Source organism: Salmo salar, chromosome ssa11 (genome assembly GCF_905237065.1).
Source record: "Salmo salar chromosome ssa11, Ssal_v3.1, whole genome shotgun sequence".
NCBI lineage: Eukaryota > Metazoa > Chordata > Actinopteri > Salmoniformes > Salmonidae > Salmo > Salmo salar.
The window spans coordinates 87349909-87493051 of NC_059452.1; the positions used below are offsets into that span (position 1 = coordinate 87349909).

General features: G+C 41.5%; 10 protein-coding genes and 1 pseudogene across 24 annotated transcripts in view; 4 read left to right on the plus strand and 7 right to left on the minus strand.

Moving 5' to 3' along the window:
* Positions 1-14232, minus strand: part of LOC106563200 (StAR related lipid transfer domain containing 7) — a 19939-nt gene extending 5707 nt beyond the window's left edge. Inside the window, exons 1-5 of the mRNA XM_014128541.2 lie at positions 13288-14232; positions 8836-9005; positions 4867-4916; positions 3637-3747; positions 3240-3322 (exon numbers count right to left, since the gene is read on the minus strand). Of these exons, the coding sequence (XP_013984016.1) occupies positions 3240-3322; positions 3637-3747; positions 4867-4916; positions 8836-9005; positions 13288-13742 (869 nt within the window). The 5' untranslated portion in view covers positions 13743-14232. The remainder of the gene's footprint in view (positions 1-3239; positions 3323-3636; positions 3748-4866; positions 4917-8835; positions 9006-13287) is intronic.
* Positions 14233-20269: 6037 nt separating this feature from the next.
* LOC106563198 (sodium-dependent phosphate transporter 1-B) lies at positions 20270-36700 on the plus strand. Its single transcript, XM_014128531.2, has 11 exons — positions 20270-20570; positions 21912-22627; positions 22789-22929; positions 23993-24078; positions 24357-24453; positions 29933-30052; positions 32755-33024; positions 33174-33717; positions 33860-34045; positions 34208-34292; positions 34569-36700. Exons 2-11 carry the CDS (start codon positions 22267-22269, stop codon positions 34731-34733), a joined length of 2055 nt encoding a protein of 684 aa, XP_013984006.1. The 5' UTR covers positions 20270-20570; positions 21912-22266; the 3' UTR covers positions 34734-36700.
* Positions 36701-36826: 126 nt separating this feature from the next.
* On the minus strand, positions 36827-40599 carry LOC106563199 (protein MAK16 homolog A). Of its 8 annotated transcripts, none has more exons than XM_014128536.2 (12): positions 40455-40599; positions 40002-40046; positions 39696-39731; positions 39475-39507; positions 39310-39348; positions 39146-39169; positions 39012-39044; positions 38856-38888; positions 38643-38687; positions 38524-38541; positions 38296-38343; positions 36827-36977 (listed from the first exon to the last, which is right to left on the minus strand). In XM_014128536.2, the coding sequence occupies exons 1-12, from the start codon at positions 40507-40509 to the stop codon at positions 36964-36966; spliced, it is 423 nt and encodes a 140-aa protein (XP_013984011.1). In that variant the 5' UTR covers positions 40510-40599; the 3' UTR covers positions 36827-36963. The 8 variants fall into 8 exon arrangements, with proteins under 8 accessions (XP_013984011.1, XP_013984010.1, XP_013984015.1 ...); XM_014128535.2 differs by having other exon boundaries at positions 38856-38891; XM_014128540.2 differs by having other exon boundaries at positions 38643-38669; positions 40455-40598.
* A 1118-nt stretch (positions 40600-41717) lies between these two features.
* On the minus strand, positions 41718-46709 carry LOC106563196 (prenylcysteine oxidase-like; annotated as a pseudogene).
* Positions 46710-46889: 180 nt separating this feature from the next.
* On the plus strand, positions 46890-48288 carry LOC106563197 (protein FAM136A). The gene is made up of 3 exons (XM_014128530.2): positions 46890-47217; positions 47419-47559; positions 47655-48288. The coding sequence occupies exons 1-3, from the start codon at positions 47131-47133 to the stop codon at positions 47841-47843; spliced, it is 417 nt and encodes a 138-aa protein (XP_013984005.1). The 5' UTR covers positions 46890-47130; the 3' UTR covers positions 47844-48288.
* Positions 48289-55124: 6836 nt separating this feature from the next.
* On the minus strand, positions 55125-60266 carry LOC106563195 (germ cell-less protein-like 1). Of its 7 annotated transcripts, none has more exons than XM_045690011.1 (15): positions 60146-60266; positions 59028-59311; positions 58810-58933; positions 58551-58647; positions 58327-58424; positions 58052-58164; positions 57878-57943; positions 57670-57754; positions 57458-57548; positions 57190-57330; positions 57023-57092; positions 56833-56908; positions 56584-56729; positions 56229-56370; positions 55125-55638 (listed from the first exon to the last, which is right to left on the minus strand). In XM_045690011.1, exons 2-15 carry the CDS (start codon positions 59213-59215, stop codon positions 55498-55500), a joined length of 1578 nt encoding a protein of 525 aa, XP_045545967.1. In that variant the 5' UTR covers positions 59216-59311; positions 60146-60266; the 3' UTR covers positions 55125-55497. The 7 variants fall into 7 exon arrangements, with proteins under 7 accessions (XP_045545967.1, XP_013983996.1, XP_013983994.1 ...); XM_014128521.2 differs by having other exon boundaries at positions 59122-59311; positions 60146-60262; XM_014128519.2 differs by lacking the exon at positions 60146-60266 and adding an exon at positions 59740-60128.
* Positions 60267-61585: 1319 nt separating this feature from the next.
* ggcx (gamma-glutamyl carboxylase) lies at positions 61586-76151 on the plus strand. Its single transcript, XM_014128514.2, has 15 exons — positions 61586-61859; positions 63271-63510; positions 63730-63888; positions 64228-64393; positions 64544-64622; positions 64758-64864; positions 67089-67252; positions 72545-72846; positions 73305-73436; positions 73963-74114; positions 74215-74384; positions 74504-74634; positions 74845-74992; positions 75092-75287; positions 75465-76151. The coding sequence occupies exons 1-15, from the start codon at positions 61826-61828 to the stop codon at positions 75616-75618; spliced, it is 2334 nt and encodes a 777-aa protein (XP_013983989.1). The 5' UTR covers positions 61586-61825; the 3' UTR covers positions 75619-76151.
* A 1228-nt stretch (positions 76152-77379) lies between these two features.
* On the minus strand, positions 77380-81310 carry LOC106563194 (sorting nexin 24). The gene is made up of 7 exons (XM_014128515.2): positions 81060-81310; positions 80512-80595; positions 80132-80236; positions 79893-79987; positions 79750-79779; positions 79511-79575; positions 77380-79211 (listed from the first exon to the last, which is right to left on the minus strand). The coding sequence occupies exons 1-7, from the start codon at positions 81126-81128 to the stop codon at positions 79141-79143; spliced, it is 519 nt and encodes a 172-aa protein (XP_013983990.1). The 5' UTR covers positions 81129-81310; the 3' UTR covers positions 77380-79140.
* A 123-nt stretch (positions 81311-81433) lies between these two features.
* On the minus strand, positions 81434-86301 carry loxa (lysyl oxidase a). Its single transcript, NM_001140223.1, has 7 exons — positions 85413-86301; positions 85155-85263; positions 84610-84741; positions 83734-83887; positions 83133-83228; positions 82862-82977; positions 81434-82604 (listed from the first exon to the last, which is right to left on the minus strand). Exons 1-7 carry the CDS (start codon positions 86035-86037, stop codon positions 82598-82600), a joined length of 1239 nt encoding a protein of 412 aa, NP_001133695.1. The 5' UTR covers positions 86038-86301; the 3' UTR covers positions 81434-82597.
* Positions 86302-102225: 15924 nt separating this feature from the next.
* mpx (myeloid-specific peroxidase) lies at positions 102226-108443 on the minus strand. The gene is made up of 13 exons (XM_014128513.2): positions 108245-108443; positions 107827-107986; positions 107426-107610; positions 107200-107332; positions 106931-107060; positions 106598-106804; positions 105856-106219; positions 105491-105651; positions 105028-105286; positions 104731-104901; positions 104289-104526; positions 103907-104195; positions 102226-103779 (listed from the first exon to the last, which is right to left on the minus strand). Exons 2-13 carry the CDS (start codon positions 107982-107984, stop codon positions 103771-103773), a joined length of 2304 nt encoding a protein of 767 aa, XP_013983988.1. The 5' UTR covers positions 107985-107986; positions 108245-108443; the 3' UTR covers positions 102226-103770.
* Positions 108444-130414: 21971 nt separating this feature from the next.
* sftpba (surfactant protein Ba) overlaps positions 130415-143143 on the plus strand; it is a 14774-nt gene continuing 2045 nt past the window's right edge. The window contains exons 1-11 of one of the 2 annotated variants that reach the window (XM_014128512.2): positions 130415-130574; positions 130812-130867; positions 134066-134140; positions 134767-134892; positions 134991-135110; positions 135260-135340; positions 139607-139790; positions 139942-140084; positions 140177-140257; positions 140991-141101; positions 141489-141559. In XM_014128512.2, the coding sequence (XP_013983987.1) occupies positions 130520-130574; positions 130812-130867; positions 134066-134140; positions 134767-134892; positions 134991-135110; positions 135260-135340; positions 139607-139790; positions 139942-140084; positions 140177-140257; positions 140991-141101; positions 141489-141524 (1068 nt within the window). In that variant the 5' untranslated portion in view covers positions 130415-130519 and the 3' untranslated portion in view covers positions 141525-141559. The remainder of the gene's footprint in view (positions 130575-130811; positions 130868-134065; positions 134141-134766; positions 134893-134990; positions 135111-135259; positions 135341-139606; positions 139791-139941; positions 140085-140176; positions 140258-140990; positions 141102-141488; positions 141560-143143) is intronic. The other variant, XM_045690014.1, reaches the window with a different exon arrangement.

The following is a 143143-nucleotide window of genomic DNA, read 5'->3' on the forward strand; positions in this document are numbered from 1 at the left end:
AGACTTGGCCCTCCGGTACCGCTTGCCATGCAGTAGCAGAGAGAACAGTCTATGACTAGGATGACTGGAGTCTGAATTTTTTGGGCCTTCCTGACACCGCCTAGTATATTAGATCCTGGATGGCAGGAAGCTTGGCCCCAGTGATGTACTGGGCTGTACGTACTATCCTCGAGCGCCTTACAGTCAGATGCTGAGCAGTTGCCATACTGAGGAGTTGCCACACCATGCAGTGATGCAACCGGTCAGGATGCTCTTGATGGTGCAGCTGTAAAACTTTGAGGATCTGGGGACCCATGACAAATCTTTTCTTTCTCCCGAGGGGGAAAAGATGTTGTCATGCCCTCTTCACAACTTTTTTGGTGTGTTTGGACCATGATAGGTTGGTGATGTGGACACCGAGGAACTTGAACCTCTTGACCCGCTCCACTACAGCCCCGTCGATGTGAATTTCCATCCATATAAATAATAGTGGCCACTTTGAATACAGTGTTGTTTGACATGACAACGAATGAAAATGCCAGGGAGGAGTTATTGTGACAGGGTAGGAAACAAAGTGTTTGTCAGTGTTTCTTAGGGGACCCTATAATCTTTGGCTACATTAAATGTTTCTTTGTGTAGCCAACATATTAATGCTTTGCCTATTCCCCTTTGATTTAGAAGATACTGTTGCACAGAAAACATGCTGAGTTAAGTCTACACCAGCACTGGTATCAGGCTGTGCTAGCTATCTACGTTTGTGCTGACTCAGTAGATTTATTAGCTAGCCAGTTAACGAGCAATTAGCATAAGAAGCTAACATAATTTAGCTAAAACTTGCTAAGACAAAACTAGCTGTTTGAAGATTTATATAACGCTTATGGATTTATATTAAGCAGCAAAGCAGAAACATCGTTGTCATCAACATTGTTGCATGTGCTACATTGACCATGCAGACTGAATGCAAGGGTCTCGTGGTCAAGGAACAACTAATTCGCTACTTAAGTAACGGAGCAGAGCTAGGTCTGTGTGGAAAGAGGCATGGAGAGAGGAGAGTTAAGACTTAAGTAGTGGTGAAAAAAAAAAAAATTTCAAAATGGACATAACTCACGGCATATCACATTTAACAAACGCAAAACATACAAAATACTGTTATAGAAGGTAAAGTAAAAACCCAAACCAGTCCCTGCATCAATACAGGTATATAGTAAAATACGGTATACCGCCCAGCCTTAACGAAAATATTGCCTCATGTAATGCACACATGTAAACTCAGCAAAAAAAGAAACGTCCTCTCACTGTCAACGGCGTTTATTTTCAGCAAACTTAACATCTGTAAATATTTGTATGAACATAACAAGACTCAACAACTGAGACAAACTGAACAAGTTCCACAGACATGTGACTAACAGAAATTGAACAATGTGTCCCTGAACAAAGGGGGGGGGGTCAAAATCAAAAGTAACAGTTAGTATCTGGTGTGACCACCAGCTGCATTAAGTACTGCAGTGCATCTCCTCATGGACTGCACCAGATTTGCCAGTTCTTGCTGTGAGATGTTACCCCACTCTTCCACCAAGGCACCTGCAAGTTCCCGGACATTAATGGGGGGAGGGTTAGGGGGGGGGGGTCCAACAGGTCCCAGACACGGCCATGGCAGACGTGCTCAATAGGATTGAGATCCGGGCTCTTCGGGGCTCTTCGCTGGCCATGGCAGAACACTGACATTCCTGTCTTGCAGGAAATCACGCACAGAACGAGCAGTATGGCTGGTGGCATTGTCATGCTGGAGGGTCATGTCAGGATGAGCCTACAGGAAGGGTACCACATGAGGGAGGAGGATGTCTTCCCTGTAACGCACAGCGTGGAGATAGCTTGTTGTCATTGCAGGCACAGTCTGATGATGCTGTGACACACCGCCCCAGACCATGATGGACCCTCCACCTCCAAATCGATCCCACACCAAGGTACAGACCTCGGTGTAACACTCATTCCTTCGACGATAAACACGAATCCGATCATCACCCCTGGTGAGACAAAACCGCGACTCGTCAGAGAAGAGCACTTGCCGCCAGTCCTGTCTGGTCCAGCGACGGTGGGTTTGTGCCCATAGGCGACGTTGTTGCCGGTGATGTCTGGTGAGGACCTGCCTTAACGATCCTGTGCAGGTGTTGTTACACGTGGTCTGTCACTGCGAGGACGATTAGCTGTCCACCCTGTCTCCATGTAGCGCTGTCTTACGTGTCTCACAGTACGGACATTGCAGTTTATTGCCCTGGCCACATCTGCAGTCCTCATGCCTCCTTGCAGCATGCCTAAGGCACATTCACGCAGATGAGCAGGGACCCTGGGCATCTTTCTTTTGGTGTTTTTCAGAGTCAGTAGAAAGGCCTCTTTAGTGTCCTAAGTTTTCATAACTGTGACCTTAAAGGGATCGTTCAGGATTTTGTCAATGATGCCCTTTATCTTCTTCCCCAGACTCCGATGAACTCGTGGATACCATTTGTATGTCTCTGCGTGCAGTTTAAATGAAGTTGCTAACTAATGTTTGTGCAATTGCTAACTAGCATTAGCACAATGACTGGAAGTCTATAGTAACTGCTAGTATGTGCCACAGACTGTCATTGCGCTAACACTAGTTAGCATTGGCTCACAAACTACCTCACTACCTTCATACTGGATGCAAAGATAAAAATGGTATCCATGAGTTAAGCGGACTCTGGGGAAGTAGAAAAATGGCTTCATTGCCAAAATCCTTAAGCTAACCAAATGAGAAAATGTAGAATGCCATGGCTGAATGAATGCCTCTAGATTCAACTCAATTTCACACAGATTTAAAAATCAGAACATAACTTCCATTCCATTTAGCTACTGTTTTTGTTATAGTTCTCAGATCAAAAGGTTTAAGCAAATTATCCCCATTCGCTAGTAGGTAGAAGCTTGACTAGTTAATTTTGAAGAACAGATAGAAGAAGCCTATGCTAAATTTAATAGCTAGCTGTATGCTCTTTTACATGAACCTGGCTGATGTTATTGAAGAGAGTTTATTTGGGGTTTTCTTCCCTTATAATCAAAATATATTTTACCTACAACCCAATGTGGTTTAAAATGGAAACATCTTTAATTAGGGTCATATTTGAACAATCAAAAAAATGTGATTAATCTTATTTACCAACAGAAAACCATGATTACCTTGATAAATTATTTTGATCGTTTTTGACAGCCTTCATTTCAATATAACTACTTGACATGAAGTCACTCACCTGGAGATCAGGACCATCAGATTATTCTCCACATCAACGTCATAGCGACGCACATAAACATAGTCTCGTGAGTACATGGGATACTGTGGGAAGATAATACAACAAATCAAAAAAACAAAATGTAGGATAACCAATTGTTGTCATCTGTGGACTATGACACAGCCCTTATTTCAGGGAAACATTGCTTTCTTCCATAAAATACAACACTGTATGCTTGCATATCTGTAATAATCAAATCGAGAACACATGAACAAAGCAAAAACATGTAGCACTCAGTCTACAAATGTTACAATGTAACAGAGAAACCACTGAGGAAATGAAAGCATATCGCAAGTGCATGACTTTGATAAGCATGAGTTCCGCATTTCTAGTGTGTGAGTTGGCAGGGGGAACTTACAGGGAAATGCGTGGCCCAGTGCACAACCTCTGAGCCTGTGTTGACGTCCCTGTCCACCACCTCCAGCTTAAGAACTAGGGCATCCCACTTTTTCCTGTACTCAGTGTCCAACTGTGGCAAAGGGCAGTGCGTGAGACGAGAGGAACAGAGGCTTAAATTGAGCACACACATACAACACGTAGAGCTACATATCTCCACACAAACCTTACACTCCAACAAGGGCATTTGGGTAAACAGACACGTACAAAACAAGAGCCAAGTACGGCGATAAGCACAGACACGCAAAGGGAGTGTATGAACATACAGGACTTCAGGTGCTGAATGGCACAAGCCACTTGCACATTTTCTACTGGATCATTTCTTAACAGGGTCACTGGCTAGGTTTCCATCCAATTGGCGACAGATTTTCATGTGAATATTCTAAAATCCGCATAACAAAATGCACATTTTCCCCACAGAAATGCGTTTCTGTTAAATTGACTTGTTGGGGATAAAAGGCTGTGTGTGACGTAGTGCACATAAATTTCCATGTACCGAATAATACAAATGAAATCAGTTTCCATTGCTTTTAACACTGATGGTTTGCTACACATTTTGTTTTGGCGTTATATAGAGAGTTTGCCCACTGTTATTGACACATGCACTCTAGCCAACAGCTCGCAGATAGTGTGATTATTATGGATAAAAGAGCGAAATTATTTCTATTTGCCAAATGGCAGCCAAGCATCAATGATCCTGTCACCAGAATAAGACCTTTCATATTTATTGGAAAGAAGCATCAAGCTTATAACCCTTAACTTTCACCACCCTGTGAAGTACCTAACTTATTTAAATCTGTACCCTACTAAACTACATTCTTTCCTGACAAGTTGTAGTGGGAGGACCACAATACATGTCACCAAGTTTACTTCGATATGATGGTTATTAAATCAATATTGGCGCATAAAAGCGTTTCCCGCATAATATTTATTTTACCCACATCAAAAGTATCCCACCTTGTCTAGCATACTTTGTATTGTCGACATTTGGAAAGTTTACTGACAAATATTCTGTTTTCATCAGGCGTGTCATTACATTTTGTTTAATCTGACATATACTATACTCGCATAAAAAGTTGGGATGGAAACTTGGTTAGTGAAGGTACAAGTTCTCTTGCACACTTTTTAACATTCAAAATGAAACTATTATACCAAGTCAAGACAGTTAGCATAAAATAAGCCTGTTTAGTACCTGAACATTGAAGAACTGTCTGGGGGTGACATCGTTGTAAGAACCCAAAACTGTGAAAAGATTAGAGGGAAAAAGGTGTTGAGTGTTAATAATGACACTCAGACATGTAGATGATGATCATGGCAATAAGAAGAGGGAAAAGAGTGCAAATGTACATCAAAAAGGTTGATGAAATTATGACATGCCAGATAGTCACATAGAAAAGGTACAGTGCATTCAGAAAGTATTCAGACCCCTTGACTTTCCACATTTTGTTATTAAAAGTTAGCCTTATTCTAAAATGTATTAAATCATTTCTCAATCTACACACAATACCCCATAATGATGAAGCAAAAAGAAGTTTAGAATTTTTTACGAACGTATATTTATAAAAAAATTAAAAAAAATAAAAAAAAAGGAAATATATCATTTACCTAAAGTATTCAGACCCTTTACTCAGCACTTTGTTGAAGCACCTTTGGCAGCGATTACAGCCTCGAGTCTTCTTGGGTATGACGCTACAAGCTTGGCTCACCTGTATTTGGGTTTCTCCCATTCTCTTCTCCCATTCCCACCTTCGTCCTGAGCAGGTTATCATCAAGGATCTCTGTAATTTGCCTCGATCCTGACTAGTCTCCCAGTCCCTGCCACTGAAAGACATCCCAACAGCATGATGCTTCCACCACCATGCTTCACCGTAGGGATGGGGCCAGGTTCCCTCCAGACGTGACGCTTGGCATTCAGGCCAAAGAGTTCATTCTTGGTTTCATCAGACCAGAGAATCTTGTTTCTCATGGTCTAAGAGTTTTCAGGTGCCTTTGGCAAACTCCAAGCGGGATGTCATGTGCCTTTTACTAATGAGTGTCTTCTTTCTGACCACTACCATAAAGGCCTGATTGGTGGAGTGCTGCAGAGATGTTGTCCTTCTGGAAGGTCTCCCATCTCCACAGAGGAACTCTGGCGCTTTGTCAGAGTGACCTTCAGGTTCTTGGTCACCTCCCTGACCAAGGCCCTTCTCCCCTGTGTAAGGACTGACGCCAGAGATCAGAAGCAGGTACGGGGAGTCAACATTTAATAAGGAACAGACATGAAACAAGACAGCACAGCGTCAGCACACAGGCAAAACAACGACATTCAACAATCAATGCAGCAGCGGGGAACAGAGATGGGGAACTGACAAATATAGGGGAGGTAATAATCAGACGATTGAGTCCAATAATACGCTGATGCGCATGACGGGGAAAGGCAGGATTACTGATGGTGGCAGGAGTGTGTAATGCTGGGGAGCCTGGCACCTTCCAGCACCAGGGAGGGGGAACAGGCGTGACACCCTGATTGCTCAGTTTGGCTGGGTGGCCAGCTTTACGAAGAGTCTTGGCGGTAACAAACTTCTTCCATTTCAGAATGGAGGCCACTGGACCTTCAATGTTGCAGATACTTTCTGGTACCCGTCTCCAGATTTGTGCCTCGACACAATCCTGTCTCTGAGCTCCACGGACAATTCCTTCAACCTCATGGCTTGGTTTTTGCTCTGACATGCACTGTCAACTGTGGGACCTTATATTGACAGGTGTGTGCCTTTCCAAATCATGTCCAATCAATGGAAACAGGATGCACCTGAGCTCAATTTGGAGTCTCACAGCAAAGGGTCTGAATACTTTTGTAAAGTTTTTTATTTATTAGCAAAAATTTCTAAAAACCTGTCATTATGTTGTATTTTGTGTAATGGTCGACCGATTAATCGGAATGGCCGATTAATTAGGGTCGATTTCAAGTTTTCATAACAATCGGTAATCGGTATTTTGGGCCACCGATTTGCCGATTTAAAAAAAATATATTTTTTAACTAGGCAAGTCAGTTAAGAACACATTCTTATTTTCAATGACGGCCTAGGAACGGTGGGTTAACTGCCTTGTTCAGGGGCAGAACGACAGATCTTTACCATGTCAGCTTGGGGATTCAATCTTGCAACCTTACGGTTAACTAGTCCAACGCTCTAACCACCTGCTTTACATTGCACTCCACGGGGAGCCTGCCTGTTACGCGAATGCAGTAAGAAGCCAAGGTAAGTTGCTAGCTAGCATTAAAAACGTACCTTATAAAAAACAATCAATCAATCATAAGCACTAGTTAACTACACATGGTTGATGATATTACTAGTTTATCTAGCCTGTCCTGCGTTGCATATAATTGATGCGGTGCGCATTCGCGAAAAAGGACTCATTGCTCCAACTTGTACCTAAACATCAATGTCTTTCTTAAAATCAATACACAAGTATATCTTTTTAAACCTGCATATTTAGTTAATATTGCCTGCTAACATGAATTTATTTTAACTAGGGAAAATGTGTCACCTCTGCAACAGAGTCAGGGTATATGCAGCAGTTTGGGCAGCCTGGCTCGTTGCAAACTGTGAAGACTATTTCTTCCTAACAAAGACAGCCAACTTCGCCAAACGGGGGATGATTTAACAAAAGCGCATTTGCGAAAAAAGCACAATCGTTGCACGACTGTACCTAACCATAAACATCAATGCCTTTCTTAAAATCAATACACAGAAGTATATATTTTTTAACCTGCATATTTAGCCAAAATAAATCCAGGTTAGCAGGCAATATTGCACGCAGAGTCAGGGTATATGCAACCGTTTGGGCCGCCTGGCTCGTTGCGAACTAATTTGCCAGAATTTTACGTAATTATGACATAACATTGAAGGTTGTGCAATGTAACAGGAACATTTAGACTTATGGATGCCACCCGTTAGATAAAATACGGAACGGTTCCGTATTTCACTGAAAGAATAAACGTGATAGTTTCCGGAGTCGACCATATTAATGACCTAAGGCTCGTGTTTCTGTGTGTTATTATGTTATAATTAAGTCTATGATTTGATAGAGCAGTCTGACTGAGCGATGGTAGGGAGCAGCAGGCTTGTAAGCATTCATTCAAAATAGCACTTTCGTGCGTTTTGCCAGAAGCCCTTCGCAATGCATTGCGCTGTTTATGACTTCAAGCGTATCAACTCCCAAGATTAGGCTGGTGTAACCGATATGAAATGGCTAGCTAGTTAGCCGGGTGTGCGCTAATAGCGTTTCAAACGTCACTCGCTCTGAGACTGAGAGTAGTTTTTTCCCTTGCTCTACATGGGTAACGCTGCTTCGAGGGTGGCTGTTGTCGATGTGTTCCTGGTTCGAGCCCAGGTAGGAGCGAGGAGAGGGACGGAAGCTATACTGTTACATTGGCAATACTAAAGTGCCTATAAGAACATCCAATAGTCAAAGGTATATGAAATACAAATCGTATAGAGAGAAATAGTCCTATAATAACTACAACCTAAAACTTCTTACCTGGGAATATTGAAGACTCATGTTAAAAGGAACCACCAGGTTTCATTTGTTCTCATGTTCTGAGCAAGGAACTTAAACGTTAGCTTTCTTACATGGCACATATTGCACTTTTACTTTCTTCTCCAACACTTTGTTTTTGCATTATTTAAACCAAATTGAACATGTTTCATTATTTATTTGAGGCTAAATTGATTTTATTGATGTATTATATTAAGTTAAAATAAGTGTTCATTCAGTATTGTTGTAATTGTCATTATTACAAATATATATATTTAAATTAAATTAAAAAAATCATATTTAAAATTTAAATTAAACATTAAAAAAATATTTAAAAAATTTAAAAAACGCTGATTAATCAGTATCGGAGTTGAAAAATCATAATCGGTCGACCTCTAATTGTGTGTAGATTGGATTAAATAAACATTTCCTCATCATTTTAGATTAAGGCTGTAACAAAATATGGGAAAAGGGGTCTGAATACTCATTCTGAGTGTCAACAATCAATTAAATTTATTTCTAAAGCCCTTCTTACATCAGCTGATGTCACAAAGTGCTGTACAGAAACCTAGCCTAAAACCCCAAACAGCAAGCAATGCAGGTGTAGAAGCGCAACACAAAGCTATAAGTGACAATGCAGGCTGACCTCTGTATTCCCACAAGTGGCTTCCCTCGATGGGCCGCCTCCACACTTTGAAGTTATTCTTCTCCATGACAACCTCCCAGCCGGTCTCCACCTGCCCTGCAGCCTTCTCCTTTTCTGAAGATGCACTCAGATTCTTCACCTTCTCCAAAGCTTGGAGCTCTAGTCCACATCTGGGGAAGTGTGCAGGGATAGAGATCTTAACACGGTAATATCACAGTACCAAAATGTCATGATACCAACATTTTAGAATACCGTAGTACCATTTCATATGATACTGACTTTTTCCAGCCCTAGCGATCTAAAAAACCTGCTACAAAATGTTTATAAATTCAGTTGAATTGAAGCAACAGCCACTAGTCTCCGGTATGCACAGGTCCAATCATATTCACTTCCATGCTCACATCACGTGTAGCAGCTGTAATCAGCCAGCATAACCCTCTACCAGCCCTCCCTCACATGCTTCTCGCCTTCTGCTCTTCATGCCCATCCTCAGTCAGTTAAAAAAAAATATATACATTCAGCAGTGATGGAGAGCGGGGATGCAGACCCAGACGAGTCTGTTAGATTTGTACATTTGTTACATTGGAGCAGCGCCAAAGCGAGCAATGTTGATACATTGTATGATTTCAAATAGCCTGTTATAACCAAGAGCACAGACCAGTCTGAGTTTGAAGTTCACTGTCATGCAGCCTCAGTATCAGAGGGGTAAAATGGAGCACTGCTTGGCGACAGGCATGCTTGCAGCTTCACAGCAAAGACAACAGGTTGTCTCGAGCCTAAATGGTAAAAAAATTAAAATAACATAAAAAGTGACCCATATTACCGGAGATACCCATTTTAAAATGGGATTCGTGCGCATTTGATATAATTTTACAAACATGTCGCAGGCCATGTTATACTAATCCCGGGTCGCTAATTATTGGTTTGATAAGACTGTTCAGTCATGTTACCTAGCTAGCTAACAACCTGGTAACTTGACAGTAGGTTTAGGCTAATTTAATTGGAACAGGAAGAAAGGAAAAGGGTATGCTTCTCAAAAAGGTAGGAATGTAATGTAAGCCTAAACTACAGTTGAAGTCGGAAGTTTACATACACTCAGGTTGGAGCCATTAAAACTCATTTTTCAACCACTCCACACATTTCTTGTTAACAAACTATAGTTTTGGCAAGTCGGTTAGGACATCTACTTTGTGCATGACAAAGTAATTTTTCCAACAAATTGTTTACATCTAAAAGGACTTAGATCATGACAAGATTCTCTGGTCTGATGAAACCAAGATTGAACTCTTTGTCCTGAATGCCAAGTGTTACGTCTGGAGGCAACAGGCACCATTCCTATGGTGAAGCATGGTGGTGGCAAAATGTCTATCTACTCCGATTTCAGAGTGTGCCAGAGCGCAGAATACCTGATGAATTTACAAAACGCCAAAAACCCCATTGAATATATGGCCGGTGTCAGTAAACGTCTGCAAAAAAAGTGGAATTAAATTGTTGCCAGCAGCACAATTACAATCACAAATGCTCTGGATAACATGAAAACAGCCTAACGAGCTCTGCTAGGGCAATTCAAATGGTCAGATTGAGGCCTTCTCTCATTTGTGACAGGAATTAGCTAGCAAGTTAGCCAACTAAGCTGTTAGCTTGGGTGCTTGACTGTCGTTTTGAGGTCAGAATGCTCGGCTCAACTCTACTCCTCGGCCAGAGCGTCCAGTGATGCGCTCCGAGGGCGAAACACTCTGAATTTATGAACGGAAAAATCTGACAAACAATGGTCTGCAATTACGAACACCCAGAGCGCACCCTGGCACTCTAGATTGAATTTACAAACACACCCCAAAATCGTAAAATGTCTAGCTAGTCATTTGTTATGCTAACAAGAAGTTGCATAGCAACAGCATCAACTTCCGGTAGACAGCCGAAGCACTAGTATGCTCAACTGAAAGGATACCGTTTGTTTACAGTATACTAAAATGAACTAATAGTATGTAGTATATACTTATTAAGTATCGGTATTCAACACAGCTATAGACCGTTATCTCTGCTACCGCACGTCAAGCGGTACCCAAGTGCCAAGTCTGGGACCAAAAGGCTCCTGAACAGCTTCTACCCCCAAACCATAAAACTAACTGTCAGTAATCAAATGGCTACACAGACTATTTGAATTGACCCCCTTTTTATTTGCACTGGCTCTATGAACACTCACTGGACTCTACCCATACATACTACACTGACACTCCAACACACACCTTTCAGAAAGTATTCACACCCCTTTACTTTTTCCACATTGTTGGAAAAGCCTGAATTAAAAAATGTATTAATTGAAAAAATATTGTCAATGGCCTACACACAATACTCCATAATTTCAAAGTGGAATTATGTTTATCAAAATGTTGAGTCAATTATTCAACCCCTTTGTTATGGCAAGACTAAATACATTTAGGAGTAAACATTTGCTTAACAAGTCACAATAAGCTGCATGGACTGTGTGTAATAAGTGTTGAACTGATTTTTGAATGACTACCTCATCTCTGTACCCCACAGACACAAGGTCAAATTTCAAATACAGATTCAACCACAACCCCAGGGAGGATTTCCTATGCCTTGCAAAGAAGGGCACCTATTGATAGATGGGTAAAAAATAATATATCCTTTCTAACTCAGTTGCCGGATAGGAAGGAAACTGCTCAGAGATTTCACCATGAGGCCAATAGTAACTTTAAAACAGTTAAGCATTTAATGGCTGTGATAGGAGAAAACTGAAGATGGATCAACATTGTAGTTACTCCACAATACTAACCTAATTGACACAGTGAAAAGACGATAGCCGGTACAGAATAAAAAGACTCCAAAACATGCATTCTGTTTGCAATAAGGCACTAAAGTAATACTGCAAAAAAATGTGTCAAAGCAATTTACTTTTTGTCCTGAATACAAAGTGTTGTGTTTGGGGCAAAACCAATACAACACATTACTGAGTACCACTCTCCATATTTTCAAGCATAGTCGTGGCTGCATCATGTTATGGGCATGATTGTAATTGTTAAAGGAGTGGGGAGTTTTTCAGGATAAAAATAAATACATTTTTACAGAATGGAGCTAAGCACAGGCATAATCCTTGAGGAAAACCTTGCAGTCTGCTTTCCACCAGACACTGGGCGATGAATTCACCTTTCAGCAGGACAATAACCTAAACAGGCCAAATCCACTGGAGATGCTTACCAAGAAGAGGGTGAACGTTCCTGAGCGTCTCATTTACAGTTTTGACTTAAATCTACTTTAAAATCTATGGCAACACTTAAATGGTTGTCTAGCAATGATCAACAACCAATTTGACAGAACTTTTAGAATTTTGAAGAAAAAAGAAAAGAAAAAAAAAGGCAAATGTTGCACAATCCAGGTGTGGAAAGCTCTGAGAGACTTACTCAGAAAGACTCAGCTGTAATCGGTGCCAAAGGTGCTTATACAAAGTATGACTCAGGGGTGTGAATACTTATGTAAATTAGATCTGTATTTAATATTCAACATGTTTTCACTTTGTCATTATGGAGTATTGTATGTAAATGTGGAGAAAACAATTGTATTTAATCCATTTTGAATTCCGGTTGTAAGAAAATGTGGAATGAATCAAAAGGGTATGAATACTTTCAAGGTACTGTAAACTACATATACTCACACATACCCGCATATTGACGCCACTCACATGCTGCTTAATGACTGGAACTGGAACAGAGCCAACGGAATGGCATCTAACATGCGTTTGATACCATTCCACCAATTCCGCTCCAGCCATTAACACAAGGCCATCCCCCCCAATTAAGGTGCCACCATCTCCTGTAGTTGATTGCCTAGTCACTTTTACCCCTACCTACATGTACATAATTACCTCCACATTGACTCGGTACTGGTACTCCTTGTGTATAGTCTTGTTATTGACATTTTATTGTGTTACTATGACCTTTTTTGCTAAGTCTGCATTGTTGGGAAAGGGCTCGTGAGTAAGCACCTGTTGTATTCAGCGCATGTGACAAATAAAATTTTATTTGAAACCAAGCACATTGCCAGCTTTCACATTGCAGGACAAGGTTAAAGCAAAGGTAGGCCTAATATTCCACACCTGCATTAAACAATTGGGGGAAAAAAGTGTACAATTTGGCACAGTGCAATATGCACACAATGTTTCACATGATAAACTGGGTGGTTCGAGCCCTGAATGTTAGTTGCCAGACTGCCGCAGGGGTATGACAAAACATGTATTTTTACATTGGTAACCAGTTTATAATAGCAATAAGGCACCTCGGGGGTTTGTGGTATATCGCCAATATACCACGGCTAAGGTCTGTATCCAGGCACTACGCGTTGCGTCGTCTTTATGAGTTGCCCTTGCAGTGGTATATTGTCCATATACCACACCCCCTTTGGCCTTATTGCTTAACTGTAAGTAACAGCATGTACCTGTGTAGTTCTTCATCTCGAACCTTCTCGTCCTCCCACATAAATACACCAGCCAGTGCAGCCACAAGCTTCCCCGTGGAGGAGTGCTTGCTCTGGAGTCGACGCCATATGCTTCCAACCAGAGTCCACCTGGTTCGCTCCGAGTACAGGTTTGAGTAGAGCTCTCCAATCTGATGAGCGCGTCGAAGCCTCTGGCCGGTCACAAAGCTACAATGGTTGGCAAAAATTGACAGCAGGCCTTGCTTCTTCTTGTCAGATCTCGCTTTTTCACTCGTGCCCACCCCCGATCTCTGGAGCCATGACAACAACAGGCCAATGCGTCGTCCCATCCATGAGGTGGTTACGGATTTGCCCTTGCCAATTCCCTGTCTCAGTGCATTACTGCTTTGAAACCTAACAGCACATACACTGATTTCACATAACGCTATAGGCCGCCGTTGTATAGACTGAAACATGCTGCAGGTTGTGCAAGTTCAACAACTAGAAGTGGCCGCTAATTAAAGCAAGTGGTTGGATTGGAACACTCGTTACCAACAATGTCACGTTATGATGCTGTCGATATTGACTGCAAACTACGAATAATTTACATAACTATAAGAAGCAAACCACACTGCCAAATATGCAGATTGTGCCAACGTTAGCTGGTTATAAAGCTAGGTTGTTCCTTTACAGGCCTAACAAAGTATCAAGGTCCCATGCTCTTAGTAAATTTATGACGTTAGCTAGCTAACGTAAACTACGCAAGACAAGAGCCAAGCACTATCTACCATGGAACCGATTACCTTTGCACAGCGGGCAGATTACGTACTGTTTTTTTGAATAGTCGTATAAACCGCTATTACTTTTAATTGTGCTCAATTCGGTTAAATTACTAGCTCACCAATTTCACGTTTATCTTGCACATCGCAGTCAGTCGACCTGATCCCTACCTTCCACGCCCCTCGAGAGGACCCTCCTTATTTGGACAACACAATTATTATTGGTCATTCATCGTTGGGGTGCAATTTTCATTGGCAGTAGTTGGTGTCAATATTTAGCAACTAGCATGTTCAGTTGTGATCCTGACGTCATTCTGCCTTGAAGGACCACGATAAAGGTGAAAAGGAGTCTATGCAAATGCACAGTTGCATTAGCAAGGTAATCAGAAATAATGCTAAACGAAAAAAAGAATACAGTTGAATCATTAAACAAATACTGTCAATGAAAGCGAAATGTAATATGGACAGCAATTATCTTTGCAGTCAACAATAGATCAAATTGAAACGACAGCCATTGTCCGCCAGGTGGAGCAGTAGATTTCACGCTACTGCTCTTATGCAATGATGTAAAGGGCTTTGTCCGTACTGAAGATTCGCCTCTCCTGTCCGGACATACAAAAGAGAATACGTACAGGTTTCCGTTAATTGTATACCTCAGTGCTAGGTTCTTATATCATACTGTCATAGTGAAAAGAGATGAACAGCTATCCTTGAGATGAAAGTAGCTAAACTACACTACAAAGGAAAGTAGCTGACTACTTTGAAACTAGTTAGGTGGCTAAGCATAATAATTGTTCAGTTTTTAACAAAAGCACCAAATGTGGCACAGATAGATTTGTGTATAATGAAAAGATTTAGATGTAAACAGGATAGTTCACCCAAATTCCAAAAGGACATATTGGTTTCCTTACCCTCTAAGCAGTCTATGGACAAAGGATTGTAATGAAACAGGCAGGGAGCCTGCCTCGAACCCTCAACCTTCTAGCCCGAAGTCCAGCGGGCTATCGACTGTGCCCCAAAAGCATGCTCGAGCAGCAGAGTCGATATCTGTGCTTATAAACCCAGGGTCGTTACATTACTCCCTTCTTTCAAAGAGCTTGTCCTCCTACTAGCTTGCGACTCAACATCTTATAGGAACTCGCTCACCAGCCAAGCACACACACTGTCATGGATGCAAGGTCTGATTCCACTTCTGACACCAATGTAATGAAACGGGCAGGGAGCAGGCCTCGAACCCTCAACCTTCTAGCCCTAAGTCCAGCGCGCTATCGACTGTGCACCAAAAGCATGCTCGAGATATCTGTGCTTATAAACCCAGGGTTGTTACACTATGTTTACAAAAACCCTGCCGTTCTGCTATGTCAGTCACTTGTTCTGCACATGCGTACATCTGCATATTCTCCAGTCAGAATCTGACATAACTTGTTAGTGCAGGAGAGAGAGAAAGAGAGAGAGAGTGCAGGAGAGAGAGAGAGAGAGGTTGTTGCTGATGGGTAAATTATGTGTTAGTTGTTGCGCAGAGTTTTTTGTTAAGTATTGTGTAGCCGCTGCTTCTGAGGTATGTGTGTGTTATTAACAATTATTCTAAGATAACTCAAGAAATCAGTCATTCATTTTTATGTTTTTGCAGAGGAGATATTAGTCGCTCAATTTTACATCTAAGATGTTTGGTGCTGTATTTCGCAATGAAAAAATGTGTATGAAAACGAGTCCACTCGTTGAGTGACGACAAAGACTTTATTGAAGAATCCCTATTGTTGACCAATCACCAACGAAGGGGCATAGATTTCGGCTCCTGAACTTTGGCTGGCCTTGAGAAAAAAAGTGTGTGCACGAACAGCCGACAAAACCCTTAACGAAGTCCTAAACTAACAAAAACATCACAATGTTGTCATAATATATGCACAAACTCTTCCGAACTGTTTCGCCTGGGAAGTATATGGACTATAGGTCGACCGATTAATCGGAATGGCCGATTTCAAGTTTTCATAACAATCGCTAATCGGCATTTTTGGACACCGATTATGGCCGATTACATTGCACTCCACGAGGAGACTGCGTGGTTGGCTGACTACCTGTTACGTGAGTGCAGCAAGGAGCCTAGGTAAGTTGCTAGCTAGCATTTAACTTATCTTATAAACAACAATCAATCTTAACATAATCACTAGTCAACTACACATGGTTGACGATATTACTAGTTTATCTAGCTTGTCCTGCGTTGCATATAATTGATGTGGTGCCTGTTAATTTATCATTGAATAAACGGGTGATGATTTAACAAGCGCATTCGCGAAAAAAGCACTGTCGTTGCACCAATGTGTACCTAACCATAAACATCAATGCCTTTCTTAAAATCAATACACAAGTATATATTTTTAAACCTGCATATTTAGTTAATATTGCCTACTAACATGAATTTTTTTTAACTAGGAAAATTGTGTCACTTCTCTTGTGTTCTGTGCAAGCAGAGTCAGGGTATATGCAGCAGTTTGGGCTGCCTGGCTCGTTGCGAACTGTGTGAAGACCATTTCTTCCTTACAAAGACTAATTAATTAGCCATAATTGTACATAATTATGACATAACATTTAAGGTTGTGAAATGTAACAGCAGTATTTAGACTTAGGGATGCCACCCGTTAGATAAAATATGGAACGGTTTCGTATTTCACTGAAATATATATATATTTTTTTAAATGATAGTTTCCGGATTTGACCATATTAATGACCTAAGGCTCGTATTTCTGTGTGTTATTATATTATAATTAAGTCTATGATTTGAAATGTGATAGAGCAGTCTGACTGAGCGGTGGTAGGCAGCAGCAGGCTCGTAAGCATTCATTCAAACAGCGCTTTCATGCATTTGCCAGCAGCTCTTTGCTGTGCTTCAAGCATTGCGCTGTTTATGACTTCAAGCCTATCAACCCCCGAGATTAGGCTGGCAATACTATAGTGCCTATAAGAACATCCAATAGTCAAAGGTATATGAAATAGAAATGGTATAGAGAAAAATAGACCTATAATTCCGATAATAACTACAACCTAAAACTTCTTACCTGGGAATATTGAAGACTCATGTTAAAAGGAACCACCAGCTTTCATATGTTCTCATGTTCTGAGCAAGGAACTTAAACGTTAGCTTTTTTACATGGCAAATATTGCACTTTTACTTTCTTCCACAACACTTTGTTTTTGCATTATTTAAACCAAATTGAACATGTTTCATTATTTATTTGAGGCTAAATTGATTTTATTGATGTATTATATTAAGTTAAAATAAAAGTGTTCATTCAGTATTGTTGTAATTGTCATTATTAATTGTCATATAAATTGTCATATAAATATAAAAAAATCGTCCGATTAATCGGTATCAGCTTTTTTTTGGCCCTCCAATAATCAGTATCGGTGTTGAAAAATCATAATCGGTCGACCTCTAACATGGACGCCTTTTTGGCCTCTTGCTTAAAGCCTTAGGCCTGTTCATTCTATAGCTATACTCTGCCCCCTAGTGGAGCTTTCCAGTTACTTACTATTCTTATGGCAGTGGTATTATTTTGCATTATTGTAATATTGTTTTATTGTTATATCCAGATATTTTGTTGTAATTACTAATCATTCCTCTTTATTCTGTACTTTCAGAAACCACACTCTTACGGTGTTCAACATAATTTGCCATTAACATCATACGTTTTGTACGACTAGCAACATACAGTGAACGCACACTCCTTTACAGTGTGACAGCAATTCAAGCATGGATTGCTGTCATACCTTGTCCATAGACTGCTTACAGTCTAGATATACATTAAACATGGTTAATGGTTAACTCCCACAACAGTTGTTTAGATTTTCTGAATGTCAGACTGTTCTGATAAAATGTCACTAGAGTCAGACTGGGAAGGCAGGAGAACCATGTTTACACTGGAAAGCAGTAGGGGTGGCACAGATTTTTCTGGACATCCCTCTCTGGGAACGCAGAGGGGAACAGTGGTGAAAAAAGCACCCATTTCTCATATTTGAGTAAAAGTAAAGATACCTTAATAGAAAATTACTTCAATAAAAGTGAAAGTCACCCAGGAAAATTATACTTGAGTAGAAGTCTAAAAGGTTTTAAATATACTTAAGTATCAAAAGTAAATGTAATTGCTCAAATATACTTAAGTGTCAAAAGTACAAGTATGAATCATTTCAAATTCCTTATATTAAGCAAACCAGATGGCACCAACTATTTGATTTTTTTTTTTAAATGTCAGGATAGCCAGGGGCACACTCCAACACTGAGACATAATTTACAAAGGCAGTAGGGATGACCAGCGATGTTCTCTTGATAAGTGTGTGAATTGGACCATTTTCCTGTCCTGTTAAGCATTCAAAATGTAACTAGTACTTTTGGGTGTCAGGGAAAATGTATGGATTAAAAAGTACATTATTGTCTTCAGGAATGTATCCAGGCTGTATCACAACCGGCCGTGATTGGGAGTCCCATAGGGCGGCGCAAAATTGGCTCAGTGTCGTCCGGGTTTGGCCGGTGTAGGCCGTCATTGTAAATAAGAATTTGTTCTTAATTGACTTGCCTAGTTAAATAAAGTTTCAATCAAAAAAATAGTAAAAGTAGTCAAATATAAATAGTAACGTACAGATACCCAAAAAATGACTTAAATAGTACTTTAAAGTATTTTCACTGAAGTACTTTACACCCCTGTAGGGGAAAATTTGGCAATGCACAATATTTGCAGCAAGTGCATAGGCAAGATGTAATAGATGGTATGGGGTACAGTATATACCTATGAGATGAATATTGTAGGGTATGAAAACATATAAAGCAGCATTGTTTAAGGTGGCTAGTGATACATTACATCAGGATGGCAAGATGCAGTAGATGGTATAGAGTACAGTATATACATATGAGATGAGTAATGTAGGTTATGAAAACATTATATAAAGTGGCATTGTTTAAAGTGGCTAGTGATACATCTAATTATATCAAGATGGCAAGATGCAGTAGATGGTATGGCGTACAGTATATACATATGAGATGAATAATGTAGGTTATGTAAACATTATCTAATATAAATAATATAAAGTGGCAAGTGATACATTGATTACATCAATTTTCCCATTATTATAGTGGCTTGAGTTGAGTCAGTATGTTGGCAGCAGCCACTCAATGTTAGTGATGGCTGTTTAACAGACTGATGGCCTTGAGATAGAAGCTGTTTTTCAGTCTCTCGTTTCCAGCTTTGATGCACCTGTACTGACCTCGCCTTCTGGATGTTAGCGGGGTGAACAGGCAGTGGCTCGGGTGGTTGTTGTCCTTGAGGATCTTTTAGTGCAGTGCCAATGTCTGGCGTTCACTATGAATGAAGTAACGCTTCCTATATTTTCAATTCATTTTCCACGATTGGTGAGTAAACGCTTGCGCAAAATAAAAAAAAGTTGTATAAACAGTGTTTACATTTGTTTATCCACTATACCACTGATCAGAACATCCCCTCCCTTGTTTTGGGCCACATGGAAGGGGCATATTAACCTTGATGCAACATTTGGTGCTTTTGTCATCAAATGAATGGTCATTATGGACATTTCTGTTTAGCCACCCCACTATACTATAAAGGTTGAATACAAATAAATACATAATGGAAGGGGCATATTAACCTTGATGCAACATTTGGTGCTTTTATCATCAAATGAATGGTCATTATGGAAATTTCTGTTTAGCCACCCCACTATACTGTACACTTAATGACAAATACTGTAAGATTTGAATAAATATTAGTCAGAGCTTAAATATAAGACGACAAAGAAGGTATGTGACTCCAATACAGATCAACCCGAAGGAATTTTTGTATTTAATTTTAAAAAACACAACACAATTTATTGATAACAACATCAGCCTATCAATCCGCAGTCACGGGAAATAATGCATTGTTTACTCAAAATAAAACAATTCTTAGGATGTAGCTTTGAAAAAGATATTCCACTCACTGCAAGATGAAATTAGTTCAACTAGGCCTACCACATGCTACTGGAAAATGTGCTGCTTGCCTGTTTGTGAGTTTATACAATCTATGACATTACATTTTGTGTGGGAATGTGCCATGAAGAGCCACACACAACCAAGTAGTGAAAATTGTCATCAATGAATGAATAATAAGGATACGTTGTAGCTCGATGATTGACAGGTATATCCAGTATGGGCATGAAGGGTGTGACCAAAGCACCACCCTCTGATTCTCCATAAAGACAAGCACCGGCTCGTGACTCAATCAAAACTAGCTTTTACCGGAACTATCAAGAGCTGATGCGCCTGGTTTTTACTCTGAATTTATAGGAATATAACTAAACGTAAAGAGTAGCTACGTTCATATAGCTATTTAGCTTTACATAGCTAGCTAAATTAGTTAAAGTTCAAACTAACCGTTTCCAGTGACTGTATATTTCATGATCCCGCGCGCGCTACTGTGGAAATTGTGCGCGGGTTAGATATTTGTTAGTCTTCCTTTTCATCATTGGTAACTTTTGCGACGTGTGGTAAGTTAAACTTGTCATTATTTTCAAATTCACAAATTATTATATTTGTTACGTTTGTAAAACAGTGCGGTTTCAATTTGTAACTAACGTTTGCTCGTATTAAATACTTTGACTGACTTATTACTAGGTAACGTTAACTTACTAGTTAGTTCATGATAAACATCCCTATAACTAACGTTAACAAAATGTCTAAGTTACTATGGGAATATTTCCATCACATTGACAGTACGTTGGCTAACGTTACATCGTGACGATTATGAAATCAGATAGCAGGCGCTGACTAGCTAACGTTAGCTGTAACGTTACTAGCTTGGCTAGCAAAGCTAATATAATTCATTAGAATAATTAACGCAGCGACGCGGACAATATATAGCAATTACGAAACATGGCTTGTTACTATGGCTAGTTAGCATGACTTATATGGCGCGTATTGACTATTACATGTGTTAACTAGCGCATAGACACATCAATGTGGATAGCTAGCTAACGTTAGACATTGGTCATGTTGCTAGTGCAAGTCAAGATTGAATGAATGACACGTGGTATGCGTCGTTTAACGTTAGATTTCTCGGTAGCTGGCAAACTTTGGATTCCTGTTAACCATGTTTAATGTATATCTAGCGAACTTGTGTGTGTATTGCATCGTCTTATATCAATGTTCTGCTACGTTACGTTGGTAATTCCTGTTATGTGATCTCGCTAAAGTTAGCTTTGGTGATTCTCTTCCTAAGAGTCCATCCCCAAAATGGCTTCCTTTATTGGCTTATCTTGTCAGGCAAGCCAGTCTGTACGGTAACCATTGTCATTGCACAGCGAGACATGATTATGGGAAGGAAGTTGGCTCGGTGTCGTAACGTAGCTAATACAAAATGTGAAATACCGGCAGCTCATAGCTTACTAACTAGGTAGTTGTATTTATGCTTGACAGAGCAAGTATTGTATTTATGCCTTACAGAGCAAGGGTTGACGTAAAAAAAAAAAATGTTTTCATACTGAAATTTTTATTGATTGTCCATAATTAAATGGCCTGGCCACCCGTTTTAATTTCTATAAAAGGAGGACATGGTCAGACTGTTATTTTGAGTAATTTTGCGAAAGTGATAACTACACCACACTTGGTTAAGTTATGCTTTTTTTCCCCATGAGAGTTGAACCCAAGTTGCCATTGTGGGATTTGACTATCATAAATTGACCAGCAGCAGGTTTCTGACTCCTATTGTATAGCCATGAATGGATGTGTTCTGAGGCACACTGATGTGCTGAAGTTGGAAGAAATAATTTTGTTTGTTTTAGATTGGAAGTGTTTACATAACTAAGACGTTCTCAACTGTTGTCTTTCAGGATGTTCTGCCATTCACCAACATTGACTGTTGAACAATGGGTGACCGTTTAGTCTGCATGATAGCCCAGAGCCAAAGAAACCCTAACAAAGATAGTAAAATTACAGGATAGCAATACGCCCACACTTTACCTCACCATAATTTATTTCTGTTCAGTCAGGGACAACTCATAGGCTACTCCCAGTGAGTTTAGTTAACCCTCAAACCCCTACGGGTTAGGGTCTTGAAGAGAAGTTACTGTATACACATATTGATACCTCTTTTAATTTTGCTGTTTGCAAACACCACATCTATTTTCATATACATTCCCTTATATTGTGAAGCAAATCAATCTTTAGAGAAATCAATCACGCACAATGGTTTCGACAACTATCGCCACCCTCACCCTGACGGGCACCACACTAGGGATAATGGCCCAGGTCACTGGTGGACAACTGACAGACTACATGTGGCTCCTCATAGTTGGCTTTATCATCGCCTTCATCCTAGCCTTTTCTGTGGGGGCCAATGACGTAGCGAACTCGTTTGGCACGGCAGTGGGTTCTGGAGTGGTCACCTTGCGGCAGGCATGCATCCTGGCCACTATCTTTGAGACCGTTGGCTCTGTGCTTCTGGGAGCCAAGGTCAGCGAGACCATCCGCAAGGGCATCATCGATGTGGGCATGTACAACGGCTCTGAACACGTGCTGATGGCTGGCTCTGTCAGTGCCATGTTTGGTGAGTGTTACAAATGTATTACAAGACCCCTTTTGTATGTAAGAACATGGGTTTTATTCCATCTGGATTTATTGTATGATTTGACTTGGATGTAATGTTGAAACAATGCTTTGTCGCTCCCTGTTCAAGTTGTCAATTTGGCCTTTTATGCTGATTCTCAGGTTCTGCGGTATGGCAGTTGGTGGCCTCTTTTCTCAAGCTGCCGATCTCAGGTACCCACTGCATTGTGGGTGCTACCATTGGCTTCTCTCTGGTAGCCAGAGGTCAACAGGGGGTCAGGTGGCTGGAACTCCTCCGGATTGGTGAGTCCGCAGCTTCCATTATCCACAGCTTACTTTGACGTTATCGTCATTGTCTAAGTAAAATAAACCGCTGCATTATGTTGCATGTTTTCCAGTCAGACATGTTTATACATTAATGCCAGTGTCTGGTAGTGCAGAGCGATTAACCAAAATGTAGTTTTGTTTCAGTTAAATAATTGACCAAGTCCATTTTATTTCTTTTTTTGTGTGAGCCCAACGTGCCGTTTCTATATAAAGAAATCAAATCCTTCACGAGAGAAGTCAAGAACTATGTGGGACGCTGAGCTGAAGGGAGTTGTAGTTTTCACTAAGCAAATATTCCACCTATTTCAGCACAGAAACGTGTTAATTCACTACAATGACCATTGCGCACCTGTTCTTTCTGGCTCAGAGGTGCCTTCTACGTTAGGTTGGATACACACAGACCGCATGAGAGAGGAATGTACACAATGATGAGAGGTGGATAGACAAGTTCGCAAAGTATGCCTTATACATTTTGAAGAACTAGTCAAATTAATTTGTCAGACTGCTCTGCAGCAAACTTAAGCAGGCTAGCCTAGCTAAATATGATGACTAAAGTCCGTTTCGTATGTTGAGCAGAGATGACGTTGTCTTGCTGGTTGCTCCAGCCTAAGCAGAGATGAGATGATGACTTTAAGGAATGAACAAGTGTGTGCGTCATTTTCCAGTGACATGCTTGCTTACGAACCTTCCCAACAATGCAGTTTAAAAAATGTAATAGTAACAAACACGAGGAATAAAATAAAGTACACAAGAATGGAGCTATATAAAGAGGGTACCAGTTAAAAATGAAATAATTACAAGAAATATTGTTATTTCATAGTATTATTTCTATTGATGTCTACCCAATGTGGACCTGACAGATAATGAATATATTCATAGTTATAGCAATTGAATGTTCGCTATTTTTGCTTTGGAATTCCCTTTAAAAATCTCTTAGTTTCATAATGCATTTAATGTTCAAAACAATAATCGCTCGGTGCTAGTGTCTGGTGTTCTTCCTGAGAGCACGGTGCAATGCTAATTGTTCTAATCTCCGCAGTTGCCTCCTGGTTCCTCTCCCCCCTTCTGTCTGGCATCATGTCAGGCGTCCTTTTCTACTTTGTACGTATGTTCATCTTGCACAAGGTAAGCTGAGTAAAATCCACTTATCTAGATGTCCTTACAAATTGTATGGAGCTTCCTGTTGGAAATTGTTGTTGGCTATGTGCCGGACCTTAAATGATGTCCCAAGCAAGGTCATTAGAATAAAGCCATTCCTTGTTCTTTGGAGAGAAGTGTCACTCCATGTTATCTCACATCAATTCATATCAAATTTACAGACACCCCTTTTCTGCCATCAAATGTAACCTGACAGTACAATAGAGATCATAGTGTTTCTGACTGTTCTGTTTGTCCCCTTGCAGAAAGACCCAGTGCCCAACGGTCTGAAGGCCCTGCCTGTCTTCTATGCTGTCACCATGATGATCAACCTGTTCTCCATCATCTTCACTGGAGCTCCAAGTGAGTATCGTTGGCACACTCTGCCTTCACCTTGCATGCCTGCCTGCAGCCACGGCCTAAAATAAACTGCTCCCTCAGCCAACCGGATCCCCACACTTTTCCCAAACTGTTTACTGTTCTCAGAGAAGGCCTGTTTATTTTAACCTGTTGTGTTTTGGCACTTTTCTTGAATGTGGTGTGGGTCATAACAGAATGAAATTGCAGAGTGGAGCACTGCACAACAGAGCTGGAAATAGGTTTTCTCTTACTTCAATGTCTGTCCCTTTCCCACACGGAGGAGGAAAAATGGAAGTTAAGAGGGCGTTAACTCGGCCATTGGCAGTCTTTTTGATTATCAGTAGTGTCATTGAGAGCACTGAAAATGTTTAGGTCTGCTATATTGTTCACTTTTTAGGTTTTGTAACTCTTATTAAATGAGCAACTTTTGCTCCTTTTTGTTTTCTTCTACCTACAGGACCGAACAGTTCAAGAAGTCAACTGGCCTGGGCCATTAAATGAAGGCTATAGGCCAGAGTATGCACTGTGTATAAATGCACACTCAGAGGAGACCACATGCAATCAGTCACATACTGTACTGTTAAGTCAGTCACACCTACGTGTGAGTGTCCTGTACGTGGGGACATTTTAGTCTGGGGTACCTCACATGAAGTTTCATACAGCGATTGCATTCCAGGAATCCTGCTGTTCAATGAATTCCCACACAACTGAGAAGAGATCAGGGAGTGATTTAATAGTAGAACCAGATATTACATACTGACATGTCGGCCTACTGTATTCACACACACTGAGGAGGACGTGTATCCTTACACGTACTGGCACACTTTTAGACTGGCCACTGCATGTAACTGGAGCCAGCTTATTACCAGGCTAATCCTGATCTTTAGCCACACTTGGTCAGTCACTTCCTCATGTTATACAATGCATTCGGAAAGTATTCAGATCCCTTCAATTTTCCACATTGTTACATTACAGCCTTACTCTAAAATGGTTTAAATAGTTTTTTCCCCCTACACACAATCCCTCATAATGACAAAGCGAAAACTAGTTTTTTATTTTTTTTCTAATTTATTAAAACATTTAAAATAACTTTATTTCCATAAGTATTCTGACCCTTTGCTATGTGACTTGAAATTGAGCTCAGGTGGGGGGGGCCCTTGGTTAGGGAGGTGATCAAAAACACTATGGTCACTCTGACAGAGCTCCAGGGTTCCTCTGTGGAGATGGTTGTCCTACTGGAAGGTTCTCCCCATCTCTGCTGCGCACCACCTTTATGGTAGAGTGGCCAGACTGAAGCCACTCCTCAGTAAAAGGCACATGACCGCCCGCTTGGAGTTTGCCTAAAGGACTGACCATGTGAAACAAGATTCTCTGGTCTGTTGAAACCAAGATTGAACTCTTTGGCCTGAATGCCAAGCGTTACGTCTGGAGGAAGCCTGGCACCATCATCCCTACTGTGAAGCCTGGTGGCAGCATCATGCTGTGGGGATGTTTTCAGCAGCAGGGAATGGGAGACTAGTCCTGGTCAAGGGAAAGGTGAATGGAGCAAAGTACAGAGAGCCTTGATGAAAACCTGCTCAGGACCTCAGACTGGGGCGAAGGTTCACCTTCCAACAGGACAACGACCCTAAGCACACAGCCAAGACAACGCAGGAGTGGCTCCAGGACAAGTCTCTGAATGTCCATGAGTGTCCCAGCCAGAGCCCGATCTCGAACCCCATCAAACATCTCTGGTGACACCTGAAAATAGCTGTGCAGCGACGCTTCCCTTCCAACCTGACAGAGCTTGAGAGGATCTTCAGAGAAGAATGGGAGAAACTTGCCGAATACAGGGGTGCCAAGCTTGTAGTGTAATACCCAAAAAGACTCCAGTCTGTAATCGCTGTCAAAGGTGCTTCAACAATGTACTGAGTAAAGGGTCTCAATACTTATGTAAATGTGATATTTCAGATTATTCTTTTGTGCAACAATTTCTAAACCGGTTTTTGCTCTGTCATTATGGGGTGTTGTGTGTAGATTGATGAGAAGCGAAACAAAATGTTATCCATTTTAGAATAAGGCTGTAATGTAACAAATTGTGGGAAAAGTCAAGGGGTCTGGATACTTTATGAATGCAAGTGGCTGAGTTTAAGAATTCAAAATGAGACAGGAGTCCATGAATAGTCTCTTCCCCATTTTTATTTTCTGGTACAGATCATTCCGGTGCAATGTATCTAAGTGGGTTATACCATTTCAGAACACAATTCAGCTGTGTGCTCTCAAGAAGTATTTTGTCCTTGGAGGAACCACTGTAATCGCAGGATAAGTAATGGTTAACACCAAAAGGATATATTTTTTTTGTTGTTGCTGCATTTCTACCCCAAGTTGTAAAACAGTGTAGTGGTGACTAATCTGCTAGTGTAATACAGCCATTATTAAATTCAATGGGTGAAGAGGGGGGCGGAGTCAAGACAGAACTGTACATTTGGTCTCCTGTTTTAGAACTCCATGTTCCTCTGGTTTTACTTTAACATGGGGGTGTAGAAGCACAAACAATATAACATAACTTTCCTATACACAATATAGCCAGTCCTAGTGCCAGAGACCCCAGTTGGAACTAGTGAAAAATGAATAACTCTGGCCATAGGTCAAGAGAGGATCATTTTGAAGAGAGACCTTGTTAATCACCTGGACTCTCATTTTAGCAAAGCTCTAGTTAGTCATTCAGAAGCTGTGCTGTAACGCAAGGTTTCCCAACTTGCGATTTGTCCCGTGGGTAACTTATTTGAGCCCAATGTTTTCTGTGTAAAAATTGTGTATTTTACACACACACGTGTGTATCGTTGTACATAAGACTTTAAAAAACTCGCCACATCAGCTACAAGTGACTTGAATTTTGGAAATCTGTTCCAAAGTATAGCCATGCATAATAGCGACGTGTGATCGTATAGAAATCAAGGTTTTAAAGTTGTTGTTTTTTGTGTCAAATTATCTGTTTGGGCTTCTTGCGGTCATTTTGTAATCTGCTAATTAGAGCGCGGCTGAATCTAGTTGATGATCCCTGTAGATGGGCCATAGATTGAAAAGCTTCGCCAACAGAGGAAAGGGCGACGTCACTAATGTATATGACCATGTCAACATTTTGATTTTTGGAACCAAGCAAATACTGGTCTTGTTACAGAAAATATCTATTTCTTCACTTACATAACCTGCTAACTGTGTACTTTCAAACAACATCCCATTCAACAAACAAAAAAAAGAGGGCTCCAGTGGACACCCCCCTTGTCCCTGCATTTCAGTATGCGTTAGCTGGAATGTAAATTTTCTGCTTCGGTTCCCCTTTGAAAAACAAACGACTGGTGGCTTGGTTGCTTAGGGGACACTAAACAATCAGGAAAATAGAAATGTGGAGAAGCAGAGAAGGGGTTTATTAAACTGAGCTGTGACTCAGAATACACGTGGTGTATATGGTACTTCAAATTACTAATTATAAACTGGGTGGTTCGAGCCCTGAATGCTGATTGGCTGAAAGCTGTGCTGTATCAGACTGTATGTCAGGGGTATGGCATTTTATTTGTTACTCTTCTAATTACGTTTTTAACCAGTTTATAATAGCAATAAGGCACCTTGGGGATTTGTGGTATATGGCCAGTATACCACACCCTCTCAGGCCTTGTATCTTAATTAGACCCTAATAGGCAAGCAACAGTAAGTTAGTGCCTCTGAAATAGTTTGAGTAGCCAACTTTTTATCTTCGTACAGTTAGGAAAAGCTGAGCGCTAAACCTTGAACAAAAGTATTTTCAGTGTTACTTTTTTTAGTCTGTCAACATTCGGTTTATTCAACTAGTTTGTAGGAGTGACACATAGACGGGGACAATGAAGAGGATAATTGGCCAAAACCACCAGCCCAAATATACAATGAGTCATAAATGGTTATTTAATTGTCACTGCCATGAGGGATGGGGCTGAACCGCTGCTGGAAAATGACAACAAACCATGTTATTGTGTAAAGTAGGCCACGGGATGCAGAGGTTACAAGGGAGGGGTTTGGAACGCAGACGTGGTTAAATTCCACTTCCTGAGCCCTCATTCATCCCACTGCGTAAGCTGTGTGGCTCTGTTTAAAACGACTGGGTCGTTGCTATTAGCTTTTTTTTATAGAATTATTATATTTTTTTCTCTGTAGAGATGTGATTCACAAAAGGCCATCAACATGGAAATGTTCTTCTGCACATACTGAATAATACAGACCCCATTCTCTCCTCTTTGGGGGTCACTTATTTTTGCCAACTCTTAATTTGGCACCAGCCCCCCCCCCCCCCCAACAATGTCTACTGGCTGCACCTGTTTTGGGCCAGTCATTCGAGACTAGTCTAATGAAAGAAGCCTCAGCCGTTCGTGAAAGAGAAATTATACCACCCCCTTCTCATTCCCTCGTCCCTCCTGGAGGGGGGTGAGTATGTTGCGTAACTAAATACATATTGCTGATGTGCCACTGCCTGTAGTCTTCTGTCGCAGAATGTGAGGGTGAGTCAGACTACCTAGGAGAGCGCATGGCGCACTCTGCCCTTTAACCAACACAGACTCACTGTTGTCTCTGGGCCTTGGCCTTCATTTCCTTTTGTTTGTTCAAATCCCAGTCTAGAGTCTATTTATTTTACGTGTGGTCAAGGTCAACTTGAATTTTCACGCAGCACTTGTTTTTTTTTACTCCGACTATGTTGCTAACTCCAACATGTCGCTGGCTGCTGTTCCCCAAGGGGGATCTGTAATGGTCCTTCTCCCTGCCAACAGCATGCACAAGACTACGTTGACAACCCCACACACACTACTGCAGGCTTGGCACCAGATGCCCTTTATGCTCCAGCGGACACTGTTAAAGTAAATTTGAAGGCCTCCTTGTTGATTTCTTTTTTCCTTTTTTAATTCTCCAAGTACCCTCATCTAGCCTTCTAAGGCAATCACTCACTGTCCATGTGCAGTTGGAGGCAGGGGTCCATTTGGGTCACTGCGACATCCCTTGTCATTCACATGCTCTCCTCCATGCGGCATTGCGTAACTGTTCTATGGGCACACACACACACCATATTTGACTGGGATATTTGCCACTTGCTGTGGCTCATCCTTGTAGCTAGTGGTGGTGTATGTGTTTGAGGTAGTACTTAATTTCCCCCTGGAAATATGACCATGTGCATTAATGGAAGACTTAGCTTCCAATTGATAATTCTAGCATTTTACCTTCTACATTTTAAATGTTTTTTTCTCTGTGCTCAATGTTTATTTTTTTTATCCTATTGAAAATTATATTGTATAATTTAGAAATATTTTCTAATGTAAATATAAGAACAGGCTTTTGTAGTTCTACCACTTATAGGTGAGGATCCAGATAGACTATTTAGTCACAATGCCAACTGTTTTCTTAATCTTTAGAAAGGTAGTGCCTGCTGCCTTGTTTTTCAAAACGAGCTTTCCTCTCTCTGTTTCCCCTTCTGTTACTCCAGTGCTTGGATTTGACAAGGTCCCATGGTGGGGCACACTGCTCATCTCTTTGACCTGTGGTGTGCTTACCGCCCTGTTGGTCTGGTTCATTGTCTGCCCACGCCTCAAGAAGAAGATCGAACGTAAGTCTCAATTTTGTATTTCTTTTGTTATGGCACCCTTGTTATAAAGTTCACGTGTTTTAATTTAGAGAATTTCATTCCATGGTCTTACCTGGAAAATAAGTTGAGTGTGGTTAGGTTGATGCATTGCATTAGGCACTGAACAAGTGTCAGGGATTCAAGGGAAATTTCACAATTTTTCAACATCATATTCATCTCCAGTGTCACCCCAACCCATATACTGTATGTGAAAATAGCTTGTTTTGTAGGAAAAAAGATGGTGTAATAAAAGTTAGATTTTTAACCAATTATAGGTAGACATTGCCTACTAATTGTCTAATTGCTTGATGTCATTGGAAACGCTTACCTTCCTCTGTCCTTTTTATACAAAACATGTGCCATTTACACATGTTGGGGTGGTGCTGGAGATGATTAAGTAGACAAACTGAAATGTGCCTTTTAATATGGCACGTGTCTGGCCTCTATCATTCATGCCAATTGTTTAATCCAGCAAATGCATTCGGGGCTGCAGATATTTTTATCTTTTACACATTAATTCTGTGTGGTGACTTGTCTTGGAACCCAAAAAATGACAACTTCTAAAGTCAGACTGTTTTATACTAATCAGCTTTAAATTGACAATGAGCTTAAAATGCAGGTGGATAATTGTGCTGTTCAAAAGTAGACCCTTCTATTAATAGTGAAAGTCAATCACATCACATGATGTTCTGAAATCCAGGATTTTAAAAGTTAAAAACCCTTTCTTAAATAGCCTCCTTTTATCGTAACTTCACTATAAAGGGCCAATGGTGCATCTTGTGAAAGGTGAAATGCATGGGATGCTGAGATCAATCTGAATGACCATGAATGAACTGTCTGGGATGGTTCTAGTACAGCAGACAGAGGCAGCCTAATTGGATCATAGCAATCCACTAATGGGCCTTTACCTCCTTGACTAGAATAGCCATGGGTTGACTTAAGGCATTGACGCGACGTTAGCACTGCATCACAGGGTTAAGACTGTGCGGGTGACTCGACTGACATGGCTCTAGTCAAATTAACGGCTAGCGTCTCTGGGAAAGTTTTGCTGATGCAAAAAGGTCAACTGGCTAGGTAGCAGACAAATGATCAGATGACCACGTGGTGGCCATATGTTTGCATTGAGTATCTGATTTTGTCTGAAACCATAAAGTCATGCAGGATACATTACATTTCAGACCTTATCTACATAGGCCTACATGTAAAGGTGTTTGTGCTATCGACTATGTAAGTATAAATATGTCATAATCAAATTTTATTGGCCATATACACCTATTTAGCAGATGTTATTGCAGATGTTGTGAAATTAGCCCTGGTTATGCAATTCCTATGTGAACCTTAACTGCTGAGGTGTATAAGAACCATATGTGCTGTCTAGGGATGTAACGGTGCGCATTGGTCTCCGGTTCAAACCTTTTAAGATACAACTGCATCAGTCCGTGCACCCCAAACTGTTCCAAATGTAGCATGCATCGGTCAGAAAATGTATACACAAGTTACGATTCACGTTTGTTGCTCATTACTTTTTGTTTCTACCTTCCGAAAATACCTCATCTTTTGTGACAACTGATGCATCCTCTCCTTCGGTGACAAGCTAAGCATGTAACTGTTGACAGTCATTGATCGACAAGTCATTTTTGCATGCCGAACAACCCTAGGGACCATAACTAGCCTAGTCAGACTGCGCCCAGCTTCGCGTGCTTACTAATGCAAGATCTTCCACATCTGCATGGCACCTTCAGCATTCAAACACTAAAATGGCCTGTGTGCTTTATTAGTTGAGTGGCAATTTGTTTATCTATGCGCTGTTCAATTGTTTTACTGGAATAGAAGTAAGCTATGAGACTACTCATCTGGCTATACCTGCTTACAATATATTTTATTTAGATTGTTCAGGTTCACCATCAGCAATCATTTTGGTAGTTTGTGTAAATCCAATCTGTGCATATGTTTTTTTTTTTGATAATTTCATGGTGCTGAGGGAAACAAGTTCATTTTCTGTTCACTCACTTGAATTCGATTTAGTTTGTTTTTGTGAGCCCAACGTGCCGTTTCTCCAGAGAAATCAAATCATTCACGAGAGAAGTCAAGAACTATGTCAGACGCTGGGCTGAAGAGTTGTAATTTTCATTAAACAAATATTCAACCTAGTTCAGCGCGTAAATGTGGTGATTAACTACAATGACCGTAATCACTGCGCCTGTTTTTTTTTCCCCCAGCTCGGACACTGTTTATATGCAAAATCACTTTAACCATACCTACATGTACATACTACCTCAATTAGCCCGACTGTACATAGCCTCGCTACTGTTATTTTTCACTGTCTTTATTTCTTATCTATTGTTCACCTAATGCTTTTTTATTTATTTTTTATTTTTATTGTACTATTGGTTAGGGCCTGTAAGTAAGCATTTCACTGTAAGGTCTACACCTGTTCTATTCGGTGCACGTGACAAACTTTGATTTGACTTGGACTGAGTGGGCGTTGCGAGAGGTTTCGCTCTTGACAAAATCAGTCCAAAATGATTGTTTAAAATGTACCGTTCCTGTATTGGAACCCATGTATCAAATCGTCTTGAAAGGGGAAGATGCACATCCCTAGTGCCATCTCATGTTACCTTACTGTACTGTATTCGTGTTTGGACTCGGCCCAGGCAGTCTAATTCCACCTTCTTCCCCTCCAGGAAAAATCAAGTCTTCCAGCCCCTCTGAGAGCCCACTGATGGATAAGAGGGAACTGAGGGAGGAGCCTGTACCCTGTACCATCCTGAAGCCTGTCCCTGAGGAGCCCCCTTCACCCCCCTCCACCGTTGACCCAGACACCCCCTACCCTGAAGACCCAGACTCCCCCTCCCAGCTTCCCCAAGAGGAGCGCAGGGTAACCTTTGACATTGGAGATTCTGATGATGGTGACAACAAGGAAGGCAAGGAGTCTGAGAATGGCAATGTCAATGGTAAGTGTGAGTCATGGGGAGGTTATGGCTGCCTTGGTAAAGTGAGAAAATTGGATATTTTTTTTTTATAAAGTAATTCATTTTCCATGACTCACTGACTACAGAGCTTGCTTGCACTGTTCCTGACTTTTACATATATTTTTATTCAGTCCAAAAAGTGCAGTTCAGCAATGATGTGCAGTTCAGCAACGGCCCAGCCCACGTCCCCAGCAACGGTTACAGCCAGTACCACACTGTGCACAAGGACTCTGGCCTCTACAAGGACCTGCTGCACAAGCTCCACCTTGCCAAGGTAGGCGACTGCATGGGGGAGGCAGGCGACAGACCCATCCGCCGCAACAACAGCTACACCTCTTACACCATGGCCATCATCGGCATGCACGGGGACTTCCGGCCCAAAGAGGGCGAGTTCCACGCCAGCGAGGACAAGGGTACAGAGGAGAAGAAGAAGCGTGTCCGCATGGACAGCTACACTAGCTACTGCAACGCTGTGGCCGAGCACGGGGCTCCTGAGGGCCTGGGGGAAGCAGAGGTGACTCTGGAGATGGGAGAGGAGGACGCTGGCAGCAGCCGCAGCTCTCTGGAGGAGGATAGGCAGGACCGGGACCGCCCTGAGGTCTCTGAGCTCTTCAGGTTTCTCCAGATCCTCACTGCCTGCTTCGGCTCCTTTGCCCATGGAGGCAATGACGTCAGGTAGGGAGATGTTCCATCTTGGATGAATAGTCATTTATTTTTTATATCTTTCTGGACTAGCAATAGGGTTGCTGCCTCTGTATGTTCATGTAGAGGGACTTTTTGTATGCGTTTTAGTAACCCAGTCTCTTTTCTCCTGCAGCAATGCCATTGGTCCCTTGGTAGCTCTGTGGCTGGTTTACAATAGTGGTTCGGTCAACTCCAGCGCCCCGACACCCATCTGGCTGCTGTTGTACGGAGGAGTTGGCATCTGCCTCGGACTCTGGGTGTGGGGTCGCAGGGTTATCCAGACCATGGGCAAGGACCTCACCCCCATCACTCCCTCCAGGTATGTGCCAGACATCACAGAACTGACTAAATCAAACATTCAAATGGCACCCTTACAGCATAACATTCCCCACAGACCTGAGACTTCACACTATCTGTGAAATTAGACACATACACAGGCAGAACCAACTGGTGACTCAAGCCTGGTTTTCTTTCCCTTCAGTGGTTTCAGCATTGAACTTGCCTCAGCCCTGACCGTTGTGGTTGCCTCCAACATTGGCTTGCCTGTCTCCACCACCCACTGTAAGGTAAGCTGTTCAGACTCAGACACTGTGGTCTGATGCTGAGACATGAAGGGGAGTATGCCTTAGTAATGTGGAAGGCAGGGAGCCGTAAACAGGATGTCTGAATTTGGTGGTTCAAACTGGTTCTAATTTCCACTTCTTTTTTTTGAAACACTCAAACCAAGATTAAAAACTGAATCCAGTCTGCTACTGTCACGGGGAGTGTTGACCATTTCTTCTTAATGGGTCATGGATTCTAATTGGTTAACAAAGTTCTGTGTGTTAATCGTGTGTTGCCAGGTGGGATCTGTGGTAGCGGTTGGCTGGCTGCGCTCCAGGAAGGGTGTGGACTGGCGTCTGTTCCGGAACATCTTTGTGGCCTGGTTTGTTACTGTGCCCATTTCAGGCCTGATCAGCGCTGCCATCATGGCCCTCTTCACCTACGTCATCCTCTCCACCCCATAACAGGGGAGGAGAGAACAAGCGCCCACTCGTGACGGGGGGCGGAAAGAGAAGGGGTTGGAAGGTGGATATAGCCCGCTAACCCCATGCCAACACACCGAAGGAAAGAAATGCATAAAAAATAAAAAATGTGTTAAAAGGAAAAAAAGGACGTTGTGATACGGGCCTGTGGTTCTTGGCTACATCATTTCCAACCTTAAGTGATGATTGTGTTCGTTTATGCGCCAGATCACTTCCAATGGGAACATTTTGTTTTCTTTGTCATTGTTTTTTTTTCTGACTTGGCAGAATTTATTTTTCAATGCTCATGATCTTGTAAAAATAGCTAATCAAATCAACAATTAATTTTTTTCTTATACTCCACTACTTACTTTTTTTTACCGTGTAATTATGTACATATACCATGTTCCTGTTTTTTAATCTTATTTTACAAGTTTGGATGACATTACAACGCAGTATTAGCCTTTAGTGAAGCATCTATTTCGCCTGTCATACATAACACATGCTCAGAATAACTTAGAATAAACAGTATATTTTTAGGTTGAAAGTGAGGTTATTGGTGTTCTTTCTCTACCTTTTAAATGCCATTGTCAAGAGAATGTGTTTGTCTTGTCACTAAATATTTTTAAGAATTGTGTGTACTTGGAACTGGTTGCCTTGTTTTTCCTTTTGTGCAGGGGAGTTTCAGTTTTCCCCTTGCCATTTGCTGATCGAACTGAGTTTGACTGTTGTTACTCAGCCATTCTACAGAGTTATTGGTCTGTAGATAAGTACAGGAAATGATGTGCTAGCCCCTCAGAGCTAATTCTCTCAGCTTCCCCTCTGCTTTCTCAACTTTTTACAATGATCCCTCAGCTTTTCTGTACTCTCACTATTTGGCTCTTGTGAAAGTTATTCTAAAGAAATTAAATGTTATGCAGTGTCAGACAACCTAATTTAACTGAAACCTGCTCAACCGGAAACTAGACTGAGTAGAGGCTGCATTTGACAGGCAAATCTATCCCTTCCTCATTGTAGGTCAACAACGCAACACCTGGCTGTGGATTAGACCCCTTTGTCTATCCAGTTACCATAATGCTTTTGTTTTGAGCATAGATGGTGTTACTAGGTGACCTGACCTCTCACCTTCCAAAGTTGAGCTCCCACCACCCTGGCTTTTGGGACATCATTATTTAGTTGGGAAAATGGCTAAAATGTCTTCATGACATGTTTGTCTGAAACAGTAGTCTATTTTTAATCTGGCAGGTTGATAAATACAATTTGTTTTTTTTAATGGGATCATTGTAAAAAGTTGAATTTCTCATCCTTTTCCCAATAGTTTCATCATTTTCTTGCAGCAAAACAATCCAGTACCATAAGTATCTGTTCTGGGTCTGCTTTGGTGTTATTGATGGTGATGGCAGACCTTTTACCTGAAAACAAGGTAAATCTGAATAAATGTACTGATGGAATGTTGGTAAATGCAGAGAGGCGCACTTAAATGAAGTCCTTAGATTTCCTGTTTTAAACTTGATTGCATCAAACTAGATGGTGTAATGCGTTAGTTCTGCTCAAGCCTTCTGTAGTCTGTTTTGCAAAATAGCTGCAGAATTGTAATTTGCCTGTACTGTTGGTCTGTGGAATGTATACTTGCCAACACATCAGGTTGCTCTTGCCACCCTCTCACAGCTATATGTTTTATATCTGGTTGATGAGATTAGTGTGAGAGACATCAGGTTGCTACCCTGAACCTGGTGGATGTTTTTGACCGGTGTGGTGTGTGTGGACCTTGCCCAGATGCTCTGTTGGAAAGAGGGGGGCATACATTGCTGCTGTGATGCCACCAAGAGTTGCGGTACTGAGCTGCTGCACTACTAAACTCATTTAGAGTTATAGTTGCCTTAAAATAGCTTTTTTTTTTGGCACCAAAGAAAATACTGGTTTGTTATGCACAGACAGAATACATTTGGAGGAATAAAAATGGAAAGCTATCATGTTTTTGTATTTTCATTATTTTCTTATGTATTCAAATGTTTTTAAAGACTCACTTTTCATCATACATTCTAAATAAACCTCAATGGCCTATTGCATAAGAATTGAGTCACACAGCAGTGAAATAGAATGGGGAGAGATGTTTCTCTTTATTGACGGTTAACTGTTCCGCTGCACAATGTTCTTCAGGTTCTGTAATGGAAGATGGGGGGGGGGGGGGGGTCTGCAAGTGCTGCCTCCTCACATGATGCCTCCTGCAGGCTCACTCTACCTCAGCTGTGACGCAGGAAAAAGTGAGAATTGATTCCTTTGTTTTATGAGCATTACACACACAAGTATCCTACTCCACGCAGGAGTCTCAAAACCGTTCTAGCACAGAGTTGCTTAGGCTGTGAAAACCATTGATTCAATAACACAAGAGCCCTTTTATGCCCGGTGAAGTACATTTTCAGCTTAACCCTGTGATCTAGAAACTAGTATTAACTTGTTTTCGGGGTTCAAGATCCAGAGCCTTAAGAAGATGAAGTGCTGAACATGCAGATAAGGACCTTGACTATTGACCTTGGTCCTACAGTTTGTCAATAATGTGCCTGCGTTGACTCATACAGGCTAGGAAAGGAACTGCGCATTTTGGGTCCAGAAATAACCCAGGACACAGCAGATGATACAGAATAAATCAAGCACAGATAAGCATTTGGGGACAGGTGTCTTGGAGTGCCCTAGATTTCTGTCCTAGATACACTAAAAGCAAGGGTGCCAGCATTCAAACAATCACGTTGCCATTGCCAGTGTCCTGTTCAACTAGTTTGTCATCAGTGACTCCATGGTCTGGGTCAAAGTCTCTCCGTGGAGTGCTTTGGTTATGAGGTCTAGTCAGTAAAGTCTAGCTCTATGATGTGATTTTCCTCATCAACTCAAAAATAACTATTGACCTTGAACATGTGTATAACATTCATGTTTTTACACTGACTGACTGGCATAGATCAGAAAATGTTTTTGCTGTCTGTGCATAAAATGTGCTTGTTAATTATAAAACGATTAAACATGTTATGTTGATATGCTCACTACAAAGCATAGTTTTTGGTACAACAAAGATGTCATTACTTGTTCACATGAGTGTAATAAAATCATGTTTTTACTGCCAGGATATGCCTGGCTGCTGTTATACAGCTGTAGTAAAGGAAGTTATGTGTTTATTGTGTATTGTAAGATTCCCGTTTTACCAGATGGAAATGTGGAGGGTAACAGGAGGGGAAAGCCCTGATGAAGCCCTTTCCTTTACATTTTATTTCATCCCACTTGGGACACAGTCTGAACCTGAACCTTTACATTTTATGAGCAATGGAAAATGTTAAACTATTTCAACAACAGCTAAAGCAAACACATTTTTATGGAAAATAGATACTAGGCGGGTAGAATTAATAAATTATCCCTTTCTGGCTATGTCCTCGGCCTCATTTGTGAAGAGAAAAAAGGGGGGATATTATATAATGTAGAGTATGTATCTACTACCAGAGTCAACAAGACAGGCAGTCAACAAGACCATTGTCAGTTGTTCAAAATATTTACTAACAAGTAGATATTCATATCCTACCTAAATTCGTAGTCTCATCTGCTTCTTCAACGTTGGCTTCAAGGTGTTCTAGGAAGGGACAGAAGATGTTAACATCTTATTTTAACACAAAATTGTATACCAGTGAGTGAATGGCTGGTGTGTTTCATGTGAGTTTCAAATGTTCTTTGGATATTTTGTGTTACTCAGAGAAGATGATTCTATCAAATGTAACTTGAGAGAACATGAGACTGAAGGTTCTATGCGTACCTGGTTTTTGCATCATACCTGTAAGGAAACAGAACCCAAGGTTGTGAGGGTGTATTAGGAAAAGTCCTGCATGTGTTATTACATGAGACATTTTGAAAAAGACAGAGGTAATTACTCACCATCTACATCCTCATCAGACTCAGACTCTGTTGGAGAACAGGAAACTTAAAAATATAAATATAAAAAATATCTAAAATATATTTTTTATTGTCATCACAACTAAAGAACCAAACATCAAGTGAATGTCTTGCTAAGACACACATGTCGGTCTTCTAACACTTTATTGCCATCTACAGGTGTCTTTAAACACTGTCCGTTCAACCATTCCTTACCATGTTGGTCTGCCTCAACGTTTCCGTCTCTGTCTGCTGGAAAACGACACGAGTAAAGTTATAAGTAATCTAAACAAACTATGAAAAAAACACGTGCCTGTCAGTAACCAATCTTTTCCCGTGAGTGTTGTCATATCATGTGCCATCTGTTCTTACTCATGTCCTCTTCCTGAGTGTCATTCTCCTCCTCTGTAAAAAATACATTCAATCAATTATGAATAGGCCTACATTTACAAAAACGTATGTTTGATTAATATGTATGCTTGTCAACAGCAGACTTCAGTGCTTACCAGTATTTTCATCTTGAACAGCCTCTATCATAGACAGAAAAATGTCATTTGTTAAAGGATAACTAGAGGTGAAATTGTATTATTTCACTATCAATGGGCCAAATGCAACAACAAAAAAATACAATGGCCCCTAATTAGTTTTTAGAAGGCTAGGATTCCCTTACCCAAGTACTGTACATCCTCACTGTGTGCATCATCTGTAGCTGGATGGCAATATGGAAATGATTGTTCTTTCATTGTGTTAATTAATATCATTACAAATTATTTGCTGGGACAATTCTAGACAGGTCATTAACCAGAATCGTTGCCTGTGTCACTGTATGTCTTACCACTCATTTGAGCTGCTTCAAACTCCTCCTGATCTGAGGACAGAGAAAGGCAGATAAATGATTTTGATTAATGCAAACTTCAGCACTATGAGCCATCAGTGCCCTAGAGTAGATTAAAAAAACTCCAGTTGAACTAGATTTCAGTCAAATTCATTGCAGTAGGTGTTGTGTGTGGAGCAAAAGCTCTTCTATGAGCGTCTCTGAGACATTGATCATTGTACCTCTCTTTTGCAGGTCGCTTAGCTGCTCCAGCCCCACTGGAAAAAGTGAAAAAGTTACATGAGTTTTCTTTTAACACAAACACTTTTTTATGTCTATTGATAATGTGCTGCTTTTAATGTCTGTGTGTTGTTGTGTTTTTATGGTGTATTTACTAGTCATGTACTGTACGTATTGGCTGGCACAATAAAATGTCCCCTCTGGGGGATTAATAAAGTACTATCTTATTTTATCTCATGAGTTGTCAGGGAGGCATTGCGCTCAAAAACATCATCTTCATCCATCATGGTCTTTCTCACCTTCCTCACCAAATGTGTCTTCTTTTTCTGCCGATTCCAAGGATGCGGTCAGAGCTGGCGATGTCAGAAGCAATTTAATGTCAAATTTGATTATTATATTAGCCAACACAACATAGATGTGATCATATCCAACCCCCCCACACCAAAAAAAGTGCTGAATTGGGAGCTTAAAGAGTGTGTGGGCCTTATTGTTCTTTACTATTATATCCAGCCAACTCACATTTCCCTCTGGCCATGTTATCAATTAAATGTAAGGATTCAATTGAACGCCAATCACATAAAAAAGGCTGAGGGCCTTATTTACATTACCATCGCACAATACATCATGAAACAGCATTGCAACTAGTATCAGCAGTACAGGGCTTCATCAAATGCCACAGCTGAGGGATACTTAAACCAAAATATATTGGAGAAGTTTAAAACATTATGACACTGAGAAAATAGACCACACAATTCTCATACCAGTATGGAATCCTGCTGCAGCCAGAAAGAGGAATATGGGCACTCCGACTCTCATCTTGGCTCCGTGTTTGGTTATAGAAGTTGCTATAGTGTCAGTCCAAACTGGGTGTTGTGTTTTTGTCGGTCATTGGCCCATTTATACTTTCTCTTTCATCACATGCTTTGCATGGACAGGCGGCTATGGTACCATTGTCCCTCCCTACCTAGGGGCAGCTGGGTGGCACATCCCGGCCACAACACAGACGTGTCATTATTCAGGGTGTGAATGACACCCATTGTCGGCTCTTCTGTCAGGTGCCCCTTTATTTGGGGTGCTGGTGCGTGTTTGGAAAGGGGGGTGTTTGTAGGACGGTCTTTCTATGTTGTCAAAAGAAAATCTAATTTCCTTTCTGGAACAACATTTTTGTATTTTTATAGCGTATCATTGAGGCTGTGTTCTGATGTGGGATACAGACCACCTCAGTGAGACAATTCATCCATTGTGCACACAGACCTGATGATGTCAACTTTGGTACAGAGCATTCCGTTTTTATTCTAATTTGTTTGGGAAAAGTGAATGATATCTGTATGATATTTGTATCCCCCAGTCATCTCTCACAGTATCATTGCTACTTTTTTTCACAGTGACACATCTGTCTTATCAATCAATATGACCCAGCTTTTAGTGACCAATGTCCAGTATTGGGAAAGCTACTTTGAAAATATAGTTTACCAAGCTACCAATTACTTCACACTGAAGAAGTTGAGCTACAGCAAAGCTACCCTTAATAAAAAATATACTAGTTTGTTTAACTAAAGTTACTTTGAAAAAGTAGCTCACTACATCAAAACTACCTCATAACAAATGATCATGTCTAATCTGAAATGTAATATAATACAAAGTTAAGAAACATGACTACATGAACACATAACTCTGCAGTCAGATGTTAACAGTTTAGTGTGACCTGTGTGACAGCCAGAGATTTAGTGGGTAGTTGTAGTAGCAAGCTACACTGCTTTGTTAACTAATAAAAACATTACAAAGCTTTGAATTTAGTTAAACTACCACCAAGCTATGGCAAAATGTAGTTAAATTACTAGTTGAATTACATGTAGTGGAACTACTCCCTAGCACTGCAAATGTCACAGAGCAAATGGCCTCATCTGCAAATAGAAAAATGTGGTTTGGGCTCTCAATGTCCAGTTTGTTGAAGAACATGAGGCGATTTGCATCTTCGGGCCTGGCAGGGCATGTATTGAATAATTAAAGATGACATTCATCTCTTCAGTGTGTTGGCTCTTTATTATGATTGGAAACAGTGATTTCAAGTCCGTCATTATTCAAAATAAACAAAACAAAATTGAAGTAATTTTATTTTAGCTGAGAAGCCATAGAAAACCATGTCAAATAGAGCATAAAACATATCACAATTACAAATTCTAATTTCAAAATTGTTTACAAACGCTTTCATTTGATCCGTGCAAACTTTTGGGATTGAAATCAGCTGGTCTCAAAATACTCTCCCTCTTCCATCAAATATCTACTATGGTTGTACAGTATCACACGTTATCACAAAGAAACCCTAAAAACTAAAAAGGTGCATTAGAAAGGTTGAACTAACTATTCTAACATGAAAACATTTTAAACTAGAAAAAGTACAGGGGTTTGTTCTTCATGGGTGTTTTCATCATTGTATAACACCAAAACTTTTCCAATTATCTGTTTGCCAATTAAATTGCAAAACCACAAATTTCACCAACCAATTTGCTTTACAACCTTTTCAACACTATACCAGAGGTAGAGCGCTTGAGACACAGCAGGAAGACATACAGAAATTCGTTTAGATGGTTCACTCATCACAGGGTACATTTTTCAGATGTATTTGACACTCATTTCTAAAAGTTCGCAGTATCTAAAGCAGCTATATATCTGAAAACCCAAGTGCCTTGTCTTTTCAATCATTTTACATTTACCCTGTAGTATAGCATAGTTCCCTATGCTGTTGTCACAGTGATCATTCTATTCAGTACAGTACAAGAATATCATCTGCTGAAAATTGTGCGCTAATGTTGCAGTTGATATTATTTAAGTTGACTTTTTCAATTAAAAAATATATGAAATACAGTGGGTCAATCGATTTCTTCCGTGTTAGATTCATAATGAGGCAGAACACCCCAGACTAGTGTTCACCTGACAGGAGTGTTTTATTGTGGAATATATCAGAATTATATTATTGCCATCTCTCATGATTCACTCTTCTCCGCCTCTGCTATCCCTCCCTCCCTCCCTCTCTCTTCATAGCTCTCTCCTCAAACGTGTGCAGGTCCTCCTGGCCGCATCCTGCCCGCGGTGGTGTGCCAACAGTGCCAAGTTCCTGGCTGAGATGGTGCTCATCTCCATGGTGCTGGCTGACCACTCCACAGTGTTCAGGTAGTACAGGCGTTCATGAAGGATGAACGGAGAGGTCCCGCCGTGGGGTGGACTGTGAGCGGGATACGCTAGCCACTTTGTCTTCGATGATAGGAACATGTCCTGGAGCAGCTCCTGGGACAGAGGCTGAGGAGAAAACACCTTCCACACCTTGCTCTCGTTGACTGGCGGGCATGAGTAGCCTGGTGGGATGTGCACGGGGTCAATGGAGCTCAGGCTGTTGATGATGGAGTCTGTGGTGAGAATGTCTGACACACTGAAGGTAAAGGGCTTCTCAGAGGTGACCAGGTAGGACACGTTGAGGAGCCGGGACCAGGGTGGTGACAGTCTGGTGGAGGTGACCAGGTAGGACACGTTGAGGAGGCCGGGGACCAGGGTGGTGACAGTCTGGTGGAGGTGACCAGGTAGGACACGTTGAGGAGCCGGGACCAGGGTGGTGACAGTCTGGTGGAGGTGACCAGGTAGGACACGTTGAGGAGGCCGGGGACCAGGGGGTGACAGTCTGGTGGAGGTGACCAGGTAGGACACGTTGAGGAGCCGGGACCAGGGTGGTGACAGTCTGGTGGAGGTGACCAGGTAGGACACGTTGAGGAGCCGGGACCAGGGTGGTGACAGTCTGGTGGAGGTGACCAGGTAGGACACGTTGAGGAGGCCGGGGACCAGGGGGGTGACAGTCTGGTGGAGGTGACCAGGTAGGACACGTTGAGGAGCCGGGACCAGGGTGGTGACAGTCTGGTGGAGGTGACCAGGTAGGACACGTTGAGGAGGCCGGGGACCAGGGTGGTGACAGTCTGGTGGAGGTGACCAGGTAGGACACGTTGAGGAGGCCGGGGACCAGGGTGGTGACAGTCTGGTGGAGGTGACCAGGTAGGATACGTTGAGGAGGCCGGGGACCAGGGTGGTGACAGTCTGGTGGAGGTGACCAGGTAGGACACGTTGAGGAGGCCGGGGACCAGGGTGGTGACAGTCTGGTGGAGGTGCCCAGGGTACTGGGAGGGGATAGGAGGGGAGAAGCCTGCAGACTTTCCCTGGTGGAGAGGTGTGGCCATGATCACTATGTCATGCAGGGAATGGTGAAGCCAGATTCCCCAACATAGTTCACCTCCTAAAGACTGGCTGTGGTAAAAGGAAGAAAGGGAGAACGAGTAGAGCCTTAGCATCTAAAGAATAGATTTTAGACAATTTGCAGATATATTTTACAATGAACTGTGCTGTTAGTTACTTGAGGCATTTATATATGCATATACAGTGTGTACCTGCTTTAAATGGTCGCAGCTTGACAGAGAAAGCAGTGACTCATGCTGGGATGAGCGCTTCCTTGCTGTGGTACAGGAGTCCTGAGCACACCTTATTACGTCCGTCCACTGCCCACAGGCATGGGTCTGCCCCTGCCAGAGACATCACACCACACATTTCGCAAGGATTAGTTCAGTTCCCTTATGTTTTCAATAGTGATGTGAGTTTGTGAACAATTTGTTATTTCTGAACTACTCTTTTTACTGACTCATCGTTCATTTTAGTTGTTTGTTTGACCTGCTGGCTGCAATGAATACAGCAGGATGAATAAGTGCTCCCCGACTCAGCGGCTCCAGAGATGTGCTCCGACCACCAACTGTCTGTCAGTGCGCACAGGAAAACGTATCATGCAGCAGGCAGCATAGAGAAGAAAAAAAGACACTGATAATTGATCGCATGGTGCAAGAATGACTGCAATTAATTTATTATTGAATGTTATGATGGACACAACTTTGTAGAACCAAAACTTAGAGCCTGCCTCTCTGCTCAACAAGCTTGAACTCGAGAACAAATCATTGTTTGGGCGGCTGCAGCGAACGATGTTGTACTAATCCCTCGCGGCAGTCAAGCAATTGCATTCCGCCAAGAGTCATTCACAATCTAGTCCGGTTGCTGACACATCTATAGACTTCATTTCAAAGGTATCAAGAACTATCGTATGTGTATGCCTAGCAATCACAAATGTAGGCCTACATTGTTTGAAGCACACTTTTATAAGTCTCAGTCCAAAATGACAGCTCCAATAAACCCATGCTATGCTGAACAAGGCTTGTAAAATCATGATTGCTTCAGGAGGGTCCTGCGTGTTCTGGGCAATACTGAATCAAATTAACTAAATGAGTTGTTCTTTTGACTCAACAATTTGAAAGAACCCGAGTCAGTAAAAAAGGGCCGAACTTCCTGTCCCTAGTTTTCATTGGATGGCCACATAAGAGCACTCAACAACACTTATCGCACTTAAGTCTTTTGTTAAAAACGCACCCAAAAAAACCCTGATGCGGACACTTTGGCCATAATTCACACGGGTGACAGGTGACACAACGTCATTGAGGAAGCTCTGAGAAAAGTCCTCCCCCAACATGGCCTCCTCCAGCATCTGATTGGCTGGTGTGAGGAAACCGTCACCACCGTTGCATGCAGGAGCTTCTCCACACTGGTGAAGGAGTAGCTGAACTGCTGGTCGATTCTGTAAAAACAAGAATCAAAACATCACATACCTACAATTAGCATTCTCTCATTAATAACATGTTTATTTCATAATAAAGGTATTGACTGTTGTGCTGTAAATAGACAGGTAGCAGAAACTAAAGTCTCACCTCATGAACTTGTCCAGGACACTTTCCACCCACATCTGCATCCGCAGGAAGTTGAACCTGTACCGCTGAAGCAGGAAGTTCACAATAAACTAGTCACTCTCTTCAAAGGTAAGCTCCTTTCCATGGGACATCCCATCTCTGGGAAAGACCTGATATAAACAGGGGAGAAATATAGATGGGTGTCATATTAGTCCATCTGTGCATGTGTACAGCACTCTTTCAGGAACAAACAAGTGTATTTCTGATAGGCTAACATGTCTCACCTAGTTTTTCAAGGAAGTGCTTCATGTGCATGTTTAGGGGGTGGAGAACTACGCCCCCGTCTCGTACTCATAGCCCCGATGTTCTGGGTGGCCAGTCCCCCCCTCCCCACAGTGCCTGGCTCAAACACATCAAACTTCACCACTGCCCCAAACTCCTGTCTCACAAAGTAAGCTGTTGCAGTGCCACCGATGCCCACTCCAACCTCAGCTCTACAATGTCATTCAAAGTCCAAGGGGAGTGAAATGAACAATTCATAAGTAAAAAAAATGTGTCATAAATATGTGTCCTCTGAAATAGAAATACTCTTTGGATGAATGGAACTAAATTCATGGTTGTTTTTGAACCCCCCTCACTGGATCCCATTGAAAAAGAAAATGGAATGTGGAGTCTGGACTAGGATTGGTTTACCTATCGTCTTGGGTGGATTTCTGAGTTCTGAAGCTGACGCTAGAGTCCCAAGAACAGGAGTGCCCTGATTACAGGGTTTTCGAAATCATCATGTGCTTTCAATTATTTCCAAGCAATGGCATCTGAGTAGAGAGTAAAGAAATCATCATTCAATGACAAAAATAACATAGGCTACATTCACAACTGTCAGAAACATGTCACTTTAATACGATTGTGTGAATTGCTAAATCAATTTAGGACAGATAGCATAGACTGCTACTGGTGGTGACATGGGTAGTAGGCCTATCAAGTATTTCAATCTCTCTGTCTGGGGTCAAAGGGCAGCCCACAGTTGATATTTTCAGGAGCAGTCGTTCATGGTTATTGGCAAAAAATGAAGATGTGTGATATTTTAAAAACATCTATGATATCACCCCACTTAGTTGGCTAAAATCAAACACTTAGAAAGGACTGATTAAGTGTGCACTGCTCACCATTTCAAAAGTCAGTAGAGGAAAATACTTCTCAAGGAATTCACGATTAAGTTTTACTACGAGTTTACAGCGGATCTTTAAAACGCATCATGCTATTTACTCATCTAACTAGTAATTTAGTCAAAGTCGTTGAGAAAAATATATACAATAAGCACAGTGTTGTAAAAGTTTAAAGTTAGGACTTCAAACTAAGTGGGGACTTCGGTCAAAGACATCTATAACTAACTCTGCTTCGGTCACATCGCGACCTTATTTGGAACCGGAAATTACCAAGATAATGCCGGAAGCTAGAGCGGATGTGATGTATTGCCACCAGAACGAAGAGGCATGGTTTCACGGAGGTGACCTACAGTTTGAAACAGTAATGTAACAAGGCTTGCGAATCTTGCAATAGCGTACTGTATGTCATTGTTGTGGCTGTTATTTAGCTTTGCAACGTAGCCAACCCGTATCTTCTAACAGTTAGAATTCAGTTTTGAATACCCACGCTACTGAGAGCAACGTTTGAAATGGCAGAGGCGCATCAAGCTCGTGTACAGAAAACCATAGAGGATATGGTTCAAAGTTTAGAACGGGACCACATCCGCAAGATGCAAGTAAGTCATTATGCAAATGAAATTTCAACTATGTCCAATACATACAATGTAATCCAGTATATTGTGCAGTGCATTATCTACAAACTTCAGTTTTACAAATCACCCTCTTTCTCCAGGCATAGATCATTTGCCACCTTTTATTGTCAACACTTAGGCTTATATCAGGTGCACAGTTCAAATCTTTCTTGTGAATGTATCCAGGGACTCATGTTCAAGTGCAGTGCAGAGTGCTGCGAGCGCTCCACAGACTCCATGTCACAGGTGCACAATTGTATTGAACGCTGCCACGCTCCTCTGGCGCAGGCCCAAGGACTAGTGACCAATGAACTAGAGAAATTTCAGGTGAGTTTCATGTGGTGTTGATTATGATGAGAAAATAGATACAGAGAATTTGTAGTGATTGATTGTGATTAACATTCTGTCTCCCCCATGCCCAGGACCGGCTGACCAGGTGCACCATGCATTGCAATGACAAGGCCAGGGACCTGTTTGACTCTGGGGCCAAGGAGCCAGCCGTGCGGGCCATGATGGAGAACTGCGTGGGCAGCTGTGTGGACGACCACATCAACCTGATCCCCAGCATGACGCACAGACTCAAAGAGAACCTGGACTCTATTCCACAGTGAGGAGGAGGGAATAGCTTACTTCAGATGCATGAGACAGCTTGGACTCTATACTACAGTGACAAAGGGGTTCATAAAGTTTACTGTCATCTGACTCAAATAACACAGAGGAAGTATAAACAGCAGACTCAAAGATGGCTCGTTATTATCACAGTGAAAAGGGGGGAGTTATAAGTGGCAGATCCAATAACTCAGTGAGGGAAAGGGACAGCTTGCAGGAATGAGATTTGGATCCTGGTTAATTGAGTCTATGCTGTCAGGGAGGGTGGGGGATATACCTCAGCTCAGTCAGAAGAAACTACACCTCCCCTGCAAACTGACTCTGTTTCTTTGTAGCACTTACTGTTTATTGGTTGAACCTACAGACCAGACAGGCCAGCTGAACTTACTCAGCAGACCTGTGCCATTACAGAACTGTCTTAACATAAAAAATACTGGTGTCTGTGAACTGTGTGTAAGAGTATTTATTACATGTCCTGATAGCCTAGTTGTTGTATGATTGGAGTCTTTATTCTGCATCAGTGCTCTAAATATTTGCGACCTGTTCCTCTCTCTTCTAGCATGATCTCTGTGCTGTTTGTTTTGTGGGAACCATGCATGTTCTGTGATTCTTTTCCTCATTAGTTTTTATATAAAAATGAAAGAAGATGGTAAATTATGGAATTGCATTTGTATTGCCTTTTAGCCTGAATTTTCCTTTACCTAGCTGTGTCTTGTCAATTCATCAGAACTTTTTTACTAGAATTGAGCTTGATAGTAATGCACCACACACACCTTATAAACATCCAGCTTTTTAAAATGCAGGTTTTAGTAACATGGTGGAATAATCTCTGTGTAATGTACAAATGGATGCACAGACACCAATGGTAAAAAAATGAATTGACAGTATATCAGTGAGGCTATTACAGCATATCATGAATCTCTGCAAAGACAGGTAGCCCAGTGGTTCGAGCATTGGGCCAGTAAGTGAAAGGTTGGACGATCGAATCCCAGAGCTGACAAGGTAAAAATCTGTTGTTCTGCCACTGAACAAGGCAGTTAACCCACTGTTCCCTGGTAGGCCGTCATTGTAAATAAGAATTAGTTCTTAACTGACTTGCCTGGTTAAATAAAGGTTAAAAAAAGACAAGTGTAAAGGTAAGCCATCACTGTAGATCATTACAATACTGCTATGCCAAAATAAATATATTTGTCAAACACACTTTACAATGTATTATGGCATGTATATTACAATTATATCCAAAATTGAGATTAAACCTACGGTTTGAAATTAACACCCCTTCTACCCCCTTAAACATCCAAGGTTGCTTATCATGCTTTTACATTCACCCTCCCAGCGACCAGAGAAAACCCTCCCCAACCATCCCCTTCCTGTGGGCCTGAAAGCAAACAATGTAAATATATATACTGCTCAAAAAAATAAAGGGAACACTTAAACAACACATCCTAGATCTGAATGAAAGAAATAATCTTATTAAATACTTTTTTCTTTACATAGTTGAATGTGCTGACAACAAAATCACACAAAAATAATCAATGGAAATCCAATGGAGGTCTGGATTTGGAGTCACACTCAAAATTAAAGTGGAAAACCACACTACAGGCTGATCCAACTTTGATGTAATGTCAGTAGTGTGTGTGGCCTCCACGTGCCTGTATGACCTCCCTACAACTCCTGGGCATGCTCCTGATGAGGTGGCGGATGGTCTCCTGAGGGATCTCCTCCTAGAACTGGACTAAAGCATCCGCCAACTCCTGGACAGTCTGTGGTGCAACGTGGCGTTGGTGGATGGAGCGAGACATGATGTCCCAGATGTGCTCAATTGGATTCAGGTCTGGGGAACGGGCGGGCCAGTCCATAGCATCAATGCCTTCTTCTTGCAGGAACTGCTGACACACTCCAGCCACATGAGGTCTAGCATTGTCTTGCATTAGGAGGAACCCAGGGCCAACCGCACCAGCATATGGTCTCACAAGGGGTCTGAGGATCTCATCTCGGTACCTAATGGCAGTCAGGCTACCTCTGGCGAGCACATGGAGGGCCCTGTGCGGCCCCCCAAAGAAATGCCACCCCACACCATGACTGACCCACCGCCAAACCGGTCATGCTGGAGGATGTTGCAGGCAGCAGAACGTTCTCCACAGCGTCTCCAGACTCTGTCACGTGCTCAGTGTGAACCTGCTTTCATCTGTGAAGATCACAGGGCGCCAGTGGCGAATTTGCCAATCTTGATGTTCTCTGGCAAATGCCAAACGTCCAGCACGGTGTTGGGCTGTAAGCACAACCCCCACCTGTGGACGTCGGGCCCTCATACCACCCTCATGGAGTCTGTTTCTGACCGTTTGAGCAGACACATGCACATTTGTGGCCTGCTGGAGGTCATTTTGCAGGGCTCTGGCAGTGCTTCTCCTGCTCCTCCTTGCACAAAGGCGGAGGTAGCGGTCCTGCTGCTAGGTTGTTGCCCTCCTACGGCCTCCTCCACGTCTCCTGATGTACTGGCCTGTCTCCTGGTAGCGCCTCATGCTCTGGACACTACGCTGACAAACACAGCAAACCTTCTTGCCACAGCTCGCATTAATGTGCCATCCTGGATGAGCTGCACTACCTGAGCTACTTGTGTGGGTTGTAGACTCCGTCTCATGCTACCACTAGAGTGAAAGCACCGCCAGCATTCAAAAGTGACCAAAACATCAGCCAGGAAGCATAGGAACTGAGAACTGGTCTGTGTTCCCCACCTGCAGAACCACTCCTTTATTGGGGTGTCTTGCTAATTGCCTATAATTTCCACCTGTTGTCTATTCCATTTGCACAACAGCATGTGAAATGTATTGTCAATCAGTGTTGCTTCCTAAGTGGACAGTTTGATTTCACAGAAGTGTGATTGACTTGGACTTACATTGTGTTGTTTAAGTGTTCCCTTTATTTTTTTGAGCAGTGTATATATATACAGTACCAGTCAAAAGACATATCTCAACATCAACTGTTTGAATTGCTGCAAAGAAACCACTACTAAATGACACCAATGAGAAGAAGAGACTTGCTTGGGCCAAGAAACACGAGCAATGGACATTAGACCGGTTGAAATCTGTCCTTTGGTCTGATGAGTCCAAATTTGAGATTTTTGGTTCCAACCGCCGTGTCTTTGTGAGACGTAGAGTAGGTGAACGGATGATCTCTGCATGTGTGGTTCCCACTGTGAAGCATGGAGGAGGAAGTGTGATGGTGTCGTGATTTATTTAGAATTCAAAGCACACTTAACCAACATGGCTATCACAGCATTCTGCAGTGAAACGCCATCCCATCTGGTTTGCACTTAGTGGGATTATAATTGTTTTTCAACAGGACAATGACACAACGCACCTCCAGGAGGTGTTAGGGCTATTTGACCAAGAAGGAGAGTGATGGAGTGCTGCATCAGATGACCTGGCCTCCACAATCACCCGACCTCAACCCAATTGAGATGGTTTGGGATGAGTTGGACCGCAGAGTGAAGGAAAAGCAGCCAACAAGTGCTCAGCATATGTGGGAACTCCTTCAAGACTGTTGGAAAAGCCTTCCTCATGGTTGAGAGAATGCCAAGAGTGTGCAAAGCTGTCATCAAGGCAAAGGGTGGCTACTTTGAAGAATCTCAAATATAAAATATATTTTGATTTAAAACTTTTTTGGTTACTACATTATTCCATATGTGTTATTTCATAGTTTTGATGTCTTCACTGTTATTCTACATTGTATAAAATTGTAAAAATAAAGAAAAACCCTTGAATGAGTAGGTGTCTCCAAACCTTTGACTGGTACTGTACACTGAACAAACATACAAACACAACATGTAAAGTGCTGGTCCCATGTTTCATGAGCTGAAATACACAATCCCAGAAATGTTCCATATGCACTGAAAGCTTATTTCTCTCAAATGTTGTGCACAAATTTGCTTACATCCCTGTTAGTGAGCATTTCTACTTTGCCAAGATAATCCATCCACCTAACAGAAGCTGATTAAATGGCATGATCATTACACGGGTGTACATTGTGCTGGGGGTAATAAAAGGACACTTTAAAATGTGTGGTTTTGTCACACAACACTATGCAACAGATGTCTCCAGTTTTGAGGGAGCATGCAATTGGCATGCTGACTGCAGGAATGTCCACCAGAGCTGTTGCCAGAGAATTGAATGTTCAGTTCCACAGGCATTCTGGCCCATGACTCCAATGCACCACCCAAAGGTGGTGGACCATTCTTGATACATACGGGAAACTGTTGAGAGTGGGTTTTTCACTCTCAACAGTAGGTTTCAGTTCTTGACACAAACTAATGCACCTGGCACCTACTACTATGCCTCATTTAAAGGCACTTAAATATGTTGTCTTTCCCATTCACCCTCTGAATGGCACACATACACAATCCATATCTCAATTGTCTCAAGGCTTGAAAATCCTTCTTTACCTGTCTCCCACCCTTCATCTACACTGATTGAAGTGTATTTAACAAGTGGCATCAATAAGGGATCATAGCTTTAACCTAGACTCACCTCGTCAGTCTATGTCATGGAAAGGGCATGTTATAACTTCTAATAGTAACTGTATCCACTGGAGAATTGGGAGAGAGTGAGGTGACAGCCATCTAAGAGCCAACATTTTTTTTGCGGCATTGCTGCCTGCTACCAGTAATCATCTCTGATTGAGAGATTCAAGGGGCATTCATTGCTAAGTAATATAGTAGATGCAAAGCATTGAATATTTACATTCATGCACTTAGAAATACATTTTGTAACTTTGTCCCAGAAGCTTTTAACTGCAGGGCACTCCAACATCATATGAAGGACTTTGCCTACCTGATTTAGGGGACACAGTGAACTGTTGGGAGTTTGGACCAATTTTGTCATTAAACATTTCTTTGGTGTAAAATATAGTCTGCGAACAACCTTAAAATGTATACATTTATGGTTTGGATTACGGGATGCCAAGGTCATATTTTTCCATATTCTGTTCCAGTTAAAGGGTTGTTCAGATTCACTTATATCTGTGAACCATTCTTTTTTAATGGCACGCTCAGAATATGAGCTTCCTAAAGTTATAAACTCAGCAAAAAAAGAAACGTTCCTTCTTCAGGACCCTGTCTTTCAAAGATAATTTATAAAAATCCAAATAACTTCACAGATCTTCATTGTAAAGTGTTTAAACACTGTTTCCTATGCTTGTTCAATGACCAATAAACAATTAATGAACATGCACCTGTGACACTAACAGCTTACAGACGGTAGGCAATTAAGGTCACAGTTATGAAAACTTAGGACACTAAAGAGGCCTTTCTACTGACTCTGAAAAACACCAAAAAGAAGATGCCCAGGGTCCCTGCTCATCTGCGTGAACATGCCTTAGGCATGCTGCAAGAAGGCAAGAGGACTGCAGATGTGGTGGCCAGGGAAATAAATTGCAATGTCCGTAGTGATACAGCACTACAGGGAGACAGGATGGACAGCTGATCGTCCTCGCAGTGGCAGACCACGTGTAACAACACCTGCACAGGATCGGTACATCCGAACATCACACCTGCGGGACAGGTACAGGATGGCAACAACAACTGCCTGAGTTACACCAGGAACGCACAATCCCTCCATCAGTGCTGACTGTCCGCAATAGGCTGAGAAAGGCTGGACTGAGGGCTTGTAGGCCTGTTGTAATGCAGGTCCTCACCAGACATCACCGGCAACAACGTCACCTATGGGCACAAACCCACAGTCGCTGGACCAGACAGGACTGGTAAAAAGTGCTCTTCACTGACGAGTCGCGGTTTTGTCTCACCAGGGGTGATGGTCGGATTCGCGTTAATCGTTGAAGGAATGAGCGTTACACCGAGGCCTGTACTCTGGAGCAGGATCAATTTGGAGGTGGAGGGTCCGTCATGGTCTGGGGCGGTGTGTCACAGCATCATCGGACTGAGCTTGTTGTCATTGCAGGCAATCTCAACGCTGTGCGTTACAGGAAAGACATCTTCCTCCCTCATGTGGTACCCTTCCTGTAGGCTCATCCTGACATGACCCTCCAGCATGACAATGCCACCAGACATACTGCTCGTTCTGTGCGTGATTTCCTGCAAGACAGGAATGTCAGTGTTCTGCCATGGCCAGCGAAGAGCCCGGATCTCAATCCTATTGAGCACGTCTGGGACCTGTTGGATCGGAGGGAGAGGGCTAGGGCCATTCCCACCAGAAATGTCCGGGAACTTGCAGGTGCCTTTGTGGAAGAGCGGGGTAACATCTCACAGAAAGAACTGGCAAATCTGGTGCAGTCCATGAGGAGGAGATGTACTGCAGTACTTAATGCAGCTGGTGGCCACACCAGATACTGACTGTTACTTTTGATTTTGACCCCCCCCCCTTTGTTCAGGGACACATTATTCAATTTCTGTGGAACTTGTTAAGTTTATGTCTCAGTTGAATCTTATGTTCATACAAATATTTACACATGTTAAGTTTGCTGAGTTTATATTATAGAGATCAGTCCTTTCAGGAGCCCAGATCATTTGTAAATCCCATCATTGGATGGTTTGGTAGCTGGGTTTCCCCAAGGGCCCCTATAGGCCAACATAGCTGACCTAAATTGTAAATATAGGAAAATAAGTTGCCTGGCAATGTTATCTTTCAAATCGTGGAATGTTCTCAAACCATTACTGTCCATAATATCAACAAGGGTATGGATTCCACATTTGGACCAATGGGGGATGCAAATGGCTGCCCTCCAGATCGCAAGGCATTATTGTGAAATATGAGAGTATGGGCATGTCATTTTGATTCCAAAATGTTTTCCTCAGATTTTGCACCAAATAGAAGTTGTGTGAGCAATAATAGGACCAAAGCGTAGTTTACATTGTCTAAGGGCTGTATCAGTAAAGACCACCTCTTCCAGGACAATAGGAGACACAATTTTTATCTTTATACTCAGCCAGGGGGCAGCAGACTCATGTCTAAACCAATTTAGGATGGGACAAAATGCTAGTGCCTGTAAATACAATTGAAAGATTGGTCATCTTTCCCCCTTTGCAAGTTTGTTAAGTGGGAAATACGTAGGAGGGCTATCCCTACCAAACTTTAAACTGTATTTCCACTAGCAAAAGCAGCACCATTTTCAGCCGTGGGTATTTGAAATTCAAACCTAATTTGGACACTACTATAGTGGCCGACTTACTCTTAATTAATTAGCAATACTGTAATTCTAGGATAGTAATGGATGTACAGAAATAGTAACAGATCATTTCCTTTGAGAGACATGACAAGGTCACACACCGCTGATAGCACCACAGCCCACTGGTGTGGACAATTTATTGTCAGGTTGGGTTTTTTTCTCACACTTTTTCTTAAAAAAAAAGTAAAATAAATAATACAAAAAAAGCCTAAAAATCATGAATGTTATAAAAAAGAAAGCTGAAGAATGAAAAATATATATTTTTAAAACTAACAATGTATCCAAAACACACTAGACTGGGCTATAGAGCATGCAGATGCCAGGGTTGTGTTTGGGGGGTAGAAGCTGTGGGCCACAGCTTGAGGCCAGGATGTCAGAGAGGGGCCATGGAGGATGCGGGTGTGGGGCAAGGATAGGATTAGCCTATGTTATAAAGGGGAGTGGTAAGGGAACTGGGCTGAGGGTGTGGAGCTGGCATCAGGGTACACTGCGGGCGCTGCTCTCTGGTTCAGGGGCATCAGGACGGCGGTCCATATGAGGAGATGTGTACTGGAAGTTACAGCACACGTAGAGGGGGAAGGACAGGAGCCGACTGTCCAGGTTCATCACCACATACTCCTGGTAGGAAGAAAATAAAAAAAGAGAGAATAAGAAATAGGGGGAGCACAGAACGTAAGATACAGCAATAGTTATATGGTCCGATTCAGGCAATACTATATAGTGATGTGTTCATTTCAAGAGGGGAGGAAAGTTTCAGAACATGTGGGTTATGTGTGGTCTGACTGACCAATAGACATTAAAACCAGTAGATAGTGATAGCGCTGACGTCATTCCACGGTTTCCTACGGAAAACTCCTGATGGCGTAATGAAGCCGGAAGTATTCAAAATGCGCCATATTGCTGAATGAGGTTGAATGGCATGGCCATGTAGTTTTCATCATGCCTGAGAGTCAACCTTAATGTCTACGGAGCCTACTACATTTGTCATGCAATGGATCACTATTTAATTAAATATCTCTATTTGCAGCAAACTTTAAAATAATTCACAGGGAGAATCGAACTTGATCATAATAAACCAATTTTAGAGCCCAAAACGACAGTTCTGATGATCGTAATTTCCAAAAGCTTTCTAGAGCAGACCAGGGCTTTTGGCACCGCTGAGTTGCTATGCAGCGGTGCCAACCAGCAGAGCTTGTGCAGTAGCCAACCGGCAGAGCTTGTGACTTCATGCTCCAGACTGGATACTGGGGGCCTGGACTGACCTGGTCTTTCTCCAGGGTGAGTAGCTGGTAACCAGTGGATCGACTACACACCAGCTTACCACTGTTATCAAAGGAGGCCAGGCGTAACCTGAACAGAGAGAGGGAGAAACATTGAGTGCGATGTGAGGGGCTAGTCAGGCCTGGTAGAACACAGGTAAATCAAATGGCAGTTATACAGAACATAATTATATCATTACTACTCCACACACAACACACAATGCAATGCCAACATTTGAAATCTGTAGCTATGTGTGTTGTGCTGACCACAACCTAGGTCGTGTTTGCAGATTGGAACACTAACCTGTATGCTAGATGCCTCCGAGGCTGCAGACTCACAGCTCCCCCACATGGCTGGCTCAGTGTATTCCTCTTGAACACTATGAAGCGGTTGGTGTAGGTCACCAGCAGGTCAAAGCCAAAGTTGAAGCCTGTCCAACGCCAACAGTACTGAGAATATAAAGTTAAAACATTCTCTTTTGTGATGTTTTGTTTGAAGTTCTTATGGTGTGATTGATGTCCTTATTCCACAGAGACTAATAGTGTGACTCACATCACCATCTTTGGTCAGTTTCCTACCACATCGCATGCTACCTGACTGAAACTCCTCCTTGTTGGCATCCTGTGGGCTACAGACACAACAAGCCTTACTATACAAGCGGAAAGATATTTTCAGTCACTGAAAATCACAGAATGAATGTTGTCATGGAGTGATGTTGCTGGTTTGGAGCTCCAGTTCTCACCCATTGTCATTGTCGTGCTCCGTCCGTAGCATGGCAAACCACTGGCTCTTGTACACGGAGGTCAGCCAATCTGGTATGAGGAGTTTTACAGAGGAAATAAAAATGACTACTAAAACTGTCACAAGTGAATGTGAAACATAAATCACTATCCAAATCACCACCCTTACCGGGTGGGAGAATGTTGTCTCTCTCCAGGATGCGTGCGGAAGCCAAGTCATTGATGATGTATTGAAGGCGCACATGTCTGAAGACAGGAGTAAAAGGGGCGCCGTCCTCTGCTTTTAAGAAGGGCTCCTCCTCTCCCATCTCTGCAACAGCATGCACATAAGAGCCATTAGAAAAGACTGGTCAGTCAGTTTCTGTGTATATTCTACAGCCTTGTGTTCAGATAGGTGTGTAGCTAGCTGTGGACATGCCCTGTGGAACAGAACATACCAGTTCTGCGTTTGCAAAGCCAGGCGTCGGCATCAGCCAGCAGCTGCTTGATGGGACCGTCCCAGGATGGATTGAGCTGCAGGAACATCCACTGAGGAGAGAGAGTTACAAAGAGAGGGTATGAATGAGAGAGAAGGGATGGAGGAGGGGGAGATAAATCAACAATCTACAAAAACAGCCTTTGGAAACAGTCTCAAAGGCTACAGTAGTACCTTTTTCAGAGCGGTGTAGACGTCCATCTCCACCTGCATGACGAATAGGTCAGACGACTGGATCAGCAGTTCGATCACATCCACTCTGCAAATACAGCACAGAAACACACACTGCTTACTGACACCAACACTGACCACACAACACTTAAGACTATTATGAGTATGTATAAGTCCTATGGAAAAATAGGAAAACATTGAAGATACACACCCCAGCTCCTTCATGAGGTCAACATTCTGATGGGTCATGAGGTTATTGAGGAGCCATTCCAGACACCTGCAGGAGACACACAACCATATGCATGTGGAGTGATAAGAACAAGATCAAATGTGTATTATTCGATTAACTAATATTATTCAATAGGAATGTAATGATGGGGCTTACTTCTTCATGACAGAGTCAAGGCCGTAGATGCTGGCAGAGGAGTAGTAGACACACACAGTCTTGGCACCAACGTTCTCCTTCATGGTCTCACCACACTGCTGGATCAGACCATCCTGCAAAGACACACCGGGCATGGCATATTATCGCCTTTGATCATCTATTCTCGTTCAGTAAATTACATTCCAGCAAGTTCAACTTCCAACTCACACATATCACTATCATCTCAACATTCCATGTAAAGATCCTGTAGTGTGATATGATGATAATCTACTGACCAGTTGGAGCATACAAGCTGCTGCTAGGATACTGACGACACTGCTGGGCTTGATCAGAACATCATCCCGGTACAGAGATCCAAACACTACCTGCAGAGCTACACACACACAAACACACGGAGAAAATCAAGATAAATGTGTATAGTAACTGTAAAAAAGGAGTTCAGTGACATAAACAAAGAAATGTGTAGTGTTTTATTCCTGGCAGTGACTGAAGTCCTCACCCTCTGTGTCGATGTTCTGGTCTGGGATCTCTAACGGTATGACCATCATGTTGGACTCCTTCCAGGAGCCACTGAACATGCTGGAGAAATACCCTGACTACATAAATAAGAACATGAAGGCGGGGGATGGGGGGGTCACAGGCATTGCAGATCATTTTTATTTAACCTTTATTTAACTAGGCAAGTCAGTTAAGAACAAATTCTTATTTACAATGACGGCCTAATAAAGTGTGTAGTGTACACAGAACAAAGCACTAACCTGGCACAGGTACACTTTGTGCAGGTTCCACTCCTGCCCCAGGGCACAGATGCGGATGTCACTGTTCTCCCCGTTCAGGAACAAGGTCTGATAGATGTACTTAGATGTGCTTTTCAGCTTCTTCCTGTTACAGTTCCAAAACAAACCAGAACAATGCAGGCCAAGGTTAGAAACAGGCTGGCCATATGAAAGACATGAAAGATGTGTGAATACCTCACCTGTAAGTGCGTTTGTCTCTTACTCCGGCCTGCTGTGTCTGTTGGTTTATGAAATTGTGTGTATTTCCAGTGTGATGTGTGTGACTCTTCTCACCTCCGTGGTGTGTCCAATAAGGCATCTTCCTCATCAGGCTCACTGTCGCAGTCACAGTGTGCAGTCCGTTTCCTCTTTCTGCATTCACATCCATGCTTGCCACTGGCACATGTAGTCTCAACTGCTTCCTCAGGATCCTGGGACGAGGCCTGTAACCGGCTGCCCTGGGTGCCCATCTCTCCCCTGCACACTACACACAAAACAAAATCCTCTGCAACATGAAATGGATGGATCTATTGTAATTTATATGAACTTCATTATGCAGGGGTATACAATAGCAGGTCACTTTTGTTGTTGAGTAACCATTTCTGAAAGTTATTATTTAGGTTCAGACCTGGAACACTCTTGCCTAACAGTTGTTCATACATGTCAAAAGCATGAATTCTGAACACACGTCCTGTCCTCAGGTCTGACAACAATAACCTAACAACCTCAGGCACTGTGTTCAGCTAACCTATCATTACATTGTTGTGGTTGCAACAGTTGCTGTGGTAGATAGCTAGAAAGCTACCTAAACTAGCCAGCTACCCACACAACAACTAGTAGCAACCCATAGCTTGTGCCCGGGTAGATAATGAATGCAAAAGCTTGCTAATGTTTTATACTACAGAAACGTACCTGATGTATCTACAACGCACAAGGCTAACTCGTCGGCTAGCAAATTGTGTTGTCAATTAGGTGGTCTAGTTTGCTAGCCAGATCAATTGTGACAAGTTACTAGAAGTAAACAAGCCTATCAGCTATGTTGCGTTTAAAAGTATTGAACAAAGACAAGAAGATATTACGGCGATAACGCTAATCGGGCCAAATACGATCTACCAATAGCTAGAGCATCATGATGAATGTTTCAAAGGATATCTCAAGAACACATTCCAAGTTGTCTTTCAATTTTTCATGCAACAATGCAGATTAGAGTCCACAGGCTAGCTAGGTCCATGTCTTCTAGCGTGCTAACTAGAATGTGCTTCTGCGCATTATTGCCATCTACTGTAATAGTGGCGATATGCCAACGTGGGCAGGCTACCTGATAACTACAGTAGGAATGTTTGCATTGGAGGATTGTTAAACCAGCTGTATAGATCTTTGAAAATGTGTAGGTGACCACTCCCAGAAACAATCCAACGAGGGGATACGATTATCTGGCCCGGTTACCCCAGTGGGTAGTTGGCACTGGGTGAAAAGTGATTGCATTTGTTTTGGAACCGGGCAATTTTTTTTTTTTATCTCTCAGGCATAATCCAGGTGCCCGTTCAAACCCCACGGCGAAATCGGCACACAAAAAAAACGAGTGACATAGTTTTGGGCTAGGCTAGATTAAGCACGTGGAGTAATGAATAGGATGATGTGTTTTCACATGCAAAAGTGATAGTTTTTTTTGATAAAAACGCTATATCTGCCTTTCCAATGAAAACTAGTTTGAAAAATTCAAACATATTTTATGTTAAAGAGACGTTTCTGAACGATGCACTATGCTGCTTTGTTGACAATATGACCGAGCGGTGCAGATTACTGTTCGATTTGAGAAGGGCGCTCCTCCATCACCGTTTTTGCCCGTTCACTGTCCATCGTTGCGGACAAAAACCGGGGCACGGAGTCTTCACTACTTAACACAGCCACAAAGTCTTATTAACCCCGCCTAGTTCTACAATTGATGTTGTTAAAATCTTATTTTAAACCTAACCACACTGCTAATGTATCTTAAACTAAGACCAAAAGCACATTTTGTTTTCATACATTTTTATGATATAGCCCATTTTGACATTGTGGCTGTGCTATATAGTGGAAACCGGTGCACCACGGCTCAGGTTAAAATACTTCCTCCTTATTTCAGGAGCTAAATATGTTTTTCCTAACTAAAGATCCTTGGGACGTCCCTACCCTAAACCTTAACCGTAAACCAACCTAAGGTCGATGTCCGCGCCCCCGCGGAAATTGAAATAACATAAAATATCAATTTAAAATAGAGATCTGTTTTTTTGCATTGGTTGTATCTCAATCCACCGCATCGCTGGACATTTTTAAAGACTTCTACTTAACTGACTTGCCTAGTTAAATAAAGGTTAAATAAAATAAAATACAAATCGAAATATGTTGCACTTCAGCATTGCCAGGCGTGTGCAAAGCTGTCATCAAGGCAAATGGTGGCTACTTTGAAGAATCTCAAATATAAAACACTTTTTTGATTACTACATGATTTAATAGTGTGTTATTTAATAGTGAAGACATCAAAACTATTATTCTACAATGTAGAAAATAGTCACCAAAAAATAAGAAAAACACTTGAATGAGTAGGTTTAGCAAACTTTTGACTGGTACTGTAAATCTATATATATATATATATATATAACTATATATATATATATATATATATACTTTCAGTTTTGTACAGCAGCTTCATGCCTTCTACATTAGGTTATTCTCATCCCAACCGCTGGGGGCATACCATTTCCGGATTCCAACTAGGAGTAGTTTGTCTCGTGGAAAAAACAACCAATAGACGCTGAGCACTGTTTCAGGTTCCCTGTCGATTTTCCAGACAACCTTCCTTAGGCTAGTACACGGACTGTGACACGTACCCAACTGTTTACGTGTGTTGAATAACTCATTGGGGTAGGGACAAGGAGGGGAATTGTACTATTGGGGTGACATCCCTGTCCACATAGTATATATATTTTTGTTGTTGTTGCATAACAGAGTTGGAAGCATGGAGGCAGGGGCGTGCGACAATGCTAATGCAGGTATGTAACAAGGGACAGCATTGTTGTTGTTTTGTAACCATTGATCAGCTCTGCTTTCAGTAAATTGTTACAGGGTTTATAGTAGTCAGCATATCCGAACCGCTTGCTTTCAAGCTGCGCTAGGGTCGGACAGCATTCTTGCTTACCTCCTCACGCCATTTGCACACACTGTGTATAGACCTAATTTTTTTAATTTTGTGTTATTGACTGTAAGCTTGTTTATTCCATGTGTAACTCTGTTATTGTTTGTGTCGCACTGCTTTGCTTTATCTTGGCCAGTTCACAGTTGTAAATGAGAACTTTGTTCTCAACTACCTTACCTGGTTAAATAAAGGTGAAATAAAAAACACACCACGGAGCCTGCTTGGAAAAGGAAAAACGTACCTCAATCCAGGGATGAGAAATGCGTTGTACTCCGAATTGTCCCATTATCCCAACTGTTACACCAATAAAATTGAACAACTATTCGTTTTTAAGTAAACTGCCGTTTTCCTCCTCATGCTAACTAACAGTGGCAACAGCAGCCATTTACATTTTAGTCATTTAGCAGACGCTCTTATCCAGAGCGACTTACAGTAGTGAATGCATACATTTCATTTAATGCAGTTTTTTTGTGTGTGTACTGGCCCCCCGTGGGAATCGAACCCCCAACCCTGGCGTTACAAACACCATGCTCTACCAACTGAGCCACAGGGAACCACAGCAGCCAGAATGGCAAATTGTGTTGAATATATATATATATATTGTGTGTGTATATGTGTGTGTATATTTCTGTCAATTTTTTTTATTGCAACAATCATAACAATATTACACATCAATACAGGGATATTCCTGTGAATGCAAAAAATAATAGAACACCAGGTGAAGCCCCTCCCATGATAAAATAAAATACGAATAATCCAGGACATCATTTGATTGGCTGACACTGCCATTCAAAATGGCTGCTGTGGCTTCTGCTGCCTAGCATGAGGACTAAAATGCCCAGTCGTTCAATCTTCTCAGTTTAGCAGTTAGGATAATGGGACAATTTGTGGTATAACGCATTTTTTATTTTGTGGATTGAGGTACGTTTTCCCGAACCATATCTCGCGCCAGCTCCACAGTGTCTTAATATACACAGGCATATGCTTTCCGACCCTAGTGCAGCTGTAAGTAAGCAGGTTGGATCTGCTGACTAGGTTTATAAAAACGTGAGACTAATAGATACATTGGTTATCGTGAGATGCATTGCATCACCGTGATTAAATTGCAATATACACATCATATAATCAGGAACAACTAGTTCCTTACGAATTATAGTACACTGTGGCATAAATACTGCACACATACCCATGGCATTCTTGTGAACAGTTGGGTTAAGGTGTTTCTCTGAAGTGTGAATTGGTATGCATATTTTCCCGTTCTCTCTTAGGTGCTCCTTTCATTGAGCAGTCCTCAGGACAGGGAGACTTGTCTGGGAGCAGTGATGAGGGGGAAGGCACCATGGACAAGGAGACAGTACCAGCAGCAGAGAGGGCAGTGGAGACTGAGAGCATGATGAAACGGCTGTTTGGGTTTGAGAAGGAGGACCTGTCCTCCTGGCATCGCTTGGTGTCTCTCCTAAACCGCCCCACTGACCCTGCTTCTCTGGGCATTTTCCGCTTCCTGTTTGGTGAGCTCTGTCATCTCCACTAAGATTAGTTACCCTTGGTGAAAATGGCTGCAGGGTCTGGCATTTTCATTTGTGCCTGAGAATTGAATTAATCGCATTGAGAAGTTGAGTTTCATATGCAAGTCAAATCATCTGCTGGTGGTCAGGTGAGTGTAGTCTTGTGCAATCTCTCTTGTTGTTCTCATCTTCTGTGTGTCTTCCCCTGTCTCTGTCCCCCAGGCACGATAATGGCTATAGACATTACACAGGAGCGAGGCCTTAGCCACCTGGACTACAAGTACCTGGATGGGGCTCCCGTGTGCCGCTTCCCTCTCTTCAGCTTCCTGCAGCCACTGCCTCTCGATTATATGTACCTGGTCTATGTGGTGATGCTCTTTGGTAGGTCAAGTTCTGAGTCAGTGATTGGAACAGCTGCTGTATGTTGTCCCCTTTGTGTGAGTTTATGTGATAGTGTTGATATGCTTTGATCTTTTTAATGTGTGCTGAAAAGTGCCTTAGACCGAGTGGCACAGTGCACCTCAGTGCTAGAGGTGTCACTACAGACTCTGGTTTGATTCCAGGCTGTATCACAATCGGCCGTGATTGGGAGTCCCATAGGGCGGCGCACAACTGGCCCGGCGTCGTTAGGGTTTGGCCGGGGTAGGCCGTCGTTGTAAATAATAATTTGTTCTTAACTGACTTGCCTAGTTAAATAACATTTTTTGTCTCTCTTTATAGGTGCTGTGGGAATCATGATGGGCTGTTTCTACCGCCTCTCCTGTCTCATGTTCATATCCACCTACTGGTACATCTTCTTCTTGGACAAAACAGCATGGAACAACCACTCTTACCTCTACGGACTCATTGGCTTCCAGCTCACATTCATGGACGCCAACAGATACTGGTGAGTTGCAGAACTCTTATGAAACCGTTACTATAAATTTGTTAAACTTATATATTTGGTTGATTGAAGTTATTTGTATTTTTCTGTGTGTGTGTTTTTGCCTGAGTGTATGCATGCATTTATGTACATGCGGTATATTATTATTTTCAGGTCAATAGATGGATTACGTAATCCCCAAAAAAAGAATGCCCAAGTGCCACTTTGGAACTACACTCTTCTGAGGTTTCAGGTCTGTGCCAAATTCTTTCTATTGAGTTCATAGAAACTTTACTACTATATCAAGGATATCTGCCTTTTAACATGTGTATGAATAACTTTGAGGACACTACTATAATATGAATATCTTAATCTTTTTCCTTGGTAGATTTTCATAGTATACTTCATTGCTGGAATCAAGAAACTGGATGCAGACTGGGTAGAGGGATATTCCATGTCATACTTGGCACACCATTGGCTTTTTGACCCTTTCAGGTTAGTTGACATTTTAGTAATTTAGCAGCAAATTTTATCTAGAGCGACTTACAGCAGTGAGTGCATATTTTTTTATACTGGTGTCTCGTGGGAATCGAACCCACAACCCTGGTGTTGCAAGTGTCATGCTTAGGGCCAGGTGTTTTTTTATTTAATTTTTTTCTACCCAGCATTACCATCGTTTGACCTTAAAAGGCCAATATGGCAACTTGTCACACCACCTGTAAATTGTCACGTGTGCATTCATTGACCATCTAACATAATTATTAATTTGAGAAAATGTTGACTTTTTAATTAGCCTTTATTATTTGCTATAGAAATACATACAAACAAATGCTGAGGATATGGCTTTTCCAAGTGCCAACACTCAAGTAGACCATCCCAAAATGTGTGCATTCATTAACACACATGTAAAGAACGGAGGCGCAGAATGGTAAAAAACAAACAAAGCATCTCCATAATAACGGACGAATCCGACACAAGACTGATATGTTCTTCATATTTTCAAGGAGAACTGGGTGAAGACGTTCGTTATTCTAGCTAACATAGTATATTTACAGGCAGTGAACTATTCAAGTGTCAATATTATTCTGAGTAACTGCACTTTCACATGCACTTTGTAGCGCATCTCCAAACACTGCATTCTTAAGAGTTGGAGAAGTTGTTGGGTTATTTCTATAACTAATAAAAATAGGCTAGACATTTATGTTCTGAAAATAGTCAACATTTTCCCCTATCAAACCCATATGTTACGAACTGACGAATACATTGTGAACTGTGTTGATTGATGTTGGCTTGTTACTGCGTAAGGATGAGACTGTCGCTATATCCTCCACAACCTTTGATGGTAGAAGCATTCTTATAATTAAATGCTAAATTGCAGGTTTTGCAGAATATATTGTTGTCTGCAAAGAGTGCCCCAGCAGGGTATTGGCACTTTTTTTTTAAGCGATATTCTAATATGGAATTTTATATATTTTCTGGTTGGATTCATAGTCCCCTTTTAGCTGTACTAATTGCCCCACTTTTATAACCTCCGATCAGGGATTGAGTCTGTTGGAGAGTGTTACGCACGCCTCTTGGTGGAGGGAACGCAACACCCCGCTACAACTCAACTCCCCGTGGAGTGAAAGAGGTGTGTGATTGTAGGTGCGGGTAAGGATGACAGAATATTACCATTTACAGGGAATTTATTTCCTTAACATGGTAATGTGGGGAAAGGGTCTGGATGGAACCCAAAGCAAAGAAAGTAAAAGTTAGAGCCCCCTCTCCTACCCACTACGCATCTATTTTTAATGCCACCTGCCGCGCTAACCAAAATACAGGAGGTGGTCCGCCCAGGACTTACCTAGTGTGCATAGACGGAGTACATACTACGGGTATATGTATGCCCGCAGGCCTCTTGCCTAAGCACTCCCAAAGTGCCTTCCCATTCCCCCCTAGGAACAAATTAAACAGAATAATACAAACTTAAAGTGAACAATTTCAATAATCAAAAACACTGAGTCCTATTGGCACACACATGCCTCAGAAGTAGCGGCTACAAAATACTTTCAACAAAACTGTCTCTGAACAACAACCAACACAGGACATCCAATAAGCTCTCTTTCTCCTAAAAGGAATACTGGCTTTTTAAGCTGCAGAAGAAGTCGGTAATTGCAGACAGCTGTATCTCCTGACGAGAGTGCGGGGTCAGAGCGCCAATCTGCAATGGGGCCAACCAATCAGCTGATTGGGGGAATCCAGGAAGCCATTTCCTGAAATATACACAAACCCACAACACAGAAACTGGGGAACGTAACAGAGAGGATCAGTTTGAGCAAAGTGAGGTGTAGAATCACTGATCTACAAATAGTAGTCCCTACCAAATAGTAGGCTTTGTGCAATTAAGATTCATATGCCACTCTTCCCCTGGTTTAGTATGCACAACCAGACATTGAATGAATGATTGGAGATAATTTCCTAGGATGTTCTGCCTGCAGCAAACCTAGTGCATAATACTGGGGAAATACTGGTCAAAGAAAACCCTCACAAAAATGAACTAAAACACCTGGCCCTAGCCATGCTCTACTAACTGAGCAACACTGGACCATACTGATGGTATTTGTCAGACTTCAATACAAATGTATTGAAGGCCATGCGCCCTCATATTTTGGAACAGCTTATATAAAACTGCCCCATGTGGGATTGTATGGATTTCTTACCCTTTGCGTTTGTCCCACAGGATGATTCTGCCTAATGAAATGGTGAGTCTGCTGGTGGTCCATGGAGGTGGTCTTTGTCTGGACCTGTCTGCCGGCTATCTGCTGTTTTTTGATGCCACACGCCCTTTTGGCATTTTCTTTGTCAGCTACTTCCACTGCATGAACTCTCAACTCTTCAGCATCGGTGAGTCTTTTCAGTCATCATAATGAGAATATCAAAATTTACTGAATAACAGAAGCTACATAATTCAACACTATGTATATACAGTGGGGGGGAAAGTATTTGATTCCCTGCTGATTTTGTATGTTTGCCCACTTACAAAGAAATGATCAGTCTATAATTTTGATAGTAGGTTTATTTGAACAGTGAGAGACAGAATAACAACAAAAAAATCCAGCAAAACGCATGTCAAATGGTATAAAATGATTAGCATTTTAATGAGGGAAATAAGTATTTGACCCCCCTGCAAAACATGACTTAGTACTTAGTACAAAACCCTTGTTGGCAATCAGAGGTCAGACGTTTCTTGTAGTTGGCCACCAGGTTTGCACACATCTCAGGAGGGATTTTGTCCCACTCCTCTTTGCAGATCTTCTCCAAGTCATTAAGGTTTCGAGGCTGACGTTTGGCAACTCGAACCTTCAGCTCCCGCCACAGATTTTCTATAGGATTAAGGTCTGGAGACTGGCTATGCCACTCCAGGACCTTAATGTGCTTCTTCTTGAGCCACTCCTTTGTTGCATTGGCCGTGTGTTTTGGGTCATTGTCATGCTGGAATACCCATCCGTGACCCATTTTCAATGCCCTTCGTGAGGGAAGGAGGTTCTCACCCAAGATTTGACGGTACATGGCCCCGTCCATCGTCCCTTTGATGCGGTGAAGTTGTCCTGTCCCCTTAGCAGAAAAACACCCCCAGAGCATAATGTTTCCACCTCCATGTTTGATGGTGTTCTTGGGGTCATAGGCAGCATTCCTCCTCCTCCAAACACAGCGAGTTGAGTTAATGTCAAAGAGCTCCATTTTGGTCTCATCTGACCACAACACTTTCACCAGTTGTCCTCTGAGTCATTCAGATGTTCATTGGCAAACTTCAGACTGGCATGTATATGTATTCTTGAGCAGAGGGACCTTGCGGGCGCTGCAGAATTTCAGTTCTTCACGGCGTAGTGTGTTACCAATTGTTTTCTTGGTGACTATGGTCCCAGCTGCCTTGAGATCATTGACAAGATCCTCCCGTGTAGTTCTGGGCTGATTCCTCACCGTTCTCATGATCATTGCAACTCCACGAGGTGATCTTGCATGGAGCCCCAGGCCGAGGGATATTGACAGTTCTTTTGTGTTTCTTCCATTTGCGAATAATCGCACCAAATGTTGTCACCTTCTCACCAAGCTGCTTAGCGATGGTCTTGTAGCCCATTCCAGCCTTGTGTAGGTCTACAATCTTGTCCCTGACATCCTTGGAGAGCTCTTTTGTCTTGGCCATGGTGGAGAGTTTGGAATCTGATTGATTGCTTCTGTGGACAGGTGTCTTTTTAACAGGTAACAAGCTGAGATTAGGAGCACTCCCTTTAAGAGTGTGCTCCTAATCTCAGCTCGTTACCTGTATAAAAGACACCTGGGAGCCAGAAATCTTTCTGATTGAGAGGGGGTCAAATACTTATTTCCCTCATTAAAATGCAAATCAATTTATAACATTTCTGACATGCGTTTTTCTGGATTTTTTTGTTGTTATTCTGTCTCTCACTATTCAAATAAACCTACCATTAAAATTATAGACTGATCCTTTCTTTGTCAGTGGGCAAACGTACAAAATCAGCAAGGGATCAAATACTTTTTCCCCCCACTGTATAGTCTGTTGTACTCTGGGATGATGTCCCATTTTGGATAGTTGCTTGTAATTGTGGTGCAGGTAGCCTAGTGGTTCGAACATTGGGCCAGTAACCGAAAGGTTACTGGATCGAATCCCCAAGCTGACAAGGTAAAAATCCGTCGTTCTGCCCCTGAGCAAAGCAGTAAACCCACTGTTTCCCGGGCGCCGAAGACATGGATGTTGATTAAGGCAGCCCCCCGCACCTCTCTGTTTCAGAGGGGTTGGGTTAAATGTAGAAGACACATTTCAGTTGAATGCATTCAGTTGTACAACTGACTAGTGGGAGAGCAAGATTATGTTATAATACTTTTATTGCATCAAATGGTCGTTTTATGCAACAGAATATAGTATTTTGTTAATTATTGTGTGTGTGTTCTACTGAGGATGGGCCTCTGGAAGATAACACTGACAGGAGTTTTATGATGTATTTTGGGTGATAAAACCCAAAGAGCATTCCAGAGCATGAGTTAATGTTTCTGTTCTATACCGTACCAGGGAGAGATGGTTCCAGTTTGGAGTCAGAGGGCCAGACACTGGTCTATACAATGAAAACTGTTGACCCAGCAGATACTGTCTGCTATGTATTATAGGTATCTTTAATACAAATCTTAACCTTGTGACCCATTCTATATATCTGTTGTTCGTCATGTAGGTTGAAAGGGGTGTATATTGGCTATAAAATACCTTTAGTTCTTTTGCCTCGGGGCTCTCAACGAATCATCTGACTGTGAATCGTCGACCAGCCATCATTATCGTAGAGCACTCAGTCGATTCAGTTTGTTTTTTATTTTTTATTTTATTTGACCTTTATTTAACCAGGTAGGCAAGTTGAGAACAAGTTCTCATTTACAACTGCGACCTGGCCAAGATGAAGCAAAGCAGTGCAACACAAACAAAAACAGAGTTACACATGGAATAAACAAACATACAGTCAATAACGCAATAGGGGGAAAAAAGTCTATATACAGTGTGTGCAAATGAGGTGAGGTAAGATAAGGGAGGTAAGGAAATAAATAGGCCATAGTGGCAAAATAATTACAATTTAGCAATTAAACACTGGAGTGATAGATGTGCAGAAGATGAATGTGCAAGTAGTGTGACTGGGGTGCAAAGGAGCAAAAATAAATAACAGGATGAGGTAGTTGGATGGGCTATTTACAGATGGGCTATGTACAGGTGCAGTGATCTGTGAGCTGCTCTGACAGCTGGTGCTTAAAGCTAGTGAGGGAGAAATTAGTCTCCAGCTTCAGTGATTTTTGCAAATTCGTTCCAGTCATTGGCAGCAGAGAACTGGAAGGAAAGGCGGCCAAAGGAGGAATTGGCTTTGTGGGTGACCAGTGAAATATACCTGCTGGAGCGCGTGCTACGGGTGGGTGCTGCTATGGTGACCAGTGAGCTGAGATAAGGCGGGGCTTTACCTAGCAGAGACTTATCGATGACCTGGAGCCAGTGGGATTGGCGCCGAATATGAAGTGAGGGCCAGCCAACGAGATCATACAGGTCACAGTAGTGGGTAGTATATGGGGCTTTGGTGACAAAACAGCTGGCACTGTGATAGACTGCATCCAATTTGCTGAGTAGAGTGTTGGAGGCTATTTTGTAAATGTAAGTTGTAAATGAGAGTTTACAGTCTAACCAGACACCTAGGTATTTGTAGTTGTCCACATATTCTAAGTCAGAACCGTCCAGAGTAGTGATGCTGCATGGGCGGGCATGTGTGGACAGCGATCGGTTGAAGAGCATGCATTTAGTTTTACTTGCATTTAAGAGCAGTTGGAGGCCACGCAAGGAGTGTTGTATGGCATTGAAGCTCGTCTGGAGGTTAGTTAACACCGTGTCCAAAGAAGGGCCAGAAGTATACAGAATGGTGTCATCTGCATGGAGGTGGATCAGAGGATCACCAGCAGCAAGAGCGACATCATTGATGTATACAGAGAAGAGTCGGCCCGAGAATTGAACCCTGTGGCACCCCCATAGAGACTACCAGAGGTCCGGACAACAGGCCCTCCGATTTGACACACTGAACTCTGTCTGAGAAGTAGTTTGTGAACCAGGCGAGGCAATCATTTGAGAAACCAAGGCTGTTGAGTCTGCTGATAAGAATGTGGTGATTGACAGAGTCGAAAGCCTTGGCCAGGTCAATGAATACAGCTGCACAGTGTTGTCTCTTATGGATAGCGGTTATGATATCGTTTAGGACCTTGAGCGTGGCAGAGGTGCACCCATGACCAGCTCGGAAACAAGATTGCATAGCGAGAAGGTACGGTGGAATTCGAAATGGTCGGTGATCTGTTTGTTAACTTGGCTTTCGAAGACCTTAGTAAGGCAGGGTTGGATAGATATAGGTCTGTAGCAGTTTGGGTCTAGAGTGTCTTCCTCTTTGAAGAGTTGGATGACCGCGGAAGCTTTCCAATCTTTGGGGATCTCAGATGATACGAAAGAGAGGTTGAACAGGCTAGTAATAGGGGTTGCAACAATTTCGACTGGTAATTTTAGAAAGAGAGGGTCCAGATTGTCTAGCACTGCTGATTTGTAGGGGTCCAGATTTTGCAGCTCTTTCAGAACATCAGCTATCTGGATTTGGGTGAAGGAGAAATGGGGGAAGTTTGGGCAAGTTTCTGTGGGGGGTGCAGGGCTGTTGACCAGGGTAGGGGTGGCCAGGTGGAAAGCATGGCCAGCCGTAGAAAAATGCTTATTGAAATTCTCAGTTATTGTGGATTTATCAGTGGTGACAGTGTTTCCTAGCCTCAGTGCAGTGGGCAGCTGGAAGGAGGTGCTCTTATTCTCCATGGACTTTACAGTGTCCCAGAACTTTTTGGAGTTTGTGATGCAGGATGCAAATTTCTCTTTGAAAAACCTAGCCTTTGCTTTCCTAACTGCCTGTGTGTATTGGTTCCTAACTTCCCTGAAAAGTTGCATATCGCGGGGGCTATTTGATGCTAATGCCGTACGCCACAGGATGTTTTTGTGCAAGTCAAGGGCAGTCAGGTCTGAAGTGAACCACGGCTATATCTGTTCCTGGTTCTACATTTTTTTTTAATGGGGCATGCTTATTTAAGATTGTGAGGAAAGCACTTTTAAAGAATAACCAGGCATCTTCTACTGACGGGATGAGGTCAATATCCTTCCAGGATACCCGGGCCAGGTCGATTAGAAAGGCCTGTTCGCTGAAGTGTTTTAGGGAGCGTTTGACAGTGATGAGGATTCAGACACGGCTAGGACATCCGGGTTGGCAGAGTGTGCTAAAGCAGTGAATAAATGTGTGCGTTGTATTGACCTGCTCCCTTATTAATAAGTGATTTAAAGATTTTGTTTAAGTATAACTCTGACTTGTGTGATAAGTTTGTCTCTTCTCATTTGATAGTAAAGAAATCAACCACCACACTAGGTATCCCCCTTTCCTTTCCCATTATCATTAGAGGATTCCATTGATAAGGAAATAAGATACATTTTCACTTGTACTGAGGGCAACATAATGCATGCAGACTCCTGTGGCCCAGAGAGGATTTTCAAAGCAATCTTTTCTTTAATGATCCACTATTTAAGTTAATCTATAACCCCCTATTGATCACAAATGCTACTATTGTCCTATATTTTATCTCCAGGTATGTTTGCCTACACTATGCTGGCCACGAGTCCTCTCTTCTGCTACCCCGACTGGCCCAGGCACTTCTTTGCCCGCTTCCCAGAAATCCTCAGGCCTGTGCTGCCGCTCACGTCGCCTCCCCCACAGCCCAGCACCTCCTGTGTTTACCCAGTGACCCAGCACACATCTACGGGACTACAGGACTTGCCCCCTGCCGCAAAGACCTCCAAAACACGGTTTAAACACAAGCTGGCAACCCTGTTCACCATTCTGTACCTGGCTGAACAGTTATTCCTGCCTTACTCTCACTTCATCACACAGGTACTACTCCTGTAGAAATGGAAGATGAGTTTACGGTGACCAACTTCTTCTAGTCCTTTCCATGTATTGAATCAAGAAATCAGCAGCATTTGATTTGAATGCCTTGATTTAAATGTCAGTTGTGAGTCACTGGGTGTACGGCTGTCAGCTAACGTTATTTCCCAACACTACGGGTTACCAGAATAATTGCTCAATCAGTGTCAACACTGCTATCAGTCTGCAGTAAACAGTAGTGTAAACTAGCTTGAGTCAGCAGAACGGTGGGGGTTGCGGAGGGGTGTGGAAGGAGGCTTTGCATTAGTGAATACTGGTCCATACATCCTGCTGTCCTGATCTGGAATGCAGTTTTGTGACTGATTGGCAAAAAAAGTGATATAATACTGTAACATTTGATATTCCTTTAAAACATTTTTTTTTTTTTTACAAATATATATCTAGCTTTTTTCTTTTTGACCTAGGGCTATAACAACTGGACCAATGGCCTGTATGGGTACTCCTGGGATATGATGGTTCACTCCCGATCCCACCAGCATGTCAAGATCACCTACAAAGATGGAAAAACAGGAGATGTCGGATACCTCAACCCTGGGGTGAGCCATTGAACCATATTACAAATATAGAATCGGACTCATAGGAAGAGTTAGAAAGCACATGGAAAAAGGGAGGAACTTGGGGAGACATGGGGAATGTGACATTAAGGATAATAAGCTCAAGTCAATTTAATTTAACCATTCAACATCCCAACTAAACAATAAAAGCAGGTTGGGTTTCACTTTAAATTAACTACAGCATACAGAACTTCATAAGCCTACATACAGTAGGACATTAGCGATATGAACACGTCGGGAATAGAGGTTGTTCAGAAAACCGGACGTTGGGAATGGAGGTGGCTCGTAATGTTCATTAATTTACTTAAAATGTATCAAACCTTTAATAGAAAAAATGTATTGCATATTTACATCTTATAATAGAATTATTAACTTATCTGTGACATTATCTGGGAGAAGGAGGATCTGAGTACCTCATACTGCAAAACTTTTAAAGGTTTTATGACTGGTTCCATAAAAGTGAAGCAAAGTGGAAATGTTCTGAAATTGTTCTGTGGCGCACTTGTAGGTGTTCACTCAGAGTCGGCGGTGGAAGGACCATGGGGACATGCTGAAGCAGTACGCCACCTGCCTGAGCCGCCACCTGCCTCACTACAACATCTCTGATCCAGAGATCTACTTTGACATCTGGGTGTCCATCAATGAACGCTTCCAACAACGGTACTACATAGCCTTTTTGTGATCTTTTACATCCTCCACATACATAGAAATGTTATTCGCTGTACAGTTTGGTCTTGAATTCTCTCTTTCCATCCATTAGTATCTTTGACCCCCGTGTGAACATTGTGAAGGCAGACTGGTCACCATTCCGTCCAAATCCCTGGCTCATGCCTCTGCTGGTGGACCTCTCTCCCTGGAGGACCAAGTTCCAGGAGATCGAGGGCTCGTTGGACAACCAGACAGAGATAGTCTTCATCGCAGACTTCCCAGGTTTGGGGTCTCTCCCTCATTGTCTTCAATTGAGAATATTTAATATGGTGATCAGTGATTCATCATTCAAAGTCCATTTCAATCTAGCTCGTGTATGTGTTGGTTAATATTTCCTTTAGGTCTCCTTCTAGAGAACTATGTCAGTGAGGACCTGGGCAACACCAGTGTTCAGGTGCTGCAGGGCCAGCTGAATGTTGAGATAGTGGATGAGAAGAAGAACTACACGCTCCAACCTGGAGAGCAGAAGCAGGTATGATCCCGCTTCAGCCCACCTGCTTCAGCCCACCTGCTTCAGCCAGCCTGTAATGACACCCTTCACCTGGATGACAGCTGTGTACTGTAGTCATTATCATGGGCTGAAACTTACTGTTAAACATAAGGTTCACATTCCAGTTGCCACGGTGTGGCTAGGAGTACTCATTGTGTGTGTGTGTATGTGTGTGTGTGTGTGAGAGAGCAGCTTCCTGCTGGGGCCTACCATAAGGTGTACACAGTGTCTGAGGGGCCGTCCTGCTACATGTACATCTACGTCAACACCACAGAGGCAGCGCTACAGAGGAACTTCACTAAGCTGTTTGAACTGCAGGAGCGGGTCCGCAACGGAACAGGTCAGGTCTTAAATATACACACGGCAGGAATTAACACATACAACAGAAACTAACACACATGATGGAAGTGATGAGCTAACACAGCGTTTCGCCCCACAGAAACGGAACCCCTCCCTCCAGAGCTCCAGTCGCTCGTCACTGGAGAAAATGAGGGGTCAGAAGCGATGGATCCTGTCGTTCAGCTATTCCTACGGCGACAGCGGAGGATGAAAGAAGTAAAGAAGCGCAGAGAAGCCAATGTGTTCGAAAGGCTGAACCGGTTTACTGTGAAAAAGTACTACATGTTGCGTCGAGCGTGAGTGTTGTTTTCAGTGCAACTACCAAAACTCATGACAACCATGTGATTCCTCCAGCTTCCACATGTATCCTGCAGTGGCTTGGTTTAATGTAGACATTCACTTTGTAGGAGTAAATGTCATAGACTAAATATAAGGCACATGTGTTTGAGTGTATCATGCTCTCTGTGTTGTAGGTTCCTGATGACAGCCATTGCAATGCGTAACCTGGCGGTGGGCCTTCCTCCTCTGGAGCAGCTGACCAGGGAAGTGGCCTTCGCGAACATGAAGGAACCAGAGACGGAGGCCAGCCAGGACCTCAAGGATGAAGTCGGCCACGATGAGCTCTAGGCGTGTGTAAAATAATTTTACGTGAATGTGCTTGAATGACAGAAGGCGCTAGACTGTTACTACACTGGGTACACCAACCCAGTATCAAAGGATTTTTATTTGAACGGTTTTGAACATTTGGAAATGTGAAAGAGAAATTACTTTAATTGTTTGGGGGGAGGTGGGGTAAAGGCCGCATTGTATTTGAAAATATGTTTGAAATTATGCAGGGGCATGTTTCTGATTTATCTTATGACAGATCTTGCAGTTTAACTGAAAAAATACATTCCTAGGTTGTGCAAGATCACATTGTTCTTTTTGGTCTTATTTTGATATTGCCATAAGTATTATATTTGAAAATCCAACATGCACATTTTTGCAATCCCTGAGGTCATTTTTTTTTAGACTGACTCCAGTTGTGAAAAGTGGTGATCAACTTTATATGCTACAGGTAACTGCCAAAATAAAGGAAACACCATTTAAAAAGCCCCTAAGGTCGATGTCCGTGCCCCCGCTGAAATCTAATTAGCATAATAAAACAATCTCCATAAAAATTGTCGGTTTAAGCCAGAGATTTTTTGTTGTTGATTTGGATGTGTCTCAATCCACCGCATCCGCCTATGTAACACTTCTGCATCTGTGGTGAAAGGTGACAGCGCTAGAGCGGTGTTTGTCAGACCATGAGACATCCCAAAAATCTGTCTTCTCACACAAGAGTCTTGGAACTTCTGTCTAGCGTCCGAATAGTTTGGACTACAGACACTAATATGACCCCTCTGTGTAAAGGTGAGACTCTCACGAACACGTACATGTCGCTCACAAGACTCATCTGAAGGTCCCCCGGTACCAGTAGAAAAGAAATGGATGTGCAGTATATATGGAGACTGTTTAGTACGTCCCAAAAAATGTTTCCTGATGTTTCTTATATCTCAGATATAGGATAGACACTTCAGAACAAACTTCCTTTTAGAGTTTTATTTGGGGAAAGTTAGATTCACTACATGGAACGTTATTCATTGTGTTTGTATGGGCTAATAGCAGTAAGGCCAAATCAAAAAGCAAAATGTTCCTTTGTATGACTCTCTTATAGATTAATAGGGTGTTGGGCCACCACGAGCCACAACCGATTCAATTCACCTTGGCATAGATTCTACAAGCGTCTGGAACTCATGTTGGAGGGAGGTGACTCAATTCTTTGAGAAGTTGATGGTGGTGGAAAACAATGTCTCTGGCGCTGCTCCAGAATCTTCAACAAGTGTTCAATTGGGTTGAGATGGCCATGGAATATGGTTAACAAATTTCATGCTCATCAAACCAGTTGGTGACTGCTCGTGCCCTGTGGATGGGGGCATTGTCATCCATTCGGGGCATAGCCATGGTAACCAAAATAATGGCCTGCCCAGCATTTTTATACATGACGGGATGATATTTGCTTAATTAACTCAGGAACCACACCTGTGTGAAAGCACCTGTTTTCAATACACTTTGTATCCCTCATTAACTCAAGAGTTTCCGTTATTTTGGCTCTTACCCGTAGCTTTACTCTGAGGCCAAATTATGAACATTGTTACCATTTGCATTCCAAAATGCAGTTGGTACTTTTCAAATAAAGAGCCTGAACATGAAATAAATGGCACTCAGTGTTTGAACTTAAAAGCTCATGACCATGCATGTTTCAGATTTTGTAAACCTTAAAACATGGGGAAAATGTAAAAGTTATGAATATGTAGTCAACACAAATGCCAGGAAGTTTCACTCGTGATTTGAGAAAAAAAGAAACCATTATGGAAATGTCATGCTTTATTGCCGTCAGTCTTAATCATGATACTTTACAGAATACTGTGCTCTGCCTAAAGTGCTACAGTATCATTACTGGTAGGGTGTCATGGCACAAGATACATACTGTACAGGACATACATATACAAAGTAGATACAAAAAAAATAATTTTGCTGGATTTGTCAACACAGGCATGACTATCTCAGTTGAAGTGGACAGTTCTATACAAGTTTACTTTTCATTTAACAAATGGAAAATCCTCTACTTTAAAGCTAGAATCCTTAGTTATTACCAGGTGAAGTCACACATCAAAATGAAAATATACTCAAGCATGTTATTTTTACCTATAAAATGTGTGCTTTATTGTTTTCTTTGGCAACTGTGGTATAAGCGGCGTAAACACCTGTTCTGTACATTACCCTGGAAAAATGAACCTCGAAGGGACTGCATCATCCATTATGTCCAAGGTAATGTACTGAAAGTTGGCGTTTATCCCTTACATACATTGATTCTTGAAAAATACAACTTAAAAATGCCTAACAGCCGTACCCCATCAGAACCCAAAATATAAGCTTGTTTTAATCCAATGTTTGTAAATGTAAACAAACTATCCTCAAAACATAGTTAAAACGAATATTGATATCAAAGATGGTCAGTCCTTGCATCCATAGCTCCGTCTATGAATTTGAGAGTGGCAACATTTCTCCTGCCCCATCCCTCAGCTTTTACTGAAACGGATGCAGGATTACCACTGTTGTTTTAATAAAGGATTCTAGCTTTAAGTGTGTTAATGTTCACCCCGGTCTCAATTCAGAGACCACATCGGATAGAAATATCAAGGATGGCAGAGAATTCTAGTCAATAGAATGTCCAGACCATCCTCATGTCTTTTAGAGTATCTGTATTATTAGCCATCCATAATTGTCTAATGAATGACAAGCGCAAAGTAATGTTTGACCAACTAAGCTTGACTTACTACGAAAAAGCATCAACTGTGTATGAGGCTTATCAATTACACACACAGCATTACCATATGCGGAACACTACAGCATCACGAAGAGTTTAGATCTGTACGGCTTCAGTCATTTTAAATTGGATCAAAACTGACTGGCGTGTAAATGGCCTTGTAAGTTTACAGCAGCAATCCCAGTAGGTTTACAGCAACAGTCCCACATTCAAAAAGAGCAGTAATGAACCACATTGATCTTCTTTAAAATAAAAGGGACACACTCAAAGTTGAGATAAGGCAGACCAATATAAGACATCTTATTACACTGACAGTACAAGTTCAGCTTCCCTTTTTATATTTCAGCTTTCTAATCACCTGTTTGACGTGTTTGATCAGTTGCCCTTCATTAATTCATAGCTAATATATTAAGAGTTAAGTGTTTGACCTAGTGATGTTATTTCACCGTGTAAAACTTCTCAAGGTCTCACCTTAATTTGAGTGAAAGACCATTAGTAGGTGGATACAGCCTGTGGGTCCATGAGGCTGAATATATGCATATGCATTATCTTAAATGTTGTCATAACATCATGATAGTATTCATCTTTGAATAACAATCATTCAGAAAATGCATTTCTTTGAGGCGTTTCATCTAAAATATTATCAAGATATCCATTAACACAGAAACAAACCACAAAATATTATATCATAAACACAACTATTAGAATGTTTACAAAATTGAGACTCTTACAAGCTGTTCATTTCTTAATCTTCTCTTTCTGAGTTAGTAGTAAGTCCTCCAAGCTGGCATACAGTAACTCTACCTTGGTTGAAGGTCTGGGTAGAATATTCCATGTATCACTCCTTCTATGACAACATTTGAAAATGTATCTATGGGGAGAAAAAAAGCTAAGTAAAACTGATTTGTTCTATACAATATTACATTCCCGCTTCAAATGATTATTGTATTTACATGATACATTTGTATTCTAATGAGCTTCTATTTACATATTGTATTACCATTTTTTTTATATTCTTATTTGTCGCATTATTGAGGGGGAGCATTGTGTATCCTGTGCATATGACAAATAAACGTGACTTGATTAAATATGACAAAATAGATCTTTAATATTGCAACCATATTGATTGTATATTCATGACCAGCCTGAAGATGTGTAAAGGTATGTTACCGTGAGTGGACGGGAGCATGTAGGGGTCTCTATGGTACAGCATTGCTGGTTGGTGGGTCAGTTTACTAGAGAGGCCAGAGAGAAGGAGAAGTTTCACAAGTCTAATAAAGCCAATGTTCTGACAAAACTATTCAGAATAGTTAGCAATCTGAACTTGCATTTTGACATTATACTTTGTGGAGTTAGCCTACAACACATTACTACTATAAATCTAATCAACATAAAATCACTTAACGAACCTTGCTTCTTCAGATTCAGTTTCAAATGACCTTTAAAGAAAGAAAAAGTTTGGGGATATTATATAGAGGAACTATTTTCCTGCCCAGATGAGATGTTTTAAAAGTAGCCTCGCTTTTATAGGGCACATTGTATAAAAACTCACCCACAACTTTCTGTTTTTGTCAGTGAGGGAAAGTGGCGGATGTTGAGGAAATCCAGGAATATCTTTGGGAGAACTTCATTCTCCATAATTATAGCCTGTTGAATAACGGACACAAGAAAAACAAAAGCAAATGGAAGTCTGGGGAAAAAGGTCAAAGTGGTCCTATTGATACAAAAGATTGAGTGTGTGTGGATTCAGAATATCTAGTCAGTGTAGCCCTGTGGTTGTATTCTCATTACCTGTAGATAGAGTTCCAGACCATGTCTTCTCTGCTCCAGAACTTTGGGAATCCAGTTCCGTACATGCTTAGAGGGGATCTCAGGCGGCGTCATACTCTTCTTCAGCTGAAAGAAGCAAATATCAAATTGAGCATGGTCACAGGGCAATCTGTGGATGAGGGTATAGGAATCTTTCAAAGCCTAGCTCAAGCCGATTCCACTAATTATCACCCCACAAACCTAGACCAGCCTAACAATATCATTGACAATGATGGCTCAGGATGTTGCAGAGTACAATATATGTTTAGAAAGTAAAGTGGGCTCTGTTCTTGCACCAAGAATAGAAGTCAGTCTTTTGCATGGTCGTGACAGAAAATAGTCAATGGTACACAAAAACTCACTATTTTATGGAGATTATGAAATTCACTGTAGCGCTTCTTCACTGTATGCTGTCTGCCATTCATTAGCACGTCGATTTTAAAGACCTGGAGATGACAAAAGAACCACAGTCATTATTAGGAAATGTTAAATTAATGTGAATGTACAGGCTGAAAGATATGACAATGATTTGAACAAATTCCCATTTGACAGTCATAGCCATTTAAAACAATACACTAGTTGGACAAAACTGCTCTTTCGTGACTTTGTTATCAAAATGAAACAGTAGGGAGTTTCACACCCTGTCAGGGCTATCAGTCAAAATCTGTTTTAAAGGTCGCTGGTCAAAATTCCTAGAACGGATCACTCCCAACCGGGGTCTTCTCTACTCTCACTCTAGCCACGTCAAGTTTGCCTTGATAGTAGCTAACATTGCCCAAATTGAAGTAGCTAAGATACTCTTGATTTGTTTTTAAGCATGTGTTGCAAACCTGCAATGCTATGATTGTGGTTCTGCGGTTTTTGCACAGGCTTAACGTTACTGGCGCAGAGGACATTCAATATCTCTTACCGTGTACCCTTTCTCAATCGGATTGTCCTCTGAACGGAACGATGGAATGAAAATCCTGACGTTATGCATTTTGGAAAAACAACTCCAACACTAAATGCATGAAACCCTGAGATATATATGAACTTGCAAACACATAGGGAGGTTTTGGTAGCCAGCTAGCTAGCTAGTTACATTTCGTTGAAATGGGTTCTTCTTCTTGTTTTGACTGTAGCGTATGGAAGTGACACTGCTGCTCTCTACTTGGGTGGAGAGGTATTACGACCGCGAGCCTCATTAATCAATCAACCAACACAATTCGTATCTCAAATGAATCAACTGTGTGAAAACCAGCTACAATATATTTCGAGGGTTTAAATAAGAAAACAAAATCACAATGAATGTCACAATGATTTATTCAAGTAGATTTCCTGGAATACATCAAAACGGTGCAGTTATATGAGCTTTTTCATTGCATAAATATCAAACAAAACAGGACAAAAGAGATAGCTAGCAGACTAACCATAAGTAAACGCATTTCACAAAACAAATGAATCCTAATTCTGCTTGAATATTTGGTTCAGAGCACAGGCACAGTATGTACAGTATCCAGTACTATATGGGCAATACTTTTACTCAGAGATGGGCAACTTGTGAGCAAAACATTTTAGTGGCCCACCTCTTGACAGAGGATACATTTTAGAGTTAAGTTCCAGCAATTCTACATATTTTGCCATGGGGCGTAGAGAAAATGTTGCAGTTTTAAAGCAAGTTTGCTGCAATTCTACACATTTTGCAATGGGACTGAGAGAATATTTTGCCATTTTATAACTAATTTCATGCAAAATTTGGTTTTTGGAAGATGATTCCTGGGCCTACAAAAAACTGATCTGTGTACTGCTAATATATACTAATTTCCAAACCCTTAAGGTCATTAAAAAAATCTAAAGTGACCTTGAACTTGAGTTGTAAACATACAAGCTATAGCAAGCAAATGTGAATAATTATAGGAAGAATGGATTAAAGGGATGATATGTTTGACGTAAACCACATACAACGATGAGGGAAATATGCCATGGTTAAAAAAAATTGTATCTCACCATGCTCTACATTTTGTGCTCTTTAAGCAAGCTGAAGATGGATTCCATACAATGTGGTGCTGAATATTGTAATTGATATGTAAAAAACAAGCCATTTCAAATTATGGTGGGGTTTTAACATCTGAAATTCAATGTATTTGGTTTAGACCTTTTAAAACCAACTATAGGCTATGCAATATAGAGGCTATACTTTTCATTCTAAACCTATCAAGTAATTACAGAATGGCTTTACAAAAACATGCTTAATTTAGGAATAAAATGAAACTTTGAGTTTTTTCTTTTTTACATTAACCGGAAAAATTGGTCAACTGTCAATTTGGTAAGAGTATGGCCATTTTTACATAATTGCAGTTATCCATGTGTGCTTTATCCACACATTTGTACAAGGCATTGGCTGTCATTTGCTGCTATGGAGTTTTCACAGAATTGCTTCTCAGTGGTTTGGAGAGTGACATCCCCCTCTTAATAGCTGAGAAGAAAATAATAAAGAATTTCGTCACATACAGCACATACAGCAAAACACACAGCATAATATTTCCTGTAATGTGAGTTCTGATTATTAGATGGTCACAATAAGTTTATAAAGGATTACTGTCTGGTACACTACAGTGAATAGGATGCTGAGTAATCATGTTTTGAAACTTGAGCTGGTTTCCTAGACCTATTCCTACTATCAAAAGCATGCACATTGTTATGCAAAATGAGATGAGGGGTTCCAAGACTCACTGTGAGACGTGACATCCTGACACATAGGCGTAGTTGCCAGTATAGCGGACCTCACAGCGCACAATGTTGTTGCTGTAGTCAGACTCTGGAACCTGATAGCTGGGGTTCACACTGATCTAAAACACAAAAAGAGCAAAAAGGGTAGAAGTACAAATGTTTCATAGCGTTTCATAAAAACAATTGAAATTCTTCTTAGAGAGATGGTATGGGAATATGTGACACAGTGTTCAGCTACAAAGTGCCAATAATGTCATCTGTTTTTGTGACAAACCTTCAGGACATAGTTCCCAGGTTTCACATCTGTAATATCAATCCACTGGCAGTCGATGTCTGCGTTATAGGTATCATAACATCCTGGACTCAGGCCCTATAACCAAAGGAGCAACATGAAACCTCTGATTAGACAACAGTAAGAAGCACCTACATGCCATTACAGAGTATCAGGGTTGGGGTCAATTCCATTTCAATTCCAGTCATTTTCAAGAAGAACATTGAAATTCCATTTATGTTCAATTCTTTTAAATGAGCAACATGTGGAATTGGAATTTGGTTTACTTTCTGAATTGACTGGAATTGAAATGGAATTGATCCCAACCCTGCAGAGTATTTAACTGCATGTATGTGTTTTGCTGGACATCATACCCTGGTACTAAACAACTAGTTATACAATCTAGACATACAAGAAGAGCAAAATTGGCACTGTCCAGTTATTAGTTGAGAGACGAGATAAAGCAGGAAAATCATCCATGGTTGGACATTTATGATTAATTTTTTTATTAGGATCCCCATTAGCCGACGGCAATGATGACAGCTAGTCTTCCTGGGGTCGGATTGTCAACATGACATAAAGCAACAAGGGTTGTGTTGGTAACCTGGGTGTGTGAGGTGCAAGCAAAGCGTCTGTAGTAGCCGTAGTCACAGGAGCTGTCCTCCAGGCAGAAGCTGGCCTTGTGTCCCTCAGCCACACTCCTCCCACCGGAATCCAGCAGGTCATAGTGGCTGAACTCATCCATGCTGTGGTAATGTCTGGAGAGAATCAGGACAATGGAGGTTGATCAGTGTAAAATAACTGATTCAATAACTTGGTCATCACTTTGGCTGGCATTCAATCAAACATGCACTGTAGAAAAATTAAAACTTGTTGTTCCAATGCTGAGGAATGCATTTTTTAAGGTTTCAGGTCAAGATCCAGTCAATGAGACTGAGACTTACAAATCAGTTATACAAAAACCAACTACAGGATGTAAGTCAATATGTTAATTGGAACTCTGCCAAATGTACCCCATACTTGCTGATAGTACATCATGTGACTTACTTCAGAGCATAGCTATGGGCTGAGGTAATGTGAAATGCAGACTTCTATGGAATCAAGAGAACTGGCATATTTTGAATGTATTCATTAAGACAAGGTTTTAGACTTCTCTCTATGAAGGTTCTGGCTACACATCCAGAATCACATTTCTCATGTGCAGTACAAGTTATGTTTTGGAGTCAAATATTTTGAAGTGGAAATTGGAGTCAAATACATTGCCATAAATTGTTGCATTGCTATATTTGACAGACCAATGAGTCTGATGAGACCAGTATGTTAATGATCAATAGAAGGACATTCATCTACTCTGTAAGACAGAGAAGGAAACAGAAAGAACAGCACAAACAGTGTTTGTGTAACTGACAGATAGAGACAGAGAAACATACAGATCTGGACATAGGTGGAAAGTCATATAGACAGACTGGGAGAGACTCACTGGTGACAACTGTGCCATTCCCAGGAGTAGCGCGGTCTGCTTGGCAGGAAGTCAGCTGTCCCCTGGTTCTTCACACGTTGTGGGAACCTCAGAAGCATGCGGGTGTCATAGTCTCTTGCTCTGTAGGCTGAACTGCCCCACCAACACAACATCACAAACTGAATACACTTTGGACACAGAATTGAATCGACTGCATTTATAATCCGAATACCTTCTTTTCAATAAAGCGTATGGTCTCAAATTTCTGGGAAAGGTTTGGTACAGCGAGTAGTGATTCCTTTCGAGAAGGATATGGTTGTTTGCGTTAGTTTTGATAATGAGTTTACCAGTTTGACTAATGATGATTTCTCCATGTAAACTGAGGAGCGTTTAAACGGTTTGTTGAATTCTACCAGTCGACCCTTACAACTGGCAGCAGGAAGCTATTTAGGGCAACCTTAAACCACAAACACTCTACAGTTACAACTCACATAACCTGACTCACACAATGAAGTTGTTGGACAATAACCTTGTCTTTAAATCCGTAGTGTTTGTTCCAATAGTACCTTGACAAGCAGTTCTCTTCATTTGCACATCGGAGGTTGTACATAGGAACTCTCTGGACATATGCAGAGGCTTGAACGTAGTATGCATCTGGCACAAGATCAGGCAGACCTAGAGGATATGTATTTGTCTTAATCACAAGTTAATGTTATATGAAGAAAAATAATAACACAGAACTTATCTTTTTAAAGCTACATGTACTGGGAAAATAATTCTGCAGCAAATGCATCTCAAATTCCAACCAATTCAACCATTCTTACCGTTCTGATGGTACCTGGTGCCATACCCAGGTCTCTCTCTGCGTCTGGGACTCTCGTACACGTCGTAGTAATTGTAGTAAGGATTATCTGAATCTGAGGTCTTGTATGGGTTGTAAGGATCATCCCCTGCCATCACGTCTTCTCTTCTCGGCGATGGGGACGGTTTGTCCTGTGTCCCATTCGTCGTGCCATTCGCCTTCGTTTCTGCATGGCCACTTGGATGGGCATCCTGTTGCTGGTGCCCCTGTCCCCTAGGGGGCCTTGGAACTCGAGGTGGTATCCAGCGCGGACGCGCTCCTGTGCGAATAGATGAGGGAAGCGGTCTCGATGAATCAGAGGGTTTGTTGGCTTCCCCATCGCTAATGATGGTGACAGGTCTCTCCTGGGCTTGCTCTTTATCGGCGCCTCTTTGCTTTGGTGGTCGATATTCCGAGCCGTGACTCAGAAGGCTAAAAACTTTACCGTTGTGCGCCCATTGTATTGTCTGACGTAATGTACCTGCGGCTTGGTTATTTCCTGGCCTTGTCTCTGGTGGATTCCGCTGAGATTGGACAGCTGGCAGTATGCAAACAAATAAACATACGTGCGCACACGCATAAAGCGTGACAAATGAACGCACTCCCATAATACAACTAATTAAACTAAATAGGTTATGACTGATAATTACAAATAGTTTAATTTATGTGGTATATCATTTTCCCGTTGAAAATAAAGTACATTCAATTACTTTTCAAAGTAAGTCTAATTTACACTACATTAAATGCTGAAAAACCTGCACCAGTATTGCTATGTTCTCCACGCAACCTCACATCGTTCTGTCCAGAGCCTAGCAGATGCGCTAAGAGTGGGGAGGAGGAGGAGTTGAACATATGAAGTTTCTAATTCCGTTGTTATACAAGCCCAGAATGGCATGGTGCTCATGTAACAGCTGGATGGATAGGCGACTTGACGCCGACCCTCTTAATGGGTCTGCTCCAGAGTTTGATAATATAAAACCACGTGTTATGTTTTTCTTGCGCTGTCTGACGTTATTATAAATGTCAGACATGTGCGGTGTAATTACCATGAGTTGCAGATATGTAGCCTACAAACTAAACATGTTAACTAACTAACCAGTTAAATTACACATATTTATATATGAAACATTTTCAACAGGTCCCTCAGTTAGTAAAATAATCCCTATGTCACCTTGGTCATCAAGGTGGAATCACTGATGTGTGGACTTTGCTAATGACTGCTTAGGCCTTGCCAGAGCACATCACAGTATAAGCACATAATCACAGTCACAATGCCTTTTCTTGTAATTACCCCACCCAGGAAATACATCTGGGAGAGAACACACACACACACAATTTTATAAAGTCAGACTACTTAAAACAATTCTGATTTTGCAACAGTACGCCTATTTGTTATAGTATGTGATAAGAAAATAACAAGCTCCTTGGCCAGATCAGCAGGAACGCAAATGTTAGGATAAATAGCACTTACTTTGTTGGATGACCTCTGACAAAAGTGCAACCTCATCGTGCCAAAATGGTCTTTGCACATCAACTTTCTCACAGGAGCTCTAAAATGTAAACATGTCATTGTGATGTTCACTCACATAAACCAAAACTGAACAAACAATTCCAGCTTTTTTCCCTTTGGTCCTTTTTTGGCAATGTGTTGCTCTTATTTTTAAGCGTTGCTATATGAATTTATGCAGCAGTTATTCTATGCAAGAAACACATTGCGGTCTCTGTTCTTTCATTTGGGACTGTTGTTGCCTCAGATTGCAGTATGACCACGTTGATCCCTAAAGTCCTGGACATATCGGAAACTTTTACTCTTCCCTTGCAGTATGCCAAAGAAAACACTTCCCTGTTGTTAACACTAGGGACATAATATATAGTTGGGTTACCTTAATCAATGGTTTTCATTTTTCTCTGTCTAGTCGGCTCGGAAATGTATTTTTAAAATGACTGACCACAGTAGCCACGACTGTACTGCAGTACCAGATAAAAAATCACCAGAACGCAATACATTCTAATCTCTCAATCCACAGTCAACACTGCTGGACACTGTCAAAATGCATAATCTGTGAAAAAATATATATAAAAAATACACACTAAGATCTTATTTTACATATCCTGAAACTAAAAGGCAGCCATATTATTTCCATACCCACATTTTACACTAGGGGGCAGATTATAGCAAACTAAAGTAATGCATCTGGTTTCTTACTGTCGCATAGTTTTGTAACTGGAATGTTTTCCATTGGGGACTGGGCACTTTCTATTAGTAATTATTAATTAAACAGTATGGTACTTTGCAGTTTTTTTGGGGCTAATCAATGTGTCCACGAAGGCCTTTTCATCGACCACAAAAAGAGACAATCTGAATGAAAATCTGAAAAGAAGCACTTGTTTATGACCTCCGATAATTATAATAAATGACCATATAATTTTTTTGGTCCCTAAATCTTCTTAGAATTTGTCATTGACATAGACCACACACTGTGGAAAAATCCAAATTTATAGAATTGGCTGGCCCGTACTGAATTATAAAATAGTCTTCTCTGCACGTTTCAGACCAGAGTCACATGACTTGACATCATTCCTTGTGTAAGCTCTCTAAAGGCGAATCAGAGCCAAGAGGCAGGATTTGATCTCCCCCAAAATGTGTCCTCCCTCCGAACGTCTTGGAATTGTCTAAGACACGTATAGACATCTAAGAGATGTATAGCAGACATTTGATCCAGTGAGGTGGAGTAACCATCGGACTCAGATGTAATCATGACACACAGTTCAATCTAAAATAAGCAACAATGACAACCATGGGGATACAATTATCTATTTACGTTTACAGAGCCCTCAAAAGTAAAAGTATAAATACTTTCCTGTCTTTGGAAAGTACATCAAATCAAATGTTATTGGTCGCGTAAACATATTTAGCAGATGTTACTGCGGGTGTAGCGAAATGCTTGTGTTCTTAGTTTCAACAGTGCAGTATTATCAACAGTGCAGTATTAACAATTCACAACAATAAAGATGAATTTAAAAGTAAAATAATGGAATTAATAAATATATACATATTAGAACGAGCAATGTCGAAGTGGCATTGACTAGAATACTGTAGAATACAGTATATACATATGAGATGAGTAAAACAGTGTGTCAGTGGAGGAAAATGTATATTTAAAAAAAAAAATATATATATATATATATAAAACTAAAATATAGTTGTTGCATAAGTATTCAGCCCCTTTGTTTAGGAAAGCCTAAATTAGTTCAGCTATAAAATTTGGCTTAACAAATCACATAAGTTACATACACTCACTGTGTGAAATAATAGGGGTTGACATGATTTTTGAATGACTAACCCTTCCTCTATCCCCCATACATACAACATCTGCAAGGTCCTTCAGTCAAGTATTGAATTTCAAGCACAGATTCAACTACAAAGACCAGGTATGTTTTAGAAAGCCTCATAAAGGACAATGATTGGTAGATGGGTAAAAATAATAAATCAGACATTGAATATCTCTATAAGCATGGTCAAGTTAATAATTATGCTGTGGATGATGTATTAAACCACCCAGACACATCAAAGATACATTCATCCTTCTGAACTGACTTGTAGGACAGGAATGAAACTGCCCAGGGATGTTATCATGAGGCCATTGGTGATTTTAAAACAGCTAGAGTTCAATGGCTGTGATGGGAGAAAACTGAGGATAGATCAACAACCTTGTAGTGACTCCACAATGATGACCTAAATGACAGTGAAGAAATTATACAAAACAGAATAAAAATATTCAAAAAAATTGATCTTGTATGCAACAAGGCACTAAAGTAATACTGCAAAAAAACACAGAAAAGGAATACACTTTTTGGCCTGAATTCAATGCCTTATGTTTGGGGCAAATTCAACACAACACAATACTGATTAACTGCCTCCTTATTTTCAAGCATGGTGGTCGCTGCATCATGGGTATGGCTATCCTTGACATCTGCAAATACTGGGGAGTTTTTCCAGGATAAAAAGAAACGGGATGGAGCTAAGCACAGGCAAAATCCTAGAGGAAAATGTGCTTCAGTCTGCTTTACACCAGAGACTGGGAGAGGAATTCACCTTTCAGCAGGACAATAACCTACAACACAAGGCCAAATATACACTGGAGTTGCTTGCCTGGAAGACAGTGGATGTTCCTGAATGGCCAATATACAGTTTTGACTTAAATCTGCTTGAAAATCTATGGCAAGACTTGAAAATTGCGGTCTAGCCATGATCTTGACAGAGCTTGAAGAATCTTTTAAAGAATAATGGACCAATATTGCACAATTCAGGTGTGAAAAGCTCTTATAGACTTACCCAAGAAGACTCACAGCTGTAATCGATACCAAAGGTGTTTCTAACATGCATTGACTAAGGAAGCTGAATACTTATGCAACAACTATTGTTTAGTTATTTAGCTTTTATTCATCTTTAAAACATTTTTAGAATTTTTCTTCCTCTTTGACATTACAGAGTATTTTGTGTAGATTGCTGACAAAAAAAAGTACAATTAAATACATTTTAATCACACTTTGTAATACAATAAAATGTGAAGAAATCCAAGGGGTCTGGATAATTTTGCAATGCACTGTATGTGGTGGTCCCACATAGCTATCTTAAGATCACGAGCGTCTGCTAAATGACTCAAATGTAATGTTTTCCATTAGGTCGTATATGCTACATAGATTTGTTATAAGTAGAGTTCTATTTCCAGTAAAATCCAACAGATGGCCTATGTTTCCAGAGAAAGAGGGGAGAAGACATTTGGATGATTAATTTTGATTATGTTTTGGACATGATTTGATAGCAGAGACTAGACTCTTATGATTCAGCAAACTAAAGTAACATACCATAGGTTCCCCAAAAAGTAAAAATTATGTGCAGGTGTTTTTGGGTTGGTTCTTCTTGGTCCACCGAAACAGAACCAATCTGTACTGGGTCATGGTTGTTTTTCCTCGTAACTTATTGAATCACTTCCCATGCAGACTCCACTCTCTCCGTTAGGGCAGCACAGTGTTCCCTAGACAGTGGAACCACATCTGCAAGCCATTAACCCAGTTCGTTTGTCCACGTTGCTGGAATTCTCGTTTTCTGACTTTGGGCCCAGACAGCCTAGTGGACACACTAAGAATTATTCAAAGACTGCCACTTATGGACAGCAAAATCAGCTAAAAAATAAATACAAAGTTTAGATAAGAAGCTTATCTAAACAGCAGTAGAAAATGCGGCAGCAGGCATAGTGGTGATCCTATTATGGCCTCCTCCTCTTCCTCACATTCACCCCAATACAGCTTATTCGTTTAACCCCTGAAGTCTTCTATCCAGGCACAATTTCCTAGTTTATATCCCCTTAACAATCTCAGTCAAATTATTTATCAATTCTTCACTTTCACATCCACCATCACCAAGCATTTGAAACCAGGTTGCCACTTCTACACTGCAGACAAATAAACATCCAGACAGACAATTTCAATGTTATTTTCTTTCATAGACAGCAGGTTTCCATTAGTTAACTTAAGAGTCTAGAAATGAATCTGGGCAGCACACACATATACACACACCACAGGCAACGTGGCATTCTGCACGTAGGCTGCCAAATACTTGTAGGCCCATACACAGCATCCAGGAGGAGGAGCCTCTCACACTGTACTGCCCTGGCCCACAACTACACTGGAGCTTCTGGGTTCACTCCCACTCCATAATGATCAGTACTTTTCAACCTCATAAAGTCTGGCATCTGAAATGCATGGGAGGAGGTAGTCTGTGACTCCAAGTGCATGAACCCTGGACTTCTGAATGTTTGAACTTTGCACATACCAACCGCATAATGTAATGATGTCTAATTCATTTATCTTCTTTCCCTGGAAAATCATCAGTGTGCATTGTCTGGGAAACATGAAAGCAGATATGGAAAGAAACATACAGGATGTAGTAAAAGTAGGAATGACAGAGATGTGAGGGGGAGAGTGATATAAAAGAGAAAGCCAGGTCGGAATGATAACACAAGCATTTTCCCTTACACCCGCAACAACATCTGCTAAATATGTGTATGTGACCAGTAAAATTTGATTTGATAACAGCTTGGACTAAAAATATTGGCCTAATTCAAAGCAAATGTCTTTGAAGTGGTCATAATGAAGTCACAACTCACTTCACCAATGCATATGAAAAACACATTGGCACCATCTATTGGGCGTATAATCTATTGCAGTCAACCAGCAAAACAGTGCTGTGGTGGCCCTTCAGTTTTGAAGTTAGTGGGCAAGGTGCGAATTACAGGGAAACCAGCGGGAGCTCAGCTTCTCTGAATGAGACGTTAGCTCCCATAAATGCTAATCTAAATAATGCTAATTTAACCATTCTCTATTTGTTAAAAATGTAGTGTTAAATATGTTTTACAGTGGTAAAATAAAACAAACACCTCCATCTATCTGTCATGGTTTAAACCATTTATTTCTATGTGGAGGCACTGTCCACTCAGTAGCGCTGGATTTCAGCCTCAGCTGAGCCCCTGTCCGCATAGATTTTCCTTTGTATGTCCTAATTTTGCCATTTGTTTGCTATGGCTCCTTGATAGAAATAGCCTTTATTCCAACACATTAGATTTATCCATTGATTGATCATTGTTTGCTTTTGTCAGCCAGCTGTTTAGAGCACTCATTGCATTGTTTTTCAGGTACGCGCGGGTACTGGTGTTCTCCGTGCCCAGAAGTACAGTGAACAAAAATATAAACACAACATGCAAGAAATTCTACGATTTTATTGAGTTACAGTTCATATAAGGAAATTAGTCAATTGAAATACATTCATTATGCCCTAATCTATGGATTTCACATGCCTGGGAATACAGATATGCATCTGTTGGTCACAGACATCTTAAAAAAAAGGTAGGGGCGTAGATCAGAAAACCAGTCAGTATCTGGTGTTACCACCATTTGCCTAATGCAGAGCGACACATCTACTTCGAATAGAGTTGATCAGGCTGTTGATAGTGGCCTGTGGAATGTTGTCCCACGCCTCTTCAAACGCTGTGCGAAGTATCTTGATATTGTTGGGAACTGGAACATGCTGTCGTATACATAGATTCAGAGCATCCCAAACATACTCAATGGGTGACGTCTGGTGAGTAAGCACGGTATCTCTGTGCATTCAAATTGCCATTGATAAAATGCAATTGTGTTCGTTGTTCATAGCTTATGCCTGCCCGTACCATAACCCCACCTCCACCATGGGGCATTCTGTTCACAACGTTGACATCAGCAAACCGCTCGCCCACACAACGCCATACAGTACACACTGTATCATCTGTCTGGTACAGGTGCACTTGTGTAATGATCATGCTGTTTAATCAGCTTCTTGATTTACCACACCTGTCAAGGTGGATGGATTATCTTGGCAAAGAGAAATGCTCACTAACAGGGATGTAAACAAATTTGTGCACACAATTTTGGAGAAATAAGCTTTTTGTGCGTATGGAAAATGTCTGGGATCTTTTATTTCAGCTCATGAAACATCGGATCAACACTTTACATGTTGTGCATATATTTTTGTTCTGTATAGTAGACCATTTATTTAGCTTTATAATTTTTTAACAATAGTTGTTTTCTTCCCTGGATCAGCCGATGATGGGCAACAATATCACTAGACAACTAGCTTACAGCTAGACACCAATGCACACCCAATCCATCCAACAAGTAGGCTGGCTACACGATAATGACAGTAGGCCTATAAGGTGATTCTTTTGGTCAGATCATTTTGGATTTGTGTGCCCGTGTGAAATGTTTCCACGGTGAAACATAATGAAAGGTTATGAAGGCATAGTTACACTTACAGTGCATTTTCCGAGATCTCCAAGCTCCATGATTTGTACAGGGTATAAGTTCAACGTTCTAATTCAATTGTTAATATGCCTAATAATGACAAATAACAGTCATAAATGTCATTAACGTATGGAAAGAAAGGTATTGTTTTGTCACGATCTGTGAAGACTCCATGCATTAACTCATGAATTATGGACAACTCATGAACTAGGGTGTAAAACATGTTTTGATTCAATTCATGTATTATATTGAGTGTAGGCTACCCGTTCTGCATGTATTCATGTGTAAAATTGCCTCGGCAGAGAGGGTAGGCTACCGGCGGTGGTGTTGGCCGGGTGGAGGGTAAACGCAGTTATCCAACCTTTTTAAGAAACATTCACTGTATAGGGAGTTTTTTTGGTTTTACCGCGACAAGCAGAGTTTACCCACCTATTTTTTTACCACTACAACACTGTCTACCTGTTTGAAGGCATGCTAATACACATTGTAGCCTAGTGTAGTAAGTTGACTGTGTGTGTTAGGGTGAACAAATTGACCAAAGAATTTCAATTTGTCAGCAAGAAGCATCAATTAATGTAGGCCTAATCAATGACCATAGCTGAATGTCATTGGGAACACTTCTTGGTGTTCTGTAACAGATGTCTACTTCCATTCATCAAATGGCACGAGTAGACATGCAGTTTGGATGCTGGAATTATTTTGGAGTGGACAAACATACACAGGTAGCCTATTTTTGAAGTGATTTGTTTGACAATCAGATGAAAATATTATGACTGGCTGTGTTCATGACACATTAAAAGGTAATAAATGTTTACCGTTTAAATGACGTCTTTATTAATAGGCCCATACAACCATTTCTAGAGCCCACAGAATGTCATGGTGTAATTCACACTCGCACTTGTGGAAGAATAAACAGTGCCATATTTACTCAGAAGATGCAGGTACCAAAGTTAAGAGTATATTGGTGGAAATTTCACAAAGCAGTTGTATTTTAAGAGACCTACAAAACATTATTTGTGTGTCTCCAACTCGCTATGAATGTAGTCTACCTTGTATGGTGGGTTGTTAGAATCTGTTTGTGCAGATTACATTCATGTGATGTGTCCTCAGTAGTGTTCTCCTCTTACCCAAGCAACTCCATCAACTTATCAATTTTGAGATGACACAATGTTAAAAGACATGTAGCTTTAATCGTCATAGGTTGTCTTGCAAACACAGTGCCTTCTCACTCACCCTAAAACAAATCCAGTGAATTTGCACATACAGCACTGTACAGCTACTATTTGAACACAGCCTTTCCCTTCAACCAAAACGACCAGAGGAGCCTGTTAATCAGAAACTGTCCAGGTAGGAGACAACACATTTCCCTCCCTTTCAAGGGTATGTTTGGGATTGAATCAACAATGAATGCATCTATGTGCTGCAAGTCCAGGGCATAGATGTCATAGACAGGCTATCCTTCATATTTAAAAATAATAATTCAATGGCCAGAGTGAAAATTGAGAATGCCAACGATGGTCCCGTGTGGCTCAGTTGGTAGAGCATGGTGTTTGCAACGCGAGGGTTGTGGGTTTGATTCCCACGGGGGACCAGTACGGAAAACAATTTATGACATGTATGCATTCACTACTGTAAGTCGCTCTCGGTAAGAGTGTCTACTAAAATGTAAATGTAATGGAGGTAAAACGACAACATATTCCAAGGTAGTTTAGATTATTAGTAGTTGGCTGCACCTTGTTTTCATAGGTTAACGCACATGACGTAATTGAAGAGGTCTGCCGAAAGAAGGTGTAAACAAGCGTCCACTTAATTTGTCTGCAGCCTGTGACAGTACTTATTCATTCATATTATAACTTCTGCAAGATTCGTAAATGCCGCTTTCAATGTCATGTCAGAGAGAAAACCTGTTTTCACATTGGAATTCTCTGCCTGGATAACCTAAACTCCATCGGTGTCAACAGTCTGGAGAAGGTTTACAGACTCTGGTGAAAGTTTGTCGTTTGTGTAGTCCAGGAATGTGATGAGGGCTGATGTGCGGTGAGTTTGCCTCCCTAGCAGAGTCTCCAGCCAGTTTGAGGATTTCATTGACCAAGTACTCCAGCACGCCAGCCAAAAACACGGAAGCTCTACACCCGACCTGTTCGGCGTACTTCCCAGCCCGCAAAAGTCTGTGAATTCTGCCGATTGGGAATACAAGTCCAGTACGGACAGAGAGATTATTTTCTTTTGCTTTTCCCTTCCCTTTCATATTGTTTAGCCCAAGAATCAGAATGTGTGAAAAAACCATACTATGAGTAGACAGTCCATGCTGCCCTCCACATGCACTGTAAACAAATAATCTGCGCATGCGTTTGTTGCACGTGACAGGCAACTTCCTCCTTCTTCTTAGTCTTCTTCTTCTTCTTCTTCTTCTTCTTCTTCTTCTTCTTTGGTATCATGGCGTTCGCACACATGTTTGTGTATCACGCCACCTACCGTGCGATAGTGTGCGGTCGATCACGTTATCTTTTGTGACACAAAAATAAAAAGGAAGGGGGAAAAGGGAAAAGGGAAAAAAGGCTCCACCAACTCACCCTAAACTTAGATACCACTATTTCATACACAAATTACAAACAAAAATACCCCATTCCGCTACTTTGACCCTAACTGATCTTACACCTCTTTCGTTCTACACACGTTGTAACTCTTCTGCAGAAAAACCTTCTACACCCAAGTACTTTTCTGCAGCTGCCACCACAACATCTATTTTCTGTGATTTCAAATCAAATTGATGTATAAAGCCCTTCTTACATCAGCAGATGTCACAAAGTGCTTACACAGAGACCCAGCCTAAAACCCCAAACAGCAAACAATGCAGATGTAGAAGCACGGTGGCTAGGATTTATGTTCCATTTCTGAGGTACAACATGTCAATGAATTTTAAGAAGCACCAATTCGCATCAGTCTGTATTTGCCTAGGCCTACTACTTACCCTTGACCCATCATCCTCTATTCTCTTCACTGCCTCAACATACGACACCTTCTATTCTACTCTGACCCCGGCAACCTCAACCTGTATCTCTAGCACTGGGCACTTCTGATCCCCAGCAACATGGGCCTCCCCACAATTGACACACACTGTTTTTTCCACCGATACTACACATTCCTTTGTCTCATGCCCTCCTACACATTTCTCACATCTTGGAATCTCCCTCCTACACATTGCACCTTAGTGGGTTCGGCACAAAAGCTTTCACAAGATAACTGACATATCCTAACATGACTTTGTCAGGTAAAGACTATGCTTCAAAACACAAAAGGACAGACAATGTCTTACATTTTACATTTTAGGCATTTAGCAGACGCTCTTATCCAGAGCGACTTACAGTAGTGAATGCATACATTTCATACATTTTTCCCCCCGTCTTCTCTGTTCCCGCCACACTCGCCACCACGTCTGTGTTGCACCAAACGGCAGGCGTCACAGATACAGGGAATCTTCAATTGAGGTTTACAGATATGGATGTTGACTTGTTAAAATCCATCAATGAAAGGCTTGCCAAACTTGATATCTTGGATATATTACGAGAGGACATCAATGCATTATGTGCTAGTCTAGAATTTAGCCAACGTCAGATTGATGATCTAAGGAAAGAGAACACGGAGCTGAAAGGTACTGTAGACTCTATTCATAGCAAGGGGGAGGTGGTACAAAGGGGGAACAAACAACTTAAAGAAACCTTGCTTGATGTACAGTGTCGATCAATGCGGGACAATCTCATATTTTCAGGGATACCGGAGAATGACAACAGCAGAGGCTGTGAGGACACAGTCCGAGACTTTATGTCAACTCAACTAAAACTGCCCACTGATGTTGTGCGTGATGTCACTTTCTCCAGAGTCCATAGAATAGGTAAGGCCTCTGGAAATAGGCCACGGGCTATTATTGCATGTTTTGACAAAATTAAGCAAAAGGAAATGACGAAGAACATGGGCAGAGAACTCAGAAACCCTGATTTTGGAATGTATGATCACTTCCCCACCGAGATCAATGAAAGGAGAAAAAAACGATATCCCATCATGAAGGAAAAACGTTGCCTGAATCAACGAGTCTCCATGGTGATGGATAAACTTTATATCATTTACATTACATTTAAGTCATTTAGCAGACGCTCTTATCCAGAACGACTTACAAAATGGTGCATTCACCTTATGATATCCAGTGGAACAACCACTTTACAATAGTGCATCTAAATATTTTAAGGGGGGGGGTTAGAAGGATTACTTTATCCTATCCCAGGTATTCCTTAAAGAGGTGGGGTTTCAGGTGTCTCCGGAAGGTGGTGATTGACTCCGCTGTCCTGGCGTCGTGAGGGAGCTTGTTCCACCATTGGGGTGCCAGAGCAGCGAACAGTTTTGACTGGGCTGAGCGGGAACTGTGCTTCCTCAGAGGTAGGGGGGCCAGCAGGCCAGTGGTGGATGAACGCAGTGCCCTTGTTTGGGTGTAGGGCCTGATCAGAGCCTGAAGGTATGGAGGTGCCGTTCCCTTCACAGCTCCGTAGGCAATCACCATGGTCTTGTAGCGGATGCGAGCTTCAACTGGAAGCCAGTGGAGAGAGCGGAGGAGCGGGGTGACGTGAGAGAACTTGGGAAGGTTGAACACCAGACGGGCTGCGGCGTTCTGGATGAGTTGTAGGGGTTTAATGGCATAGGCAGGGAGCCCAGCGAGTTGCAGTAATCCAGACGGGAGATGACAAGTGCCTGGATTAGGACCTGCGCCGCTTCCTGTGTGAGGCAGGGTCGTACTCTGCGAATGTTGTAGAGCATGAACCTACAGGATCGGGTCACCGCCTTGATGTTAGTGGAGAACGACAGGGTGTTGTCCAGGATCACGCCAAGGTTCTTAGCACTCTGGGAGGAGGACACAAGGGAGTTGTCAACCGTGATGGCGAGATCATGGAACGGGCAGTCCTTCCCCGGGAGGAAGAGCAGCTCCGTCTTGCCGAGGTTCATATCAACGGGCAATTGTATCGGGACTCTAGAGTAACTCCCTGGCTATTTTAATTTAATGTTCAAATTTGAGTTTGTATGTTGTAGTGTATCATGACAACTTCAACTATAACGAATACATGCTCTATTGATCTCCACTTGACAAGGAAAGGGTTGCATATAGCTCACGTTAATGTATGTAGCCTTCCTAACAAAATACATGAGGTTTTTAACTTGGTCAAGATAAATAATATTCATATTTTGGCCTTGACCGAAACGCATTTAGATGCATCTGTAAATGATGGGCAAATTAACATTCATGGATATAGTCTACTTAGAAGGGACAGGAATAGGAATGGTGGGGGTGTAGCACTGTATATTCAGAATCAGATACCTTTTAAGAGGAGGGATAACCTTAATGTATGTCAAGTAGAGGCACTATGGGCTCAAGTACATCTGCCTCACCAGGCAGCCATATTGGTAGGATGTGTGTATAGACCTCCTAGCTCTAAGGTGTCCTATTTGGATGACTTATGCACTGGGTTTGACAAGGCCACAGATAGCAACAGAGATGTATTTATCTTGGGTGATTTTAATATAAATTGGAAGGATCACAATAATTTGAATAGAACAAAATTGATGAGATATGCGGAGAACTGTGGTTTGAAACAAATGGTTAATGATACTACTAGATCATCAATTAAGTTGGTTCATCGTTCAGACACATGCATTGATCTGATTTTCTGTAATATACCATTGCAATGCTTAAAAGCCAGATCAATGCCAGTGGGCTGGACAGACCATAATATTGTGACCATAACCATGAACACCAAGGTTCCAAAGAAACCCCCTAGGATTGTGGTCAAGAGAAATTTTAAAACATTTAATTATGAGCTATTTCTAAATGATTTGGCTGCTGTACCCTGGGAGCTGATTTATCTAGAGGATGATTTAAATCACGCTACAGAATGTTTTATTGATTTTCTCACTGAGGTTATGGACCATCATGCCCCTATAAGAAAGAGTACAGTTGGTGCTCGTCCATCTCCATGGATTGATGATGAACTGGGTGGGGCTTTTTCTCAAAGAAATATGTTAAAAGTCTTAGCAGCCAAATCAAAATCAGAAATTGATGAACAGAATTATAGAACATTGCGTAATTATGCAGTTAAATTGAATCGAAGGAAAAAAAGTTATTTTTCAACAATGCTTTTATTGATTGTAAAAATGATTCTAAAAAGGTATGGAATACAGTTAAGGGTTTACTTGGTACATCTATCTCATCATGCCCATCTAGTGTGGAGGTTGACGGGAGAATAATAACAAAACCAGTTGATATTGCCAATCATTTTGCAGATTTTTTCACAAAGAAAATTAATTTACTGAGCAACAATGTAAACATACATTCTTCCAAACAAGCTATTGTCCAATGGATTGATGATCATATTATGAGCAACAAGATCTGCTCTTTTAGTCTGCAAACGGTGTCAGTGGAGGAGGTGTTAAACCTTTTGAAGTCATTACCTGATGGGAAATCTACAGGTTATGATCTTATGGACAATTTTTTGCTTCGCTGTGCTGCTCCCCAGATTGCAGTTCCACTGAGATACATATTTAATTGGTCACTGGAAAAGGGGATGTTTGCAAATGTATGGAAGCATGCTAAACTTTGTCCTATTCCAAAAGACTGCAAAGAACCCGCTACTCCTGCCAATAGTCGACCAATTAGTCTACTCCCTACACTCAGTAAGATATTGGAGGGTATTGTGAGTAGACAAATATGGGAGTACATGGAAAATAATGATCTGATTACAGCCAATCAGCATGCTTATCGCAAAAATCATTCCACTACCACTGCATTGGTTGACATGACTGACCAGTGGCTCAATGCTATGGATAATGGCAAGTTTGTGGGGGTACTATTTTTAGATTTCAGTGCAGCATTTGATTTAGTGGATCATGAGATAATTCTGACAAAATTAATGCATTATGGTTTTAAGGAGGTAGCATTGAATTGGGTACAGTCATATCTAACTGACAGGAAACAGTCCACCTATATCAATGGTTCATTTTCTTCCCCTCATGCTTTAAACTGTGGAATACCGCAGGGCAGCTGCCTTGGGCCACTTCTTTATTTAATATATACCAACGACCTTTCCTATGCCCTAGCTGAAACTCAAGCTACTATATTTGCAGATGATACTACAATTTATGCAGCAGGACAATCGGTTCAACAGGTACAGCAAGCTTTACAAGGAGATTTGGAGAATATTAGGGAGTGGGTTTGCCAGAATAAACTTGTTTTAAACACCAAGAAAACCAAAGTTATGTTGGTCTGTTCCACTAGGAAAAGGCCAAAACAGCATGGGATACAATTAAGTATGGGAGGAGTACAAATTGAAGAAGTGGCAGAAACCAAACTATTAGGAGTGCAGCTAGACAACTGCTTATCATGGTCATCTCAAATAACTAATCTATGTAAAAAAATTATTAAAACAGCATGCATAATCAGAAGGATAGCTAAATATTTACCAGGAAAAATTCTTAAGCAAATAACACAAGCTTTAATTGAGAGTCAAGTGAACTACTGTTCTGTGGTCTGGGGAAATGCATCATCAAGTGAAGTTAGGAGGCTGCAGATTGCACAGAACAAAGCAGCAAGGATTGTTTTACGGTGGAGATATGGTTTTTCTGTTGCAGTCATACGCAATGTTCTTGGTTGGTCATCAATCGACAAGATAATTGAAAAAAACATGCTTATTTTATTTCATAATATACATCATTTAAAACGGCCAAGTACAATTCACAACGGTAATCAGTTGGTAAGAGACAGACATTCCGTAAATACTAGGAATAGATTGTCCACCATCTATGCGTTATTCAGACAGAAAAGAGAAATAGGCAAAAGAACATTTCGATTTAGAGCAATAAAGAAATTGAATAAATTAACTGAGCAAACCAGAAACCTTTCAATATATACATTTATACATTATTTTAAAACAATTTAAATATAATACACAGAAATGTTGTGGGATTACAGTAGATGAAGAATTCATATTTTTTAGATTGATTATTTATTGGTTTATTACGTTAGTATATTATGTATGTTTGTAATAGTGTGTTATATGTGAAATTGTGTTCGTATATAAATTGTATTTTAATATTTAAGGACTCTTGGAAGATTAGTCCAAATGGGGACTAAAAGAGATCCAAATAAAATAAAATAAAATAAAATCGCAGTTGTTCCACCTTAACACAACGCCACCCCAGTAATCACACACCGAGTTCCCAGTTCCGAGTTCCCAGTTGTTTTGAATGCGGCACGAGTTGTGACGTTTCACCACTTACCTTTTACATTTTCAACCAAAAGATAACAAGAATAATTGTTTTTAATTACAAACTTATCAAAGTGGAAAATGTAGATAACCAATATTGACCATATTGTCAATGTCAAGCAAGCTAGCTAACTTTATTATTAGCAACGTTAGCTAGCTTATCAAGCTAGCTAAAATGTAATTGGTTGAAGAATTGGTCCGACTTCAAAAGCACTTGAACACAATCATGTCGGCTTTACGACCTTCCACTTTCCAGTTTCCCACTTCTCAAGAGCACATGAATGCCACGTTCATGTCATGAGTGATCTGAGGAATGACTTGTCTGCTTTGGAGGAAGGACTTGGAGTGTTCAAGTGCTGGGGGTAATGCAAGAACCATTCTCACCATTGACAGCTGAAATCACAGCCATGTTTGTTGACATTTTCAGTGGTGCGTGACATCAGAGTTCAGGGTCCAGGGATGATACCTGAGTTTCCTGGTTATAATTACGAGTTGGAGGGGCGTTCATCTGCATTCTTCCCAACAGGAAGGTCATATTTACAAGTTCACGACATGAACGCAGCAGAATGCCCCATAAGGCCATTGCCATCTATTTTTTTCATCTCAACACTTGGAACAAGGAATAAATAAGGTCAACAGTACACACCATAAAAATGGTTTTACTGTCTTAGCTAAGAATGTTTATTTTCTGATGCAGTTAATATTTATGCAATAAAACACATGAATACAGTGTTTCAATAAAATAAAATATGTGTGAAATAAACCATAAAAAGCGGTAGAGAAAAAGGATACAGGTGCAGTACACATTTAAATAAGCACCAAATTCAGGAAGTGTGCAGAATCTTCATTTCTATAGTTTTGTTGTATAATATTTATTTTTTCATTATTTATATAAAACAATTGATAACTGACTTGAACATCTCACCGAACAATGTTAAGATTGTTTATAATAAACAAATTACACAATTATAAAAAATATGTTACTAGAACTGTTAGCTGATTTACAGTAGATGCGTATAGAGGAATTCAGCACTAGTTTTCCTATTTATTTATTTACTTTATAATTTGTAAACGTTTAGATTTAAAAAAAAATAAAGTCGTCTTTTTCATTCCTTTTGCACAAATAAATGCATAAAAAAAAAATCATACTGTATTCCTTGATTTGTTGACACGGAATGAGTAAACAACACATACAAAGTCACAGTAACAATGGCATAACAAAATATCAGATAGAAGAATGCAAATATATATACTTTTAATGCAAAGAAAACGATATCGCCAGACACCCTTATTTGGAACAACCCCACATTACCTCCAGCGTTTAATTACATCACCCTTAAGTCCTGGTTCCAAAGTGGCATGTGAATTTTGAACATGTGTGCTATGATGGCTCTCTACTGTCATTCAATCCATAACAAGAAAAATGTGGGTTATTCAAGGTCAATTTCTTTAAGTTCTTACAACCAAGAAATCTTATTTATTCACTTCAACAGAATCTGGATGAACCTAAGGCATATAGCATAGAGAAAATACTGAAAGAAGCTGCTCTGCCAAAGAAGTTGATTGCCAAGTTATATCAAGTGTTGATTGAAACTCTACCTCATAGTTCAGAACCTATAAGGAACATTTAAACAGATCTGAAGGAAGAAATTGAGGAGAACTATTGATCACAGATATGTGAAAATGTTCATACCTGCTCCTACAACCTTAGACATACATTATTGCAATTCAAGATAATTCATAAGACTTACTACACTCCTGCCAAAATGTATTATATGAATCTAGAAATGTCCTATCTCTGTTGGAGATTTGAGAGCTCCAGCCCCATCCCCCAGCTATTTACCAAAACAGTTGTGGGTTGACCGCTTTGTTATTGTTTGAACTGCTATTATTTGATTGCTCCTTTAATGAATGTGATATTTCCGTATGAGAAAATTGAGAACCCCAGCTACCTAGTTTGATATAATAAAAAGCTACTATGTATTTTTGTATGCTCATAAGGAAATATGGGTATACAGTAATATGTATCAAGCTTAATAAGTGTGTTAGTTTTGTATTTTCTGCTTTGTTGTTTATATTTATATTTTAAACATTACCATAAAATGTTTCCTTCTAAATGTAGTTCAATACATATCATGGAAAGTGGAGAACTGCAGGGTTGTGTTGCTGCTGGGTCCTGAGGGTCAAGCGGGCCTCAAATCAGGGGATCTAGAAAGGAATAGAGAAGAAGAGGGTGACGTTAGAAGAGAGTGATGAATGGGTTATGGATGGGTGAAATGCCAACTCGGTGCAGAACTATCAAGTTATTAACTTATACTGAAGTTAAACAAATGACCTCATTGTCCTGGTCCTGTTGTTGTTGCTCGTAGTTCTGATCCTCCTGCTGGTTATGGTCCTGGTTCTGCTGTTTGGCCTCTGTAGGTCTCTCCCTCCAGGCTTGGAGGTTTAATTGCTGGATAGTGTTGCAGGCGATGAGTCTGTTGTTCCCATTATCAGGGATTCTGAAGGGGTCACGGGGCACGGTCAAAATGCCAGTGTTGTCACAGATGATCCGACCCAGAGAGGCACGACTCAGGCTAGCCCTCTGTGCCGAAGTGAAGACGCCTGGGTTTTCATACCACAGCCTGGGGATCAACAGGCAAGATGATGACACATGCATGCTCTGACAGATAAAACACACTTGAACAACTCACTACACCACATACAAAAACACACACCTGTCTCCCTGGCGGATCCTCTGGAACTGGGTGGCGATGAGGCAGGCAAAGAGAGGCCCGACGCGGCCCCTGCGTACAAATGGTTCAGCCACGCCCCCCATCCACACGTCAATGTTAGCTGGGGTGCCGTAGAGCTGCAGCAGTCTACGGGCCAGGTCTCTGTTGTTCAGAACTACACCCAGCTCGGCCTCGTTCCTAGGCGTTGAGAGCCCACAGAATTTACGCCAAGCATTGTATCCTAGGTTAGGGAAGAGAAAGAAAATAATGACTGCATGGAACAGATTGGTAGAGATATATTGAGGAAGAGAGAGAGAGATGATTGACATTTTGGAGTTGGTGTTAACATGCCTAAAGCATTAGCTGTAATATGTAAGTAGAACGGTATAGATGTGTTTATCTGTGGTGTCAGTATAGTGGTATGGAGGATAAGGCAGGTGTGTACCAGGCAGGCCATGGTCGCGTCCACGCTGCATGTTGAGGGAGCCCAGGTCCAGAGCTAGGTGTTCTACGAACTGGAAGAGTCTCTCCCTCACAGCGTCCACCAACATGTGATCTTGGGTGTTCAGCTTTGCTGGGCGACCCACCAGACCACGGATTAGAGGGTCGATACCACCTAAAGAAGGACAGAGAGAGAATAGGATGTTTACATTTGTAACCTTTTCCCCATTATATACTGTTATTAATCCAGAGAGTGGATTGGCTTACAACTGGCAAGAGGTCTGCAAAGCACACCACTCACCCTCAAAAACTAGCCTCCAGGGGGTGAAGAAGGCCTTGAACAGGGGCACATTGGGGAACATGGCATTCTCCATGTAGTTGCTGTCCAGGCGGGACAGAATGGGCTGGATGGCCAGGTGGGCAAAGCGGTAGGCTGCTGTAGCAAACACGTTGGCAATGCGGGGATCAATGTTCTCGTTGTATCCAGGGTAACGGCCCAGCTGCCGGGCCATGGTGTCTGGGCCCACGATGTGCGGCAGGTAGTCCCGAAACACAAACAACTAGGAGGGTGAGAGTAGATTTATTTTTAGGTGTGTATTTGATAGGGAAGCTGTGTCAATGTGAGAATATTCAAGAATAGTTATTTTTGTGAGAAGGAGAAGCAGAGGGAAGGAGAGCGTGTGTTAGAAAGTATGCCCTGGACGTCTCTTGGAGATAATGAACTGACACCATGGGTATTAGTGATATATGTCAGTTTGTGGTACCTGGGTGTAGGCGCCCATGATCTTGCGAGCCTCCTGATAGAGTGTCTCAGCATCCCATTGTGGATTGAGACGACTCAGGGCACGGGCCAGACGGTTGTGCTCACGCATGAACATTGTGTGAATGGATGTTAATGCTATGTTCTCATCCACACGGGCATCACCTGGCAAACAGAGACTTACTGGTGAGGCCAAATAGTGATTGAGATGAACATCATACACATTGTGTGTCTGTATCCAGATAACTATTGTACATGAAAGTCAAAGAATGACTCTAGTTTTCTATTCTTGTCATCATTCTGTTCCTTCAACTTTAACCTAAATATACATGGGTCTACTCCTCAGACAAACATACTTAAAAGGCTAACCTGCTATGAAGCAAGGCACCTCTCTGGCATTGGTGTCATTGGTGACTCTGTTGCGGGTGGCACACATGTTCCCCTTCAAGTTAGTGAAGGGTAGAAACTCGCGCCCTTTGTCTGTGAAGTTTTGGTTGACACGCAGCAGGCCCCCATTGTTGGTGAGGTCACGGAGGTCAAGTGCCAACTTCTCCTCAGAGCCGTACACTTGCCCCAAGTCAAGGAAGGCCGTCAGTGAATTGATCTGCTCCCTCTTCGTGGCCACGCCACCGAAATTGAAAGCAGACTCTCCTGTGCCGCATGCGGGCGCTGATCGGAAGACTGGGATGCAGCTGTCTGGGCCAGTGGGCAAGCGTGGGTCTCTGGGAGGAATCTGGGCATGGAGAAAAAGACATGGTAGAGGGTGAAGACCTAATAATCCATGGACCATGGTTAGAAAATACCAAGATATACAGGGATGACCGTATACATTCTAAGAAAAAAGGGTTCCAAAAGGGTTCTTTGGCTGTCCCCATAGGATATCCCTTTTTGGTTCCAGGTAGAACCCTCTGTAGAAAGGATTCTACATGGATCTGAAAGGGGTTCTATCTGGAACCAAAAGGGTTCTACATGAAATAAAAAAGGGTTTTTCAAAGGGTTCTCCTATGGGGACAGCCGAAGAACCCTTTAAGGTTCTAGACAGCACCTTTTTGTCTAAGAGTGTAGTCATAGTGCCTGCTGTAAGTGGTGTGATGTGAGAGCTGTGACTGACCTGGATGGGGAAACAGGGCTCGGAGCGTTCACATTTCTCGTTACAGTCCAGGCCGTTGCTGAAGGAGCGGATGCTGGGAGAGAAGGGCGTGAATGTCAGGTCGTGGTCGTTCCACTGGCCAAAGAGGGTGACAAAGTGTGTGAACTCGCTATCGTTCACTACACCAGAGTCATTGGTTGCCAGGATACGGTTAGAGACCTCCCTTACCTGCACAAAGGGAGGGAAGGAAGGACGGAGGGTAGAGGGAGAAGGAGGAATACAATTATGTTAATTTATATCTAACTTGTGGCAACATAGTAGCAGTTATTCCAACTATATTTATTGTTATCATACCAGAGGGAGCACAAAGTTGTTGAAGGTCGTGTTTCGGTCCCAGCCAATGGGCCGAGAGACCCCATCGTCATACTGAGCAGGCAGGAAACGAGTGAAGGGGGTGTTTGAGGCTCCAAGACGAGGGAACTTCCTAATAAGCATAAAGAAAATACACATCAGAATTGAGAAACCTCAGTTTATTCCAACCTATACAACGACTGTGCACATTACACAAGGCTATCAAATTGTTGAGTGAAAGTATTAAACCCGCAATGCCCTGGAGCTCTTACAGGTTGTTGCAGACACTGGTGGCTGTGCGGTACTTGTTAATGTTGGGTGTGCTGTGGCAGGAGGGTTTGCTGACACGAGCTGCACAGCCAGTTACCCGGACAATGGTGTCTAGCTGCTCTTGTGTGAGCAGGTCTGAGAAACGAGAGAGCGATAAGGAAGACTTGTAATAAAGAATGTGTACTTATTATGACTGTGTGAGTATCTGTGATGGTGTGTGCGACTGACCTGTTGCGTTGAGCGAGCGTTTGTGCAGCCTGTGCGTGCTGTGGACTTTCTCATGGATCAGTCTCAGGGTGTTCTCCAGGTAGTCTGCAGACCGTACAGCAGAGCGCGTGTCCCTGGCAGGCTGCTTCAGGAGACGCAGGACATCCGAGGGCCTGGTGGACTGCCCACGCACTCTCTCCAGACTCCTGGGATATGGATAAGCAGATGACAGAATTATGAATAGAAACATGCTCCTATCAGTATACAGGTAGATTTAGTGTACTAATCATTAGAAATTACATTACATGTCCCTTCGACTGACTGAGAAAGTTGTGCTAGTGCTAGTCATTTCATTTGACCCAATTTACAAAGACAAAGATTGTCGACTACATCTGAAGAGGTCAACTGTCAGGTTCACTCACTTTTCTCTGGAGTACTTGTATGCTTCATCTACAAGTTTCTTTGCCTCCTCCACTGAACTCTGAATGAAAGGGCCACCCAAACTTTCCTCTGTAGACAGGGCTGGCTGGCTGAACATCAGGCACAATCCCAATGCCAGGAGGGAAGGAAGTGGCTTCATCTCTGAAAAAAATGGGGGGATAATCAGATGTCATCCTTTAAAAAAACATGCTGCTTCTTAAATGTAATGTGTGCATCTTTTTGCTAATAACTTGTCTTGTTAACTACGGAGACATCTCTAAAGTATTAAAAAAATACAGCTTTTGCACACAATATTAATAACACAATCATGCATGGATCAGAATTACCATGGATAACAGAAAGAATTTGAAAAAACCTGATTATCAGATGAGACAAGAGAAACAGTGTATAAAATTGTACCTTTGTTTGAACAACTCTTGTTGTGAAGTCTTGTTAAGAGGTCAACTCTTGTCTGAAGATGTATGGTGCTCTCTCTAACTGTTCTATTTATAGTCCATGTTGCAAAGCCCCGCCCCCTGTCATCTGTCTTCTCTCAGATGGGGTGACTGACAGTATGTAGTTCCTTCTTACTTCTTCCAAAAGGTCTGCCCTTGCCTTAACCTAATCAACCATTGACTGATAATATTATTTAACCTGTTACTGTAGTGGGCAAAATAAGGGTCACACTGAGTGTTTCTTTGTAGTCTTAAACAAATCTACTTTGAAACAAAAGTAAACACCTCACACACATGGTTATGGGCTTAAATAAAGAAGACACCTGTACCATGTCAGATTTCAAATTCCAATATTACACTTTATATACATCACAGAAGAAACACTGTTTGCTGAAATGTTTATTAATTATGAAATTGTGAAAAATATGAATAACATTCCACCCATGAGGCCACTAGTCAGTTTGACTGCAGGACAGGGCTACTGTGGTAATATTGATTCAATCAAGGCAAATGGTATTTGATTGAACATGAAAAATAAGACTTACTCTCAACTGTCTTTGCTTAGTCTATAATCTGGCCAGCTGTTTCCTGCTAGAGCCCTTTTGCAGTAACATGAGTTATGTGATTGTGATGATTAGCTATATCTTCATGGTATATGGTCTGGACAAAGAAGAATGAATGAATAACTTTATTCTGGGCTGTATACTCAGAGCTTCTTGATATAGGCACACTTACAACCAGCAGAATAAAACACATTGGTGACCTTTGACTGTTTTAGTTTTTTTTGCGAGGGGCTCCCAGCCAACCAGCAGAATTTATACATTTATAGTTCAGCACTCTTGTTTACGTTGCATTTCTTCTGTGTATCGGCTTAATGAATACATTAGTATAATTTTTTAAATCTAGAACCTAAAAGGGTTCTTCGCCTGACCCCGTGGGAGAACCCTTTGAAGAACCCTTTTTGGTTCCAGGTAGAACCCTTTTGGGTTCCATGTAGAACCCTTTCCACAGAGGGTTATACCTGGAATCTGAAAGGGTTCCCCAAAGGGTTCTACTACTAGGACAGCCGCAGAACCCTTTTGAACCAATTTTCGTAAGAGTGCAGTTATACAATATAAAAATTATTCAGGGAAATTGACATCATGCAACAGACTTGTGCATTGTGATTGAAATATGTGCTTTAGGATTGTATCGTAAAGCATTTATCTCAAGTCACAATTAAACTTTTGTAAAATTAAAAATGGTCTATTGTGGTCAGACCTCAGAGTTAGCTATCGTCTGTTTTTCACACAGAAAGATTGCTGTTTTGCTTTTTGTTGTTGCATGTATGTTGTCATCATGCTCTTTCAAAACTTGCATTGTGTTGTTACCATACGGAAACTGTTACTTGAGAAAGAGACCTCAATAGGGAAGTTTCAGTAAACAAAGCAAGGTATTTAACTCCTGACATGACTAAGTTCATTTGAAATTAAATAGACACATAAATGCTTTGGACCTTGTTTAGATATTCACCATCATACTTCCTTGTTTCAGGAAGTGACACTTTATTAATATTATCATAGGAATGGTGTTGTACAGTAACAATGTGCGGATGCAGTGTATTTGCACAGGGAAATTCGTGGTACCATATTGTTATTTTGTGTTGTTCTTTATGGAATGTGGAATGAGGAAAGACAAAAGGAAAGCCTGAGGTAATATTCTGCCTGTGATAATGATGTGTGTTCCATGATTAATCGAGTTTAGGGTTTGTGTCTGGATGAGCATTTAGACTCCTGTCTAACAGTGATACTGCAGTATTACCTGTTTCCGAACACTTAGACCAAAACAGAGTTTTACTTTGTCTGGCTGATTACTAATTGCTTGGACCTGCCCAATGACAGACATGTAAGACAAGGGTTGGAACGCGCGTTGTTTCCTGGGGCATGCCGCTCTGTCGTGTCTGCCAGCCTCTATGTTGCATTGATCTGTTGTAGATTTTCAGAACTCGTGTTTTTCAGATCCACTAACATAAATATCACTGGGAAAACAATGAGTTCTTCTGTGATATATGGCCCACACAGGAAAGTGTTTCTCCAGTCCGGACAGTTCCCTATATTGAGGTTTTAGCAACGTTTACCAAGACATGGTTTCTCGTTGGCTAATACTATGACACAGCAAAAACAAATTAGAAGCCACTTGATTGCAACAGTGGTGGGAGGCTTGCAAACTGTCGAGCAGTTAGTTGCCCCCTAGCCCCTACACCTTAGGCCATATTGCTTCCATGGCCTATCCAGTCCTCTCAGAACCCTGCCATATGGGGGACAAAACATAATAGGTTTCTTACACCTATGCAAGTCAACACATTGTTGTATCAAGAATCAATGTAAATACCTTGATCTATAGTTAAGGTATGGCCCAAGAAGTGGTCTTCTTTTACAGTTTTCTTTTCAATTGCTTGGGTGCAGTTTTCACAAGTATGTGGTGCATTTTCACAACGCTTAGTACAAAAATCTAAACAGATCATCAAACAGGCAGTCGTTTCAAAACTCTAAGACCATTTTTAATTGACTAAGTACAACGCACAAAATCATACAGTAACTTTTTCACCAAACTTGAGTGTTTCATCTAGAAATCCCAAATTTGGATAGTTGAAGCCGAAAATGGCGACCGGAGTATGGGCGATTGGGTGTGTCGAAATGAGTGTGTGTATGGAAAGCGAATCAGCTAACTGGGCAGATTTGTTACCAGACCATTTTTCATGGCTGATTGGGCTGCACGACGAGTTGATAAGCCGGCGACCAGTGCATCGGTGTCATGTTAATGTGCCTGCTGACTTGAAGTACTTCTTACTGGATATAACAGTCGTGTTACCGCCATTTCTTTTCTCAAATGATTTTATTTCAAGTTGGATAGCAGCCTACACAAGAAATAACTAATATTGATAACCATCTAGATATCACCTTGATACCTACAGTACCAGTCAAAGCTTTGGACACACCTACTCATTCCAAGGTTTTTCTTTATTTTTATGATTTTCTACATTGTAGAATAATAGTAAAGACATCAAAACTATGAAATAACACATATGGAATCATGTAGTAACCAAAAAAGTGTTTAATATACACTGCTCAAAAAAATAAAGGGAACACTTAAACAACACAATGTAACTCCAAGTCAATCACACTTCTGTGAAATCAAACTGTCCACTTAGGAAGCAACACTGATTGACAATAAATTTCACATGCTGTTGTGCAAATGGAATAGACAACAGGTGGAAATTATAGGCAATTAGCAAGACACCCCCAATAAAGGAGTGATTCGGCAGGTGGTGACCACAGACCACTTCTCAGTTCCTATGCTTCCTGGCTGATGTTTTGGTCACTTTTGAATGCTGGCGGTGCTTTCACTCTAGTGGTAGCATGAGACGGAGTCTACAACCCACACAAGTGGCTCAGGTAGTGCAGCTCATCCAGGATGGCACATCAATGCGAGCTGTGGCAAGAAGGTTTGCTGTGTCTGTCAGTGTAGTGTCCAGAGCATGGAGGCGCTACCAGGAGACAGGCCAGTACATCAGGAGACGTGGAGGAGGCCGTAGGAGGGCAACAACCCAGCAGCAGGACCGCTACCTTCGCCTTTGTGCAAGGAGGAGCAGGAGGAGCACTGCCAGAGCCCTGCAAAATGACATCCAGCAGGCCACAAATGTGCATGTGTCTGCTCAAACAGTCAGAAACAGACTCCATGAGGGTGGTATGAGGGCCCGACGTCCACAGGTGGGTGTTGTGCTTACAGCCCAACACCGTGCAGGACGTTTGGCATTTGCCAGAGAACACCAAGATTGGCAAATTCGCCACTGGCGCCCTGTGCTCTTCACAGATGAAGCAGGTTCACACTGAGCACATGTGACAGACGTGACAGAGTCTGGAGACGCCATGGAGAACGTTATGCTGGCTGCAACATCCTCCAGAATGACCGATTTGGCGGTGGGTCAGTCATGGTGTGGATTGGCATTTCTTTGGGGGGCCGCACAGCCCTCCATGTGCTCGCCAGAGGTAGCCTGACTGCCATTAGGTACCGAGATGAGATCCTCAGACCCCTTGTGAGACCATATGCTAGTGCGGTTGGCCCTGGGTTCCTCCTAATGCAAGACAATGCTAGACTTCATGTGGCTGGAATGTGTCAGCAGTTCCTGCAAGAGGAAGGCATTGATGCTATGGACTGGCCCGCCCGTTCCCCAGACCTGAATCCAATTGAGCACATCTGGGACATCATGTCTTGCTCCATCCACCAACGTCACGTTGCACCACAGACTGTCCAGGAGTTGGCGGATGCTTTAGTCCAGGTCTGGGAGGAGATCCCTCAGGAGACCATCCGCCACCTCATCAGGAGCATGCCCAGGCGTTGTAGGGAGGTCATACAGGCACGTGGAGGCCACACACACTACTGAGCCTCATTTTGACTTGTTTTAAGGACATTACATCAAAGTTGGATCAGCCTGTAGTGTGGTTTTCCACTTTAATTTTGAGTGTGACTCCAAATCCAGACCTCCATGGGTTGATAAATTGGATTTCCATTGATTATTTTTGTGTGATTCTGTTGTCAGCACATTCAACTATGTAAAGAAAAAAGTATTTAATAAGATTATTTCATTCATTCAGATCTAGGATGTGTTATTTTCGTGTTCCCTTTATTTTTTTGAGCAGTATGTTTTATATTTGAGATTCTTCAAAGTACCCACCCTTTGCCTTGATGACAGCTTTGCACACTCTAGGCATTCTCTCAACCAGCTTCATGGGGAATGCTTTTCCAACAGTCTTGAAGGAATTCCCACATATGCTGAGCACTTATTGAGTTGCTTTTCCTTCACTCTGCTGTCCAACTCATCCCAAACCATCTCAATTGGGTTGAGGTCAGATGATTGTGGAGGCCAGGTCATCTGATGCAGCACTACATCACTCTCCTTCTTGGTCAAATAGCCCTTACACAGCCTGGTGGTGTGTTGGGGGTAATTGACCTGTTGAAAAACAAATGATAGTCATGCTAAGCACAAACCAGATGGGATGGCGTATCGCTGTAGAATGCTGTGGTAGCCATGCTGGTTAAGTGTGCCTTGAATTCTAAATAAACACTGACAGTGACACCAGCAAAGCACCCCCACACCATCACACCTCCTTCTCCATGCTTCACAGTGGGAACCATACATTTGGGGAGATCATCCGTTCACCTACTCTGCGTCACACAAAGACATGGCGGTTGGAACCAAAAATCTCAAATTTGCACTCATCAGACCGAAGGACAGATTTCCACCGGTCTAATGTCCATTGTTCGTGTTTCTTGGCCAAGCAAGTCTCTTCTTCGTCTTGGTGTCCTTTAGTAGTGGTTTCTTTGTAGCAATTCCACCATGAAGGCCTGATTCACACAGTCTCCTCTGAACAGTTGATGTTCAGATGTGTCTGTTACTTGAACTCTGTGAAGTATTTATTTGGGCTGCTATCTGAGGTGCAGTTAACTCTAATGAACTTATCCTCTGCAGCAGAAGTAACTCTGGGTCTTCTTTTCCTGTGGCGGTCCTCATGAGAGCCAGTTTCATCATAGCGCTTGATGGTTTTTGTGACTGCACTTGAATAAACTTTCAAAGTTCTTGACATTTTGTGGATTGACTGACCTTCATGTCTTAAATTAATGATGGACTGTCATTTCTCTTTGCTTATTTGAGCTGTTCTTGCCATAATATGGACTTGGTCTTTTACCAAATAGGGCTATCTTCTGTATACCACCCCTACCTTGTCACAACATAACTGATTGGCTCAAATGCATTAAGAAAGAAAGAAATTCCATAAATTAACTTTTAACAAGGCACACCAAGCTGGTTGAGAGAATGCCAAGAGTGTGCAAAGCTGTCATCAAGGCAAAAGGTGGCTACTTTGAATATTCTCAAACAAAACACTTTTTTGGTTTCTACATGATTCCATATGTGTTATTTCATAGTTTTGATGTCTTCACTATTATTCTATGATACCAGAGCGCTTTCGACACACCCACTCATTTCCACTCCTTTCCACACACTACATTCAGCCGCGAAGTGGTTCACAGAACGGGACCGCCGAGTGCTGAAGCGCATAGTGCTTGCAACACTCACTACTGCTTTCCAAACTGCCTCTAGAAGCAACCTCAGGACAAGAAGTGTTCGTTGGGAGCTTCATTAAAAAGTTTTCCATGGCCGAGTAGCCGCACACAAGCCTAAGATCACCAAGCGTCGGCTGGAATGGTGTAAAGCTCGCCTCCATTGGACTCTGGAGCAGTGGAAACACGTTCTCTGGAGTGATGAATCACTCTTCACCATCTGGCAGTCCGACTGACGAATCTGGGTTTGGCGGACGCCAGGAGAATGCTTCCTGCCCCAATGCATGGTGACAACTGTCAAGTTTGGTGGGGCTGTTTTTCATGGTTTGGGCTAGGCCCCTCAGTTCCAGTGAAAGGAAATATATATATTTTTTTATAATATGTTTAGAATTTTCCAATAAAAAATAAACAAAAAAGACAGAGATACAAACATTGACATTCATTGTACTGTTGAATGGGATGGCAAATTTAGAGGACTAAACAAAACTTAACTCACACATACAAAAAATAAAACTAATCCTATTAGGTGGTACATATATAAGAAGACAGCATATAGTAATTACAAGCAGTGTAGTTAAGCCAAAAAAAATATTGAGTGGAGTACAGCACAGAGTAGCAGCAGATCATCAACCTAGTTATGAAGCAGGACTAGACCATTTATCCAGTATCGGCTGCCATATTTTGTAAAACATTCGACTTCTATTGGAGGTATTGTATCAAATATTTTCCATATGCATTACATTCCCTGAATCCCGTAACCATATTTCAAAGGTAGGTACAGTCTCCAATTTCCCAAATTGTAATATGAGCCTTTTGGCTAATAGAGTACAAAGAGAGACAGCCTTCCCTTCCTGGTTATTCCCATCAACTTTACCAGAGCGATCAATGGGTCTGGGGCTATAACTCTATCCAAAGGCTTTAGATACTGTAAGTAATCAAAAATGAGAGCCCAGTAAGCATGTAACTTAGGACATGTCCAAAATAAGTGGGTCATCGTCCCCTCATCCTGGTTGTACCTCTCACACAGTGGTGAGGTGTCTGGGAATATCTTATGCAGTTTCACTTTTGAGTAATGTAACTTGTGTATCACCTTAAACTGAACAAGGTTGTGTCTGGCATTCACTGAACTGTGGTTTATATTCTTGAGAGCTTCTACCCAGTCCTCATCTGAGATTTCTGAACCAAGTTCCTGCTCCCAAGCTATACAGTCTCGAGACCGATCCTTTTGAATGGGATTTGACAAGGATGTAATGTAGGTTTATTTGGCTTAATGCCACACTGTGGGATATGTGTCCTTAAGAAATTCCTGATTTGGAGGTATTCGAAAAAATGTGTTGTTAGCGTGTTAAACTTACCCTGTAATTGTTGAAATGAAGCTAACTGACCATCAATGTATAAGTTACCAATTTTTGTGAGCCCCTTCTCCCTCCACTGTGAAAACACCATATCATCCAATGCAGGGTGGAAAGCATGATTCAGGCAAATTGGGCTGTCAAGGTATACAGTGGGTATGTTAAGAAAATACCTACCTAATCTGTTTCCAGATCCTTAGAGTCATGAGTGGCTTTTTTTCACATATGCTGGACTATTAACAAGTGCAGGGAGTGAAGAACGTTGACAGGAGGCCTGCTCAATCAAAAGCCATGAAGGCATATCATTCTGTTGGATCCCAGGTAAACTTTCCCTCCAGAAAAACACAATGTTCAGATTAGCAGCGCAATAATACAGTTTAAAGTGAGTAAGGCCAAAGCCCCAATATTTTATTTAACTAGGCAAGTCAGTTATTTACAATGACAGACTATCAGGGAACAGTGGGTTAAGTGCCTTGTTCAAGAGCAGAACAACAGACTTTTACCTTGTCAGCTCAGGGATTTGATCCAGCCACCTTTCAGTTACTGGCCCAACACTCTAACCACTAGGCTACCTGCCACCCCATCTATCTTATACATGCATAAATGCTTCTTTGAAATTCTGGCTGCCTTGTTAACCCATAAGAATGGAATTACTATTGAATCGAATCCAGTTTCTTAAAATAGCTTTGTGGTATGAAATTGGGTATACATTGGAAGAGGTAAAGAAGCCTGTCTAGGACAACCATTTTAATAGCATTTATACACCCAACCAAGGAGATAGGCAGAGTTTTCCAAAAAAATCAATATTTTGTTTAAACTGATCAATTTTCATGTCCCAATTTCTTTTCAATAGCTGATCAAGTTTTATTGTCTCTACAATGCCAAAGCTTATGAACTTGTCCATCACTGTTTTAAATTGGGGAGATTGCAGAAATTGCATATCCACAGGCCGTGATATCGGACTGAGGTAAAGACAGTTTCAGGTTGGATATTCTACGGATATTCCCACTTTCAAACCTCAATAGCTTTCAAACTACTTGAGCCACAGACTTCAAATAAGTGTCATGATGTTGGAAAAATTGCGCACAACATTGCAGAGGTCTTAATTTCACAATTTTTACCTTAATTTGCTTTGCAAAACTAATAAACGTGGAAATTTGAGCAGCATTTTGTATTCCTAGGTGAATTAGCTAGGGAGCGTAAACAAAGTACAAACTTTTTTATATTTGAATTTCAATAGCTCCTTGGTCATGTGACCTACTTACTTCAAACAAGGTTCAGAATGTCCACTGACTACCCTTCTATATTGCACAATCTTTAGTTTGTCCGTTTTCATCTCACACGATTTGACATGCATTTCTCAAACTGTCAAATTTCAATAGCTCCTTGGTCATGTGACCTACTGACTTCAAACAAGGTTCAGAGAATGTCCACTCAGTGGGCCTACACATGTCACACCCTTTAGTTTGTCCATTTTCATCTCGCACATTTTTATATACATTTTTCAAACTATCACATTCCAATAGCTCCTTGGTCATGTGACCTACTGACTTCAAACAAGGTTCAGAATGTACACTCAGTGGGCCTACACATTTCACAACCTTTTGTTTGTCCATTTTCATCGCACACAATTTTGCATGAATTTGCCTGCTATGCCCCCGTGAAGGACAGTGTCACTCACACACCTATTCACTTGGGACTTCTCCCTTGGGCTTTCCTGACCCCCAGGCAGGCCCCCATTGACCTGGTGAGCTCTGACTCCTGCCCTCTAGGCCTACACTCCCTGCCCGCCTGCCTGCCCTCTCCCTGGGCCTGAGAGTGTATAGCTTACTCCCTGGAACTACAGACCTCCAGGACTCCACACCTACTCTCCCTACCTGGTCAACACCCCTCTCCCTTGGCCTTAGAGTATAGCTTACTTCCTGGAATTACTAAGACGTCTATAGTCCCGCTGTCAGGAACCACGTGCACCTGGTAATCCATAACAGGCTCTGTGCACGTGGTAATTCGAAACAGGATCTGTGCACCTGGTGACCCATCTCCTGGTGACCCAAGCCCGCACTCCAACATCCATGGTGCTGCCCGCAGCCCCAGAGTCCGGGCGCCCTGCTTGGACTCGGAGTGCCCCCTGCCTTGATGGAGGCCTTCTTGTGCACCTGGTAACCAGAAACAGGCTCTGTGCACCTGGTGACCCACACGCTTTTATCCGCTCAGAGACTAAGTCCCCAACCCAACCAACATGGCCTGAGTGCTGCCCCCAGCCCCTGAGTCTGGGCACCCCTGCTCAGACTCTGAGTGCCCCCTGCCTTGTGGAAGGCCTCTTCGTACACCTGGTGACCTTTTTGACTTCCACAGCGAGTCCCAACCTGACTCACAGTCCCACCAGAGGACTGCGCATCACTAATTAGATGACGAGGAATTTGGCTACCTCAAGAGACTCTTAATTATATTCCGCCGTTTACCCCCGCTTCATCGAATTTCCTCACTTTGACATAAGGGGGTCACAGCCACCCCGAAGCTGGTTTGAGTGCAACCGTGAAGGGTTGCATGCTACGGTCAGATATCATTAAATTGATATCCATAGAGCCACACCGGTGATATCATCAGAGGCTTTTCTGTCTTACAAACTGGACATCAGTTGCCCCTACTAACCTTCAGCAGACTTTAACTGGGTTTTTACACCCAATCGACATCAAGTGCCAGCGCAATACTTACAGGCTTGAGAAGCAAATACCCCTCGCAGTATCTAGCGGCACCATCGACCAGGTTCCGGAAGAAGCAACAGAAAATAATCATTCCCTTTCAATCATTTGCATGCCCAGTCAGCCCTCCGGGACAGAGCCATAGGAACCACCTTTACCAGCACTTCATCGATATTCCTCACTTTGACATGAGGGGGTCATTGTCCCCCCACAAGTGATTTGAGTGCAACCGCAACAGGTGGGGACGCTTGTTTGAATTTCATCAAGTTGACATTCAGTGATCCATTCCCAGTGGGAACCTGGGCTTCTTCCGTCAGTTTTATGGTTCCACAGCAAATCAATGGGAGTGGATGGTACTACCCACATCAGATGTAGGCCTCACTCCCCAGTCAAGCTGCCCCTTGTCTCCTGTTTCCAGGCACACCCCTCTCCCCCGTCTCATCGACTGCCGACCGGCATATATGGTGAGAGGCCTACTGAAGGTTTGACCTCGAGGCAGGGGATTCCAGTACCTGGTTGACAGGGAGGGTTATGGCCGTTTTTAACGCCTACAGCGTTTTGTCTCAGCTCCTGTTTTTCCCTAGTCTCACCTTTTCTCGTCCTCCTGGTTTTTGACCTTTGCCTGTCCTGACCATGTGCCCGCCTGACCACTGCATGTCTCTGACCCTGAGCCTGCCTGCCGTCCTGTACCTTTGTTCCACCTCTGGATTACCGACCCCTGCCTGCCATGACCTGTCGTTTGCCTGCCCCTGTGGTTACAATAAGCATTGTTACTTCACACAGTCTGTACTTGGGTCTTACCTTGATTCCTGATATGCTAGGGGTTTAATGGCTAGAGAAAATAAATAACTAGACAAAGGGCATCCCTGTCCTTGTTGATGACTTAAATGATTCAGAGATCTGTCCTTTTGTTCGTATAGATGTTTTGCGGATTTGTACAATAACTCAATCCAGGAAATAAAAACCGGACCAAAACCAAACTTTTTTAAGACAGCCACCAAATATGCCCATTCCACTCTATCGAATGCTTCTTCAGCATCTACTGGTACTGCCACTTTTGGAGCATTCAAGTTCTTGTTATGAATGATTATATTGACACCTGAGGATTCACAAGTGGATTCAACAAGTGACATCAACAAGGGATCATAGCATTCACCTGGTTATTCTATGTCATGGAAAGAGCAGGTGTTCATAATGTTTTGTTCACTCAGTATATATTCCAGACTCTGACATTGCTCGTCCTGATATTGCTTTATTCCTTTATTTACATTTTTGGGGATTTGTGTATATTGTTTTATATTTCTGCACTGCTGGAGCTTGAAACACAAGCATTTCGATGCCCCTGTGATAACATCTGCAGAATATGAGTAAGCAACTAATTGTATTTGAAATTATTTTATAAAAAGTTTTACAACAGATCCATGGGAGCATCATTGATGAAATCTGTTGGTTGAATTAGGGTCCATTTAGTTCAACAGCACTTCAGTGCCATATGATGTGATTCACACAGCTAGGAGAGCATGTTGTCTCAGGTTGAGGTTGTCTGCAGAGGGCCAAATTGATGCTCTCTGCAGGTCTGATGAATGGTCTGCTCCCTCTGGTGATCACTGCTGGTAGTTCACCCGGTAAACAAGTTATTACGTCTACAATAAAGCCATAATGAGTTCCAGTAAGGTTATAAACAATTTATCAAATAACATCTTATTTGTCAATGCTTCGTAAACAACAGGTTTACACTAACAGTGAAAAGCATACTTATGGGTCCATTTCCAACAATGCTGAGTTAAAGATAAAGGTAAAAACAAGAAATAAAACTGTGACAAGAGGAATACATACACAGTGAATAGCAATAACGAGTAAAACATAACATGGCTATGTACAGGGAGTACCAGTACCGAGTTGATGTGCAGGGGTACAAGGTAATTGAGTTAGTTACTGTATGTACATATCGGTAGGGATATAGTGACTAGGCAACATGATAGATAAGAGACAGTAGAAGCAATGTATGTGGTGAGTGAAAAAGTGCGTGTGTGTATGTGAGTGTGTGTGTGGACGTATGTAGTGTGTGTGTGTGTATGCGTGTGTTGGGGTGTCAGTGTAAGTATGTGTGAGTGTCTGGGTAGAGTCCAGTGTGTGTGCATGGAGTCAGTGCAAGAGAGTTAGTGCAAAAAAAGGGTCAATGGAGGTAATCCGGGTAGCCATTTAATTTACATTCTTTAGCAGTCCTGTTTAGAAATCTTATGGCTTGGGGGTAGAAGCTGTTTAGGGTCCTGTTGGTTCCAGACTTGGTGCACTGGTACCGCTTGCCGTGCGGTAGCAGAGAGAACAGTCTGTGGCTTGGGTGGCTGGAGTGTTTGACCATTTTTGGGCCTTCCTCTGACACTGCCTGGTATAGAATTTCTGGATGGCAGGGAGCTCGGCCCAAGTGATGTACTGGGTCATACGTACTACCCTCTGTAGCGCAATGCCAAGCAGTTGCCATACCAAGCGGTGATGCAGCCAGTCAAGATGCTCTCTTTGACGGGGAGAAAGCATCTTGGTGATGGTTATGGTGCAAGCTTAATGATGGTTTTGGAGTCGTGCACGGTTACGCAGTCGTGGATGAACAGGGAATACAGGAGGGGACTAAGCATGCATCCCTGAAGGGCCCCCGTGTTGATGGTCAGTGTGGCAGATGTGTTGTTGCCTACCCTCACCATCTGGGGGCGGCCCGTCAGGAAGTCCAGGATCCAGTTGCAGAGGGAGGTGTTCAGTCCCAGGGACCTTAGCTTAGTGATGAGCAGCTTTGAGGGCACTATGGTGTTGAACGCTGAGCTGTAGTCAATGAATAGCATTGTCATGTAGGTATTCCTTTTGTCCAAGTGGGAAAGTGCAGTGTGGAGTGCAATAGAGATTGCTCCATCTGTAGATCTGTTGGGGTGATATGCGAATTGGAGTGGGTCTAGGGTTTCCAGGATGATGGTGTTGATGTGAGCCATAACCAGCCTTTCAAAGAATTTCATGGCTACAGATGTGAGTGCTATGGAGCGCTAGTCATTTTGACAGGTCACCTCTGCGTTCTTGGGCACAGGGACAATGCTGGTCTGCTTGAAACATATACAGGTATTACAGATTGGGTCAGGGAGAGGTAAAACATTTCAGTGAAGACACTTGCCAGCTGATCGATCAGCGGATGCTCTCAGTATGCGTCCTGTTAATCCGTCTGGTCATGGGGCCTTGTGAATGTTATCCTGTTTAAAGGTCTTCTTCACATCGGCTATGGCGAGCGTGATCACACAGTCGTCCGGAACAGCTGGTGCTCTCACGCATGGTTCAGTGTTGCTTGCCTCGAAGCGAGTATAGAAGGCATTTAGCATCCACTTTATCGGACCACTTCTGAATTGAGCGTGTCACTGATACTTCCGGTTCCTGAGTTTTTGCTTGTAAGCAGGAATCAGGAGGATAGAGTTATGGTCAGATTTGCCAAATGGATGGCGAGGGAGAGCTTTGTATGCGTCTATGTGTGGAGTAAAGATGATCTAGAGTTTCTTTTCCCCTCTAGTTGCACAGGTAACGTGCTGGTAGAAATTCGGTAAAATGGATTTCAATTTTCCTGCATTAAATCACGGGCCGCTAGGAACGCTGCCTCTGGATGAACATTTTCTTGTTGGCTTATGGCCTTATTTAGCTCTTTGAGTGCGGTCTTACTGCCAGCATAGGTTTCTGGTGCTAAATAGACAGCTGCAAAAAATGTAGATGAAAAGTCTCATGGTAAATAGTATGATCTACACCTTATCTTGAGGTATTCTAACTCAGCCGAGCTGAACCTTGAGACTTCCTTAATATTAGAGATCACACACCAGCTGTTGTCAACAAAGACACACATGCCCCCGCCCTTGAGTTAACGACACACTGCCGTTCTGTCCTGCTGATGCATAGAAAATCCAGCAAGATTTATATTAACCATGTCCTCGTTCAGCCACGACTCCGTGAAGCATAGGATATTACAGTTCTTCAGGTCCTGTTGATAGGATAGTCTCCAACGGAGCTCGTCTAGTTTGTTCTCCAGTGATTGTAAATTTGCCAATAGAAAGGGCAGAGGCGGTTTATTTACTCATCACTGTAGTTTCATGAGGGTGCCCCCACGTCTGCCTCTATATCGCCGTCTCCTTCCTTTCCGATTGTCTGGGATTAGGGTCTGGTCCCGGGTGAGCAGTGTCCTGCACGGCTGAGTCATTGAAGTAGAATTCCTCATCCAATTTTCGAGGTTAGTGATCTCTGTTCTAATGTCCAGAAGCTCTTTTCGGTAATAGGAAACGATGGGGGAAACTATGTACAAAACAAGTTGCGATCATCCCCAGAAAACACACAAAATACAGTACCAGTCAAAAGTTTGTACAGACCTACTCTTTCGGGGCTTTTTCTTAATTTTTACTATTTTCTACATTGTAGAATAATTGTGAAGACATTCAAACTATGAAAAAACACAAATGGAATCATGTAGTAACTAAAAAAGTGTTAAACAAATCAAAATATATTTTATATTTGAGATTCTTCAAAGTAGCCACTCTCTACCTTGATGACAGCTTCGCACACTCTTGGCATTCTCTCAACCAGCTTCACCTGCAATGCTTTTCTAATAGTCTTGAAGGAGCTCCCACAAATGCTGAGCACTTGTTGCCGGCTTTTCCTTCACTCTGCGATCCAACTCATTCCAAATAATCTCAATTGGGTTGAGGTCAGGTGATTATGGAGGCCAGGTCATCTGATGCAGCACTCCATCACTCTCCTTCTTGGTCAAATAGCCCTTACACAGCCTGGTGGTGTGTTGGGTCATTGTCCTATTGAAAAACAAATGATAGTCCCACTATCATGGACGGAGAAATGTGCGTACCAGGACGTGATGCAACTGGTCATGACGCTCTCAATGGTGCAGCTGTATTATTTGGAGAAGACCCTGGGAGGCATGCCAAATTTCTTCAGCCGCCTTAGGAAGTGGAGGCGCTGTTGCACCCTCTTGACAAGAGTGGTGGTGTTGTTAGTCTATGTCATGTCCTCTGAGATGTGGGTGCCGAGGCACTTAAGACACCTGACTTTCTCTACTGCAGTCCTGTTGATATGGATTGGGGCATGTTCCCTTCTCTGCTTCCTGAAGTCTACAATCAATTCCTTTGTTTTGCTGAATTTGAGGGAGAGGTTGTTGTCCTGGCAGCACAATGCCAGTTTACCTACCTCCTCCATATAGGCTGACTCGTCGTAGTGTCGTCGACAAACCTGATGATGGAGTTGGTGTCGTGCAAAGCCACGCAGTAGTGGGTGAATAGGGAGTACAGAAGAGGGCTGAGGACACACCCCTTGGTGCACCTGTGTCAAGAGTCAGTGTGGAGGAGGAGTTGTTACCAATCCTCACAGCCTGTGGTCTGCCTGTCAGGAAGTACAAGATCCAGATAGATAGATAGATAGAAAGTAGAAGTAATGATATTTGAATGTAATATTTAATGTCCTTCAAGTTCAATCTCACTTTGCCTTTACCTCAATATGAATTAAGAGAAAAAACAAGAACATCCTGGTATGATGCCATTGTTATCTGACATGATATCCTATTACCTTTACTCCACACAGACGTCATTCAAAGGCACTTAAATATTTTGTCTTGCCCATTCACCTTCTGAATGACACACATACACAATCCATATCTCAATTGTCTTAAAAAAGGCTTAAAAATCCTTCTTTAACTTGTCTCCTCCCCTTCATCTGCACAGATTGGAGTGGATTTAAACAAGTGATGTCAAAAAGGGATCATAGCTTTCACCTGGATTCACCTGGTCAGTCTATGCGAATTTGTGATTTTTTATAAGAATCCCCATTAGCTAACACCGTGACGTTATGTGGTATCCTGGGATGTCTACCCCGGGATTTGGTGATAGAGGGGGATAGAGCTCCCTCTGCTGAGAGTACACGGGCTGGGCACCACGACGCGCATGACTCCAAGTAAAGGCAATTAGGGGAAAGTGCCAACCAGCCGTGGAGGCCACATAAAAGGAGCACTGTGGCACACCGTGTGAGAGAACGACACAGAGCAGAGAAGAAGGATCGAGCCGACCCTACATTATTTCCTTATGTTTATTTTATTGCCTAGTAAAGTCGTGTTTGTTGACTAGAATCTCCCTGTCTCTGTGTTAATCTCTGCACACCCAACCCAACACCCCGCAGTTTACCACATTCAGCTAATCTTCTTGGGGTCCAACACCAAATAATAAAACATTACAAACAATTCCAAATTAAGACTTTACAAACATTTAACAAGTAGACAATACAGACAATTAAAATACCTGACAGGAAACACATTTAACATTCAGTTGATGCTTTTGATTTCCTGTCCAGTCATATGGTCTATCGCATTAGATGTTTTTTTTTATTCTTGAAGGTGGATTTACTTTTGCCTGAGAAATATGGATTGGTAAAGAGTTCCATTCAGCTATGGCTCTATATAAAACTATAGATTTAAGGAGATTTATACTTGGCTTGTGTTGTTTTAGATGCCCTGAATTTACCTGTTGGGTTGGTGGTTATGCATGTTGCTAGTATGACTAACTGGCCTGAAAAGTACTGTGTTTAAAAAAAAAAACATTCCTAAAGAAAATCAGAAGACTGCATGGTAATTTGTTTTCAACGTGAAGACTTGAGAGATTCTGATGCATTTGAATAATATTCATTGTGGGGTGGCAGGTAGCCTAGTGGTTAGAGCATTGGGCCAGTAATCAAAAGGTTGTTAGATCTAATCCCCAAGATAAAAATCTGTCCTTTTGCCCCTGAACAAGGCAGTTAACCCACTAGGTTCCTAGGCCAATAATTTGTTCTTAACTGACTTGCCTAGTTAAATAAAGGTAACTTCATTTGAGTCAATACCTGTATGTATTTCAAGGCCTACCTTCAAACTCACTGCCTCTTTGCTTGACATCATGGGAAAATCAAAAGGACTCAGCCAAGACCTCAGAAAAAAATTGTAGACCTCCACACGTCTGGTTCATCCTTGGGAGCAATTTCCAAATGCCTGAAGGTACCACATTCATCTGTATAAACAATAGTATGCAAGTATAAACACCATGGGACCACCCAGCCATCATACTGCTCAGGAAAGAGACGCGTTCTGTCTCCTAGAGATGAACGTACTTTGGTGCGAAAAGTGCAAATCAATCCCAGAACAACAGCAAAGGACCTTGTGAAGATGCTGGAGGAAACAGGTACAAAAGTATCTATATCCACAGTAAAACAAGTTCTATATCGACATAACCTGAAAGGCCGCTCAGAAAGAAGAAGCTACTGCTCCAAACTACGGTTTGCAACTGCACATGGGGACAAAGATCGTACTTGTTGGAGAAATGTACTAAGATCTGATGAAACAAAAATAGAACTGTTTGGTCATAATGATCATCGTTATGTTTGGAGGAAAAAGGGGGATGCTTGCAAGCCGAAGAACACCATACCAACCGTGAAGCACGGGGGTGGCAGCATCATGTTGTGGGGGTGCTTTGCTGCAGGAGAGACTGGTGCACTTCACAAAATAGATGGCATAATGATGATGGAAAATTATGTGGATATATTGAAGCAATATCTCAGACATCAGTCAGGAAGTTAAAGCTTAGTCGCAAATGGGTCTTCCAAATGGACAATGACCCCAAGCATACTTCCAAAGTTGTGACAAAATGGCTTAAGGACAACAAAGTCAAGGTATTGGAGTGGCCATCACAAAGCCCTGACCTCAATCCCATAGAAAATTTGTGGGCAGAACTGAAAAAGCGTGTGTGAGTAAGGAGTTACACCAGCTCTGTCAGGAGGAATGGGCCAAAATTCATCCAACTTAATGTGGGAAGCTTGTGGAGGGCTACCCAAAATGTTTGACCCAAGTTAAACAATTTAAAGGCAATGCTACCAAATACTAATTGAGTGTATGTAAACTTCTGACCCACTGGGTGTCACGACTTCTGCCGAAGTGGATGCCTCTCCTTGTTCGGGCGGTGTTCGGCGGTCGACGTCGCCTGTCTTCTAGCCATCGCCGATCCATTTTTCATTTGTTTTGTCTCGTTTTCCCACACACCTGGTTCTCATTTCCCTCATTATGTGTTGTGTATTTAACCCTCTGTTTCCCCCATGTCTTTGTGTGGTATTGTTTATCTGTTTTCATGTAGGCGCACGTTAGGCTGGTTGCGCTGGGTTATGTTCAACCCGTATTTGTATTTCGTGTTCGTTTGTACCGTGTGCTTTTGGTTCGCCAAATAAAAGGCTCTGTTTTGCTACCAAATATCTGCTCTCCTGCGCCTGACATCCTACAGCCCTTCACGCATACCTTGACACTGAGAATGTGATGAAAGAAATAAAAGCTGAAATAAATCATTCTCTCTACTATTATTCTGACATTCTGACATGCACCTGAGCTCAATTTCGACTCTCATAGCAAAGGGTCTGAATACTTATGTAAATAAGGTATTTCTGTTTTAAATGTTTTATACATTTGCAAGAAATTCTAAAAACCTCTTTTCGCTTTGTCATTATAGGGTATTGTGTGTAGATTGCTGAGGATTTCATTTTATTTGATCAATTTTAGAATAAGGCTGTAACGTAACAAAATGTGAGAAAAGTCAAGGGGTCTGAATACTTTCAGAAGGCATTGTATACACACCTTATACTCACTCACTCACTCACTCACTCACTCACTCACTCACTCACTCACTCACTCACTCACTCACTCACTCACTCACTCACTCACTCACTCACTCAAACACACTACATTGACTCTCCCACACAAAACCCACACCCATTCACATACACTACATACACACGCATACCGACACAACACACACACACACACACACACACACACACACACACACACACACACACACACACACACACACACACACACACACACACACACACACACACACACACACTTTTACACTCACCATTTGCTGCTGCTACTTTCTTCTTTATTTTACTCTTAATATTATCCACCCTGATGCCTAGTCACTTTACCCTGCCTTCATGTACTCATCTACCTCAAATACCTTGTATCCTGATGCCTAGTCACTTTACCCTGTCTTCATGTACTCATCTACCTCAAATACCTTGTATCTCTGCACATTGATCTGGTACTGGTACTCGCTATATATAGCTCCATTATTGTGTGTTTTATTTTGTTCCTCTTTTGTTACTATTTTACACTGAACAAACATATAAACACAACATGTAAAGTGTTGGTCCCATGTTTCATGAGCTGAAATAAAAGATCCCAGATATGTTCCATACGCACAAAAAGCTTCTTTCTCTCAAATTTTGTGAGTATTTCCACTTTGCCATGTTAATCCATCCACCTGACAGGTGTGGCATATCAAGAAGCTGATTAAACAGCATTCTCATTACACAGGTGCGCCTTGTGATGGGGACAATATAAGGCCCCTCGAAAATGTGCCACAGATGTCTCAAGTTGTGAGGGCATGTGCAATTGGCATGCTGACTGCAGGACTGTCCACGAGAGCTGTTGCAAGGGAATTGAATGTTCATTTCTTTACCACCACCTCCACCTCCAATGTCATTCTAGAGAATTTGGCAGTATGTCCAACCGGCCTCACAACCGCAGACCACATGTATGGCGTCATGTGGGCTAGCGGTTTGCTGATGTCAACGTTGTGAACAGACTGCCCCATGATGGCAGTGGATTTATGGTACGGGCAGGCATAAGCTACGTACAACGAACACAATTGCATTTTATCGATGGCAATTTTATGCACAGAAATAGCATGACGAGATTCTAAGGTTCATTGTTGTACCATTAGTTCACCATTATCACCCTATGTTTCAGCATGATAAAGCATGGCCCCTGGAAGTTGTAAATGTCCCAGTTTTCTATGGCCTGCGTACTCACCAGACATGTCACCCATTAAGCATGTTTGCGATGTTCTGGGTCGACGTGTACGACAGTGTCTTCCAGTTCACGCCAATATCCAGCAACTTCACACAGCCATTGAAGAGGAGTGGGTATCTGTGACCAACAGATGCATATCTCTCTTCCCAGTCGGGAAATTCTCAGATTAGGGCCTAATGAATTTATTTCAATTTCCTTATATGAACTGTAACTCAGTAAAATCTTTAAAAAGGTTGCATGTTACGTTTATATTTTTGTTCAATATATTTGTATTTTATTTGTATTTTTAAACTATGCTTTGTTGGGAAGGGCTCGTAAACAAGAATTTCACTGTCTAGTCTACACCAGTTGTATTCGGCGTATGTGACATATACAATTTTATTTTATTTTATTGAACAGAAAAGGTGTATACAGCAGTAGTTTATAGGATCAACCTTGACTAGAATTAAGCAATAAGGCCCGATAAGGTGTAGTATATGGCCAATATACCAGGGCTAAGGGCTGTTCTTACGCTTGACGTAATGAGGAGTGTCTGGATACATTCCTTAGCCGTGGTATATTGGCCATATACCACAAACCCCTGAGGTTCCTTATTGCTATTATAACCTGGTTACCAACGGAATTAGAAGTTTCAAATTTTAATGTCACATGCACAAGTACAGTGAAATGCCTTTCTTGCAAACTCAAGAACAGTAAAAAGAAATGTTTTGTCATACACAAAGTATACAGTACAGGCTATACCACGGCTTTCATCCAATCATTCAGCGCTGAACCATCCGGCTTATAACACAGTATATACACTGAGTGTACAAAACATTAGGCACACCTGCTCTTTCCATGATTCAAACCATGTTTCCATCCAACCTTTTTATGCAAGTAAAGTACATGTTGGATGAGAAATTTCAACTTTCCAAATGTCCACAAAACCAAATACGCTAGACAAGATGAGATCTTTTTGAGTTGGTAAAATGAATTATGTGCAAAATGTCAGTGGAAACCCTTTTATGTGCAAATATTACCATCATATCAAGCAAATTTGGAGTCACGTGATGTGTGGTCCTCCCACTACTAATCATCAGGAAAGCATGCAGTTTATGGAGGCTATTACAAAATAGCCTCCAACACTCTACTCAGCAAATTGGATGCAGTCCATCACAGTGCCATCGGTTTTGTCACCAAAGCCCCATATACTACCCACCACTGCGACCTGTATGCTCTCGTTGGCTGGCCCTCGCTTCATATTCGTCGCCAAACCCACTGGCTCCAGGTCATCTATAAGTCTTTGCTAGGTAAAGCCCCGCCTTATCTCAGCTCACTGGTCACCATAGCAGCACCCACCCGTAGCACGCATTCCAGCAGGTATATCTCACTGGTCACCCACAAAGCCAATTCCTCCTTTGGCCGCTTTTCCTTCCAGTTCTCTGCTGCCAATTTCTGGAACGAACTGAAAAAATCACTGAAGCTGGAGACTCATATCTCCCTCACTAGCTTTAAGCACCAGCTGTCAGAGCAGCTCACAGATCACTGCACCTGTACATAGCCCATCTGTAAATAGCCCATCCAACTACCTCATCACCATATTGTTATTTATTTTATTTATTTTGCTCCTTTGCACCCCAGTACTGCTACTTGCACTCATCTTCTGCACATCTATCACCCCAAACTTTTAATTTGCCATACTGTAATAATTTTGCCACTATGGCCTATTTATTGCCCCACCCCCCTTATCCTACCTAATTTGCCCACACTGTATATAGACTTTCTCTATTGTATTATTGACTGTATGTTTTCTTATTCCATGTGTAACTCTGTGTTGTTGTTTGTGTCGCACTGCTTTGCTTTATCTTGGCCAGGTCGCAGTTGTAAATGAGAACTTGTTCTCAACTAGCCTACCTGGTTAAATAAAGGTTAAATAAAATAAATAAATAAAACGTGGGTTTTGTTATAGCATCCAGATACTGAAACAAAAGATACAGTTTATATTGAATTGGGACCCTCATTACTTTTGTACAACTCAGTTCCGCAATACCAAAGAGAATAGAAATAGCTTATCACACTTCAACCTGTGGTTTTCTGTCAAGCTCTGATTGGCGAGGGCTTTCTGTGGCAGCTGGCCCCTGTCTATACCCAAGTCCTACATTGAGCGGTTATTCATTTTCCAAGTAGTCTTTGAAAGAGACTGACTTATGATGGCCTCTTTCAAGCTTGCACTCGTTGTCTTAATTTCTTACCAGACCACAGGTATGCTATACAATTGCACACAGTTTCGGTTAATACTATAACATATGAATATGATGTTATAGTATATTTAATTCAATGTCCATTATTGACATATACATTCATGTTTTAATTAAACATGTAATTAAAATATATAATCTTGTTCATGAGACATTTAGAACCACAAATGGAAAAAAGTGTTTATGGAGACACATTTTTATAACAGATTTTATTTTTCTTCATATTTTTATCTTTCCACAGCTTTGGCAAGGGTTGTCGGTGGGGAGGGAACACAAAACGCCTGGGACAAACTGAAAGTAAGAACTATTTTTATTTTGAAAACAATGATTCCCCCCTTTAACCCACAAAATATAGGAATCCCAGTGTATGCAACATTGTGCTGCATACTAACAACCACCTGGCAGGATTCAAAAAGCCCAAAAATATATAGAAAAAATATAGAAATATGAATGTGTTTTACTAAGAGAAAATGACCAGATAATGTGCTCCATAATCAATATCATTACTACAGTATATGAATCAAATAAAGTATAATTATCAATAGCATTATCAATCAGATTAGTTCCAGGGGTTCCCCAAATTTTTTCGCCCATGATCCCATTTTGATTAATTAATACATTTTTTGTGTTCTCACCAAAGGTTATGTAATCAACGGCCAATGTTTATTTAATATTTTAATTGGGGCTATGGCAGTCTATTACAAATCAGTCTGACAATACTTTTGACAGTATTTCAAGTTGAATGAAGTATGTTTTTTCGCTAAAATGTTCATGTATCGAATACAAATCTAGAGTTCAGTGTGTTTCAATTGCATGTTCAACTCTACTGGTAGTTTTGTCACAAAAATTATTGCGTAAAATAGCAAATGTGCCTCCTCTGTGCTTGGCACCTGCGCTCTAGCCAACAACACGTAAATACAGAGCGGGTAGACTGTACGGGTAGGCTAGTCACATTATGAGATTATTATGGATAACAGCCAGAATATTTGTATTTGTCAAACTGCAGTTAAGCATCGATCATCATGTCACCAGATTAAGACCCTAAATATTTATTGGAAAGGAGCATCAAACTCATCGCCGTGCACGTTCACCACCCTGTGGAATTCATCATAAACAAGTTCATATGTACGTAGTTTAAAAACGGCGTGGTTTTCCGAGTAGACCTAGTAGTGGGAGGACCACACAACATGTCATCGCGTGATTCCAAGTTTACTTCCATATGATGGTTATTATATCAATATTTGCACATAAACTCGTTTCCAGCGCCTTTTCTCGAATAATTCATTTTACCGACAGAAAAAATCCCACGATGTCAACTAACAAATGATCTGTTGGCATTTATAAAATTGTACCGAAATGTCTTATTTCCATCACAGCTGTCTTGATTTTTTCTCATACAGTATGACTTTACTTGCATAAAAACTGTAGATGGAAACTTTTCTCCCAGTCTGATTTAGTGCCTGGTCTTGTCTTCTCTGTTCAGTGGGGGTAGGTGCCATTTAAAATGAGGGAGGATAATTGTATATTTTATGAGCATGGCCTTATTTCTATTAGAGCATATTGGATGACTGTCATTAATTTTCCATTCACCCAGCTCAATGTAACATCTATAGGTTTAGGCTACTATATGATACTCAAAATGTCCCTGTTCCCATCATGAGGTTGCTACAACCTAGCCTATGAATGAAAGTTTATAATGTAGGTGCAGAGGTTGAGATAACTGAGTAATCAAGGTGACAGACAGTGACACATTCAATACTGCCTTGCACACTCTTGCTTGCATCTAGCTGATCTAGGATGTAATCATTAGTCCAACAGATGCAAATGAGAGTTTCTATTGGAAAGATTCAGGTATGTTTATCCCCGTTTCATTCCATTTGCTTCCGTTTAAGAAACGTTTTTCAACAGAATGGTGGAATGAATACACCCCTGATCACACGCATTCACAGTTGACTTTCATAGCAGCCACATAAAAACAGCATGATCACTTTGCTCCTTGTATATATAATTCCTTCTCGCAACTCTCTCCTCCTCTCACTTTTTTCCTTCGCTTGTGGACTTCAGTGCACAACACATCAGCTATCTGTGACCAGGCGAAAAAAAGTCAAACCTTCATATCATGACTGTTCACCATGATTGTCACCTCATAGTCAACATACACAACATGACCAAAAGTATGTGGACACCTGCTCGTCGAGCATCTCATTCCAAAATCATGGGCATTAATATGAAGTTGGTCCCCCTTTGCTGCTATAACAGCCTCCACACTTCTGCGAAGGCTTTCCACGAAATGTTGGAACATTGCTGCAGGGACTTGCTTCCACTCAGCCACAGAACATTAGTGAGGTCGGGCAATGAGGTTGGAATCTGTGCAGTCAAGTTCTTCCACACCAATCTCTACAAACCATTTCTGTATGGACCTCGCTTTGTGCACGGGGACAATGTCATGCTGAAACAGGAAAGGGCCTTCCCCAAACTGTTGCCACAAAGTTGGAAGCACAGAATCGTCTAGAATGTCATTGTATGCTGTAGCGTTAAGATTTCCATTCCCTGGAACTAAGGGGCTTAGCCCGAACCATGAAAAACAGCCCCAGACCATTATTCATCCTCCACCAAACTTTACAGTTGGCACTATGCATTGGGGCAGGTAGCGTTCTCTTGGCATTCACCAAACTCAGATTTGTCCGTCAGACTTCCAAATGGTGAAGTGTGATTCATCACTCCAGAGAACGAGTTTCCACTGCTCCAGAGTCCAATGGCGGTGAGCTTTACACCACTCCAGGACGTCCTCCGGAAGTTGTCATAATTACTGTGTACGTCTGTGGAAGGGGGTGAGAACCAAGAGCCTCCTAGGTTTTTTATTAAAGTCAATGTACCCAGAGGAGGACAGAAGCCAGCTGTCCTCCGGCTACACCATGGTGCTACCCTACAGAGTGCTGCTGTGGCTACTGTAGACCTTCATTACAAAACACTGTGTTTTAATCAATTATTTGCTGACATGAATATATTTAGAATTGTTTTATCTAAAAAGGATAACTTTTTAAATGTTTCATTCTTTTTATTTTTATGAAATTCACTGAGGAGGATGGTCCTCCCCTTCCTCCTATGAGGAGCCTCCACTGACTCTGTTCTAATGAAGCTTGTGGGCATTGTATAGGGAAACAGAAGACACATACATGTTCTTGAGAATGTTATCTTTCAGTGATGGGGTCATAATATTTTGTGTCTTAATAAGAACCGAGCCAATTTCACTTATGTTTTCTTTAAAACAGGTTTTCAGTCTATAGACTATAGAAGCAGGTATAAAAGACCGGAGACATGTTTTGCAACACAAAATAACATTTCATAGAAATCCAGCACTGCTTTTCAGGGAGTACCTTCAGGAATAATGTCAACTTCCACTTATATACTAAGTAGAATAAATGGATGTCTTTGCCTCAGTATCCCGCCACAGCTTTGAGTTGGCATTCTTCTCTTTCCCTCTCCTCCTCTCAGAAAGGGGACAGCTGCCAGGACTGTACCCAAATAATTGAACTCCTTAAAGACCTTATCTCCAACCCGGACATACAGGTGAATGCATCGACAGAACATGCACCCCTGAACCATACATACCATACATTTGAATCATTCATAATAACACCCAGAAACATATAACCATCACATTAGTACTACTTGTATGTGCATATGATGCTCGTTCACCTGGGTCCGTTTTTCTTCCTATTTGTTGCTGCAGATAGAGCATTCAGGTTTCTTTTCCGCACACAATGAGAAACAACAGACACTTTCAGTTCCTGAAATGGTTTTCACCTGTTTTTTTCCCACAAACCCTCACTCAACACAAGTGGTACAGTTTGTGTTTCTGTTCTGCGTTGCTGTTTTGGAGAGTTAGAAAGCCACTTCCTCTTTTCTATTTAAAAGTAACTATAAAAGCAGTTCACAGTGTATTTCTGACTTCTAAGTTCCCCTTTCCTCTGAGGCTGGTCAGGCACTTCGGTCTGTGTAATCTCACCCCTGAATAGTTCATTCTTCTTAAACACAGTCAGTGGCCAAACAAACCAGTGGTATGCAAAAATAAATGTACTTTACTGTAGCTTTTAATACATTCTCTAATATGGCTTAATGATTGTAAAACACATAATTTCCTTAATGTGACACAAAATGATTTCAACTGATGCCTCCCACTCCTCCATCCCTAGGCCGAGATCAGGGGCGAATTGGAGAAACTATGTGACCTCATGCCAGGCCCTGCGTCCCCCAAACTGTGCCGGGAGCAAGTGGATAAGAACCTCCCCCTGGTCATCACCTTCTTGACCAGCTTCTTCGTAAGTGCTGGCGGGAGGTTGAGAAAGATCCTGGTTTGTTATTTTTTATATAATTCTGACTGAATGAGCCTGAATTGAGCCTCTCTCCTCTCCCACAGAAACCCACTGAGGTGTGTACCGTGTTGGGACTGTGTGGCTCCCAGTCAGACAGCCAGCAGCAGAGCCTGCTGACCGATCACATTCAAGAGGGTCTGAAGTCAGCCATGACAATGTCAAAGGTGAGACAGAAAGAACAGGACTAATGCACTCTCTCTCTGACCTCTACTCTGCGTCCCGCTGACTGTTTTTGTTTGTCTGTACCTGACTGTTTGTCTGTCTTTATCTTGTTCTCTTTCTCCCTCTGTTTTCTTTCTGTTTTGTCTACCAGGTGCAGTTCTCGCCAGAATGTACCTTCTGCATATATCTTATCAAGTCACTGGAGAGTATGCTGCCGAAAATAAGGACTGAGGTAAGGCATGCCATAGAAATAGAATTAGTGTAGGGATCATCAACTAGATTCAGCCACGGGACGATTATTTTCTTGAGCAGATGGTCAGGGGGGCCGTAACAGAATTTCAAATAATTTGTAGAAGGCAAATTGACGGCAAGAAGCCCAAACAGATATAATGTTTGACTAAAACATAATAATTTCAAACCTTGTTTACATTTGTATATGATCAGGTTTCTCTCTATATGCGTGGGAATAGGCCTACTTGGGAATAGGCCTACCTGGGAACAGATTTCTTCAATTAAAATCACTTGGAGCTGATATCCTGGTGTTTTTACAGTTTTTTATGTCCAAAAAATCAAAACACCCGCAGTCACCAGTTGGGGAACCCTGCCATAGGGATTCTATTTGTTTAAAAGGCATGCACACAGGAACACACACACCCCAGCTGTTGTTCATATCTTGAAAATACTGTTATTCAATCGAGGTGTTGCCTGTGTTAGTGTTCTCTTTTTTTTCAATCACTTTGGCACATTTTTCAGATGTAAGTTGTATATTTTCAAAACTCTTAGAACAAAACTCTAAACTGATAACACTTGTAATGCCCCTATCTTATGTTCAGAACCTTTGATTATGTATTCATAGAGGTTTCACACACCTTTCACCCCTGAGTCATTCATGCAAAATTAATGAAATACCATGAGAACATTTAATTTAGTCACCAGTATATCAGATAATGACAGGCTCACCATTTAGTCATTTTAACTACCATTTAGTCCAATACCAAAAAATACAAGACACGCATTTCAAAACTGTTCTTTTTGAAGTGCTGAATAGAAAGAATAGCAGATGGTAAATATCATTTTCCATACAGTATTTGACTATAACTTGCAAAAATATATATAATTTGTATCCAATGGCAGATTGTGAGCATTTTGAGAAATATGTCTATCAGTTTTACATTTTATTATTCTTATACAGTAAATAGGTAGGACAAATCATCAGAAATTGGGGTATTGGAAAGGAGTTGGCTACTGTAAAAACGTAGCACGGTGTTGTATGTTATTTCTGCCCTATGCTACATTTTACAAGATCACCTTTTCTACGGGTGTCACGTCGGTTGAAAGAGGACCAAGGTGCAGCGTGGTGAGCGTACATCTTATTTTTATTAGAAAAGACGCCGAACAAAACAATAAACACTACCCAACAAACTGTGAAGCTAAAGGCTAATTGCCATAAACAAAGTCAACTTCCCACAACATAAGGAGGGAAAATGGCTACCTAACTATGGTTCCCAATCAGAGACAACGATAGACAGCTGTCCCTGATTGAGAACCATACCCGGCCAAAAGATAGAAAATAAAGAACATAGAAAAAGGAACATAGTCACACCCTGGCCTACCCAAAATAGAGAATAAAAAAACCTCTCTATGGCCAGGGCGTGACAACGGGACTTGTCAAATGATACAGTATCGCCTGTCTGCTTGAAATTCATCAGCTTACAGTGTATCAATGAAATTCAGATAATGAGTGAACTATATTGTTATATATAACACAGGTATTTCATCAGATCATTGTACAGTACACTATCGTTCCAAATGGTAGCACATAGAGTGACTCTTTCCACTTCCTATTGAAGCACACTGGCACATACATATATGATTTGGTTTACCTTCCATCATAAATTGATTTCAGATTGATACATTTATGAGGCAAACATATATACATTTACTGTGTTCAGCAGTTATCAAACTATACTGTATATGCTAACTACAAGCACTGCATAATTTTGGTTCAGTAGTTATCAGTTTTGAACAGTTTGATTAAGTGATTGTCTGATTATTTGTATTGTTAACAACAAATAAGAACATCAAATCAAAAGTCAAGTGAATGTTGCATTTTGAAAAGCAGATACTTAGGTTGATTATGCATCCAAATTGAAAGAGTGATTTGGTGCAATGAACAAGTGACTTTGTGAATTTATTTGTAGTACTCAGTCAATTACAAATGTGCTTAGAGTATTAAAAACATTAGCCATTTTGATGATTTTTGTGTTTAGTATTGTGAAAATGTAACACATACTTGTGAAAATTGTACCAAAGTGATTTAAAAAAATAATAATACAGTTTTCTGTATTATGGTGAATTTGTGGTGAATTTTCAAAACTCTTAGTACAAAACTCCATACTAGTAACACTTGTATATTACAGTACATTACACTGTTTTCATATTAGGTACACTATCCCATGTGTGATCAAAGGTGTGATCATTGAATACAGCTTTCAAAATGTAATCAAATGAAAGAAATGAAAGAAACAATGTTTAGCAGGCACTAATTTGCATCAGGCCTGTCTTGAGCATTTGGACATAGGTTCTCATCAAAATCAAAGTAAATATCCTTATTGTTCATGCACCTGGGAATAACCTTTTAGCATTGCAAATCAAAGTCTGATTTAGGTCTGGTTTGAAATCATTGCATGCCTCATCCATGGCCTGAAGGAGGGTGGTACGCTCATGGGGATGGCAATCTTCCACCTGTATTGTAATCATGTATTGTATTTTACAGTATTGTATTGTACTTCTGTATTGTATTGGTCCTGTACGTGGCTCAGTTCATAAGAACACGGCACTAGCAACACCAGAGTTGTGGGTTTGATTTCCACTGGGGTCACATACCAAAATGTGTAGACTGTTGTCACTTTGGATTAAAGTATCTGCTACGTAAATGGCAAATATTACAGTACTGGGGGATGCATTTCTTTCTTGTTTTGGACTTTCTGGATTATTTGCATATTGGTATTGTATTGATATTGTATTACTGCACTGTTAGAGTTACAAATACAAGCATTTCACTGCACCTGCTGTAACATCTGCTAATCTGTGGATGCGAACAATAAACTTTGATTTGTTACGTACAGTACATATCTGATCTTGTCAATGTCAGATTGTTTTTTATGTACTGTGAAGTAAAATCATCATAGTCATCATCATAGTAGTACATTTGAGTATACAGTAAATCATAATTTTTATGTTTCTACTTTACAGACATATATTTTAATTATGTAGTTCTCAAAATCTGTAGTAGACAAACCAGTTGACATGTCAAATCTATAGGTTTACCAAATGTTTAAGTGATCATTAATTCAGAGCAGTCGGATTAAGTTACAGTAAAATGTATTTTAACAAAAGAGGAGATAATCATATCAATGGTAATGTGAGCATTGCATTGTGAAAGGCAATTACTTTTATATGAACATGTATTGCAATGTGAAATGTATTTCTTTCTAGATGATTAAGTTTTATGGAAAGGTGACTGTATGATTTTGTGTGTTGTAATTAGTCATTTGAAAATGTGCTTAGAGTTTTGAAACAACTGCCTTTTTTAAATTAAGAGTTGTAAAAATTGCAGGTAGATTTTTAGATTTTTTTGCATGTACATTGATTTTATGCTACACAAATGTAAATAACATGACATTTTTCTAAACTAATCCAATCTGTTAGTAGTTGGATTTATTGCACCCGTTGCTGAGATGGTTGTTCCAGTTTAGATAGTTTAGGTAGTCTACATTTTTTCGAGCCCTACCTTGGCAGTCATTCTAAATGCAGGTTGCAGGTAAAAGTAAACATTGTTGGATATCCTCAATCTGGCTGGAATTCAATAGGATTTACACATAATTTTGCAAGCCAGCATAATGTGATGTAGCCAGTTTATAAGCTAGTAAACTGTTAGAGTAATATTCAAATTCCAAAATACACGGTATCAGTGAACACCACTGAGTTAGTGAAACATTTAAATGCCACTGGTGTTAGAAACTATCAGTTGGAACACACTAAAAAGTGTTGTCGTCACCCAATATAGTGTTCAATACCTACATCACTGGTGTTAGGAAATATACACTGTAACACTGTTAAAAGGGCAACACTTTGAAAAGTCTTTATAAAAATACATTCTGGTGGTTCTCATCTAAACACTTAAAAAGCATTCAATTGTACACCCACAGTGTTAAGCTTACCAATCAGAGTTTGTTGTGCACTAACACACATATTTATATTTCAGCAGACATTTGTATCCAAAGCAACTTGCAGGAGCAATTAGGGTTAAGTGCCTTGCTCAAGGGCACATTGACAGATGTTTCACCTAGTCAGCTTGGGGATTTGAACCAACAACCTTTTGGTTACTGGCTTAACACTCTTAACCGCTAGGCTACCTGCCACCCTACATGTGTGTGCATGTACGCACACACAAACAATCCTTTTCCCAATGCCCTGTATCTGTTTCCCCTCCCAGATGGCTGTGATTGATCTGCTGGGGAAGGTGTGTGGTTTTCTACCCATGTCCTACAGGAAGCAGTGTGAGAACCTGATAGAGAAGTATGGTAAGATGCTGATGGACATGCTCCTGACCTACGCCACCCCTGAGGCCATATGCACCCTTGTCGAAGCCTGTCATGGCATGGATACGCCTGTCCTGGGTGAGTTCATTGTTCATCCCTCCTGCCCTGCTTTGCACCACCACCATATAATCAATTTTCTCTGCATCATTTCCTCTTCTATATAATCCTCTGTTTTGAAATGTCTCTCTATTATTTCCCTCTCTCCTCTCCCTCTTTCTCTCCCTCTCAGAGAGTGCTCCTCTGTCTGACTGTGACTCCTGTCTGACCCTGGCGGTTCTGACTCGTCTACAGCTGGGCTCCAATGCTTCAGAGCCCCAGACCTCCTCCTTCCTGGCCTCTGTCTGCCAGCTCCACCCCAAGGCCCTGCCCAAGGTCAGCCCTGCCCCCTGGTCTACATCTCCTCTCATCTCACATAGGGGCCTTATAGATGCCTCTGGGCTCATGTCTTATTTCTCTCTTTTCAGTGTGATGGCTTTACCCAGCGTCATGGGCACCAGCTGAAGGGGGTTCTGGGTAAACCAGAGTCTGCCCTTGATGTGTGTGAGGTATGTCATGTTTAGATTCACTCGACAACACACTGTAACATAACATGAAAGTCACTAAGGACCTGACCCTTTTTTCAATTTTCGCCTAAAATGACATACCCAAATCTAACTGTCTGTAGCTCAGGACCTGAAGCAAGGATATGCATATTCTTGATACCATTTGAAAGGAAACACTTTGAAGTTTGTGGAAATGTGAAATGAATGTAGGAGAATATAACACATTAGATCTTGTAAAAGATAATACAAAGAACAAAACATGAGTTTGTTGTATTTTTTTTTGTACCATCATCTTTGAAATGCAAGAGAAAGGTAATAATGTATTATTCCAGCCCAGGCGCTATTTAGATTTTGGCCACTAGTTGGCAGCATTGTATGTGCAAAGTTTTAGACTGATCCAATGAACCATTGCATATCTGTTCAAAATGTTGTATCAAGACTGCCCAAATGTGCCTAATTGGTTTATTAATACATTTTCAAGTTCATAATTGTGCACTCTCCTCAAACAATAGCATGGTATTATTTCACTGTAATAGCTACTGTGAATTGGACAATGCAGTTAGATTAAGAGGAATTCAAGCTTTCTGCCCATATCAGATATGTCTATATCCTGGGAATTTATTTTGTTACTTACGTTAGCTCAACCGTCCCGCGGGGGGACACCGATCCCGTAGAGGTTAATTAATTCAAAATTTCTATGTGGTGGGGATGTACTTTAAGTTTCTTTGTTTCTCAGAGAGTGGGCCTGTGTGGGGGAGTGATAGAGGCAGGAGAACAGGGAGGGGACCCATGCTCTCTGGGCACCAGCTACAGTTGCAGAGACCTCAAGACTGCCCTGGAATGCGGGGTAAGGCCACTGAACACACCAACAAAGTTTTATTTTACCTTTATTTATTTTATCAAGGAGTCCTATTGAGACTAACGTCTCTTAAGACTAAGGGAGTCTTGCATCACACAATCATTAACATTACATTTTAGTAATTTAGCAGATGCTCTTATCCAGAGCAACTTACAGTAGTGAATACAGTTCATACATTTAATTTCATGCATTTGAACCCACAACCCTGGCGTTGCAGACACCATGCTCTACCAACTGAGCCATTGGGAAGGCTGTGGCAATCATACAAGAAATTACACAATAGGAAATACATCAAGAAAATACAAAAAAGTATAGTACACATTTCATAACAGAACAAAGGTATTTCAATCTTTGCATGCAATTTGTCTTTTAAAGATGGTGTCAATCTGCCAGAAGTTTGCGTGGAAGTAAGAACCTCTGCCCAGCACCTACTCTCAAAGTGGACGGTAAGTTGACTCTTGATGTAAATACAGCGCCTATAAAAAGTATTCACCCACCTTGGATTTTTTTCCCATTTGTTGCTTTACAAAGTGGGATTGAAATGGATTTAACTATGACATTTGGCCATTGATCTACACAAAATACTCCATAATGTCAAGGTGAAAAAAAATACTGTACATTTTTACAAATGTATGCAAATTAAATAACTAAAATACAGTTGATGCATAAGTATTCATCCCCTTTGTTTTGGCAAGCCTACATTAGTTCAGGAGTACAAATTGGCCTAACAAATCACATGAATTAATAGGGGTTGACATGACTTTTGAATGACAACCCACTGGACACACACACTGATTTAATCATTGTTGTTTCAACAAAATTTGTCAACATATTGTGACATAGAATCAACATGGAAATACATTGGATTTGAAAAGGGTCATCAACCAGTAAGGGAGAGGGGTAAATTGAGGGAAAGGGTAAGTTAAGCCACCCCTTGTTTCTAAGAAACCAAATTATACAAAATGTATAATTTGACAAAATATTTAGGAAGAGATCATCTTTCATACAGTATTATCATTCATCCATGGTTGAATGGATCTTTGGAAGTTTAGAAGTAGTTAGTGATATTAATAATACACTTTTACCTTTGGATATTTTATTTTTAATGAAGGACGGTGGGTTGATCTACAAGTTAGTAATATGTTGGATTTATGTCTCCATCTCAACCAAAATTCTAAGTTGAAGAATAGGAATAAATCAAATAAAACTATATTTGAAGTGCATTTAAGTTGGATTTGATTTAGTGCTATTCATTAACTGAGAGACGGAAATCCAACATATCAATCATTATTTTGTAGAGAAACTGGATATTGAATTATGAACACAACCACATATCAACATTTGAAAGAGATGTATCTTCTGCTTGGATAGTGTAGACATACAGTACCAGTCAAAAGTCTGGACACATCTACTCATTCAAGGGTTTTTCTTTATTTTACTATTTTCTACTTTGTACTTTGAAATAACACATATGGAATCATGTAGTAACCCAAAAAGTGTTAAACAAATCAAAATATATTTTATATTCTTCTAAGTAGGCACCCTTTGCGTTGATGACAGCTTTGCACACTCTTTGCATTCAAACATACCATTTTACTATCAACATTGAAACAAGGTCAAATAATATATGTCAAATATGAAATTCAACATACACTGAACAAAAATATCAACGCAACATGCAACCATTTCTAAGATTTTACTGAGTTACAGTTCATATAAGGAAATCAGTCCATTTAAATTAATTCATTAGGCCCTAATCTATGGATTTCACATGACTGGGAATAAAGATATGCATCTGTTGGTCACGGATACCTTAAAAGTTACGGGCGTGGATCAGACAACCAGTCAGTATCTGGAGTGACCACCATTTACCTCATACAGCGCGACACATCTCCTTCACATAGAGTTGATCAGGCTGTTGATTGTGGGCTGTGGAATGTTGTCCCACTCCTCTTCCATGGCTGTGCGAAGAAGCTGGATATTGGCAGGAACTGGAACACGCTGTCGTACACGTCGATCCAGAGCATCCA

Coding starts and splice junctions, on each gene's coding strand:
- LOC106563198 (XM_014128531.2), top strand. CDS start 22,267: ATGGTTTCGACAACTATCGCCACCCTCACCCTGACGGGCACCACACTA. Junction 24,079..24,356: donor GTATGTTCATCTTGCACAAG/GTAAGCTGAGTA, acceptor GTCCCCTTGCAG/AAAGACCCAGTGCCCAACGG. Junction 34,046..34,207: donor ACCCCCATCACTCCCTCCAG/GTATGTGCCAGA, acceptor CTTTCCCTTCAG/TGGTTTCAGCATTGAACTTG.
- LOC106563199 (XM_014128533.2), bottom strand. CDS start 40,509: ATGAGAGTCGGAGTGCCCATATTCCTCTTTCTGGCTGCAGCAGGATTC. Junction 39,045..39,145: donor TGTTCAAGATGAAAATACTG/GTAAGCACTGAA, acceptor TATTTTTTACAG/AGGAGGAGAATGACACTCAG. Junction 38,892..39,011: donor CACTCAGGAAGAGGACATGA/GTAAGAACAGAT, acceptor GTCGTTTTCCAG/CAGACAGAGACGGAAACGTT.
- LOC106563197 (XM_014128530.2), top strand. CDS start 47,131: ATGGCAGAGGCGCATCAAGCTCGTGTACAGAAAACCATAGAGGATATG. Junction 47,218..47,418: donor ACCACATCCGCAAGATGCAA/GTAAGTCATTAT, acceptor GAATGTATCCAG/GGACTCATGTTCAAGTGCAG. Junction 47,560..47,654: donor ATGAACTAGAGAAATTTCAG/GTGAGTTTCATG, acceptor CCCCATGCCCAG/GACCGGCTGACCAGGTGCAC.
- LOC106563195 (XM_045690011.1), bottom strand. CDS start 59,215: ATGGATGTGAATGCAGAAAGAGGAAACGGACTGCACACTGTGACTGCG. Junction 58,425..58,550: donor CCAGAACATCGACACAGAGG/GTGAGGACTTCA, acceptor GTGTGTGTGTAG/CTCTGCAGGTAGTGTTTGGA. Junction 57,331..57,457: donor GCTTTGCAAACGCAGAACTG/GTATGTTCTGTT, acceptor ATGCTGTTGCAG/AGATGGGAGAGGAGGAGCCC.
- ggcx (XM_014128514.2), top strand. CDS start 61,826: ATGGAGGCAGGGGCGTGCGACAATGCTAATGCAG. Junction 64,865..67,088: donor TGGCTTTTTGACCCTTTCAG/GTTAGTTGACAT, acceptor TTTGTCCCACAG/GATGATTCTGCCTAATGAAA. Junction 67,253..72,544: donor CTCTCAACTCTTCAGCATCG/GTGAGTCTTTTC, acceptor TTTTATCTCCAG/GTATGTTTGCCTACACTATG.
- LOC106563194 (XM_014128515.2), bottom strand. CDS start 81,128: ATGCATAACGTCAGGATTTTCATTCCATCGTTCCGTTCAGAGGACAAT. Junction 79,988..80,131: donor GTCTGGAACTCTATCTACAG/GTAATGAGAATA, acceptor GTTATTCAACAG/GCTATAATTATGGAGAATGA. Junction 79,780..79,892: donor ACAAAAACAGAAAGTTGTGG/GTGAGTTTTTAT, acceptor CTTTCTTTAAAG/GTCATTTGAAACTGAATCTG.
- loxa (NM_001140223.1), bottom strand. CDS start 86,037: ATGGGAGTGCGTTCATTTGTCACGCTTTATGCGTGTGCGCACGTATGT. Junction 83,888..84,609: donor GAATGGCACAGTTGTCACCA/GTGAGTCTCTCC, acceptor GATTCTCTCCAG/ACATTACCACAGCATGGATG. Junction 83,229..83,733: donor CTTGCACCTCACACACCCAG/GTTACCAACACA, acceptor CTTTGGTTATAG/GGCCTGAGTCCAGGATGTTA.
- mpx (XM_014128513.2), bottom strand. CDS start 107,984: ATGAAGCCACTTCCTTCCCTCCTGGCATTGGGATTGTGCCTGATGTTC. Junction 107,061..107,199: donor ACCAGTGTCTGCAACAACCT/GTAAGAGCTCCA, acceptor TATGCTTATTAG/GAAGTTCCCTCGTCTTGGAG. Junction 105,652..105,855: donor GGTGCCTTGCTTCATAGCAG/GTTAGCCTTTTA, acceptor TCTGTTTGCCAG/GTGATGCCCGTGTGGATGAG.